At 41.7% G+C, this 121,896-nt stretch overlaps 9 protein-coding genes and 1 long non-coding RNA gene across 20 annotated transcripts in view; 6 read left to right on the forward strand and 4 right to left on the reverse strand.

Annotated features, from left to right (window-relative positions):
- kmt2e (lysine (K)-specific methyltransferase 2E) overlaps positions 1 to 24,854 on the forward strand; it is a 27,478-nt gene extending 2,624 nt beyond the window's left edge. The window contains exons 2-25 of one of the 6 annotated variants that reach the window (XM_068717310.1): positions 6,124 to 6,308; positions 10,278 to 10,392; positions 11,044 to 11,273; positions 11,427 to 11,566; positions 12,051 to 12,232; positions 12,356 to 12,394; positions 12,497 to 12,697; positions 12,877 to 13,043; positions 13,266 to 13,383; positions 13,490 to 13,599; positions 13,724 to 13,976; positions 14,942 to 15,040; positions 17,360 to 17,431; positions 18,096 to 18,281; positions 18,538 to 18,867; positions 19,027 to 19,326; positions 19,477 to 19,627; positions 19,714 to 19,940; positions 20,027 to 20,083; positions 20,313 to 20,861; positions 21,227 to 21,504; positions 22,237 to 22,316; positions 22,413 to 22,492; positions 22,584 to 24,854. In XM_068717310.1, the coding sequence (XP_068573411.1) occupies positions 6,238 to 6,308; positions 10,278 to 10,392; positions 11,044 to 11,273; positions 11,427 to 11,566; positions 12,051 to 12,232; positions 12,356 to 12,394; positions 12,497 to 12,697; positions 12,877 to 13,043; positions 13,266 to 13,383; positions 13,490 to 13,599; positions 13,724 to 13,976; positions 14,942 to 15,040; positions 17,360 to 17,431; positions 18,096 to 18,281; positions 18,538 to 18,867; positions 19,027 to 19,326; positions 19,477 to 19,627; positions 19,714 to 19,940; positions 20,027 to 20,083; positions 20,313 to 20,861; positions 21,227 to 21,504; positions 22,237 to 22,316; positions 22,413 to 22,492; positions 22,584 to 23,615 (5,067 nt within the window). In that variant the 5' untranslated portion in view covers positions 6,124 to 6,237 and the 3' untranslated portion in view covers positions 23,616 to 24,854. The remainder of the gene's footprint in view (positions 1 to 6,123; positions 6,309 to 10,277; positions 10,393 to 11,043; positions 11,274 to 11,426; positions 11,567 to 12,050; positions 12,233 to 12,355; positions 12,395 to 12,496; positions 12,698 to 12,876; positions 13,044 to 13,265; positions 13,384 to 13,489; positions 13,600 to 13,723; positions 13,977 to 14,941; positions 15,041 to 17,359; positions 17,432 to 18,095; positions 18,282 to 18,537; positions 18,868 to 19,026; positions 19,327 to 19,476; positions 19,628 to 19,713; positions 19,941 to 20,026; positions 20,084 to 20,312; positions 20,862 to 21,226; positions 21,505 to 22,236; positions 22,317 to 22,412; positions 22,493 to 22,583) is intronic. The other 5 variants (XM_068717312.1, XM_068717311.1, XM_068717313.1 and 2 more) reach the window with 5 other exon arrangements.
- A 15,728-nt stretch (positions 24,855 to 40,582) lies between these two features.
- Positions 40,583 to 68,957, reverse strand: lhfpl3 (LHFPL tetraspan subfamily member 3). 2 transcript variants are annotated; one of them, XM_068717317.1, is made up of 4 exons: positions 67,984 to 68,957; positions 45,435 to 45,665; positions 43,478 to 43,535; positions 40,583 to 42,392 (listed from the first exon to the last, which is right to left on the reverse strand). In XM_068717317.1, exons 1-3 carry the CDS (start codon positions 68,417 to 68,419, stop codon positions 43,513 to 43,515), a joined length of 690 nt encoding a protein of 229 aa, XP_068573418.1. In that variant the 5' UTR covers positions 68,420 to 68,957; the 3' UTR covers positions 40,583 to 42,392; positions 43,478 to 43,512. The 2 variants fall into 2 exon arrangements, with proteins under 2 accessions (XP_068573418.1, XP_068573421.1); XM_068717320.1 differs by lacking the exon at positions 43,478 to 43,535.
- An 811-nt stretch (positions 68,958 to 69,768) lies between these two features.
- orc5 (origin recognition complex, subunit 5) lies at positions 69,769 to 77,723 on the forward strand. The gene is made up of 15 exons (XM_068717316.1): positions 69,769 to 69,776; positions 69,942 to 70,061; positions 70,663 to 70,755; positions 71,803 to 71,988; positions 72,341 to 72,415; positions 72,899 to 73,010; positions 73,366 to 73,496; positions 73,620 to 73,668; positions 75,313 to 75,403; positions 75,521 to 75,576; positions 75,844 to 75,956; positions 76,118 to 76,165; positions 76,257 to 76,367; positions 77,178 to 77,290; positions 77,429 to 77,723. The coding sequence occupies exons 2-15, from the start codon at positions 69,948 to 69,950 to the stop codon at positions 77,472 to 77,474; spliced, it is 1,338 nt and encodes a 445-aa protein (XP_068573417.1). The 5' UTR covers positions 69,769 to 69,776; positions 69,942 to 69,947; the 3' UTR covers positions 77,475 to 77,723.
- Positions 77,724 to 78,464: 741 nt separating this feature from the next.
- Positions 78,465 to 81,370, reverse strand: guca1aa (guanylate cyclase activator 1Aa). The gene is made up of 4 exons (XM_068716743.1): positions 80,829 to 81,370; positions 79,515 to 79,664; positions 79,317 to 79,410; positions 78,465 to 79,081 (listed from the first exon to the last, which is right to left on the reverse strand). The coding sequence occupies exons 1-4, from the start codon at positions 81,024 to 81,026 to the stop codon at positions 78,954 to 78,956; spliced, it is 570 nt and encodes a 189-aa protein (XP_068572844.1). The 5' UTR covers positions 81,027 to 81,370; the 3' UTR covers positions 78,465 to 78,953.
- Positions 81,371 to 81,572: 202 nt separating this feature from the next.
- LOC137877411 (uncharacterized) lies at positions 81,573 to 83,726 on the reverse strand. Its single transcript, XR_011103534.1, has 2 exons — positions 83,527 to 83,726; positions 81,573 to 83,349 (listed from the first exon to the last, which is right to left on the reverse strand). It is a non-coding gene; the product is annotated as an uncharacterized lncRNA (long non-coding RNA).
- golgb1 (golgin B1) lies at positions 83,288 to 100,111 on the forward strand. 2 transcript variants are annotated; one of them, XM_068717321.1, is made up of 20 exons: positions 83,288 to 83,368; positions 84,703 to 84,781; positions 84,979 to 85,149; positions 85,303 to 85,416; positions 85,529 to 85,696; positions 85,793 to 85,915; positions 86,535 to 86,648; positions 86,914 to 87,610; positions 87,699 to 87,775; positions 88,590 to 88,650; positions 89,121 to 94,182; positions 94,266 to 94,677; positions 94,768 to 95,001; positions 95,082 to 95,918; positions 96,019 to 96,212; positions 96,326 to 96,485; positions 96,740 to 96,840; positions 96,925 to 96,996; positions 97,860 to 97,947; positions 98,059 to 100,111. In XM_068717321.1, the coding sequence occupies exons 2-20, from the start codon at positions 84,713 to 84,715 to the stop codon at positions 98,194 to 98,196; spliced, it is 8,892 nt and encodes a 2,963-aa protein (XP_068573422.1). In that variant the 5' UTR covers positions 83,288 to 83,368; positions 84,703 to 84,712; the 3' UTR covers positions 98,197 to 100,111. The 2 variants fall into 2 exon arrangements, with proteins under 2 accessions (XP_068573422.1, XP_068573423.1); XM_068717322.1 differs by having other exon boundaries at positions 85,532 to 85,696.
- Positions 100,112 to 100,877: 766 nt separating this feature from the next.
- On the forward strand, positions 100,878 to 106,627 carry hcls1 (hematopoietic cell-specific Lyn substrate 1). 2 transcript variants are annotated; one of them, XM_068717324.1, is made up of 16 exons: positions 100,878 to 100,980; positions 101,610 to 101,693; positions 101,781 to 101,854; positions 102,799 to 102,922; positions 103,033 to 103,143; positions 103,467 to 103,521; positions 103,619 to 103,729; positions 103,811 to 103,921; positions 103,993 to 104,103; positions 104,191 to 104,246; positions 104,502 to 104,571; positions 104,730 to 104,878; positions 104,968 to 105,147; positions 105,796 to 105,961; positions 106,041 to 106,109; positions 106,210 to 106,627. In XM_068717324.1, the coding sequence occupies exons 2-16, from the start codon at positions 101,610 to 101,612 to the stop codon at positions 106,344 to 106,346; spliced, it is 1,608 nt and encodes a 535-aa protein (XP_068573425.1). In that variant the 5' UTR covers positions 100,878 to 100,980; the 3' UTR covers positions 106,347 to 106,627. The 2 variants fall into 2 exon arrangements, with proteins under 2 accessions (XP_068573425.1, XP_068573424.1); XM_068717323.1 differs by having other exon boundaries at positions 103,993 to 104,246.
- A 281-nt stretch (positions 106,628 to 106,908) lies between these two features.
- On the reverse strand, positions 106,909 to 108,697 carry llph (LLP homolog, long-term synaptic facilitation factor). The gene is made up of 3 exons (XM_068717326.1): positions 108,604 to 108,697; positions 107,722 to 107,944; positions 106,909 to 107,443 (listed from the first exon to the last, which is right to left on the reverse strand). Exons 2-3 carry the CDS (start codon positions 107,930 to 107,932, stop codon positions 107,280 to 107,282), a joined length of 375 nt encoding a protein of 124 aa, XP_068573427.1. The 5' UTR covers positions 107,933 to 107,944; positions 108,604 to 108,697; the 3' UTR covers positions 106,909 to 107,279.
- A 107-nt stretch (positions 108,698 to 108,804) lies between these two features.
- On the forward strand, positions 108,805 to 110,954 carry pex26 (peroxisomal biogenesis factor 26). Its single transcript, XM_068717325.1, has 5 exons — positions 108,805 to 109,133; positions 109,227 to 109,367; positions 109,790 to 110,115; positions 110,209 to 110,349; positions 110,452 to 110,954. The coding sequence occupies exons 1-5, from the start codon at positions 108,934 to 108,936 to the stop codon at positions 110,556 to 110,558; spliced, it is 915 nt and encodes a 304-aa protein (XP_068573426.1). The 5' UTR covers positions 108,805 to 108,933; the 3' UTR covers positions 110,559 to 110,954.
- A 343-nt stretch (positions 110,955 to 111,297) lies between these two features.
- Positions 111,298 to 119,168, forward strand: usp18 (ubiquitin specific peptidase 18). 3 transcript variants are annotated; one of them, XM_068717327.1, is made up of 10 exons: positions 111,298 to 111,546; positions 112,630 to 112,726; positions 113,720 to 113,862; positions 113,938 to 114,017; positions 114,103 to 114,237; positions 114,935 to 115,030; positions 115,104 to 115,265; positions 115,341 to 115,472; positions 116,152 to 116,195; positions 117,101 to 119,168. In XM_068717327.1, exons 1-10 carry the CDS (start codon positions 111,486 to 111,488, stop codon positions 117,171 to 117,173), a joined length of 1,023 nt encoding a protein of 340 aa, XP_068573428.1. In that variant the 5' UTR covers positions 111,298 to 111,485; the 3' UTR covers positions 117,174 to 119,168. The 3 variants fall into 3 exon arrangements, with proteins under 3 accessions (XP_068573428.1, XP_068573429.1, XP_068573430.1); XM_068717328.1 differs by having other exon boundaries at positions 116,152 to 116,191; XM_068717329.1 differs by having other exon boundaries at positions 111,298 to 111,447.
- The last annotated feature ends 2,728 nt before the right edge of the window (positions 119,169 to 121,896 follow it).

Raw genomic sequence — 121,896 nt, forward strand, 5'->3', positions numbered from 1 at the left:
TAACTACTGCAAAATAGAGAGAGAGTCCATTTATGTACTTTTCGACAGAATTATGTTTCAAAAAGGTACACAAGCATAACTCTAAAATATATGTATTTCAGACACATTTCCACAAAATCACCTCCCTGAAATAGTCTTTACTAAACATTACGTAGCTGTCCCCTACACCCGTGTTTTGCATGTATCTTCTTTAGTGCGATAGAAATGCACTCCGTATTTAATTAAAACACATGGTTCTGTGAGCTGCTTAGTTATAATGGGTACACAATAGTCAGATGCTTATCTTTCATATTGCCTCTGCACAATCCCATATGATAGAATATGTTAAACATTGAATGTTAGAAATGTGCCCTAAAATTGTATTTAAACACAGTATCAACAGATTAGAATTAAGAGAAATCAAAGCTATTTTCCAGGATAGTGTTTTCAAGCCTTTGGGCTCTCACTGTTGTGGCACAGCTGTCTTTTCCTCAACCTCACCCTGTGGGACAAACTTTGGCACTTTGTTCAGCTGAAATGCCTGTTAACGACTAATGCCAAGTAGTGTTTTTTTTTTCTCTTTTCCTACTGATCGTTTTAATGTCAGTTCAGTGAATAAAAAGGAAATTTCGCGGTTCCCGAAGCGCATTTAATCACAGATGTGCTTAGTTACATTGTAGTTCAAACTATCAACAATAAACGTGATTTACATGACTGTAAACAGCTGTTTAGCTGTAGGGTGAGGATGTTATATGGTTGTCAACCTCGTGCAAGCCATCAGTGTTAGACTAATAGATGCTTGTTTGACTAAAGCACCTGTCCGTAGCAGGGATAACGCATGACAAGGGCCTTCAAACCCCTTCAAAGCATACCATGTGAAATAAGCAGAAACTAGAGGGTCGGTTTATCATTACTCGTATCATAAACATCACTAAGCACTTGAATGGCCTGTATAGCGTCTATCCATTGAAGTTCTGGGTCATTGTAATGAAGTTCAGCCGCCTATATGGTTCACATAATAGTAAGTGCCAAAGGGTCTTCTCCTGGGTGGAGGGTTTATTACTTATTAGATGAGTGAGAGGGCCCTTCTGTGCAGTGCTTAATCAGTCTCTGCTACATAATACACAAACTCCCAAGCCATCTTGTTCTTGCTTGTAAAGGAGCAGAGGCCTCTGTCCTAATACTCACTCATTTCCCCCCTCTTCTGTCTACATATTGTAGCTGAAAGAGTTAAATACCGGACCGGCTGTATGTGTGCCTGGTTGCCTTGTGCGGCAGCAAAGTGTGTTTGCTTGCTTTGTTGACAGAGACGGTGTGACGGTAGGTGAGCTGCCACTCCCCCTCTGCCATAGGGACAGGGACAGGCAACTATAGCAGGTGGCAAGGAGACTAGTAGTCTCAGATGACACCTTTCCTCTCACCTTAACCCCTAGCGAGACACACATAGGATCAAATAGTCAGCACCGACTATTTTTCAGTGTGCGCAGCAGCGAGAGAGAGTGAGACGGAGACAATAAAGAAGTCAAGCAGGTGCACAGGATGTTTATTGGTGTATTGACTTATTGATAGGCCGGATGAAGGCCACATACTCCTCTGCGTTCTCTTCGACCCTCTTCCTGTACTTGGAGGCGCTCCCCTTGTTGTTGTGCTCATCCCAGTCTCCAGACAATAAACTCTCATCCCTGAAACAGTAGCACATCTGTGTAGGTGAAAATGTGTGTCTCTATAGATACATACCTCACCATGTGTGTGCCTGTGGCCTGGTCTCCAGTGAGCTCACTTGTGTGATACCCAGACACTGAGAGACCCAGAGACAAAGCTGCCTGGCTCTGGGGCCCAACACAGTCACATGGTATCTCAGCTGGGAGAAGGGCTCAGGTGACCTGTTTTTGTGCAGCTAGCTGGGCCGTAACAGATCCCTCTTTAAGCTAGCAAGCTGCCTCCCCGACAGGTGGCTTTAGGGCTGAGGCTGGTGAGGCTGCAGCCCTACCACACCTCCCTAACCTCCTTCCTGTTGCTGTGCCCGTGTTACAATAGCATGCAAGGCAGGATGGGCTGAATAAAGAGGGGATATGCCATCAATGTTGGTGATGTAACAACGCTGCGGACCAGGCGTGAAATTGATCCTCGAACACTGCCGTAATGGGACCTCTGAGTGGCTCTTACTGTTCTTTTGCCCCATAGATGCTGTAGTTGCCTCTCCCCATTCTCTCTGGACCCGCATGAACATGCATACCTCAAATTTTAGTAAGCTGCACATTGCATTCTCCAAATGCTGTAATTAGCTTCCAGCTGCATGCATTTGTGTGCCTGCCCGGATAACCAGGATAGCGCTTCATGAACAAGAGACAAAATAGTATCAGCCTTCAGTCACACAGCTAAAGATGCAGTGCAATGTAACGTACACATGTCTAATTTGTTAAATGTTAAAAAGGGACTCACCCATGACCACACAGAGCCTGGCTGTGATGCTCCTTAAGCAGGAGCGAGAGGGAGATGGAGAGATTGTGCCCCGGGGCTCTCTTGAACAGACATTACTCAGACTACAGGAGGGCTGCCCCAGCTTTGCTGCCAGATCTCGATCCTACTGACTTTAACTCACACACTCCCTGACTCTTTGAACTGAGCACAGAGGATATTATTTGGCTTTTCTGTCCTTGGGATGCTGCATTAGGATTATATGTCTCACTTTTTACCACATCAGAACCATATAAAATTCCATTGCAGATACAACATGTGGCACCCCCTGGAAAAACCTCCCTAAATTTTCTTACTTTGTTTCTTCATCAGCCTGCTGCACTGCTGGCCCTTCTCCTTTGTTTACTAGTTGCTAGTTACAAGACACTCTCCTCATCATCTGACTCCTAAATTGGCTGATCTCTACAGTCAGCTGAGGCATTGGCTTGAACTCTCAACAGCACAGTTCCTATTGTGGCCACAAAAAAATTGCTTGTGTGGACCGTATCCCCTGCTGTATTGATGTATGACTTCACCTTCAGTGCTCAAGTGCAGAGGGAGTTCTGGCAGCCATGGGCACACTGATTTATGAAGGACGGGGCAGATGCAGTGTGTCCCACTGTGGGTACCGTGAAGAAGAGGGCTGGGTCTACATTCCATCTGGGTCACGCTTCTTCCTGTGTACATGACTGCATTTGTAAGAGTTTGTTTTAATCCATTTGTTTATGAGCTGAGTCATTGCAGCCAGTTATGAGGACGGTGTGAAGTCGCATCAGCTTGGCAGAGAAGGGGGTGGGTTCGGTTGGAATCCCTCATTTTCTGTTGCTCCTCCTACTTATCGAAAAGCATAATCTGCCGAGACTTGGCTGCGAAAACAAGAATTAAAACACTTGCACACCGAGCACTGGTAATAAACTGAGAAGAGAGGAAAGCTGTTGTCTGTAGCGGCATTGGGCTTTTAGAGTGTGGTGATGTGGGTTTTCCCTAACTGACTTCAGTGCGGTTCGGTCTTAAAAGGATAGTTATTCCCCCCACACAATGACGTGACTGTGTCCCCTCGCTGAAGGAGGGAAGGAAGGAGGAGAAAGGAGAGGACTGGGTTACGCTATGTGCTCCACTCTGCCACCCAGAGTCCACCCAGGTCTGTGTAGCGTCACTGTCAGACAGACCCCGTGTACACCTCCCCCACCTCGCTGCCCTCTGAAATGGAGGGGCTTCTAAAGCTCCCTACAGCGCAAGGAAATCTGTGTAGAGAGCGCATGAAAGAGGTGAACGGTTTTAGAGAAAATAGACGCTCTGCAAACCAAAATCACTTCCATCCTGTGCCTCGTTTTTCACTATTGTCCACTTTGGCTACATGTCTTTCTTCATGTCCCTGTTCTACTCACCCTCCCCTGTGCATGTTCCCCATTTTCCCCACCCCTTTGTTTCCATAACCAGCAGTGGATTTGGCCAAAGGTGACTTTAAATGGTCTCTCCCGGACTCCATGTAATTTGGAGCACTCCCCCTTCCCCTTCGCTCTGCGTTACTGTCTCGGGTTTATTTAGGAAATGTACAAGAGGAGGGAGAGAAATCCGGCTGGGCGGGGTGACTGGGCACAGGAAAGGGGGGGGGGGGGGGTATTTTTCTTTTTTCCTTTCTTTGGCTGCGTTTCTCCAGCGTGATGGACATCTCTTCGAGAGGAAGTAGGAGGAGGAGCAGGCAGAGGCAGTCACAGCGCAGTTCAGATTTAGTCAGGAATGCAGCTGTACTGTACTTGTTTTTCTTTTCTTTTTTCACCCACCTTTTGTTAGTCTCAACTGTGTCTGCCTGTAGTGCAGTGCATGTATGTTTGCACACTGATCTTCCTTATGGAGGTGTGTGTGTGTGTGTGTGTGTGTGTGTGTGTGTGTGTGTGTGTGTGTGTGTGTGTGTGTGTGTGTGTGTGTGTGTGTGTGTGTGTGTGTGTGTGTGTGTGTGCGCATTCCTTAGTTGTGACAGCAGGATTCCCTGGATGAAATGGAGACAAACCTAGTGGACGAGGGAACGAACAGGCTGCTTCAGAGGAAAGCTCTTTACCAGTGCTAAAACATACTGGGCCTTTCAGATGTTACAAAGGAGATGTCTGTCATTTCAGTGTGTTTTTGGCAAAGCGGCCTATCCTTGTTGAAAGAAAAGTGTTCTGGTTACATCAGCTTCAATTGTGAATGGCCTCTCTGCCAATGATAGTGCCCCTGCTGTTTAACCCATTCACTCACTAAACACAGAATCAGAAGAGAATTTGGACGGTGATCCCATCAGCAGCCTTGGCTGACACACAGACACACAGGGGTCTTCTTCCTGCTATTAATTAGGCCTGGAGCTGACAGCTGTCATGTCTGTGAGCCTCTCACCAGTCCTGCTGGCTCTAATAGTGCATTTGAGGGAATTAGTACCTGAAATTACTCTCAAGGCCGTTTGTTTTCCTATTTAAAGAATCTTCAGTTCGGAGGCCGTGCCGCTGACAATTAACCTGGCAGTGAAATCAGTTTTTCTTGGAGAGACACGTGTGTTGACATGCATTTGTGTGCCTGCTTCAGAGGATAGACCAGAATAGGCAGTCCCGTCATAGGCGTGCAGAAACAAGTTTGGTGCGTTATTGCTTGCTAATAAGTGTGTAAAGTATTGTCCCTGCTAAATACATGACATATTCCTGCTTTCTTTGTAACCCCTCTGCCGTGTACACCCCAAGCCACGATTTTGAGCCTTTTGTTTGGCCCCAGTGTGCATGAGCAGGCGGAGGTGTGACCTCCAGCCTATTTTGTCTCGGCATCTGTCCCTCACATTAATCCCGCTTATCAACAGAGCGCTCTGAATCAGAGGCAGCCACACGGACACGTATGCTTCCGCCTGGCCTCGCAGCAGACACAAATACATGGCTTAATATTCCCATCAATACTTTTGCTAGTATATGATTTATTAGTCCGGCCGACCTCCCACTTGGGGACCAGAGGGGCGCTACATTCAATGCCTGACAGTCAATTATTGATGAAACGATCTTACTTGATCTCTCGCAGCTTTTTCCATGTGAATAACTAGAGACTCTGTAGTAACAATCAAAATGTAAGCTTTCATATCAATAATATGTGTAGAGAGTGTGTGTGTCTTCTTTTGGATAAGTGGGTTTAAGTGCTGAGGATAGAGCAGTCCTTTTCAGTCGAAGGGGGGAAAAATGGCTTCTACGTGTTGTTGCGTTTTTTTCCTCCCTCCTTTCATGGCGGCTGGCTGCTCTGCGTTCTCTTGCTCCCCTTTGTGGGAGCTTCCTTACAGTGCAGCCTTGTGCATTCCTACCAGATAGTGTGTCGAGGTTGCTTTAGCGCAGTTCGCAGCAGCAGCAGCAGTAGCAGCTCAGGCTTCACTTACACAGTATTGTGTCCTCTCACTTGTCATCAGTCAATACCTCAGCTTGGTAGCTTTGTCAGAGGGGAAATTCCTATCAAACGCTTCCCTGTCGAACACCGTTCTTGGTCTGAAAGTATGAATCATGTATTAACGTGTTCTGGAAATACCCCGTTTTCACTATGATTTGTGATTTGGGGTTTGCTTGGTACTACAGTTTCGCAAGTGCTTTTGTACTTGGTATGAAATCAATCACGCATTGTGTACACATTACTAACTGTTCCCTTTCTCTTTTGTCTCTCTACCCTCCTCTCCCACTACATGCTCAGGCCTTGTGGATGCACTTAGATGTCTGCAATGACTGCTGTGGCTGGCATGCCTCAGTGTTTTGGACTCCCATTCTCTGGACTCAGTAGGACAAGAACTGATCAGCAGAGAACGTCATGAGCATAGTCATCCCAGTAGGGGTGGACACGGCAGACACCTCATACCTGGACATGGCTGCAGGCTCAGAGTGAGTAACACTTGACAAACACCTTCACTGTTCACACCACCTTCTTTTTTTAATGCTCCCTCATTCATTCTTGTACACCGTCTTTGATATTGCCAAAAACTTCATTTTCAGTTTCACTACCTCTGTTCTCATCTCTCACCCCGTCTTAGGTTTGGCTTCCCTCATGCATTTGAAACTCTTAGTCAATATGATTCCCTCTCCTATGCCCAACATGCTCTCTATTATGAGTAAAGCAGCTCTATTATATTTTTCTTAATTTAAATTCTGTCTTTTCACATAGATCTCTTCTCCCACGTTTACAAAGTTAATGAAAGGTATTTTGCAGGGCCCCTAAAGTGTCTGCTCTAATGGACGGTTCAGTCTTGCCATTGATTGGCCTTTCACTCAACCATTGCTCATCACATTGACTCTGTTCTCAGCTATTAACTACATCTGCTTTAGTGGAACTGGAAGTCCAGAATGTAGACGCATGTGTGCAACACTGACCGTGCAAAGTCTGCACAACATAATTTCCCTTTGATCCTTTACTTGATGTTTGCACATATGTACGTTGCATTGAGTCGGTGAAACAGAAATGCAACATGGCTCCTGTTGCCTCTTCCTTCCCTTGTTTCCTATAGTCCCGTCAAGGACATAGGAGACAAATAAATGAAGCAAGAAGATCTCGTATGACTAAAGAATAAAACACACGTCATCAACTTGTGGAGGGGGCTCCTGTCTCTTTAAAAAAAAAAAGAGGCATTGCCCTTGTGTTACCATGGTACCCTCGCTCCCCACCCCCCCTCTGCACTGCGCAGGGCCTGTTGCCATGGTCACTGGCCCTGAGTGACAGGTGGTCCTCACATAGACATAGAGTCTTAAAACAGTCCCACCGGGGGTAGAAGTAAAGCCATGAATCTCTGCGTCCGATCGCCTGCTGCAGCTTTATTCAAAAGCAGATAACGAGCTTGAGAAGGGGGCTTCCAGCTGCTACTGCGGCCAGACCAAAGGGACCTAGCGTAGCTGGACACCCACATAGCATATCTATATCTCTCTCTCTATCTATATCTCTATCTATATATATATCTATCTATCTATATCTATATCTATATCTATATATATATATATATATATATATATCTCTCTATCTTTGGCGTATTGTGAGTGCGCCAGCCAAGTTAGCGGGGCTGGTTACTCACCAGCAAAACAGCGTCACGTCCCTTACTCGTCCCCCTGAAGTCTGCAGCAGCGTGACCAGCTGTTGTCTAATGCAGTAACGTGTCCACAGTGACACACTGGAGCTCGCCGTGCGCGCTCACATCAAAATGGGATACGTCGTGTTACCATGGAAGCAAGTGGGGAGTACTTAAGGAGTGAAGGCGTTGCCTCTGGCTTGTTCAGCGCTGCTCTCTTTTTCTTTCCTCTCCTGCTGTTGATCTCTCCTCGTCCACTCTGCCTCTCCCCACCTTCTCACTCGGCAGGTGTTCTGCATTTTAAGTCACGTCGGTTCTTTGTGTTAAATACTCTTGACACGTATGGGCTATAAATAGCTGGATGCATACCTGGCGACACCTTAATTTGAACTTCAAGAAATTCTCTTCATTTCTTTCTCTCGCTCGTTGTCTTTTCATGTGTGACGCAAAATCCCTATCTGTTCATGTTTTGAGTTGGATCGTGACATTTCTGCAACCCTCTTACTCTCTAGGCCCTCATTTCCTCTTCCCAGGAGTGGAGACATGAAATGATACAAACCCTGCAGCTATAAACGCATGCATTCAAACACGCTTTACTTCCTTACTGAACAGGCTGGCTCACATGTTTGCCTCACTGCCTCTCTCACTGATTCACTTGTAGGACAAACTGAAAGAGTGCGAAAGCCCAATTACTTTATGAATAATCCCCCTCCTTTAACCACTTAATGATACATGCTTCGGCCAGATCTTTAATCCAAGTATTATAAAATGTAGACTTTGAACTAGTTAACTATTAATGGGGGAAAGTTATTGAGCCGCCTGCACTCTCTTAAATATGATATATGAATTTTTTTTTATTTAAATTCTCCCCCTATCTTTTAAGCCAGGCTCTTTCCACACACTTGAACAGTTTAGATTCTTCTATGTCAGTTAATCTTTAGTGCACACACTCACAAAAACACACACACACACCTTACACTGGGTCCGCCTCCAGACCTCATGCATGCACTTACGTTTTCACTTTGACTGAATACTTGAGCGGCAACACATACAGGAAGTGTTGCACATTGCTCTTTACGGCGTGCAACAAGCGAGATAGGGCTGAGAGGGACTCGCGCAGGTATCGTATCACCACTTTACCTTGAGATTCTAGATTTTCATTAACACTTAAGCTCCAGCTACGTAATTGTTACCCATATCTCCAAACGGGGCTGGTTCTTTTCACCGTTGGCTACTTGTTTTCTGAATAAAAGCTTCAAAATACGGCAGTTATGGAGTCGCATTGTAATCAAAGCTGAACAGTTTTACATGTACAGAAATGCTGCATGGCCCGTTCAGAGCCCCCATAGTCTGTTAGTCCTTTGTACTCATCTTACTCCGTATATCAGAGAGGCTGTCCAGTATGCTATGTGAGCTGCTCTCCATGTTTTTTGCCTTGTCTACAGAAACTTGTTGGCAGTGGTTCTCATGGATTTAGTTGCTGTATGGTGTACTTTTATGTTGAGAGAGAGAGAGAGAGAGAGAGAGAGAGAGAGAAGGAAACAAGCTCGGCAGCTGTCACTTATACCAACACTCCTTGATGGTTTTTGTTTGTCTTCCACCTTGGAACAGTTTCCTAGATAGGCCTCTGTGAAAAGAGAAGATTCACGTGATGTTTTTTGCACGATTGATCCACGAACGCATGTACCTGAATAGCAGCCGCACCCCGCAAATGTATTGCGCTTGCCCTGAAGTGTTTCCCTCTTTCTTTTTCTTCCCTCTTTACACCCAACTATCTTGTCTCATGCCATGCGTTATGGCAGTTCCCCTTCTCTCTTCCTCTAGAGCCACCCCTTCAGCAACCGAAGAATAGATTAGTCATGTCATAATAAGGGTGGGTTGGTCTCAAACGGCCAAACAGGCTCCCTTCTTAACTGCATTGTGATCCTGGGAAAAGTGGATGTACTGGTTTTGTAGGAGTACATGGTTGTGGGTTGTTTTGTGTGGATGACAGACAGCACATTTGTAGTGATTGTCTGCCTTGTGGATGTGGGTTCAGACTTAATTTATTTTGACATGAAGTATTATTATTACTACCACTCTCAGGCAGGAGTTTTACAGCCACGGTGACATGACAGCAGGTACAGTCAGTGGTGGAAGAAGTATTCAGATCCTTGAGCAAACCCATCACAAAATGTACTTGAAGTATTAAAAGCAAAAGTACTCATTCGGCAGGAAAGTGGACCATGTAACCGATATTTTGTAGAGATTTTGAGACTTAAGACTTGAGACTTGAGAATAATTTCTTTTTTTTAATTTTTTATTCTTTGCTTTTATCTTTACTTGAAACATCTGAGAAGTTTAGTAGGGAAATGCAGTATATCTTAATGTGTGTAAAATCTTGTATTTAGCAACTATAGCTGTGAAACATGCAACACTTACCCCTTAAATGGTAGTGTAGCAGAGTAAAGTGGAAGTATGAAATAGCATAAAATGGACATACAAGTCATAATTGTACATTATTAAAGTGCTTGAGTGAATGTACTTTCCCCCACTGGGTGTGCAGTGGCCTACTGCCCCAGGTCCCCTGACAGTGTGACTGTTTTTAGAATGCGTCCATATTCTACTTCTGTGTCACCAGCAGCAGCAGCAGCAGCAGCAGCAGCTCCCCTGCTAAGCATACTGTCGCGCACACACTTCCTAACAGAGTTTGAGGAAGAACAATTACTCCGTGTACACCTTGTTATCTGAGTTTTTTTTCTTCTTTTTTTTCTTCAGTGTACTGTAATGTGTGCTCTCTGTTTGTCTCTCTGCTCAGCAGACCAGAATCGGTGGAGGCCAGCCCTGTGGTGGTGGAGAAGTCCAGCTACCCACACCAGATCTACAGCAGCAGTTCTCACCATTCCCACAGTTACATTGGCCTGCCTTACGCTGTGAGTGCACACACACACACACACACACACACACACACACACACACACACACACACACACACTGTTCTTCCCTTCACACCCTAAGACAAATAATCTACAAACTTTAGGCCCTCCCTCTGTTAATCATTGAGCGTGATATGACTAGCTCGCATTTAACCTAGAACGTGGACCATAGTATTATAAGTGATGCAGGACATTTGAGCCTGCATCACTTATTAGTTAGTTGATTGACACACGATTAATCAGCAATTTTTTTGGGGGATAATATACTAATCGTTCAGGTATTAAGTTAAGGAAACGTGATAAACATTTCATGTTCACAGCTTCTCAAATGTGATAATTGGTTGCTTTTTCTTGTCTTATGGTAAATTAAGTATTTTGGGGTTTTGAACAGTGTTCATATGAAGCAAGACATTTGATATAATCAACTCAGGCTTTAGGAAATTATGTTTGATTAATGATTAATCAAACGAAACAATTGGTTAGTCGATAATGAATTGCCTTTCCCATATGCCTGTGAATCATTTGTCTGTGCCACACTACTACTACTCCCTGCTGCACGTTTAGGTGGCTTTTCTTTGTGAATTATCCCTCTGATAAACTGTCATTTACCTACACCCGGTGACCGCCCATCTTCCTTCCTTCTATCAGGACCATAACTATGGGGCGCGGCCCCCACCCACTCCACCGGCCTCCCCTCCCCCCTCCATGTTGATCCGACAAGGAGAGGGGGGGTTGTTTGTTCCAGGAGGCCAGGACGAAGCATCCAGGGGCACAACGCTCAGCACCTCAGAGGATGGCAGCTACGGGGCCGACATCACCCGCTGCATCTGTGGCTTCACCCACGATGACGGCTACATGATCTGCTGTGACAAGTGCAGGTAAACTGACCAGATTTTCTTCATGCTCTAAATTAATTGGTGACTCAGGCGTGCGTTTCCTCATGTGTCCCAAAGTTCAAAAGCAACGTCAAACTGTGATTTTAAAAGTGTATTAAAAATCTTTTGCTATGATTTTTGTTTTTGTTTTTTTAGTGCCTGGCAGCATATTGACTGCATGGGCATCGACAGGCAGAACATTCCTGAGACCTACCTGTGTGAACGCTGCCAACCACGACACCTGGATAGAGAGAGGGCCATCCTGCTGCAGACCAGGAAACGAGAGTGTTTGTCAGGTGAGCAAGACTACTCGTATGTATATGTGGGCCCTAGTCTGCCTCAGAATGTTTTTGTTTACCTTTATGTTCAACAAAGTCAATATGTTGACACAAAGTTGGATAAAATACAGACCGAAGGAGAGCTGCATCCGCCACAGCAGGTTATGAGGTGTTAGAAGTTTTCTATCAGAGCTCATAGAAAGCTCTTTCAGTTCTGCTTTAACTGGCCTCTTTGCTGCAGTAAATGGCCAGATTGTTATTGAACCCAGCAGGTTGCAGGCTGTGTCAGGATGCCGCCTCCTCAGCCTGAGCCTGGGACACGCTGACACCTGCTGGACAAGAAGCAAACTCTTTTTCTAATCTGCGCTCTAGCATACCTCGTCTACCATTGTTGTAACACAGCTGGCTCTCTTATTTTGGCCTACAGCGGTGTGTGGTCTTTTATATACTTTGTTCAGCACTCCCTCCTCCATAACTAATATGTACTTGTTTGCATATTCAGATGGTGACACCAGTGCTACAGAGAGTGGAGACGAGGTGCCGCTAGAGCTCTACTCCACCTTCCAACACACGCCTACCACCATCACGCTCACCACTGGGCGCCTTGGCCATAAGCAGACTGATAAAAAACGTAAAAAGAGCGGTGATAAAGAGTCTCCAGCATCCTCTGCCCGAGCTAAGAAGGTCAGATTTGACTAGTTAATTTATAATGAACCAAATCAAAACACATTATGTATTACATCCTTATTATATATTATTGTATACGTCAATTAATAGAGGTTTTGATGTCTTAACTTTGTCTGGCAGGCCTTCCGAGAAGGGTCCAGAAAGTCCTCCAGAGTAAAGGTAAACTCACTGAACACAACGCTCAGAGTCCTGTTGTCTTCCGTCAAAACTTGAACCATTTGTACCAATGACTGTCGTGTTTTTTTGTTTTCTTTCGCTCAGGGTGCTGCTCCGGAGCAGGAGCCGACGGAGCACCCGTCTCTGTGGGAGAACAAACTCAAGACGTGGATGGAGCGCTACGAGGAGGCCAGCAGCAATCAGTACAGTGAGGACGTCCAGGTCCTGTTGCGTGTCAAAGAGCAAGGCGATGGCAAGAGCCTGGCGTACAACACGCACCCCGCCTCTTTCAAGCCGCCTGTGGAGGTAAAAACCTTTTTACAGTCTGTACAGTAAAGTCAGATGTCCAAACTCACCCACTCTTACAATCCCTTATGAACAGGACATGCATACCCTGATCATTTGTTATATTCAAGCATGTAGTCATTTGACCATCCTAGATTTCTCTTTGTATTTTATTGTAACTTAATGTGTTCCTTGTCCAGGATCTGCACTCATGCCAGAGTGTCTCTCTCTTCCAGAGTCAGGTTCAGAAGAACAAGAAGATCCTCAAGGCGGTGCGAGACTTGGCCCCAGACTCCCTCATCATTGAGTACAGGGGGAAGTTCATGCTTCGACAGCAGTTTGAGGCCAACGGATACTTCTTCAAGAGGTCAGGACACGAGTCACTTTTCAGAAGTATTTCTCTTTGGAGTTGTTTCATATCAATGTAAATTGGATATTGCAGCTTTTTTTTTTTGTTTGTTTGTTTTTTTTGTAGTAAATTCAGGTCAAACCAATTAGCTAAGGGCTCTGGGGAAGCTATGGGTTGTAGTTCATTACAGTGTGTTGTTTTTATGTGAATAATTGACATTCATGCTTTTCCCCTTTTTAGGCCGTACCCCTTTGTGTTATTTTATTCTAAATTTGACGGACTGGAGATGTGTGTGGACGCTCGCAGCTTTGGCAACGAGGCACGCTTCATCCGTCGCTCCTGCACCCCGAATTCTGAAGTAAGTAAACGGCCCAAAAAACTGATTTTGTACGTTAATCTTGCCGATTTTCAATTAAGTCGGCCCTTGTGCACGGTTGTAATATTGCATTACTCTCTGTCCTCAGGTGCGGCACGTCGTTGAAGACGGCATGCTGCATTTATACATCTACTCATTGAGGCCCATCACCAAAGGCACAGAGATCACCATTGGTTTTGATTATGACTATGGCAGCTGGTGAGTTCTAAGAGTAAACTTGTCAAGTAGCATGCAGAACCACAGTGGTGAGGCAAGATCCTTTTGCTTTCTAACTTCATATTTCCCGTCTGTCTTTTGTGTTTCTTTCTCTTCCTATTTATAGTAAATACAAGGTGGACTGTGCCTGTGTGAAGGGGAACCAGGAGTGCCCGGTGCTCAAGCACAACCTTGAACCCACCGAGAACCTGGGCTCCGGAGGCCGGCGTCGAGGGAGTCGCAAGGACAAGGAGACTGTCCGGGACGACCTGGGCCAGAACCAGAACATGGGTTTGGACTGCGACGGGAAGAGCAAGAGCGTAGGCGACGGCAAACAGAGGAAACTCTCTCCTCTCCGCCTCTCCATCTCAAACAACCAGGCAAGATTACACTTTTAATGAACAGCACACGAAACGCACCCACTCATCCTTGTGTTACACTTAACATACATGTGATACATGTTTAGACTCTGTCCACTATGGCATATTTATTGTAGATATACATTTACCCTTGTGGTCCATGCATGCAGTTTTGTTTGATCTTTGTTAAATGTTTGTGCATGTGTTTTCCATTGTCAGTCACTCTACATGCTCTTTAGTTCCCTCTTTTCTCCCCATCATCCCTTTTATACATTCCCCCCCCCCCCCCCCCCCCCCCCAACTAAGAATTTTGACAAAATAGTTCAGATTTACTGTCATTGCACAAGACGCTTTTGTGCCAGTTGTCTGGCAGAGTTGTGACACACTCGGAGAATGGCGTTTCTCTTGGATGTGTTAACAGCAACAGAATTTCTTGTCTGTTCCAGAAAAGCAAATTTCACTTGCCATGACCAAGTCAAATTGTTTTTTTTAAGTTCATTTAGCAGTTTGAAATCACAGACATGTTGTTAGTGTCAAAGTTTATTACAAAATATGGTGCTTTGATCATTAAGAAATCAGTCCCGTGTGTCACTAGCCTAAGACTGTAATTGCAGAATGAGTTTAAAGATGCGTAACAGTCATATAAAAACCACATGTTCACATTAAAGGCAGGGCAGCGTATGTCAGCTGCTTAGTGGTTTATTCTGTTAGAGGTTGCTGGTACAGCATAGAGTGTTTATTAACATCATTTACAGTGAAAGACCAAAGCGAGTTCTTAGCATGTTTGTTTTGTGCACAGATTGACCCCTTGAAAAGTAGCAGAGTTTCCCTCCTATATTTCAGGTTACTTCCCTCTGCCCCTACCTCCTTCCCTCCCTCTCCTCTCCTCTCCTCCCCTCTTACCTGTCTCCCCCCTCTAGTCTGTAGCTAGACTGACTGATCAGCCATGATAAAGCGCCATACCCCCCTCTCCCCTCCTCTTACAGGATCCTGAGTTATATGAGGATCTAGAAGACAAAACCTCCGTTAGCAATGAAGTAGAGATGGAGTCAGAGGAGCAGATTGCAGAGAGGAGGAGGAAGATGGTAAGTGTGCCAAGCTAGGGGGCTACAGCTTTTATTTTTTTATTTTTTTTGCCATGCAGCCACCCAACAGAGAAAGCCACAATAAAAATGAGACTGTTGCTCTGGGTGTGGACCAAACCATTTGTCTGCTACGGGGGCTGTGGCTTGGATAGGAGCAGCTGTCCTCTATCTCCCTTCCATTAAGCTACCCTCCTCTTCATCACTTATCTACTGCTAGTGCTCCTGCCTCTGTCCATGCCCTTGTTGATATTTTGCTCAGTCCTACTTGGTTTTTTTTTGTTTTTTTGTTGTTTTTTTCCTCCTGCAGCTTTGGCTTCCCTTTTCCTCACAGTAGAGGCTTCGTGCTTGTCTGTCATTATGCAGTGACATTTATTTTCCTCATTTGCTGCCGGGTTTTTTTTTCTCCAGCATATTTAAAAAAAAAAAAATGAATTGGCCTCTCAGGGCCACGTGCCTGTTAAGAACACCATCTCCTGTCAGTGGGAACAAACCAGTATGTTGTGTGTTAATGGAAGCTGAAACCGTCCCCCAGCGTGCGTTTGTAGTTCTGAGCATAGCTCTCCTCTCACCTTCATTGCTGCTTGAAGTTTAAAATGGCCAATTACTGGTTTAAACCCTCTTTCTCCTGCCAAAAAGTCTAATGTGCCTGAGAGATGGTATCAAACACACATACACACAGGAGGGCATGGTGCACTACACACACTCTGGAAATTACCCTGCAGTCAGCTTCATTTCACACGGTGGACCCCGAGGTGTAAAGCGCTGACTCATCTTTGGCCAGCATACAGTTCTGCTAATCGGCCAGAGAGGGATAGATATTTGAGGGGAGGGAGGGGGAGGCAGAGAGAGAGAGAGAGAGAGAGAGAGAGAGAGAGAGAGAGAGAGAGAGAGAGAGGCAGAGGAGGCGCTGCAGAGGGTAGAGCCTTGTTGCCGGGGCCGTATTGACTTTGGGAGATCCAATAGGCTGGTTTCTATGGAATGTGGCCCAGGAGAGAGCTCTGCTGCCGGATTCATAGACTGACGATCACAAGCATAGTAGATGCATGTGGGTGTTTAGAAATCGATGCCGCGATAAGGTGCGGGGCGATAACATTGTTGTGTGTTGGCATGATATTTTGCCTACTTAAACAAGAGCCCGTATTGTTGTTTGAAAAGACGTCCTGGTTTTCCTGTGCAGACAAAATTTGGTTTGCCGGTGTCATTTTGTGCCGACTAATGCCTCCAGTATGCATTCTACTTGGCTGTGAGAGAAGTCTACCCTTAAGGACAATAACGTTAAGGTTGTTTTGAGGCCCATCCATTAGCTATACCTGCTTATCCTTGTAGCCAATCGCAGCTGACATTGGGTGAGAGGCGGGGTACACTTTGGGCAGGTCGCCAGTCACTCACAGTGCTGGACACATAGAGATGAACTGATTAACCTAACTTTCCTCCTGTCTGACTGTGGGAGGAAACCAGAGCACCTGGAGGAAATCCATGCAGAGCTAGCGAACGCACAGAAAAGGCCCCAGGTTCGCAGGTCCGAACCGAGTGTGAGGCTGCTGTGAGGCGACAGTGCTAACTGCACCACCGCCCATTGTTTTTAGGTGATTGGTGCACATGTGTTTTTTTTTGTTTTTGTTTTTTTTTCTTCTTTTTGCAGCAAAACAATCTACAATCTTTGGCCATTGTTTACTACCAGACTCACATGTGCACGTGTGTGTTGTTTTTGTTTCCTGAACTGTATTTTAAAAATAGGGCTTAGAGTATGTTGCGCTGGCCAGTTTATTCTTCCGTTAGGTTGGTTGGTGGGAGCAGCCGTCACACTTTCAGATTTTTTTTTTTTATTCTCCAAAGCTCCAAACATGATGTTCCTCAGTGTGCAATGTTTTTTTTTAAAAATTTTTTTACCACATTTCCCCTCACGATTTCAAGTTTAGTCCCAGACAGCCCCAAAACCACACTGTTTAAAGAGGTCTTAACAAACTTGTATTGTGATATAGAGAGGTGTTTTATATAATGATGGAAAACCTTGAAGTGTTGTTGTGGTAGGTGTAAACTACAAAAATGTGAAAACATCAGCTATTTTAGAAATTACCCATAACCTAGATATCGTAAGTTATTTGGCAGTTTTGTGGCGTTACTTCTGTTACCAGTATCGTCTATAGTAGGATATTACGTAAATTCCAACCTGTCCAACATCTACAGTACCTGACGCAGACCTATTTTGTACCACCAGATCAGGGAGCCACTAGTCTAGCCCTGTCCAGTGTTTGTGAAGCCTTGTTTAGGGGGGACATGTCTCTTCTAAACTGGGCTGTCTCTTTATTGAACATTCAGGCCAACCCAGCGGAGCAGTCCCATCTCCCTGTCGGGGCGGCTTCCAGCTGGAAGGGACTGAAACACAAGGAGGTAAACTTGACCCATTCATAGCCAATTCCTACTCCACCCATCTACCCCCAAATCTCCCAGAGGTGACTGATTTACAAGCGTACTAACTGTCTCGTCTTTACAGACACCTGTCTTCAGCCCGATCTCTCAGCAATGTGTCTGTTGTTTCAGTATGTTCCGTGGTATGAATATCTTGTCAATGGGGTGTTCTGACTGAAGGTGGAGCTCTTTGTTTGTTTTTTTTTGTTGGTTTTTTTTGGTGGAGGTAGAGCCGGGGTTATTTGTGGCACAAACATGCATATAGGAACACATTAGACATGCAACCTCCTGGTTTGTCAGGGTTTTAATTGTAAAGCTCTTTTTCTGGTAAGTTGGATAAACGGTGTATAAATGCAGTCCATTTACATCCTCACCACATTGTTCCTGTTGCTCCTGCCCGACCGTCTCTCCTTTTTTTTGTTTCTTTTATTATGAAAGCAAGGGGCCACTTTTACACCTTTTCTTTCACTCAGCGCTCTGCACTTTGCACAGCTTGATCGGCTTTTGCTGTGTAGCACACATTAACCATTGTATCGCTACCTCTGGGGCTACGTGGGGAGAGAAGTACTCCATGGACTAATGTCTCTGCTCCCTCTTCCCGTCCATCACCCATTTCCTTTCGAACCCCACGCCTATCTCTCTGCAGACACGGGAAGAGCGAAAGATGGAGGCCATCCTCCAAGCCTTTGCCCGAATGGAGAAGAGGGAGAAACGCAGAGAGCAGGCCCTGGAAAGAATCGGCGGTGTCAAGACGGAAGTCGGGGGCCGCAGTGACATCAAGGAGGAGCCTCCAGTCACACCGGAGATGGCAGATTCTCCAACTGTCATGCAGGTAAGACCATGGAGACACAAAACCTTTAAATGATTTAGCAGTCCACTGCAGAAGTCTGGTTATCAAAGCTATCTTGTGTTCTACCAGCCTCAACAAAACAGTAACAAAACAAACATGCTGGTCCATAACAGTGCTATACATCAAACTATCAAGGATTAAATATGACTAGTGGCCACGGGGGACATGTTTGTGGTTGCATTTGTAGCTTTGCATCAATTTAAAAGATATAAATAATAATCTACTGTGTTTCTCACAGCCACTACTGGAGGTGAAAGAGGAGCCGGGATTAAAGCCGGCCAAGGTCAAAAGCTCGAGGAACAGGAAGAGTTTCTCAAGGAACCGCACGCACATCGGTCAACAGCGCCGGCGAGCTCGAACCATCAGCACCTGTTCCGACTTGGCCCCTGGCTCTCCGACCGAGTCTCTGGAGCCTCTGACCAATGAATCCCCTGAAGGAGAGATGCTCACTGCGCCTGAGCCGGAGGCCATCCCTGACGAAGCCCCGGACAGCAGCCCTCCGCACAGCAGCAGCTCACCTGCACCTGACAGAAACCGCAACGGGAGCAAGAACTTCAAAACTAAAAAGGTACCATATTACTATTTAATCAGCTATTTCTGATATACTTGACTGTTTTTGTTTCATATTTTGGTCTTTTGTCTAATATCTGGGTCAATATCAAACATATTCAATGTATGGGAAACCCTACGGATTGTTAGATACATCTTCTCAAACTCTTTTCCACAGCACTTTGTGAGTGAGTGGGTGGGAGAGAAGCAGCAGGACCATGGTGCAGTACGAACCCCGGAGCCAGTCCCAGAGAGGCCGCTGAGAATAAGCAGCGACCCCGAAGTACTCGCCACACAGCTCAACGCCCTACCGGGCATGGCCTGCTCTCCACAGGTCTACAGCACCCCCAAACACTACGTCCGCTTCTCGTCCCCATTCCTGGCCAACCGAAGCCCCACCACTCCCGGAGTCCCCACTGGGAGACGGCGTTCCAGAGAACTGTCTGAAACACCGCCAACCACCGGCTCCTGCAAGAAGGTACTGCTTTAGAAATATTCCCATTTGGCTTTGATACTGATGGAAAAAACGTACACCTGTAAGGTTTCCTGTAATGATCAAGAGGGACAAGGCTAACAGTATTTAGCTCCAACCATTGTTGGCTTACTAAACCTCTACTCTTTCTTACAGCGATGGTTGAAGCAAGCTCTTGAAGAGGAGGGCTCCACCAGCCCGGCCAGAAGGCCGAGCCTCCTCATGCCCAGTGAGGGTCCGCTCAGCCCCTCTATTAATGGAGACTCTGACAGCCCTCTCCCCTACAATGGTACCTGCTCACTACCAGGTAGGTAGCCAGCACTCAGTCTGGTGTAACATTATGAATATTGGATGAATGCTTCGCTAAACCATACATCACATTTCTTCCTACAGAGTTGCCCACACCTTTGAAAAAGCGGCGGTTGAGTCCGTTAGATGCCTGCATGTCCGAGAGCTCGACACCCTACGGCTCCCCTTGTGCCACGCCCACCAGGGTCGACCAATCGGAGACGCCCGCAACCCCCGTCTTACTGGCTACCCCACCGCGTCCCCGAACCGAGGAGCCAAGTACAGAGCCCCTGCCCAGCACCCCAACACAGACACTTAATATCCTTCAGGAGGTAAGGGTGTGGAAACCCCACTGGAGGTTTCACTTTTGTTTACTTGAGTAAAAGAACTGGAGTGACTCAATCTGTTCTTGTTACAGAGTGAATCTTCAGTGGAAAGCTCCCCAGAGGTCAGCCGAAAACCCAGTGTGCAAGAGGTGAGCGAAGGATGAACCAAAAATGTATATTTCTATGCAAGGTTTAGGCTTCAATAATTATAAACAAAATTGACAATCTAGCAAATGTGTTTATTTTGAGAAATGTTAAGTTTCAAAAGTAGGATGAATTTTCTTCATGTAAAACCTTGTAAACAGTGAAGCCAGATAAGAAATGGAGTTCCCTTTGTTACGACAGCCTCCTGACGTTGATTCCGCCTTCCTTTCCTAGGCCGATCGTCCTCCTTCGTTGGTCTCCTCTCCCTGTGTCAGGGCTCCCAGTTCAGACGGACCCCCGACAGAAGCCACGATTTCGGTTCCTGAAAGTCCACAGCCTCCGGCCGCCGAGCCTATGGACTGCGTAGAGGACAAGGCAGATGGTGTGGTTGTAGAGGGGGGGACTAATGAGGCTTCCTCGTCTGCAGAAACTTGTGCTTCCTCTTTTCCTGGCTGGATAAAAAGCCCAGACAGAGGCCCGACTGGACCAGCTGGCCTGAACTTCTCTCCAGTCAACTCAAACTTAAGGGACCTCACCCCCTCACACACCCTGGAGCCTCTGGTATCTCCCTTCAGGCCCGAGGCTGCAGCTGGGGCTGCAGCAGCGCCCGCAGTAGTGACGGGGCCATTGGTTGGCTCCCAGCCCCCCTTCAGTGAAGCCCAGGGGCCGCTCTTTTACCCCGGTCCCGAGGAGGGAAGTTCACTCGGCTTCCCGCGCTCACTGAATGGGGATGGCTCTGGCGAGGGAGGGGGGTCAGCGCAGAACCCCCCACAGAAGAAAAAGGTGAGTGAGAAGTGCACGTTACATTTTACTTCTTAATCCTTGGAGCGTAGCATAGATACTGTATATAGGTTCAAATTAGATTTTAACTAAGGCTAGTTGATATTCTTTATTTAAAAAAAAATATCTGCTGGGACAATATATAAGTGAGACGAATGATAACCAAAGAAAAACAGTATTAGAAATGCCGTACATAAGGTGACATTGTTTTCTGTCACTTCCTCTCTTGACCATGTGGATTTTATGATCTAAAGAGATGAATTGGCTCCTGCTGCTCTTTGTGTCAGTAGCTGCCCTCTCCTGGTGTAACATGAAACATGTTCTTTGTTCATGAACGACATTGATGTGGTGGTTCTGCATCCTCCCAGGTTTCCCTGCTAGAATACAGGAAGCGTCAGCGCGAAGCTCGTCGCAGCGGCTCCAAGACCGAGTGCAGCTCTCCCGTTTCCACCGTGCCACTTTTGACTGTGGACGCCTTCCCTGTTGCGTTGGAGGCCACCAGTGAATCTCCTCTACCCCCCGCTCCCACTCCTGTCTGCAACACCACCACCACCTCCACCACCACCGCAGTGAAAGAGCCCCAGACAAGTGAGGAGGCCGAGGGGTCTGGAGAGAAAGGAGAGAAGGAAGGAGGAGAGGGACAGTGGTACGTTTCAAATACTACAAGCTTATGTAGTGTATAGTAGGTATCTTGTATAGAGGTTCAAATATTAATAGGTGCAGTTCGGTCCTTTTCTGAACTCTGTTTATCAGAGGAACTGTGCCCGGTTACACCAGGACATATATCACCGTTTTACATACAGGCTCCATATTCATGAGGGTTACTGCTGCTAAAGATATGTGATTAACTCCCTATAGTTATTTAAACTACCGTTAAATACCCCATGAAAGAGCATTTGTACTTTGAGACCTGGAAAGGGGGCGTGTCTGCAAATGCACAACGTACTTCAAATTAAGTTTTTTAATGTAGACTACATTACACTACGCATTATTCTTTCTAGTGATAGTTAGAAAATGGAGGATAAATTCATGTCTCTGACCCATTTTCAGTTTATCGCTCCCCACAAAAGTTACATCTCGAATAAATAACACAACACCATGAGCTTTCTATCTGGTTAGTATACACAGTATTTATTTAGGTAATTCTTACTGGGAGTTTGATGTTCCGTGATCCAGATTTGTTTATTTGGGTATTCAGTTTATACATTCTGTATTAGTCAGAGATTGTTCATTCAGATGTTTGTTTTTGTGGCCGAGAACTTTTGGCTTTTTTCTGCTCCAAACTATCGTTCTTATATTGTCCCTTTTTCGGTAGACTGCACTGTACCACTCACTGTGTACGAGGAATTAGATGGTGATGATCCTTAATGTTTTTTAGGACGTCGTCTACTTCTGTAGAGCAGGCCCGAGAACGCAGCTACCACAGAGCTCTGCTGCTCAGCAAAGACAAAGACACAGGTGAGAATCATTCTTACCACTCTCAAATCTGAATATATAGATGTATGTTTAAATCAACATTTTTACTGTTTTTATAATATTACTTTCCTTTTTTAGATGGTGAGACGGAAGGTGGAGACACACCTGCACTGAGAGATTGCCCATCTCCAAGTCTTCAAAAGACCCCAACCCACACGGTAAGTCAACATGACCCACACGAGGTAGATCTGACCCGCCTCAGCTAGTCGGCAACAACTGTGTGACTTTCTCCCTCTCTCCCCCTCACAGCCCTGCTCTCCCAGTCCGGTCGTCCAGCCTCCCAGTCGGCCAGCGAAGGAGGACGACGGTGACGGTCGGCCTCGGACACCAAATCCGACCAGCCAGCCGCCGAGCAAGCCTGCGGGACCCAAACCAGCTCCTCTGACCCCCACTAAGCTGCATCCCGCCCCGTTACCCTCCTCTCCTGTCCTCTACCCTGGACCCTCCCTCCTCCACTCTCCCAAGCCCCAGCCTCAGGGCTCTCCCTACCGCAGCCAGAGGGCGCTGTTCTCCACTCAGTCTCAAACCCAGACTCAGGCTCAGACTGGCTCAGCTCCTTTCCCCCAGTATAACGCACAGAGTGCTCCACCACCACCTCCCCCTCCTCCACCAGCACCACCAGCCTCGACGGCGTATTTTCCCAGTCAGAGCCCCTCACCCGCCGGACCTTTCTCTGGGTTTAAACCTGCTGTCACCCCCACTTACCCTCCTGGTTCTCAGCCCCTGATGCAGACTATTCCCCACAGCGTGCACTATCAGAGCTCAGCGGCTCCACCGCCTCCTCCACCCCCCCCACACCCGTTGTCCGGCACCACCCTGCTGCACGTCAACCTGCAGCCGCCTCCCATCCAGCAGCACCAGCTCATGCTGACCACCGCCCCTCCTCCTCCTCCTCCTCCCCCGCAGGGCCAGACCTCCCAGCAGCAGTCTCCTGCTGTCAGCACCCTGCTGTCGCTCACCCCTCCTCCGCCTCCTCCCCCGCCTCCCCCCGCCCCGTCGACCAGCGCCCAGATGCAGCCCCACCACTTTCAGAACTTGGGGGCTTTTCAGCCAGCGTTGCTGCACCCGGGCGCCGCCGCCAACCCTTCGGTGCCCCCGTCGACGTACCCCCCAACCCTTCAGCAGACCGGACTGCCCCCACCTCCCCCTCCACCTCCCCAACAGACTCAACAAGGCCAGGCCCAGGCCGCTGCCTCCCAGATGCCTTCTGGGACTCGTGGAGCTCCTGCGTCCTCGACCCCCTTCCACAGCTCGGGGTACCTGAGCACAGGGTGGCACTGATGGCCCTCTCTGCTGTCGGGCCCCGGCAGCCCCTGAGAACTCACCCGGAGAGGGGCGTGTATCATAAGCTGTAGATATGTTTTCTATTTACATGAACACATGGCCAGTGGAAAAACAGCTGATTGTGGGATAAAAGGATACTTTTTAAAAAATAATTAAAAATAAAACAAGGACAGAAAATTTTTGAAAAATGGACAGTGACATAATCTTCAAGACAAACTGATAAGAACGAAGATGGACGATCCACCTGGTGCTCTTAGCCCGCTCTCTCTGGCCTCCGTTTGTTTTTATATATCCTTCCTGTGATGGAGAGGAAAGCTCTTTGTTCCGTGTCTTGTTTGGACCCCCGTTGTAAGGCCCCGCACTTTGTTTATCAGTGGACATTCCAGCCTATACCCCCCTCCTTCATCCTCCTCTTCCTCCTTTGTCAGCTATTCGTTTTTACTTCCTCTTCTCTCTCGTCTCTCGTCGGCTCTCTACACCATTTATTTGTTATAATCTAGTGGCTCACTATAGCAAAGAGAAAGCTTTTTGTATAGAGAAAAAAAAAAACACAATTATTTTTTTTATTCCTCTGTCTAACAACAAATATCTGTTCACCGCTGCAGATTCCGAAAAGACCCATTTCTGGGAGCCTGCCTCACCATCCTGGGAGACTGTGTGTGTGTGTGTGTGTGTGTGTGTGTGTGTGTGTGTGTGTGTGTGTGTGTGTGTGTGTGTGTGTGTGTGTGTGTGTGTGTGTGTGTGTGTGTGTGTGTGTGTGTGTGTGTGTGTTCTTGTAACGAGTGCTTGTAGTCTTCAGAGGTAGGCAGAGTGGCCTCGCCCACAGGTAGGACGTTAGCGGTTTATTTTTGAATATCAATGGTTATTTGTAGAAAGTGTAATTTAATGTATAGGTGGTTACTCCAGCTTTCACCAGGAACCGGTTGTAAATATTCGCTTCTTTTCTTTTCTATGCTTGTACAATTCGCTCCCATCCCATTTTTGAAATATGGTTGTAAATATGTACGCTCTTCTTGGCAAAGCTGAATGTTTCTGTGACTGTAGCATTATTTTTATTTTTTATTTTTTTTTCCCTCTCTGGACTCTCTTCAACTTTTGTCTTTTTTTTTTTTTTTTTTTTTTTTGTGTGTGTGTGAGTGTATGTTTGTGTGGAGGGGAGAGACTCACAGACACTGCACTGTTTGGCTATTTTCATGGTTCATTATAATAAATCACTGTAATGACAGTTTTATACAACTTGTTGTGTCATGTGTCTCTGGGAACATTTTGTGCCGCCGTCTCTACTGTCTGCCTCTCTGACGAATATCCACTTAATTGGCCTTCAGGAGAGAAGACGGGAAAACTTCAAGGACAGCAAAGTGTTCCGCTGCAGAGACTTAATCACAGCTAGTTTGTAGTTGATATCCAAAGTATTGTCGGTTCATGTGTTGGACATTTGCAATTACCAGACAATCCCCATCAAGAACATGTACATCCATAAAACAATGTGTACAAAAATAACCTTTTTTAATGTTTTTGTATTTTTAGCTATCTTACAGGTACAATTGTAGAAATTAACTTTGGGAAATTGGTTCATTGCTTAATGTATTACAGGCAGCGATACTTCAGTGTAAAGGGAAAGAGAAGATTAGAAATATGTGAAGGACACTGACACTACGAATGGCACGAACAAGGTTGGAGCTTCAAATTACTAAATTACAACTAAAATAATTCTATTTCAATCATTGTTTTTTTAACTTTTTTTCAACATACTATACTATGACTGCTTTCGACATATTATACTATGGCTGTTTTCGACATAATATACTATGACTGTGTTTTGACTTTATTCGACATCCTATACCATGACCGTTTTTCACTTTTTTTGACAGGCTATACTATAACTGTTTTCGACATAATATGCTATGACTGTTTTTCACTTTTTTCGACCGGCTATAATATAACTGTTTTCGACAGGCTATACTATGACTGTTTTACACATAATATACATTGACTGTTTTTTGACTATTTCGACATGCTATACTATGACCGTTTTTCACTTTTTTCGACAGGCTATACTATGACCGTTTTTCACTTTTTTCGACCGGCTATACTATAACTGTTTTCGACAGGCTATACTATGACTGTTTTACACATAATATACTTTGACTGTTTTTTGACTTTTTTCGACAGGCTATACTATGACTGTTTTCGACAGGCTATACTATGACTGTTTTTTGACTTTATTCGACATGCTATACTATGACCGTTTTTCACTGTTTTCGACATCCTATACTATGACTGTTTTCGACAGGCTATATATACTATGACTATTTTCGACATAATATGCTATGATTGTTTTTGACTTTTTTCGACATGCTATACTATGACTGTTTTCGACATAATATACTATGACTGTTTTTTGACTTTATTCGACATGCTATACTATGACCGGTTTTCACTTTTTTCGACATCCTATACTATGACCGTTTTTCACATTTTTCGACAGGCTATACTATGACCGGTTTTCACTTTTTTCGACATCCTATACTATGACCGTTTTTCACTTTTATCGACAGGCTATAATATAACTGTTTTCGACAGGCTATACTATGACTGTTTTACACATAATATACTTTGACAGTTTTTTGACTATTTCGACATGCTATACTATGACCGTTTTTCACTGTTTTCGACAGGCTATACTATGACTGTTTTCGACATAATATACTATGACTTTTTTTTGACTTTATTCGACATGCTATACTATGACCGTTTTTCACTGTTTTCGACATCCTATACTATGACTGTTTTCGACAGGCTATACTATGACTGTTTTCAACATAATATACTATAACTGTTTTTTGACTTATTTCGACATGCTATACTATGACCGTTTTTCACTGTTTTCGACAAGCTATACTATGACTGTTTTCGACAGGCTATACTATGACTGTTTTCGACATAATATACTATGACTGTTTTTTGACTTTATTCGACATGCTATACTAAGATCGTTTTTCACTTTTTTCGACATCCTATACTATGACTGTTTTCGACAGGCTATACTTTGACCGTTTTTCACTTTTTTCGACAAGCTATACTATGACCGTTTTTCACTTTTTTCGACCGGCTATACTATGACTGTTTTCAACAGGCTATACTATGACTGTTTTCAACATAATATACTATGTCTGTTTTTTGACTTTTTTCGACAGGCTATACTATAACTGTTTTCGACAGGCTATACTAAGATCGTTTTTCACTTTTTTCGACATCCTATACTATGACCGTTTTTCACTTTTTTCGACCGGCTATACTATGACTGTTTTCCACAGACTATACTATGACTGTTTTCAACATAATATACTATAACTATTTTTTGACTTATTTCGACATGCTATACTATGACCGTTTTTCACTTTTTTCGACAGGCTATACTATAACTGTTTTCGACAGGCTATACTATGACCGGTTTTCACTTTTTTCGACATGCTATACTATGACTGTTTTTCACTTTTTTCGACATGCTATACTATGACCGTTTTTCACTTTTTTCGACAAGCTATACTATGACTGTTTTCGACAGGCTATACTATGACTGTTTTCGACATAATATACTATGACTGTTTTTTGACTTTATTCGACATGCTATACTAAGATCGTTTTTCACTTTTTTCGACATCCTATACTATGACTGTTTTCAACAGGCTATACTATGACTGTTTTCAACATAATATACTATGACTGTTTTTTGACTTTTTTCGACATGCTATACTATGACCGTTTTTCACTTTTTTTCGACATGCTATACTATGGCCGTTTTTCACTTTTATCGACAGGCTATACTATGACTGTTTTCGACATAATATACTATGACTTTTTTTTGACTTTATTCGACATGCTATACTATGACTGTTTTTCACTGTTTTCGACAAGCTATACTATGACTGTTTTCGACAGGCTATACTATGACTGTTTTCGACATAATATACTATGACTGTTTTTTGACTTTATTCGACATGCTATACTAAGATCGTTTTTCACTTTTTTCGACATCCTATACTATGACTGTTTTCGACAGGCTATACTTTGACCGTTTTTCACTTTTTTCGACAAGCTATACTATGACCGTTTTTCACTTTTTTCGACCGGCTATACTATGACTGTTTTCAACAGGCTATACTATGACTGTTTTCAACATAATATACTATGTCTGTTTTTTGACTTTTTTCGACAGGCTATACTATAACTGTTTTCGACAGGCTATACTAAGATCGTTTTTCACTTTTTTCGACATCCTATACTATGACTGTTTTCGACATAATATACTATGACTGTTTTTTGACTTTATTCGACATGCTATACTATGACCGTTTTTCACTTTTTTCGACATCCTATACTATGACCGTTTTTCACTTTTTTCGACCGGCTATACTATGACTGTTTTCGACAGGCTATACTATGACTGTTTTCGACATAATATACTATAACTATTTTTTGACTTATTTCGACATGCTATACCATGACCGTTTTTCACTTTTTTCGACAGGCTATACTATAACTGTTTTCGACAGGCTATACTATGACCGGTTTTCACTTTTTTCGACATCCTATACTATGACTGTTTTCGACAGGCTACTATGACTGTTTTCGACATAATATTCTATGATTGTTTTTTACTTTTTTCGACATGCTATACCATGACCGTTTTTCACTTTTATCGACAGGCTATACTATAACTGTTTTCGACAGGCTATACTATGACTGTTTTACACATAATATACTTTGACTGTTTTTTGACTATTTCGACATGCTATACTATGACCGTTTTTCACTGTTTTCGACAGGCTATACTATGACTGTTTTCGACAGGCTATACTATGACTGTTTTCGACATAATATACTATGACCGTTTTTCACTTTTTTCGACATGCTATACTATGACCGTTTTTCACTTTTTTCGACAGGCTATACTATGACTGTTTTCGACATAATATACTATGACCGTTTTTCATTTTTTTCGACATCCTATACTATGACTGTTTTCGACAGGCTATACTATGACTGTTTTCGACATAATATACTATGACTGTTTTTTGACTTTTTCGACATGCTATACTATGACCGTTTTTCACTTTTTTCGACATGCTATACTATGACCGTTTTTCACTTTTTTCGACAGGCTATACGATGACTGTTTTCGACAGGCTATACTATGACTGTTTTCGTCATAATATACTATGACCGTTTTTCACTTTTTTCGACAAGCTATACTATGACTGTTTTCGACAGGCTATACTATGACTGTTTTCGACATAATATACTATGACTGTTTTTTGACTTTATTCGACATGCTATACTAAGATCGTTTTTCACTTTTTTCGACATCCTATACTATGACTGTTTTCAACAGGCTATACTATGACTGTTTTCAACATAATATACTATGACTGTTTTTTTACTTTTTTCGACAGGCTATACTATGACCGTTTTTCACTTTTTTTCGACATGCTATACTATGGCCGTTTTTCATTTTTATCGACAGGCTATACTATGACTGTTTTCGACAGGCTATACTATGACTGTTTTCGACATAATATACTATGACTGTTTTTTGACTTTATTCGACATGCTATACTATGACCGTTTTTCACTTTTTTCGACATCCTATACTATGACCGTTTTTCACTTTTTTCGACCGGCTATACTATGACTGTTTTCGACAGGCTATACTATGACTGTTTTCGACATAATATACTATAACTATTTTTTGACTTATTTCGACATGCTATACCATGACCGTTTTTCACTTTTTTCGACAGGCTATACTATAACTGTTTTCGACAGGCTATACCATGACCGTTTTTCACTTTTATCGACAGGCTATACTATAACTGTTTTCGACAGGCTATACTATGACTGTTTTACACATAATATACTTTGACTGTTTTTTGACTATTTCGACATGCTATACTATGACCGTTTTTCACTGTTTTCGACAGGCTATACTATGACTGTTTTCGACAGGCTATACTATGACTGTTTTCGACAGGCTATACTATGACTGTTTTCGACATAATATACTATGACCGTTTTTCACTTTTTTCGACAGGCTATACTATGACTGTTTTCGACAGGCTATACTAAGATCGTTTTTCACTTTTTTCAACATCCTATACTATGACTGTTTTCGACATAATATACTATGACTGTTTTTTGACTTTTTTTCGACATGCTATACTTTGACTGTTTTCGACAGGCTATACTAAGATCGTTTTTCACTTTTTTTGACATCCTATACTATGACTGTTTTCAACAGGCTATACTATGACTGTTTTCGACATAATATACTATGACTGTTTTTTGACTTTTTTCGACATGCTATACTATGACCGTTTTTCACTTTTTTCGACAGGTTATACTATGACTTTCTATGACTTTTTGTGGACACACTATAATATGATTTCTTATCCCATAGGTTGGATTGGAGAGAGCTCCAACAGAAGCAACAGCAGTGAGGGCTCTGGCTCGGTGCGTCTCCATGACATGTCTCAGGATGGACTCTACATTTCTCCGTTTTTGGCTGAGAGACAGCGTAGCCCTGCAACATGTATTGGTTCAAATAATAGCATTTACATCACTGAATACGGTCATTCTTCAGTATTAATGTATGTATTGTAATTTGTTATTGAATAAAAGCAATTCCAAAAAGTCGTGGTGTTTAATGCATGCAAGAAAAAATCAGAATCCAATATTTTGTTATATTCCTTTTTGTTCTGACAATATACTATGAGTTTATCACTTTTTTAATATACTTTAACTTTTTCTTTCACTTTTTTCGACAGGCGACTATGACTGTTTTCGACATCCTATACTATGACTGTTTTCAACAAAGCTATACTATGACTGTTTTCGACATAATATACTATGACCGTTTTTCATTTTTTTCGACAGGCTATACTATGACTGTTTTCGACAGGGTATACTGTAACTGTTTTCGGCAAGCTATACTATGACTGTTTTTTGACTTTTTTCGACATTAAATACTATGACCGTTTTTCACTTTTTTCGACTGGCTATACTATGACTGTTTTCAACATAATATACTATAACTGTTTTTTTACTTATTTCGACATGCTATACCATGACCGTTTTTCACTTTTTTTGACAGGCTATACTATAACTGTTTTCGACATAATATGCTATGACTGTTTTTCACTTTTTTCGACCGGCTATAATATAACTGTTTTCGACAGGCTATACTATGACTGTTTTACACATAATATACATTGACTGTTTTTTGACTATTTCGACATGCTATACTCTGACCGTTTTTCACTTTTTTCGACAGGCTATACTATGACCGTTTTTCACTTTTTTCGACCGGCTATACTATGACTGTTTTCCACAGGCTATACTATGACTGTTTTCAACATAATATACTATAACTATTTTTTGACTTATTTCGACATGCTATACCATGATCGTTTTTCACTTTTTTCGACAGGCTATACTATGACTGTTTTCGACATAATATACTATGACCGTTTTTCACTTTTTTCGACATGCTATACTATGACCGTTTTTCACTTTTTTCGACAGGCTATACTATGACTGTTTTCGACAGGCTATACTATGACTGTTTTCGACATAATATACTATGACTGTTTTTCGACTTTATTCGACATGCTATACTATGACTGTTTTTCACTTTTTTCGACAGGCTATACTATGACTGTTTTCGACAGGCTATACTATGACTGTTTTCGACATAATATACTATGACTGTTTTTTGACTTTATTCGACATGCTATACTATGACCGTTTTTCACTTTTTTCGACATCCTATACTATGACCGTTTTTCACTTTTTTTGACAGGCTATACTATGACTGTTTTTGACAGGCTATACTATGACTGTTTTCGACATAATATACTCTGACTGTTTTTTGACATTATTCAACATGCTATACTATGACCGTTTTTCACTGTTTTCGACAGGCTATACTATGACTGTTTTTGACAGGCTATACTAGGACTGTTTTCGACATAATATACTATGACCGTTTTTCACTTTTTTCGACATCCTATACTGTGACTGTTTTCGACAGGCTATACTATGACTGTTTTCAACATAATATACTATGACTGTTTTTTGACTTTTTTCGACATGCTATACTATGACCGTTTTTCACTTTTTTTCGACATGCTATACTATGGCCGTTTTTCACTTTTATCGACAGGCTATACTATGACTGTTTTCGACAGGCTATACTATGACTGTTTTACACATAATATACTTTGACTGTTTTTTGACTATTTCGACATGCTATACTATGACCGTTTTTCACTGTTTTCGACAGGCTATACTATGACTGTTTTCGACATAATATACTATGACTTTTTTTTTACTTTATTCGACATGCTATACTATGACCGTTTTTCACTGTTTTCGACATCCTATACTATGACTGTTTTCGACAGGCTATACTATGACTGTTTTCAACATAATATACTATAACTGTTTTTTGACTTATTTCGACATGCTATACTATGACCGTTTTTCACTGTTTTCGACAAGCTATACTATGACTGTTTTCGACAGGCTATACTATGACTGTTTTCGACATAATATACTATGACTGTTTTTTGACTTTATTCGACATGCTATACTAAGATAGTTTTTCACTTTTTTCGACATCCTATACTATGACTGTTTTCGACAGGCTATACTTTGACCGTTTTTCACTTTTTTCGACAAGCTATACTATGACCGTTTTTCACTTTTTTCGACCGGCTATACTATGACTGTTTTCAACAGGCTATACTATGACTGTTTTCAACATAATATACTATGTCTGTTTTTTGACTTTTTTCGACAGGCTATACTATAACTGTTTTCGACAGGCTATACTAAGATCGTTTTTCACTTTTTTCGACATCCTATACTATGACCGTTTTTCACTTTTTTCGACCGGCTATACTATGACTGTTTTCCACAGACTATACTATGACTGTTTTCAACATAATATACTATAACTATTTTTTGACTTATTTCGACAGGCTATACCATGACCGTTTTTCACTTTTTTCGACAGGCTATACTATAACTGTTTTCGACAGGCTATACTATGACCGGTTTTCACTTTTTTCGACATGCTATACTATGACGAAAACAGTCATAGTATAGCCTGTCTGTTTTTTGACTTTTTTCGACATGCTATACTATGACCGTTTTTCACTTTTTTCGACAGGCTATACTATAACTGTTTTCGACAGGCTATACTAAGATCGTTTTTCACTTTTTTCGACATCCTATACTATGACTGTTTTCGACATAATATACTATGACTGTTTTTTGACTTTATTCGACATGCTATATACTATGACCGTTTTTCACTTTTTTCGACATCCTATACTATGACCGTTTTTCACTTTTTTCGACAGGTTATACTATGACTTTCTATGACTTTTTGGGGACACACTATAATATGATTCCTTATCCCATAGGTTGGATTGGAGAGAGCTCCAACAGAAGCAACAGCAGTGAGGGCTCTGGCTCGGTGCGTCTCCATGACATGACTCAGGATGGACTCTACATTTCTCCGTTTTTGGCTGAGAGACAGCGTAGCGCTGCAACATGTATTGGTTCAAATAATAGCATTTACATCACTGAATACGGTCATTCTTCAGTATTAATGTATGTATTGTAATTTGTTATTGAATAAAAGCAATTCCAAAAAGTCGTGGTGTTTAATGCATGCAAGAAAAAATAAACTTAACATCAGAATCCAATATTTTGTGATATTCCTTTTTGTTCTGACAATATACGATGAGTTTATCACTTTTTTAATATACTTTAACTTTTTCTTTCACTTTTTTCGACAGGCGACTATGACTGTTTTCGACATCCTATACTATGACTGTTTTCGACAAAGCTATACTATGACTGTTTTCGACATAATATACTATGACCGTTTTTCATTTTTTTCGACAGGCTATACTATGACTGTTTTCGACAGGGTATACTGTAACTGTTTTCGGCAAGCTATACTATGACTGTTTTTTGACTTTTTTCGACATTAAATACTATGACCGTTTTTCACTTTTTTCGACTGGCTATACTATGACTGTTTTCAACATAATATACTATAACTGTTTTTTTACTTATTTCGACATGCTATACCATGACCGTTTTTCACTATTTTTGACAGGCTATACTATGACTGTTTTCAACATAATATACTATGACTGTTTTTTGACTTTTTTCGACATGCTATACTATGACCGTTTTTCACTTTTTTTCGACATGCTATACTATGGCCGTTTTTCACTTTTATCGACAGGCTATACTATGACTGTTTTCGACAGGCTATACTATGACTGTTTTACACATAATATACTTTGACTGTTTTTTGACTATTTCGACATGCTATACTATGACCGTTTTTCACTGTTTTCGACAGGCTATACTATGACTGTTTTCGACATAATATACTATGACTTTTTTTTGACTTTATTCGACATGCTATACTATGACCGTTTTTCACTGTTTTCGACATCCTATACTATGACTGTTTTCGACAGGCTATACTATGACTGTTTTCAACAAAGCTATACTATGACTGTTTTCGACATAATATATTATGACCGTTTTTCACTTTTTTCGACAGGCTATACAATGACTGTTTTCGACATAATATACTATGACTGTTTTTTGACTTTATTCGACATGCTATACTATGACCGTTTTTCACTTTTTTCGACATCCTATACTATGACCGTTTTTCACTTTTTTCGACAGGCTATACTATGACTGTTTTCCACAGGCTATACTATGACTGTTTTCAACATAATATACTATAACTATTTTTTGACTTATTTCGACATGCTATACCATGACCGTTTTTCACTTTTTTTGACAGGCTATACTATGACTGTTTTCGACATAATATACTATGACTGTTTTTTGACATTATTCGACATGCTATACTATGGCCGTTTTTCACTTTTTTCGACAGGCTATACTATAACTTTTTTCGACAGGCTATACTATAACTGTTTTCGACAGGCTATACTATGACTGTTTTACACATAATATACTTTGACTGTTTTTTGACTTTTTTCGACATGCTATACAATGACCGTTTTTCACTTTTTTCGACAGGCTATACTATGACTGTTTTCGACAGGCTATACTATGACTGTTTTCGACATAATATACTATGACTGTTTTTTGACTTTTTCGACATGCTATACTATGACCGTTTTTCACTTTTTTCGACATGCTATACTATGACCGTTTTTCACTTTTTTCGACAGGCTATACGATGACTGTTTTCGACAGGCTATACTATGACTGTTTTCGTCATAATATACTATGACCGTTTTTCACTTTTTTCGACAAGCTATACTATGACTGTTTTCGACAGGCTATACTATGACTGTTTTCGACATAATATACTATGACTGTTTTTTGACTTTATTCGACATGCTATACTAAGATCGTTTTTCACTTTTTTCGACATCCTATACTATGACTGTTTTCAACAGGCTATACTATGACTGTTTTCAACATAATATACTATGACTGTTTTTTTACTTTTTTCGACAGGCTATACTATGACCGTTTTTCACTTTTTTTCGACATGCTATACTATGGCCGTTTTTCATTTTTATCGACAGGCTATACTATGACTGTTTTCGACAGGCTATACTATGACTGTTTTCGACATAATATACTATGACTGTTTTTTGACTTTATTCGACATGCTATACCATGACCGTTTTTCACTTTTTTCGACAGGCTATACTATGACTGTTTTCGACAGGCTATACTATGACTGTTTTCGACATAATATACTATGACTGTTTTTTGACTTTATTCGACATGCTATACTATGACCGTTTTTCACTTTTTTCGACATCCTATACTATGACCGTTTTTCACTTTTTTCGACCGGCTATACTATGACTGTTTTCGACAGGCTATACTATGACTGTTTTCGACATAATATACTATAACTATTTTTTGACTTATTTCGACATGCTATACCATGACCGTTTTTCACTTTTTTCGACAGGCTATACTATAACTGTTTTCGACAGGCTATACTATGACCGGTTTTCACTTTTTTCGACATCCTATACTATGACTGTTTTCGACAGGCTACTATGACTGTTTTCGACATAATATTCTATGATTGTTTTTTACTTTTTTCGACATGCTATACCATGACCGTTTTTCACTTTTATCGACAGGCTATACTATAACTGTTTTCGACAGGCTATACTATGACTGTTTTACACATAATATACTTTGACTGTTTTTTGACTATTTCGACATGCTATACTATGACCGTTTTTCACTGTTTTCGACAGGCTATACTATGACTGTTTTCGACAGGCTATACTATGACTGTTTTCGACAGGCTATACTATGACTGTTTTCGACATAATATACTATGACCGTTTTTCACTTTTTTCGACATGCTATACTATGACCGTTTTTCACTGTTTTCGACAGGCTATACTATGACTGTTTTCGACAGGCTATACTAAGATCGTTTTTCACTTTTTTCAACATCCTATACTATGACTGTTTTCAACAGGCTATAGTATGACTGTTTTCGACATAATATACTATGACTGTTTTTTGACTTTTTTTCGACATGCTATACTTTGACTGTTTTCGACAGGCTATACTAAGATCGTTTTTCACTTTTTTTGACATCCTATACTATGACTGTTTTCAACAGGCTATACTATGACTGTTTTCGACATAATATACTATGACTGTTTTTTGACTTTTTTCGACATGCTATACTATGACCGTTTTTCACTTTTTTCGACAGGTTATACTATGACTTTCTATGACTTTTTGTGGACACACTATAATATGATTTCTTATCCCATAGGTTGGATTGGAGAGAGCTCCAACAGAAGCAACAGCAGTGAGGGCTCTGGCTCGGTGCGTCTCCATGACATGTCTCAGGATGGACTCTACATTTCTCCGTTTTTGGCTGAGAGACAGCGTAGCCCTGCAACATGTATTGGTTCAAATAATAGCATTTACATCACTGAATACGGTCATTCTTCAGTATTAATGTATGTATTGTAATTTGTTATTGAATAAAAGCAATTCCAAAAAGTCGTGGTGTTTAATGCATGCAAGAAAAAATCAGAATCCAATATTTTGTTATATTCCTTTTTGTTCTGACAATATACTATGAGTTTATCACTTTTTTAATATACTTTAACTTTTTCTTTCACTTTTTTCGACAGGCGACTATGACTGTTTTCGACATCCTATACTATGACTGTTTTCAACAAAGCTATACTATGACTGTTTTCGACATAATATACTATGACCGTTTTTCATTTTTTTCGACAGGCTATACTATGACTGTTTTCGACAGGGTATACTGTAACTGTTTTCGGCAAGCTATACTATGACTGTTTTTTGACTTTTTTCGACATTAAATACTATGACCGTTTTTCACTTTTTTCGACTGGCTATACTATGACTGTTTTCAACATAATATACTATAACTGTTTTTTTACTTATTTCGACATGCTATACCATGACCGTTTTTCACTATTTTTGACAGGCTATACTATGACTGTTTTCGACATAATATACTATGACTGTTTTTTGACTTTATTCGACATGTTATACTCTGACCGTTTTTCACTTTTTTCGACATCCTATACTATGACCGTTTTTCACTTTTTTCGACCGGCTATACTATGACTGTTTTCCACAGGCTGTACTATGACTGTTTTCAACATAATATACTATAACTATTTTTTGACTTATTTCGACATGCTATACCATGACCGTTTTTCACTATTTTTGACAGGCTATACTATGACTGTTTTCGACATAATATACTATGACTGTTTTTTGACTTTATTCGACATGCTATACTAAGATCGTTTTTCACTTTTTTCGACATGCTATACTATGACTGTTTTCAACAGGCTATACTATGACTGTTTTCGACATGCTATACTATGACCGTTTTTCACTTTTTTCGACCGGCTATACTATGACTGTTTTCAACAGGCTATACTATGACTGTTTTCGACATAATATACTATGACTGTTTTTCGACTTTATTCGACATGCTATACTATGACTGTTTTTCACTTTTTTCGACAGGCTATACTATGACTGTTTTCGACAGGCTATACTATGACTGTTTTCGACATAATATACTATGACTGTTTTTTGACTTTATTCGACATGCTATACTATGACCGTTTTTCACTTTTTTCGACATCCTATACTATGACCGTTTTTCACTTTTTTTGACAGGCTATACTATGACTGTTTTTGACAGGCTATACTATGACTGTTTTCGACATAATATACTCTGACTGTTTTTTGACATTATTCAACATGCTATACTATGACCGTTTTTCACTTTTTCGACATGCTATACTATGACCGTTTTTCACTTTTTTCGACCGGCTATACTATGACTTTTTTCGACAGGCTATACTATAACTGTTTTCGACAGGCTATACTATGACTGTTTTACACATAATATACTTTGACAGTTTTTTGACTATTTCGACATGCTATACTATGACCGTTTTTCACTGTTTTCGACAGGCTATACCATGACTGTTTTCGACAGGCTATACTATGACTGTTTTCGACATAATATATTATGACCGTTTTTCACTTTTTTCGACATGCTATACTATGACCGTTTTTCACTGTTTTCGACAAGCTATACTATGACTGTTTTCGACAGGCTATACTATGACTGTTTTCGACATAATATGCTATGACTGTTTTTTGACTTTATTCGACATGCTATACTAAGATCGTTTTTCACTTTTTTCGACATGCTATACTATGACTGTTTTCAACAGGCTATACTATGACTGTTTTCGACACGCTATACTATGACCGGTTTTCACTTTTTTCGACATCCTATACTATGACTGTTTGACAGGCTATACTATGACTGTTTTCGACATAATATACTATGACTGTTTTTTGACTTTATTCGACATGCTATACTATGACCGTTTTTCACTTTTTTCGACATCCTATACTATGACCGTTTTTCACTTTTTTTGACAGGCTATACTATGACTGTTTTTGACAGGCTATACTATGACTGTTTTCGACATAATATACTCTGACTGTTTTTTGACATTATTCAACATGCTATACTATGACCGTTTTTCACTTTTTCGACATGCTATACTATGACCGTTTTTCACTTTTTTCGACCGGCTATACTATGACTTTTTTCGACAGGCTATACTATAACTGTTTTCGACAGGCTATACTATGACTGTTTTACACATAATATACTTTGACAGTTTTTTGACTATTTCGACATGCTATACTATGACCGTTTTTCACTGTTTTCGACAGGCTATACCATGACTGTTTTCGACAGGCTATACTATGACTGTTTTCGACATAATATATTATGACCGTTTTTCACTTTTTTCGACATGCTATACTATGACCGTTTTTCACTTTTTTCGACAGGCTATACTATGACTGTTTTCGACAGGCTATACTATGACTGTTTTCGTCATAATATACTATGACCGTTTTTCACTGTTTTCGACAAGCTATACTATGACTGTTTTCGACAGGCTATACTATGACTGTTTTCGACATAATATGCTATGACTGTTTTTTGACTTTATTCGACATGCTATACTAAGATCGTTTTTCACTTTTTTCGACATCCTATACTATGACTGTTTGACAGGCTATACTATGACTGTTTTCGACATAATATGCTATGACCGTTTTTCACTTTTTTCGACAGGCTATACTATAACTGTTTTCGACAGGCTATACTATGACTGTTTTACACTTAATATACTTTGACTGTTTTTTGACTATTTCGACATGCTATACTATGACCGTTTTTCACTGTTTTCGACAGGCTATACTGTGACTGTTTTCGACAGGCTATACTATGACTGTTTTCGACATAATATACTATGACTGTTTTTTGACTTTATTCAACATGCTATACTATGACCGTTTTTCACTTTTTTCGACATCCTATACTATGACCGTTTTTCACTTTTTTCGACCGGCTATACTATGACTGTTTTCAACAGGCTATACTATGACTGTTTTCGACATAATATACTATGACTGTTTTTTGACTTTATTTGACATGCTATACTATGACCGTTTTTCACTTTTTTCGACAGGCTATACTATGACTGTTTTCGACATAATATACTATGACTGTTTTTTGACTTTATTCGACATGCTATACTATGACCGTTTTTCACTTTTTTCGACAGGCTATACTATGACTGTTTTCGACAGGCTATACTATGACTGTTTTCGACATAATATACTATGACTGTTTTTTGACTTTATTCGACATGCTATACTATGACCGTTTTTCACTTTTTTCGACATCCTATACTATGACCGTTTTTCACTTTTTTCGACATGCTATACTATGACCGTTTTTCACTTTTTTCGACCGGCTATACTATGACTTTTTTCGACAGGCTATACTATGACTGTTTTCGACATAATATACTCTGACCGTTTTTTGACTTTTTTCGACATGCTATACTATGACCGTTTTTCACTTTTTTCAACTGTTTTCGACAGGCTATACTATGACTGTTTTCGACATAATATACTATGACTGTTTTCGACATGCTATACTATGACCGTTTTTTACTTTTTTCGACAGGCTATACTATGACCGTTTTTCACTGTTTTCGACATGCTATAAATTTTCATAATTTTTTCATAAAATGGCCCCCTCCCCCAAATGCTGCACAGGTGTTTTTTGCCCTGCTTTCATTAGAACAAAGTAGCCTCGCCCAAACCATGAAAAGCAACCCCACACCAAAAGTAGAGAAAAGTATGTGGACATTTGCATGCTTTAAGACATATGACAAAGTTAGGGTATTTCTTTATGTTTGTAAATACAAAAAATTGTATTGCACACATTACTTACTAAATGTTCATTTCTTTATTATGTCTCACACTTTGAATCCATATTATAAGTTATTCATCAGAACAGACCCATATAGAAAAGGGTTCCACATTTTGTCATCATCTCGACATGAGTTGGGAGAAAACAATACTACCTTCAAGTTACGCCTTTGGGCCTAGGAATGTGACTGGATGATGGGGCGGTCAAGTGTCCTTTTGAAGTAATAGTCTGGATTTTAGCTTGGCAAGACAAACTCACAGGACTCCTTCAGCTCGACATGGTAACACCTGAAGTAACGGGAATAATAAAGGATGCACGTTCACAATTATAATGTTGCTGTGTGACACTCAAAACTACTTTGTTTCAAAAAGCTGTTCAGGGTATTGGACATTTCGGGAATTACTCTAATTAGCTTTTAAGCAGAGAGTTAGCTATCTTAGATGATTGATACCACTCTCAAGTTTGTCCAACTCTGTTAGCCAATTAGCTTAACGCTAGCAAACACAAGAAAAAACAGTATGCCTGTCTTTGAAAAATTTACAAAATCTAGTGTGAAGGCAGCAGTATGGTGTTTTACAGTGGTTAGCTAGCTAAAAACGGATAATTGTCATTTAATACAAAATTTTGTTTTTGTACAGTTTTAACAAATTAGATATGTTAATTGCTGAGCTTTAGAGGCATGGAGGTATAAAAAGAACCGGATACAGAGTCCCATGAAGACCCCCAAAAAGTTTGACTTCTGAGTATATAAAAATAAAAATTCCACAGTTTGGCCACAATATGTAATCTTCTTATCTATGCAACTGCTAACTCTCCGCCAGAAAGCAATAATACTAACCATATATCCCAAACTGTGAAACTTTCCCCATGTGTTAAACTATCTCTTTTAGCCGGGAGACTGAAGAATGACAGGAAAACTTAAAAACAAATTGTCAAACGTATCCAGCCTCTATTCATGTCCAGTTTAGCTTTTCTTACTCCATTAGTACTTCACAATACTGTCAGATTACAAGATAATGTATGGCACACACTAATAATGGACCAATAGCTTGACATTTCAAAGTCAAGACAAAATACAAGGACGTAATCTACATATACACAGATTATAAGACTTCATACAATTGATATTTTTCTCCTATTTAGTACATGTTTTGCAAAGTTGTCACCAGCAAAACCTCTATTTACTACCTTTGATTCTATCACATCAAACATTTAATTATAACAAAACTGTTGTTTCAAAGGTCAACCAGTGTCAAAGCCAAACTCCTTTGCAGGGAGTTTGTTGACTTGATAAGGAAGAAGATCTGACAGTTTTGACCTCAAGTCTGTAAAGTCCTCATTTGTGTCGGTCAAAGTCTGGATAATTTGTTTTGATTTGATTCGGTTTGAGCAGCCGTCGCTCCGTGGCGTGTATCCTGGAGCTGAATTAACACATGAAGAGCCTTTTTAAATACATTTTTTTTCAGCTGAACTTAAGCACTGACAGCCGTCCTCACATCCACACGGACAAACAATGTCAGTTTGAACAGCTCATGTAAGATGATGCAGCAACATACCGACACAAGTAAACTTTGAGAAGGTCTTTTTGAGAATTCATCCTCCAAGAAGAAAAAGCAGTTTGAGAAGAATGAGGAGGCTATTTTACAGGGGGGAGCTTTCAGAGAGAACAAGCAGCATCCTGGTCTCCACCAAGGTTTGTGTGGCCTCTTCCAGACCTCCTCACACTCCTCTTTGATCTGTTTTTTACCAAGACATCAGCTCTACATGCCAGCCACAGGTCGGACTACAAGAGGGAAGCTGGATCCTGAAATAACATCATGCCTAGGCAGCAAGACCTGCAGGCAAGGAGACAAGAAGAAACTCATTTAGTTTAAAACAGTGGGGAATGGATATAGATCAGTTACTCTGGTTTAAACTATATCCAATTGTTTGAGCCAATAAATAGCCTAAAACGTGTATGTTTTACATGGTTTTCAAAAATAAAGTTTTTTAATGCTTTAATTCAAAAGAAATCTTGAGAAAATAGGGAGTAGATGGAGCCCCATCCACTCACACACCATCCAGTCCTGCTGGAGCTGTTGCCCCCGCGACCCGATCCTGCATAAGCGGTTGAAGGTGAGACCATCCAGTAATTGTAGAAATATGCTTTTAACAGCTATTATTTACATAAAATGCAAAAGCATCTCATTCATATTCATGAATACATCATCAGCTGGAAGCCACTTGCAGATAAAGAACAAATACACTTTGATATGTTAAATCTAACATCAATTTAATTGATGAAAATAGTGCAGTCATTTACTGATTAATGTAAAAACAGCAAAGTAAAACTTGAAAATAACCAAGTCATTACATTATGTTTACCTGATGATGAATATCATTATACTGATCACTACCGTTTTCTGATAATTATATTGATTATAACAGATTGCGTGAGGAGCATGTGGTTGCAGTAATTATGTTGTATCTGCACTGCTAAAAAGATGGTGGGTCATTACAAACTCCTGTTGTGAAACAAAGCTTTGCTCAAACCTACAGAACTTTATTTTTAATTCTAGGGAAAATCCAAAAGCTACAATGATGCCACTTGATAGCACGGTGCAGCCTAAACCAACATCAATTTAAACATCATGATGGTCTTTTTCAGTTTTTGAGTGTTTAACTCTTAATAAATAACTAAGAATGACTTTGATTGTTGCTTATTTAGTCATGAAATGTAATGTGGAAAAATACATGATCTGAAACCAAGTTTTCAATGAAATAAAAGGAGAAAGCCGGACATTAAAATGATAAAGTGGGTTACAATGGGAACAATTTTAAGAAAATAAATTCTTATTAGGTACAGTGGTAGTAACATAAGATTGATATTTCCCTTTTTCTCAATGTTATAAACAATACTACACTAAAATATGACCCTTACCTGTGTGTTTGTGACTGCTTTACCATTAACTGATATTATATGGCGTTATTGCCGCTCTCTGTGGGAGGAAAAAAAGAGAGAAATCAGTTTAGTATAACTGACATCTTTTTAACCAGCAGGGGGCAGTATTACATAGAAGTTCTCCTCTAAAGGATGCATCAATTAAAACACCCCTCCGGTGTTTCTGGACAGGTGTTACTATCCATCCTCCTGAATGACAAGATAAGAAAACATCCTATTTAAACTTCGTCCTCTGTTTGATGAATCCCCCACTCTTCATTCTCATATTTCATGTATAGCTCTCTTCCTCCTCTCATCCTCTTCCTCTGCTCATTATCCCTCTCCGTCTTGTCCTTCCCTCTCCGGTTCCCGGTTGATAATAGCTTCTTCCTCCCAGTCTTTTTGCTTATGCGAGTGAACAGGCGACTGTGTGCCGGCTGATAGCGTGGCTGTGATTCATTTAGACAGGCTGGCAGCAAGCTGTGTAAACAGCCATTAGTAATTCATGACTCTGTCCAGCATCCCCAGGCTTCAATTAACCCTTGCTATTGGTGCATTCTTCCTCTCAGTCACCCATCTTTCGCTCTCTCTCTCTCTGCGTCTCTCCTCTCACTGCTTTTCATCTTTATCTGTATTCTCCTCATCTTCCCGCCTCCTTCCTCACCCTTTAAATCATTCTCTTTGGGTCGCAAGTGCAGTTGTCATCTCGCCCAATGGAGACAGAAATATCTCAATGGTAACAGCGGCAAGCAGGTGGTTTATAACATCCATCTAATGTATGAAAATGAATAACTTGAGCATGGAAAATTATGCAAAGAGGAAATGAGGTTTCAGTTTCAAGCTGCTGGTTGGCAGCCGGAATCATAGGTGTCTTTGAACTGTACCGTCTCATTAAAGGACTGAGCTCTAATGGAAAGGCCAATTAAGCACCAAAAGGTATCAGGTGTGGATACGAGTCGCAAATTTGATGCATTCACACAAAAAAGAATTGCAGTTTACGTTGACTTTGCTTGGACTTGAGCTTCATGACTTTAAAGACTTGTAACACGCTCCTCAGGCCAAAAGTGGAATAACATTCAGGCCAGCGTCCATAAGGATTTCTTTAATACGTTTAGTGGCACTCTATTTGTCGCTTTCATTTGTTTTGAAAATAGCCTGAATCTCATTTCAGGTGCAATTGCCCTCCAGCTTTTTATTTTGTTGTTGTGAACCAAACTGGTTCTGTTAAAGTGCTCCATGAATTACCATGAAATAAGTATTGAAAAGCAAAGAATGTACTTTTACTCCTCCGGTGTTTCCACTTTGAAATGGTGACAAATCTGTTAAAGGATGTGCTATGAGTTTTAGACTTGAGTGTTAAAACTACAGCTGAAACAATTAGTTGATCAATCGATCAATCGATCAGTTCTTTGGCTTTTGAACCTTTGAAAAGGAAAAAAAGTGTTGCATATATCTACAAGTTGCGAGCAGTTTAATCAAAGAGCAATGTTCCCCTCTTAGATTGATCATCTGAACTTTTAGAGGCTTGAAGTGGTAAAACTATCCATTATTTCATTAAAAGCTAATATTATAGAAAGGTCAGCAAATATACATATAATTCATTTATCAAAAACAGTTTGGGGTTTTTCCTTATTTCCAGTCTCGGTAATACAATCTTGGTCCATTTAGATCAATCCAGTTAGGTCTTGATGGGTCCTGAACCCCGGGAAGGGAAGTAGTCAATCAAAAGAAACAATTTAAATAATCAAGTAGCTAATTTAAGCAATTTAATCAGTAATTCATTAGTCATGCGTTGCATCATCATTACTGCAGCTTTTCTTATATCTGAATCCCTTTAAGGATAAAAATGCATTTGCGGTATTGTTGCCGTTTCTCTTCTCCCTGACCAAGTGCATTCAGTCTAACATGCACTGCCTGTGTCTACCATCTATGAGCCGCTAAGATCTTATCCTCTTACTGTCTCCCAGCAGCTCCTCAGACATCAGACTGTCCTGACGGTTTCCCAGAACGAAGGCCAGGAAGGAGAGGATGAGCGCGTCCAGGATGCCCATGATGGCCAGGATGTAGGCCCAGCGCACCGAGCAGGCGCCCAGCGTGTACTTGTCCGTCTGCTCGCCACACATCCGCTTCACCTCGTCGCTGTCCCAGCCATCCGGGTAGATCATGCAGCCCAGAATCAGACATGTGCCTGGATCAGGAGGAGGGAACGATGGGTTAGTGCTCAAGGTCTTCATCGGCTACCAAGGGAGGAATTTATGATGGATTTGGGACACTATGAGAGTACAGTGCTCAGTGTAAAAACAGCTTAGTGGAGGTGTTAGAGGGTTTTTATTTACACTTTAAGCTTGAGGTATAGTTACTAAAATGCTAATTCACAGAGGATGCGTTATCATAGACTCTAAATGTTGAAGTCTGAGGAGAAATTATAGTTTACAAAAAAAGTAAACTTCCAAGAATAGAGGAAGATAAGAGAAAGCAGTCATCTAACAACAGTTCTGTACAGAGTCTGTTCATACACACTCACACACAGTCGGTCCAGGAAATCAAATGATTCACAGGTCTGAGAGATCTTTATGTATTTGTTGACAATGCCGTATATCAGAGGCTTTATTTTCTGTGTTGTAGATAATGAGAGTGAGTAAAGGGTTAATGTTTTGGGTTGATATTAGAGTGAGGTTTAGGTTAAAGAGGCTCCTGGGAAAATAACTTTCCTCCACTTCAAAGTAAAGTGCAGAGGAATGTCCCCTTTGAGTGTTTTATTATCAAAGATTATATCATTAGATTCTTCTTCATGAATTAATGCGAAAGCAGGATTTTAGTGTTGTAGGTGGTTGAGGTGGAGCTCATTTTAAACTGTTTTTTTTATTTTTTTTATAGGACTACGTCGCCTTTTTTTGGTCCAACCAATAGTGCAAATCGCAAAAAACACAGAAGATGGAACCATGACACATCCGTCATCTTTGCATTCAAAATGACTAAAACAAGTTCAATATAGTTGCTGTATTTTCTGTCAAGTGAAGAATCATTTCAGCTGTACTGTATATACTGTTGGGAAGTCTATAAATCAGGCATCTCATTTTATAAGCTCTTCATATGTTTTGATAAGTAACTAATAACGCTATCAAATAAAATGTAGTGAAGAAAAAAGTACAACATTTTCAAGAAAAGAAAATTGAAAAGAAAAGACTCAACTAAAGTACTAGTACCTCAAACTTGTACGTAAGTACAGTACTTCGATACATTCCATCGCTGCATTCTGGGGCCTGTCATGTGTGTGTGTGTGTGTGTGTGTGTGTGTGTGTGTGTGTGTGTGTGTGTGTGTCAGGTTAGCCCACAAAGTTGCGTTGCCAGCAGATTAAGCAAACGGATAATCTCCGGAAATGTCAGTGACCTGTGTCCCTTTACTCCCCCCCCGCTCGTCTCACCCCCTCCCCCGCCTCGCTCTCTTTGTGGCGGACATAATGACAAAAGAGACCTTTATACAGTGGAAGGACGACCACATGGGTGTCTGGGTCGTGTCTGCTGTTCTGTTAGTCATGAGTTAAACACAAGCAGACATCGCTCTCACAGTTGTACCAATAAAAGCAGCAGCAAGCTACTGTAATAATAGCCAGTATTGATGTAGAAGCACTCTAATCCATATCCTGCGCCTACATTTCCCAGGAGGCACCGAGTCTATTGACTTTCCTGCAGCCTTCCTGAGTTTGGAGATCAATGTTCTCTGGGCAAAGGGAGGAAAAGAAAAGTGTGTAAAGCAGCAGTGGCTTGTTGTTTCTTTTTGTTATTTTTATTAGACACAATGTTCCCCGTTTGGTTGCGTAAGGGAGAGATAATCGCTGTATTATTTTCATCTGGTTTTGACACAGCTTGTATGTCTAATAACTTATGATAATTCCTTTTGAAAATGATCGTGGCAGCGACATAACATTTGCTCACCCTGCAAAGCACCTCGCCACCACAACAAAGCTTGAAAGAAATCAACCAGCAACGTCACACCATCACTCGGAAACGTTTGGGATTTTCTGTATCGACGGTGAAATATCGACAAAAAGGACGAGGCTTTTTGTCGAGATATTGACACGTTTCCAAGGATGCTTAGTTTGTTTAGTCCATTTAGAAATACACACAGTGACAAATCAACACAGCTCACGTGTGCCGACAACATACAAAAAGATTACATACAAAATTAGATACATAACCAGTTTTATTATCTTCTTTAGCGTCAGATCCCAGTCAACACAGGATCGTGACAAGATTTTGAGTTCAATTTGCACAATTTGTGTGAAGTACAATGGCACTAAAACAAAGCTTGAAACTGAGGATGTAATCTGTGAAATTCAACATTTCTCTAATGACAGTGAAAAACTAATTGCCAACAAGGGGTGATTATTTGGTACATTTACATTACTGCTTAGTGCTAAAACCTTAAATCCACAGGCTTATTCATGCCTTTTAAAGTGGAAGTCGGGCTGCTTAAAATGTGTCACGTAAGGATGTCTTAATTCTAATTTCTGACTCTTCTGATCTTCAGGAAATGGTTTTTCATGTTCACTGAACACTAAACTTTCACGGCGTATTAGTGTTGATTTCCTTTTATTCATATTAGAGGATTTAGTACAGTGCTCTCTTTCCTGTAAACAACCTGCTCCTGCAGGCAGCCGTAATATTAATAGAATAAGTTGAATTGCACATCGTCTCAAAAGGCAAATCTTAAATCTCCCGCAGTACAGGAGATCAAAGAGACACCGGGTCTGTCTGACTCGTCTAAAAGGCCTTAAAAATGTCCATTTCTGTGCTGTGGTGGTTCAGGCTTAAACCTCCGGTAGCTGCAGGTTTGATGCCACGAAAGCCAAAGTGTAAGTCGACCTGAAGCTAAATCACTCTTTGCGTGTTTGCATAAAAAGTACAAAAGAAATGTAATTCCTCTCACCGACTGATCTCATTATAATCCATTTATCTTTTATACCTGAACGTTTCCTGCAACAGTTTTTTCCTGTTTTCCAAAATGTACTGAATTTAATCTTTTAAATAATTTTTTTTCATGTTGTTATCAGCAAAGCAGAAAAAGCTCAAACAGAAATAGCCTCTATCCCCAAAACAGCATCCAAATTTCGCTAAAGTAGGCTGCAGGCGATCTCTTATCTTTGGCAAAATTGTTTTGTTTTCAGGCTGGCACAGAAATGCCGTGTAGCTCCAAACAATCCTACAAATGACAGGCAGCTACAGTGTAATGCGCGGTAACGACAGGGGTAAGCCAACGGGGTCAGCCTCTTCATCTCCTGATAAATACATTCTCATCTCAACATCCCTGCAGCCGGCACACAATCGCAAAAATAAATCATGAAAGACACCACGAAACGAAGACGAGGAATCATGTCAGCTCTTTCAATGAGTGATGTTTTCAAACCCCGCACAACCTAAAAGCTCAGGGGTAACATTCGGACTCGGACGAGAGATCTGGGTTCAGCACTTCAAATGATTTAGGTCGACTGAAAAATGAGCTCACAAGCTGTTCAGAAATGTTCAAAAACAAGCTTCATTCATCGCGGTAGTACTCCAACTCTGCAGGAGGTGGCTGGTAATGAGCTGGAGATCACACTGGACTCCTGAGAACGACTCTTCATCGCACAGGGAAGAGGAGGTCAATTACTGATTAACGCTGCATCTTCCTCTTTCATCTCCTTACTAGAGAGACTTCAGGCGGGTTGTTCTCTTTGGTCAAGTCAGCGCCGAACAGATGAAGTATTCTGGATTCCTCGACAGGAATGAATTAGTTCGATTTTGAATTCAACTGAAGTAAAGGTGGATTAAAGGATAAGAACATCATAGCGTTGAAAGTTGATTGAAACTAATTTAATAATTATTATCTTTAAAGAGGAACTTAATAGTGTCGAAGGCGGTGTGCAACCGCCCTCTCTGGTGATGTCACAGTGTACCGACACACTCTGGAGTACACTTCACAAGATTTTCAGGGTTCTTCAGTTGCTCTTTAAGTCATTTATCAGGTAAAAATAACAAACATTTGCCTCCAAATTTTGAGGATTTGCTGCTTTATTAATTCAATATTTTAGATTTGATTTTAGACTGTTGGTCGGACAAAACAACCAATTTGAAGACATCACCTATGAAAGATATTTTTCAGTATTTTCTGACAATTTGAAGACAAAAAATTCCCAAATGGAGGTCACACTGAATAAGTTTGCCAATAAAAAGTTTCTCAAACATCTCCATCATGTATTTGGATGCCCTTGATTTCTCTCACACACACACACACACACACACACACACACACACACACACACACACACACACACACACACACACACACACACACACACACACACACACACACACACTCTCCGCTTGAAAGCTTCCCAGCGGACAGCTGTTGGCAGCGACAGCGGGGACAATCAGAGGAGGAGGTGTCATAGTGTAGACCTTTGTGTCCAATCGCCACATGCTATTATACACACACACACACACACACACACACACACATTAAGCCACTCACGGTGCATTTCACAGGCCCAGCTGTAGCTGTCTGCTTTGTGCGATTCATGTTCCTTTAAACCTCGCTGTCACAGAGGCGGTGTGAGTGCATGCGCAGGTGTGCGAGTGTGTTCTTTTGTGCACGTGTAGCGGTGTGTTGGAGATAGAGAGCTCATACTGTATGCACTGAGCAAGGTGGACCATAGCAAATTATATTAATGGGTGTTAATTGGGGCGGAAACTGGCAGATGCAAGAAGGTACGAGGATGAAACACCTCTCTCTCTCCACCCCCCCAACCCTGATCCCTGGATGTGTGTGTGTGTGTGTGTGTGTGTGTGTGTGTGTGTGTGTGTGTGTGTGTGTGTGTGTGTGTGTGTGTGTGTAGCGAAGGCAGAGGAGAGGGAGCATGATTTGCAACACATATCCAAATACACAACCTTCGAATACAAATTACTTAAATCATAAAGGCATCGTTTTCTTCTTAGATTCAATTTACATTGACACAATACGTGTGTGTCTTGGAAAACATATTTTCTAAATTCACAGTAAACTCATCAGCAGATGAGAAGAAGCTCAGCGTAAAGCATTTGCCACAGAGCACAAGGCGTCGGTACAGCTAGTAGAAGTCAATAGTCAGAAAAGACTGCGCTGCATAGTCAGCCAATAACAATCTACATGATCAGGGATCTTTTATTACCGTTGGCATGAGAAACATGCTTTGTTCAGCACTTCATCAGGCTCATGAACGAGCTAACATTAAGTCATAATTGTACCCGTGTGTACATAAAAAATATAGACAATAATTAAAGGAAAAACATCATTATGTGAAGCACACCAGAGCAGAACAATCTGAAACATAGTCTAATAATAATCTAATACGTGTTACAGTAACACTTCGTTCTACAGGTCCAACAGTGTCATAAGTGGTTGCCAGTTTCTCAAAATCATTGGTAATGGAAACCTGGCAACCATTACAGTCAAACCCCAGAAGAATTTATAGATGCAGAAGGTCTAGAAATACTGGAATAAGTCTTATAAAACAGGATCCTTAAAAAGTCCTCAGTGGTAGCTACAGCTCTTACTCCCACACTGCATTTAAACAAGACAAAATACTATCAATATTTGATACATGGCCTAATATTGAACAAACCAATCTAGCCACTATCTACACTTGCAAGTAATGCAAAGACACAAAATACAGAGAATATAAGAATATCTTGCTCAAGCCAAACTTCCCTGCTAACGCTGTGATCCTGAAGGAGCTGTCCACACGTTGCAGTGCTGAAATCTCAGCTACAACCGATTTCAGCGGCTCCATTCTGCACGACACACCCTCAAGATCAACGATTCCCTGTGATTTAGATACCGACCGGGGTCACTCTGGGCCACTCTGTATGCATGCCAGCACACAGGCGGAAAACAAAATACTTTTTCCCTCTCCATCTCCTGCAAGAACCATGTTTCTGTTGTCACTGTGGATGATGGGAGAGGTGAGGAAGATGAAGCAGCGACTGAAGATGAAGAGACAAGGGAAGGAAAGAAAGAATAAAAGACAGGAAATGAGGAGAAAAAAAATAGAGGAAAGAGGAGCTTGATCTATGCAGCGCAGGCTTAAAATAACATCAGTGGCAGTGTGGTGTTTGTGTTAAAAAAAAAGATCAGGATGATGATGATGACGATGATGAGATTTTTGAGCACGGACTCTGAAAGTTATTGATATTGTAAGACACGCGTGTCACTCTTGTGTCATTTTCAGGTGTGGATTAAAAAGGAAGACTGGAGGGATTCGGCAGGAACACGGATTACACGATTGGAATCCCAATGCAACTCGTTTGAGACATGAAGGGAATGCAAGTGGCTGTTTAAAAATGCAGCGCGAGACACAGACCACGCTCCTCCGTCAGATCAGAGGATGGCGCACAGACAGAGAAACCACACTTCAAAGACATAAAGCAGAAGAAAAAAAAAAAAAATGCGTAATCCACTCTTTATTTTACTCCCGAGGACGACCTCAGTCATTAGGCGGTCCTCATTCAATTTATTGAAAAGCTAAATAAAATGTAACTCTGTGTCAAAGACAAGCTAGTTTGGAGATGGTCCGTGGAGAAGAGAGTGCCGTAAAATTGATTGAGGTTCAAATTTACAATCTAATAATCTCCGAGCGGAGAGGGAAGCAGCTCAGTTCTGCAGAAGTTATTATATTATTACTGCTTTATCATTTATCAAAGGAAAAACATCTGATCGTGGTTCAAGGAGACACACACACACCTTTATTCAAACCTAATGTAACAGTAGAAACTCAGCCCCCACCGGCCTTAGTTAGGCTGCTGTTGCTATGCCTGTAAAGTTCTCCGTTTTTGTACTTCACACAATAAAGTTTACAGAAACAAAGAGAGATTCATCACTCATTTAGAAACAATGGCTCCTTGATTTCAGACAAAAGCCGGCTTATGTTTCAAGCTTCAGAAGTCTTGCTAGCAGATCTGGCTAGCAAAGCTGATTAAGCTAATGTTATGTCCAACGAATTCTCTTAAATACACACTTGATGACTACATATTTGAAATGAATAAATTACGCTTCATTGTTTGTATTCAAAAACAATATGATTCACTTTCAGTGCCATGCCAGCGACGGCCCGTTATTCCGAAACCCCCGAAAAATTCCTTCACCCTGAAAGCCAATTTGTCCGACAACCCGTTATCCCAAAAACAAAATGACCTCATTGGACTGTCCCAGTGGGTCACGTCTTCGCCGGTGGGAAAGAAATTGTCCGGAGGCATAAAAAGACTTCCAAACTCTGTAAAATGCTGCGTTTCTCTCCTACTAAAACCACTAGAACATACTGTATGTGGAAACGTTGCTGCTTATTCAAAGAAAAATGGCAAATAATGTAAGTTAATGTTATGAAAATGTCTCAAAGCTTCTTCAGGTGATATGTGAGAATGTGCTCAAAATTTAGTGAATTAGGATTATTTTAAGACATCTCCAGCGGCCCGTTTTTTAAACCCCTCGGCGTGTCAGCGCCACAGAAACAAAGCCTTCTTATTTGAGTCATATTCTGCATAAAAGTTATTCTGATAATCCTCCTGGGCGGAGGTATTGTTTTCCTCCCTCAGACGCCTCCTCCTCCTCCTGCATGAGGCCCTCCTGCTGCGTTACAGCACACAGGAGACGACTTCAGAAGTTGCATCCAAACACTGACGTCGCCTCAGAATCGGTTGCCTGTCTCGTTTGAAGTCGGTCCTCGTCGGAACAGCCTTCTTCTGAGTATTCAAAACGAGCTCTAATCAAAGCTTCCTCTGATTTTCTTCTGAGCGCAGAATATGTTCGGGAGCGGGAGGTCGCTCCAGCGCACCGAGGATCCAATCGGCTGGTTGGGTGAGTGTCGGCGCTGTAGGGTGAATGTGACACGAGTGTTTTCTCCCCTCCGCCCCGTCTGACGAGTAAAAGCCCCACCATACGTCCATATGAGCGACATATCGTCACGTATGAACATTACATGAAGCAGCTTTTGTTCTCAGGAACTTTTGCACAAACCTATCAGGAGGCGATTAAGAACAGGTGTTCACGTTAATTAACAGCTCCCATTGGTGAACCTGAAACTAAGCTCTCAAACAGGACACACGCTGCATCCCAGGCTGAAGAAAAACATGTGTTAAGCCTTGTATGCTCGCTGCCAGTAAAGCTAAAATCCCTCGACGCCGGTGACGTTTGTGAGGCTCGACAGTTGACAGACGAGGAACAAAACAGTTTGAGGGCGAGAAAAAAAAAAGCCCACATGGTCAGATTTTGTTAACATTTGATCCGAAGAATTCTATGTTACACATTTGATCAACCGTTGTTTCATTTAAGTGCTCTTTCTCCTCTCCGCCTCCTCAGATGTTGGCGACGGCATTCTTGAACTCAACTCCAGCAGCTCTGAATCTTTAACGGTTGTCCTTATTTCCCTCTTCCAAAAAAAAACAACCCGTCTGCCTTTGAAGTCGAGCCGAGGGGATTGCTCCACTCCCGTTTCAGCAACTTCTAATGTGTCTCTGATCTGCGGCGATGGCAGAGAGTACATGTTCTCCTCTTTTTTTCTTGTCTTTCAAGCCTTCCCCTCCCTCTTCTCTGTCTCGCTCTCTTTCTGCAGCACTGATGATTATGTGAGAGCAGGACAAAAAAAAAAAAAAAAAAGCTCACGCATTGTTCAACACCATAGAGCTAAATTTAAAAGTTTGTCCGAAAGATATAAAATATGCGTATTGTTTCCTTTTGTGGGAACGGTGCAGCCAGAACAAACGTGAAGCCTTGGCGTGTGCGATACTAGAGGTAAAGAATGCACTTTACAGAGTATTTATATACTGTGGTAGTACTACAGAGTACTTTTTCCCACCGTGATGGAAGTCAAGCTGCTTCCATTGTTGTCACTGTTGCATCGATGTGAGAAGAGAAGCCCTCGTCTTGCCACTTGTCATGCAGCTGTGATGCTTCACCGCAGCCAGGGTGGTGTGTGGGGGGGGGTGTGATCTCCTGACCGGTGGTTTGTGACCTGAAGCAAGCGGTTGGCTTTCGGGGGCGAAGCAGCTCGAAAATGGCCTTGAACCTTGTTCTTGAGCTCCCACGTCGCCTCCTCGTTCTTTGGGACCCGGCGGCTCACATCGGCGATCTCGTGGAGAGCGAGAGCGATAGGATGCTGCCAGCAACGGCGGCACGGAGAGAGGCGTTTCCATGGCAACCGGCAAGCTCGGAAAGGGAGGAAGAGCATTAATGGATGGCTGCGAACATCACTGAAACAACACACGTCCTCTCTCTCCACACACACACACACACACACACACACACACACACACACACACACACACACACACACACACACACACACACACACACACACACACACACACACACACACACACACACACACACACACGTCCGTGATTTGTGATCCGTGACCGTCAAAAAAAATGGACCAGAAGCAACCGCCTCAGACCTGAGAGAGCCTCCTCTCTCAGGTCTCCATTGTTCCTCCAGCGTAATAATAAGTAAGTCCACTGGGATGTAAACACTCCCACAGCTCACACTTCCTAACTCCCCCTGCTAAGTTTATCAAATAACAAACCTCTGCTGTGGCGCTACACAAGCTCCGGAGCCTTTTGATGTCCTCTCGAGCTCAAACCTCATTTGTATTCTACGTCTGGCCCCAGTTTTCACTAAGCTTTCTTTGATTCAGTCCCCCCCCCCCCCCCCGCCAATATGTTTAACATTGTTAGTCATGTTTTCCACACAGCAGGGTGCACCTCCTCATTTGCAGCTCAATACCGCTGTTGTGATTGTCGATGGATCATCAGTGTAATTAGGCGTCTACCTTGGAGGGAAACCAGCGGGAGGAGACGCCTCGTTACTGTGATCCACCAACTGATTTCAGTTCGGTTCGTCCCATTCAGCAGATAAACATCAGATAGACTGTCATCATTCAATAACAGCTGTCATGTTTCCCCATCAGTCAACCCACTGCAGCCCTTAAATCTTCTGAGGCCACAGAGAGTAATGCATTCTGGATGTCACTTCTGTATTATGCTAAAACGCTGCAGTCATCTCGTTCAATATGAGGGTATTGATTGACGAGAGGGTGGGATGATGGAAATGAAACGTTCTGCTGAGAAGTAGATCTAATGGATCCAAGTTTTTTCGTTTTGGCTCTTTGGAGGGGAAATGTGGTTTGCACTTTAGACCTGCAGAGATGACCAGAGAAGGGGATTTGAGGGCTGCAAATTGGATATTTTGGAGGGGGGGGGGGGGGGGGAGCGCAGAGAGAATATAATGTATAAAGATTGATACTGTGCTGAATAAACAGTTAAGGAAGTAGGCAAGATGCATCTTAAGTGCAAAGTTTTACTGTCTTTAGTATCGTCACACTACAGACTATACATGCGTTTCAAAAATTCCATTTCAGCACCTTTTATGTACCTATTCATATTTTATTCTAAACAAATTCAGTCGTCATTCATATCTTACTAAGCAGTCTTAAGCAGCTTTCTTTAAGTTAATTCCTCTCACTGTCATCCGAGGAGAGAGTTCATCGCCGTTTTTTCAGAGTTTAAAACTTGGGCTGTGTGTTGCAACCTTCACAGAAGTGTCTTTTCTATAAATCAAGGAGCATCAGAGCATCGTTCACCCTCAAACAATGACAGCCAGGTGTCAGAACAGAATCTGATATATGATGAAGACCTGCCCCGACACTCGGCATCACTGATTAGCTCAAACACTCGCACGCGCGCCGAAACGAGAATCACTCAAATGCACATCCACGATCATCCGAGGCACATAGTTTAAACTGGGTCACCGTGTCCTTGTCCTGCTGCCTAACTCAGGAGGAGGAGGGTAAATCAACCGGCTGTCTCCTCCACCCCGGCCCACTGATCAAGAAGATAAACCCCCGATGGGAAATCTATAAAGCCGGCCCGTCCTCTGGCAAACATGTGAGAGCGAAGAGAAGTATTGACGACAGTTGGAGCGTGCCGTGGAGGACACAGCTGCAGAGTCTAATGGATCAAACAGATGTTTGATTTAGCGGCTACCTGCTGGTCACTCATTTGTGTACACAAAGAAAGCTGTCAAGTCATGTTTTACCCTTTTATGGCCGAAAAAAAAACGACCTGCTAATGTACAAAGTCCCTTAAAAACTGGCAGCCCTTTTACCAAAGTATCACTTATTATTCAAACGGTATTTAAACTGTGTCCTCATATTTCATGTTTGTTCCCCGAGGTGGTGACAGACTAAAAGCTTCCATCTTGGAAACACCAATCAAAAGCGTCTCAGCTTTCAAACTGTAAACCACGGAGTTTTGCAAAGTCCTGCCAACGTGGAAATAGCCGAATCCAGCCCACAGACAAGCTGCAGAATGAAAACTCTTGGATCATTAGCAGCAAGGAAGAGCTTCTCAAAAAAACAGCAAACATGTGAATGCAAACATGACGTCTTGTTGTCATTACACCACATTTGTTTCTGCTTAAACGCGGCACCATCTCGTAGCCCTTGGGTTAGCATTCATTGTGTGAAGAGTTCTCTCTGTATCTTTGCCCTCAGGTCCTAATTAAGAGGAATTCTTGCTTAATTTCGTAACTATGAAGCGGAGAAGAGAGACGCTTGCTCTCGTCGAGTAGAGAGATGGAGAGGTTGTGCATGGATGTTGGATGTTTGTTCTGCCATTTTGTGTTCATTTTTTTTTTTTTTTTTTTTTTACTGTATGCGTTTCCAGAAAAAAAAGCTACAGGTTCATTTGCATTCTTGAGCCGCTGAGAATCAGAGTAGTTCCAGCTGCAAATCGGCAGATTCAATTGTGAAAAACTGCAAACACACAACAGAGACTCGAGACACTCAAGAGGCTTTCGTTCATGTCTAAGAGCGTCATGATTTAGCGGTTGTGTTTGCATATATAATTCAGATTGAAGTGACCCACCGCAGAGAGACAATGACAGCGACAGAAGCATTTCATCTACAAGGTTGTCTCAACAGTGAACCGTGAGCTCAGACTGAAAAGGCCCGAGGGACCAAGAAGCCACAAAGTCATCCGCCGGTCGATTTTGGCACACCGTTGGTTCGGGGGTCTCGTTTCTCGCATTCGGCCTGTCGCATCACATCACAGCAAGGCGAGCCTCAACGCTCGATCTTGTGCTTAGCTCTGCTGGGAAACTTCTGCGTAGGTTTCTGGTTGTCTGGGGTAGGGGGTAAATGTCAGGGCAGCAGGGACGGGCTACTATCAGACTTTCTGCTCCACCTTCCTGGTTACACTAATTACATTACTCCTGGGGAGACAGAATAATCAAATCTTAATGAGGAGAACTTGAGTGCTGTTCTTGACATGACAGTCTCTAACAGAGGTGCTGAACCTTTGCAGATCTGAAACCCATTTTACACCAGACCAGCTACCCAGGGTAAACACTGCCAGTGTGATGAAGTCCAGCCTGGTGATGCTCAGTGCTGAGACTCAAGTTTAAATCAGGATGTAAATAATGCTAAGAACAATAACAAGAGCTAATAAGACAACGGCTGATATTCATAACTCTGAAGAACTAGAAGGACACTCTGAGAGCTCAAATCAGACCAGTAGTTTGTCCGAAACAAACAAACCGAAAACAGAACCTCTTTGGCGTAGTAATAAGTTAGTTAGGGTTATTCTGGAGCTTCCTATAAGACTTAAAACGCAGCAGGAAAAACAGAGTATTTTGTTCTCCTCTGGGACAAGCTTATGCTCCTTGAGATTATCACTTTCCCCTGCTGGGGGATTTGTCACTTATTCCTTGTGCAGCGGGCAAGCTGTTTAGTGACGCCTCCTCAGGGATACATAATACAACAGCAGACTGGGGACATTTCATTTTGCAGAGAAGGAAAATAACACAACATCGACGGCTGCTGGTCGCATCAGTGATACTCCCACTCAGCCCGTCTGAAATACACTCGCTGAATAAATATCTCGTCTTGCACACACGCACACGCACGCACGCACACACACACACACACACACACACACACACACACACACACACACACACACACACACACACACAGAGCTGCCACTAACTCATCTTCCTCGCCATCATGCCATTCAGCGCTCTCATTTCCGTCCAAAATCCCCTGCTGTTAGCTCTCCTGCTGCTCCATAACTAGCACCTGATTAGGTGTGTTATTAAACCCTAAAACTTCAGCACATCCACATCCTGCAGAGACTCCTGGAAAGACCTCGTTATCTCCCCATCAGCTTCACCACTGGCTCCCTCTGTCTGGCAACCGGACACTATCCCATCAGCATCCCACCAATTTCAAAAGGGCAACGCAGCTGAATGAAAATGCCAACAGACCTCCAAAGCGCCACAGTTTCTTCCTCCGGCCTCAGCTAAACATGAGAGAAGCAGGCAGGTCTCACGAAACATGGAACCATAGTCTTCTGGCAAACAAAAATCACGACTATCGGCTGCCTCTGACAGGCACGCGTCACTCTTTAGACTTTTGTGTTGCTTCCTGCAAGCAAATTATGAGTGTAATTAGGAGGTTGAACTCTTGAGTTCTTATTAACAGCGATGCTGAGAAATTTCCCTTAGCAATTTCGCAAGAACATGAACATTAAACAAGCTTCCTCCTGAATGGTTTAATGAAGAGGTAATAGAGCCTGTGATCGTCCAGAACAGTGCAATAAAAGTGCGATTAAGTGTTAAATATGGCATTCAAAACAAATAGAAAGCAAGCAATCAGACAGCACATACGTCCACGAAAGCGACCTTATTCTATGATAGAAAGTGTTTGCAGTTTTTAATCTGCATCAAAATAGACACAGTGACGGACATATTCCGTGAAACCACACATTTCACATGAAACATAATGATTTGATCCATTTTTAATATAAAAAAAATATTGATTAGTGCATCTTTAATCATTAACTGAAATTTGAAAAAAGCATCTTTGAGATATCGTGCTGATAGACAAACCCAACCAACATTATGATCTCCTTAGCCAAAGCAATAAGGTAGCTATGATCCACAAAATCAATCAAACACAAATCCATGGCCTGTATAACATGTTTTGATTGTGCATCCGCATCAACACCCTATCACTGCTGCTCATTCAGTTAAACCTGAACAGAGTATCCATTTGGTGGAGCGTAATTACGGTCCCTGAGTGTTTTGAAGGACTCTGGATGTAATTTTCATCTGTGAGCCTTGACAGTTTCTTCTTCTTCTTCTTCTTCTTTTCCTCATCGTCTCACATAATCTCCGTCTCTCTGCTCATTCCACTTCCTAACTAGCCTGCAATCAACACTGTCAGTCACACTTAAGGCTCTAAATACCTCGCGATTCCCTAATCAGAGACACCACTCTCGCTTTACCTCGAGCGGGCTCCAGATGCCCCTGCAGCTTCATCTGTCGATCATGCCACGGCTAATAAAAGACACATTCTAGGACCAACACAGTCTCGCACTTTGTGAAATAGTCACGAAATGCAATCTGTTGGTTTCATTTGCAGGGACACAAATTGTCTCTATTTTTTTGAGTCGCTTCGACTTCACATTCATGCCACCAGAACCGTACCTCTAACCACCGAGGGGGGGCGCTATCAATTTAACACAATTTGACAAGGAACCGACTTTGACGTAACACCTGCATGCAACACATGCTCTCTAGCTTAATTGCCTTGTCAAACTCGTTGCAACACTCGACAAAAATAAAGTAAAACTCACCCACCAAACGTCTTGGTTAGTCTTCCCAATGTTCCAACAGTCGCCCACTCTGGTTTTGTCACAATAAACCCTGAAGTTAGTGGTGAAAATAAACCTCCTCTAACGTTACACGCTGTTTGTGTTTTCTTCTTCTTCTTCTTTTTTGTTTGTGTTTTTTCCCCGCTGTCTCCCTCTTTGACCGCGGGGTCGCAGCTCTTCTTCGTTTGTTGACCATTTCCGCCCCCTACCGGCCGGAGCGAGGAACTATCAGTCCATTACGGTAAAAAACTTCGTCAATAAAATATGTTTTGAGATCCACACTAAAAGTATTGATTATTTTCTCAAACTCAATGTGAAATATACATCAGCTGATAGCTCGTAATCCTTGTTATGGAAAGCACAATGTTGCTGCAACTTGTAGCACTAACTACGCGGCTACCCATGAAATTGGTAGTGCACATTAATGTCAAATTTGTCCACCTGCTGGAGAAGATTTGTGAGCAGCTGACACAGATATGAGGACCTCGAGTCTGGCTGTGCAGCACCTTGGACACAATGTTCCATCTCACCTCTCAGACCAGACCACACACATCCCATAAAACACCTCACCTTCTGGGATACCTCTAAATCGCCTGGCCCACTGCGTGTTTAGGGTTATTCTCTCTGGGTGACAGCTCTATTAAGTAGCTCACTGATCATCCGGCTGCTGGACTTTAAAGGACACATTTCATCCTTTTTAAGCTCTTATAGGGGCTTTTTTTCATATCCCATAACACAGAACAACCATCTGGGTCAGACACGCTCAGAAAATATTGTAACGTACATGTAACTTGGAAGTAATATGTAACTTCATGTGTCTTGCTCAAGGAAACTTTAACTTTTTGAGAGGAGCGTCAAGAGAGATCGAACCTTCAGCTGTACAATAGTTAGACGTTTAAGCGTTACCAACTGAGATGTAAATAATTTCTAGTTCAGCTTTTGAAATTGAAAGTTACATTTTGGACCACACTGTAAAAACTGTGATTGGCGTTAATTAATATATCCTAAATAAATAATAGTAACGTTTACATAATAAAAAAGACGATGTAAAGTTTGGAATTACATTGAGCTAAATTCAACAAATGTCAATTATTTACTAATTATTAATTAATTAATTTATAATGACCTAATTTTGTTTGAATATAATCAAATCTTTAGTAAATGTAAATCAATTGTTCAAAAGAGTCCTTAAGGAATCAGAAAAATGAAAATGATAAAATCTCCAGAACAGCTAAATATACCTTCAGTGAGAATGTTTTTCAACCTATTTTGAATTGTTGTAGTGTAAACTGTAGACTCTGGTGGTAGGCAGACAAACAAATGAGTTAGTTATTTAAGTAGAATTTATGTAGAAAGACTAAAGAGCTTCATTTTCAAGCAGCCAAAGAAGCACAATGATGAAGTGGCTTCATTATTTTTCTCCGAGTCATTACTTTCCTAAATGTTTCTGTAGTCAAAGGGACGTTGAGGCTATAAGAGTTACAGGCGGATCAAGGTCACAGAGCGGTTACTGTCCCTTTAAAATCCTCATCAGCTAAAGGAAGTGATCCACTTTCTTAATCCTCAGACTTAGAATTAGTCTGTAGTTTGAGATCTGCGAGCTTCACTCAACTTGGCTGGCTTTTAATTTAGCTGATTCACTCTGCATGCGTCAACATCTCTCCTTTTTGTTTATTCTTCTGTATCATTTAAATGTATTGTTTAATCGTAATTACCGTCCATGCACTGTGACCTCTCTGAGCTTTTTAAAAGAAGAGATTTTTCTTATCGGGCAGACAGTATAGCTGAGCACTTAACTGATTGGTGGAGAGAGGAAATAAAAGAAAAAGAGGGCAGAGGGTTTCATCTAAAAACCTTTAGGTGGGCACTTTTTTTTGTTCTGCTAATAGCTTCTTCTGTGTGTGTGTGTGTGTGTGTGTGTGTGTGTGTGTGTGTATGTCTTAGTCTCATGTGTGGTCATGTTACATCACTGTAAAGCCTCTCAGACTCTTCAGGTCCTTCATTATATGTGTGAGAGGATAAAGACCGGGCTGATGTCATTAGCTCTCTGCCTCACCATCTCAACTAAATGTTCACGGAGCTCACATTAATGTGGCTTTTTTTTTTTTTTTAAATTAGCTTTGCCAATTATTGCCAGGAGACTCTCACTTTTATTTATTTAATGTCTATTTGAATGCGGACGAGTAGAAAATGTGTAGCATTTGTGAGATTAGTGATTTCAGCTATTTCCTGTAGCCTGACATTCAAATGAATCACTTAGGAAACAATATTTCACATATGAAAAGTTTGTGCTAAATGTACATGATATAGGCCCATGTAATTATCAGATGTTTAACATATGAAATGTAAGAAATAGCATATAAAAACAACAATGTAATAAGGTGAGAAATCTATTCTAGACCTGGAATGTGTTCTTTCTGAAGTCAAACTGACAAATAAAGGAATTAATGAATAAATATTTTTTCATTCTCATGCATCTCTTGTCAGGAATGAATACAGAATATAACGTGTCATCTTATAACGTGTATTTCAGATTAGATAAGATGACTATGAAGGAGTAAACATGTATACTTATTGGATTATTATATGGATGGAAATAACACAAGCAATATTTCAACCTGAAGATTTCCCCTTTCAGACATTCCCTGGATCAGTTTTCATGATCTATCCGTCTCCTCTGCAGACGTGATAGCGTCTCGGTGTTATTTTCCCTCTCCTTTCCAACAAACAATGTGACGGCGATAAGCAGAACGTCCCGTTCCACTTGACATTTTTCTGAAGAGGTGTAAAATTGAATGCCGCACGATGCACCAAGCGTTCATATACTATAATACTATCAGTCAGTCAGACGCTTTTATTATCAAACTGTGTTATCATGCTCTAACAGCATAACAATGACACACCACTGAACTAGTGCACAAGCAGCTGTCCCCTGTTGGAGCACTTCTTCCTGATGTTCTGGAGATCAATGAACCTCCAGCAACCAAATGGACTTTCTAGTTTTGGCTCCGAATGCGAGACCACTTAGAGCGCCGTGAGGAACTTCACTTACTGCCCACAGGAAGCTGCCGGTCAGGCAGCCGGGAATTGGACCCACCTCTGACTCCCCGGATTTACACCCACAGAAAGTGTGCAGCTGTTCCTTCCACACTGGTAATGTGTGTGTTTGAGAGCTCCAGATGGCCATCGGGGCTCTGGAGGCCATCCAGGTTATTGAGCACCAACATGCCTCCTGTTTTCATTATCACTGGCACTTTCTAGTGAGCTTTTAAAAAGGGTTTATAAGTCATAAATAAGTGATTTATTAGTGGCAAATAAATCACATATCTGTGACTTTATATATAAATAATGAGCCATTAATAACTTAAATGTCATTAGGTTTTGAAAAATACATTTGACGTTCTCCAGATTGCTTTTTTTCCCACAGGCTCTTTGATTCATCCAAAAACAAAATAAGAAATTGTAAAGTGTGAAAGAAATGAAAGGAAAAAATCAACATTAAATATCTGTTGTGCAAGCTTAAAACAGTGTCAATGCTCCTTGGCATGGATTCCATTCGTCTCTGAGGGGATGAAACACAGTTTTTGAAAAGATATTCCCTCATTTGATGAATAAATCTCCAGTAGTTGTTCAATTAGGTTGAGGTTTATTTGACTGTGAACGCCGCAACTTATGATACACATCCTTTTCATTTAAGTCGTTTAACTTTGTAGTTGATTTTAAATTAAAATGAAGCAGCCTACAAAAATAGGTTTCACCCCTGGTGAACTGGTCTGCAGTAACCAACTTAGAGCTCCAAAAGAAAAAGGAAGTAGCAGTGTGTGGACTTCCATCAGAGCCATAGTGGCCATCTGGTTTTGGTCATGAATGATTTGGAAGGGTTAGTGTTAGAGAGAGAGAAGTAGAAGTTGTATCTCTGCTTGGGCCGGATGCCAGCTATTAGCGCCTGCCAACGACCGTTCAAAGTTATGTGAAAGATTTGTGCAAACTAAAAAACAGAGCATCAAGACAGACAAGTGTTTCTTTTCCACATCTGCAAAGAGGCAAAGAAACGGCTCCATCATTACAGCGATGATCATTATTCTTAGCTATATTTCTAAAACTCATCAAATATTCAGGACATCCCATCGCTGGAGAAGAGGGCTGCCTCTGAGCTGTGTGTGCTGCCTTTGATAGCAGATCACAGTAGACTCATACCACCTGAAATGGGAGGATTTTTTAACAATCACGTCGGGATTTCAGACTGCTTAGAGAGAAGAAGCACCTCGATATTGGCTATTTAAGTTGCCTAAATAACCTTTAAATGGCAGATTTCACAGCGGCCTCTACGAGAATGAGAGACGAGATGAGACAGGCAGAGTGATACTGAATGGGGCTTTAGAGATTATCAAAAATGATTATTTTTACTTGGTAAAAGTCCAGAAGTATTAGCTGCAAAATGTACTTAAAGTATCAAGTACTTGTTTTTCACACAAAAAAAGCCCCAGTGGCTAATATTATTAGATTATTAATACTGATATTAAGCCATATATGTTTGTGTTTTGGACCGTTGGTCAGACAATAAAGCAATTTGAATATGTCATCTTTGGGCTTTTGGAATTTGTGATGGACATTTTCATCATTTTAAGGCATCTTATGGACCAAATGATTTGTCGTTTAAGTAAGAAAATAATCAACAGATAGTCGATAATGAAAATTATCATTAGTTGCACCCCTCGTCGTATGTTTTTAAATCTTTTCTGAGACGTAACCACCACCAACAGCTGCTGTGGAGTGAAGAGTTCAATATTTCCCTCTGAAGAGTACTTCAGCGCCGTACTTGAGCAAATGCACTCTCCACCACTGCAAACCACATTCACAGAAACCACCAGAGATGAATATCTGATTTAGTTCTCTAACCTGAATGTGTTACGGTCACATCTGCTCCTCTGACTTGGTGAGAAAAAAACTAGAGAAAGCCAGCATGTGACTCAGAGGAATAAGAAGCAGCTTTGATCTGTGACAAAAAAAACCTAAAAACTGCAAAAACTCAAACTGCCAGGATGTGCCACTCATTAGGATTCTGATGGAGCTCATCACAGCGCTGTCGCTCCAAGATAATCCAACTCACAGCTGCTGGAGTTATATATTTTATATATTTTAGCGACAGAGGGGTTTTTATTTGCCAAGAAATATCCTCACATCTGGCCAATGGCCCTACTAACCTCCATATCTAATCAATGGCTTGTGCAGCGAGTAATTAGATCGCAGTCTGTGGTTGCTGTTTATTGCTAAAACTGGTGATCAGCGGACTTTGGGACACATGTTCACTCTGAATCAGACTGGATATTTAGCCGCTGTGTGTTTCTGTTGGCAAAAATAGAAGTGCGCTCTCTATGAATGTGATTATTATGGGCTGTGACATTTAATTCCCATTTGAGAACAAGCTGTGTTTTACAAGCAGGCATCCGTGAAGATGCACAGTGTGATGATCACAGTGTGATGATGGGATATTAGCCATACACACAAATTAGATTTATATGAGAATTATGAACCTTAAATTATGCTCAAAAAGTCATGATATGTTTCTCTGGGTGTAAATTGGTGTGATGGCACTCATCAGAGGAATAACATCAAATCTGTTGTTTTTGGCTTGAATTACATTTCCTTCATTTACACACTTGATCTGTTGTGTCTATTAAAAATGCCTCTTTCTCACAGCATATTAAACTGACCGACTGATTGCATTCTTCCACTTTTGACCTCGCACCATTGTTGTTTATCACTTATATACAAATGATCTTCCCTGAGCTTTCGCTAATTCAAATGTGTGAATGTTTGCAGATGACACAACAATCGCAGCAAGTTTTAAATCGCAGATTTAAAACTTCAGCGACATGAATATCAAAAGACTTTAAAAATGTTTTACCTCCACAGCTCTGCTTGAGGCTAGTAGTTCAGGGCTACATTAGATGCTATTAGAGTAACACAACCAAATCTCTGACAGAACTATCTGTGGTGGAGTTGCATTGTGGGTAATGAAAGTGCCAGGTTTTGACAAGTACAAAGAATGAGTGGAATATAAAAGGTCAAATCTCTGCTTCTGCTGCATCAATTTTTGACAATGTCATAGGAGCGTAACCCAAACACTAAATTGGTGGAATACTCTTTAAAAGTGATGCTTAAATGGGCGGAAAAGGGCAAATTGGTGTTAAATGGAAACATCGTTAAAAAAAATGGATTGTAGAATCTTATTGTCATTATGTGTGCATATAGGTGTTGAGTGTGTGTGCCTATAAGAAGTGTGTATGTGCAGATACGTATGTGATGATTATGTAAATGAGTTTGTGTTCATGTGTGGTCTAAGTATATTAAATATGATGATGATATTTATATGAAATCTTGGTCGACTCTATGCAAAAAAGAGCTAAAAAATAAACAGATGAGAGACAAAATGTAAAAAAAATAAATAGATTTACTTTCTCATCAAAATGTTCTTTGTGTGTGTTTATTATTATTTATTATTACATTCAATATTTCTAAAATCCTAAAATAAACCTCTGGTTCTGTTGCACTGTAGATCCAATCTATCAAAAGTTAAAGATTTAGGGGGAAAGTTGTTAAAGTTGATATTTACTTCCCGTGTACTGAAACACTTGGCTGAGATATAAAGCTGAGCTGCACCAGTTATTTGAAAATATCCTTTTTGGAAGGAAATCAAGATCTTCTTTGTCTGCTTCAGAGAGGATGCTGGAAATTTGACTAAAAATAATTAAAGGTAGAAAGAAGCAGTTTAGTCAGTCACACACTACATGTCCCTGCTCCTTTGAACTTCTTTTCTCATTTACTCTTACATGTTTTTCTTTTCCATTTAATGTGCACGGTTGGTTTGAAGATGTTAGGAAGACCCTTTCTGTTCTCATAAAGAGAAAAAACAATTTGCATATTTTCAATTTAAGCTGCAGTTGAAAGGCTCGTACAATGTAAACCCCAAACAAACAACAGAGGACTTACCTGTTTCTAGGTGAGAGTTTATTAAGCTTTTATAGTGACAGCCAAGTCGTTTACCACACAAATACGACCAAAAAATATGGATGTACTTTGGAATATGTTGCATTTAAGGGATTTAATCGTCTCTGAATATTCGAGCTTTGGGATGAAAAATATTCTGTGTTCATATGTAAGGAAATCAAGCATTTACATCACTGTCTGTGTACTTACGGGTAACCTCAAAGTCCACTTCTGACCTGCAGGTATCATTTTTAAAAGATTGAAAAAAATACTTGTATTATATTGTATTTTTTCATTATTTAACACTGTTTTTCACCATTTCAATCTGCGGTTTTATGTTCCCCCAAGACTGCACTCCACCTACACTTAAAACAGTTACATAATGCTTTATAGGGCTTTGACAACCACATAAATGCTATAAAATGGACACAATACTGAAATGGGGCTGTGGACAATCTGTTGGAGTCCTCAACCTGAAAAAGCATCAAAACATTTAACCCTTATTAAAGCTATGTGCATTTTGACCCTGGTCATTTTTCTTTTACCATCTGATGAGGGTAAAACTTGTGCTTATGACCTGAACAAAAACAGAAGAACATCTGGATTTGTATGAGCAGTCTGCGTGAATGTTGAGCTGTTTTTATACCAAACTTTATGAGGAGATGGGGGCAAACCCTCTGATTGTGGACCAGCGTTTCTTGTGGATTGAATCTCATTGGAGCGCCCCATACACTCTGACACTCTGAAGTGTCTCATGAAACTACACAGCCTGTAGTCAGAGCAGAGTCTCCTACCTGCAGCCAGCTGCATCCAGCCGCAGATCTTATACACGGTGCCGGTGCTGCAGAAGAAGAAGAGCGCGAAGCAGCCGATGCAGGTGATGACCAGCACCATGGACATGCCGATGAAGAAGGAGGCGGCCTTGAACGCACCGGACGGGATGGTGCTGAACTCGGTGAAGCTGCCCTGACAGGTCAAGTCCCGGGACAGCCCGTTCCCGATGCAGTAGTGGAACAGTCCGAAGTAGCCCGCCTGCGGGGTGTCCATGCCGTCTCCGATCCAGTACGGCTGGATGAAGCACACCACGTTGACGATGGCGAAGAGGATGGTGAAGATGGCCCACAGGACGCCGATGGCGCGGGAGTTGCGCACGTAGTTGGTCTGGTAGATTTTGGCAGCCTCGGAGGCGGGGAGCATGGTGGTGGTCGTGCCGGGGGCCCCGGGGATCATCCTCCGGTCTGTGTTAAGGGGGGGAGGGGGGGGGAGGGGGGAGTGGGTCCGCTCGGTCCTCAGGATCAATGAACCTGTGCTCAGCAAACTAACACCTGCCGCATCTGATCCGTAACAAAGGCAACAAAGCACAGTGTTCTGCAGAACTTGTCGCTGTTTTCGGATTTTATTAGATTTTTTTTCAAGACTTTATTCAGTCACAGCTGTTCCCACAGCATCACTGCACTCTCGTATCCATGGCGAGGTCGGATTTTGTTTTCGTCTGGTGTTCTCGGCTGATTTTCATTCATCACACTCGCAAAAACGAAACGTGCGCTCCGCGGGCGGAAAAAAAAAAAGCGAGCTTTAGAAATCCATCTTCCATTCAGAAGCCCGTAAATTTTTACATTTGTCCTCATATATATTTAACGTCGCTGCCTGACTCCAAAACCAGAGACTGTTATTCCGACGAACGGGCTCAGCTCTGTTATTCACTGACTGAGATCTCGCTGAAATGGTGCGTCTGTGCTCGACGCCGGCAGACCAACAACCGCAGCTGAGACCCTGTAGTGAATTAGAGGAGGAGGAGGATAGCCTTGGATATCGCAGGGCCAGCCCACATCCCTTAATCCCAGTCTGACGCATTATTCCAGTAACACGCGCGAAATCTTAAACAGACACAAGGGTATAATAGAGAACAACCACAGTGTACTGCAGCTAATAATCCTAAATGTAATGCTCCCATAATCACACTAAAGCTGCATCACATTTATACCCCAATTGTATGAGCGGGGTATGGGCAAATGCACAAATTAAAAACAACAACAATACAACAGAATAATAAGAATAATACAACAAACATACAGTGTCTGTAGCGTTAAATGGATTTGGGTTGGCTTCCAATGAGATGACTATGAATATTATTTACAGATGTTGCGTATACAGTTATGCAGTGTTAGGCTTAGCCTACCCATAGGTTAAAATATATGTTCTCATGTGAGACCTGTATTAATATACTCTCCAGTTTTATGCACGCTAAATACACTAAAGCAAAGCATTCACTTGCTTAATTATAATGTTTTAAACGTCAGCATCTCCTATTAGGGCTATTCTACTATACTACTATCTATACTATACTATATATCTCAGCATCTATATATCTGTAGCTGCCCAGCTCTCATGGAATTATAAGATAATACGACACTTTACTAAGTTAAAGACTTAAAGTATATAAAAGCATCTTCTGTCACTTTATTTCACAACTACCGAGTTTTTAGAGCCATAAACTCCATTACCCATGATCCTTTGTGTGATCTGTCATTGGCTAGTAAACGGAAGCCGTCATTTGACGTAATCTGAAGGCGCGCGCGAAACTCCTGTGAGTGTGCTCGACTGTTTATTTGCGTTTTCAACATTTGAACTTTTAGCTTTTCACCGCGTTTTAAGTTTGATCCACATTCGATCATTACGCATATGCATTCCCATAGTATCCTGTCGTGTTTGCAGTGAATAACTTCCTACAATATTCCTTGTTTTGGCGAAGATCGGGATGTCAGCGCTGTTACAACATCCAGGATATGAGGAGGAGAGGCTGCAGAGGGTCTCAGAGCAGCTGCCCTGCAGAGAGCTCCAGGCGGGCATGCTGCTGTCGCTCATGGGCCAGGTACGGAACGTTACTGGTGCAGTGGGTTAGCGTCACTCTGCATGGTGTTTTAGGTTAGTTTACACACATAAGAAGTATTGTCTATTAAGGTTTACAGAAAGTACAAGCACACCATACTTGATAGTCCTGTTTAATGGTCGTATTAATAATAATAAAGCACCTTTTATACACACACTGCAGCTCAAGGTGTTTAGTGTTTTAAAAAAATTTCAGACAAATATAAACCTGAGTACAATAATAATAAAGATTAGATTTAAATCCACTATAGAAAAACTTCAAAAGATTCAAGTTTCAGGCTAAAACGGTAAGTTGAAGTACTCCCACACACACATTGAATAAAGGAATACACAATGTAGTACAGCAAAAATACACTACATTTAAAATCTTCCTGACACATTTATTTCTGCTTGCTGAAATTATATTTCTTTATGATCAGTATTGTGAATCAACAGTTCAGAACAATCTGTCGGTTCTTTGTTGACAAATACATATTTAGATACATGCTCTTTGTATGAGAATGAACTGGGGGAACATGTTTGTTATTGATGAAGTAATGAAATGTCACAATTCTATTGAGTACACATGAATCTTGTTCTTTCAGCCACACCAGTACAGCTACCCGTCAGTCTTCATCTATGGTCATCGGTCTTCAGGGAAGAGTCATGTGATGCATGTTTTGCTGAAGGAACTTGAGGTGAGAAGAGAGATATTAAAGTTCAGGGAACTCTGGGGCTGAATGCTGTTTGTTTGTACGGTTTAGCGGGTCAGAATTTGTTTATCAAAAAAACAAACATTTGTTAGAGGACAAACTGTTAGTCAGGTTTGAACTGATGCTGTGTAAACCTTAAACTGACGCTGCAACTACAATAGTGCACGTCTCCTTCAGACTGCTGAAAGAAATGGGAAATATTACATTTTATTGAAAGTGATGAAAAATTCAGTTCCCTCAACACATTTTATTGTATTTCAGAAAAATGTCATTTCTCAGTGCACACAAATCTTTGTGTGCGTACTTTGAATGTGCGCGTAGGCGTATGTTTCCCTTCTTGATTCAAAATTTATGAACAGAATCACGAGGTGTTTGATTTAGATTCCTTCCCACCCTTTGCACCCACACTTTGAGCTTTTAACCCTCAGGGAGACGCTATAGACAAGAAACAGCCACCAATCATGGTGTACAGCGAAGTCTTTCTTGCCGACTGTAGTTAGGATGCTGAATGTCTCTTTATATCGTCTCAAACATGCTGTTTGTCCTCATCAATTGTCTTGTGGCATCAATTTTCATGTATTGTTTTTAATGCTATTGGATGAAACCTAGGACCGTTTTCACAACGTGGACAACAAAGTAACCAATTAAGGCTGCAACTAACCTTTTTTGTTATTTTATTTTTTTCAAAGTCTTTAAACTGTAAAAAATAGCAGCTCCTCGCAGTTTCTCAGACACCAAAGACAAAAAAAAAAGCACAACATTTTTTTTATTTGAGAAGCTGGAATCGGCAAAGAATTTGGCATTTTTGGTTTAAAAAAAATGGCTGAAATGATGAATTGATTATCAAAATATGATTTGTTTTTCCAATAGATTCAGTGGCTAATTGCTGCTGCTCTTATGAAACACCAAATTACAGCATTTCATTAATGGCAGGTTGTAATTGCTCAGTTTGCAACAAAACCAAACGAGAGAACCAACACGATGTGAAGATATGAAACTGATTGTCCTTCCTCCTCCTCCTCCTCTCTGCAGCTGCCTCACGCCACAGTCAGCTGTGTCGAGTGCGTTTCTGTTGCGCTGCTGTTTGAACAAGTCCTGCTGTCCTTCTTTGGCGGCGACGCCGCCTCGCTGCTCCCCCGCAGTCCCTCCCTGTCCGACTTCGTACGCGTCTACAGACAGCAGTGCTCCCAGTCTCCCGCCAAGCAGACGCGATACATTGTGAGTGTCGTGCACTTTACGCCCAAACGGAACAATCTCATCCGTGACACGTCAAATTATTCATTCTTTGGATGTGTCACTTTAAATATTTGTACGATAATATGAGTAGTATGCAGATAGATGCTAAACAAAGCTCCAGATGCGTTAGCTTTGAGAGAATTAGTGTGATTTCTTTTCAGCACAGGAGGTTTATTCTAGTCTGTTGGCTTCATCGTTTATTATATTTTAAAAGTGAGCTCACATCGTATAAAACAGTATATGTGTCGTGATAAAAACCGCCATTCACAACCTCGAGCTTGTTGAATATGGATGTTGCATAATAAGCTTAAATGTACTCGTATGTATCTTTCAGGTGATGGAAAAAGCCGAGCTTCTGAGAGACGCCGATGCCAATCTCCTCCCGGCTCTGCTGCGTCTTCAGGAACTGGTGAGAACGAGCAGCAAGCGCTTTGTGTTATCTATCAAGTCAGCCGCTTTATTGTTGTTGCACCGTGTTAAATGATGAAGAGGAACTGGAAGAGCCTCTTTTTGTAATGAGTGTGTGGTGCTCTTTCATGATGCTGGTGGGAAGGAAGGAGGGCGACCGCTCGCAGCATTTTAATTAAACACATCAAAAGGACAAAGACTTATGTGGTTATTTGGGTTTACTCCCGTTGAAGAAATTTGTTCTCTGATGGAGTGTTCCTGTTAAATGCTGAAACAATGTTTGCTGTTTTCCACTTATCCATTGAGCACAAAATAAAATACACAGAACGTTAGATATAAATATATAAAACCCATCAATTGAATTGATAGCAATACCTGTAGCCAGGGAGACCTACTCTCACTGAATCCACTTGTTGTACCAAACCGCTGTTCTACTACATGGTTATATACAGTATATATGTTTCTACTTGTGTGTCCTATTCAGGTGGAGGACAACGTTACCGTCATCCTACTCACTGAAATCGTCTGGGACAAGTTCAGACCAAACACCGGCTGTTTCGAGCCCCTTCTGCTCCATTTCCCAGACTACAGTAAAGGTATAATCGTACACACACACACACACACACACACACGTGCTACATCAGCCAGTGTCATGAATACACTCCCACCACACTGCATAATGATGACACACACTTGGCGGATGCAGTGTGAGATGTGAGATTTGTACCTGCGACTTTGTTCCAACACTTAAGGCAGCGACTGTGGGGGAATATTGCATGATAGAAACACCACTGTATAAATTCAGCACTTTAGAGGGAGTGAAGGATTGTACTTGATATGTGAGAAGACATATTTCTTTTTATAATAATCTCTGTTTTTGTATGAGTACGGTGATGGAGTTTTTTTTTTTTTTTTTTGTATGTGTGTCTCTGTCCGTTCACGTATTTGAAGGTGAGCTGCAGCAGATTTTGTCCCGGGACAAACATCCTTCATATTCTGCTGAGTTTTACTCGTCCTACATCAACATCCTGCTGGGAGTCTTTTACTCTGTCTGTCGGGACCTCAGAGAGCTGCGCCACCTGGTCAGACACACACACACACACATACACACACACACACGCACACACACACATGCAGGTTTTTAATTGTTTTGATTTTCTTTCAGTCTCGCATCATTGATCTCTTTATTTTCTCTTTTCAACTAGGCTGCCCTCAACTTTTCAAAGTTCTGCGAGCCGTTAGCAGAAGGAAAAGGTAAAGCATAAAGAGGTGTATTCATTCATCTGACAGCTGATCAATATTTAGAGATACCTTGTTCTACCCTTTTGTTTGTGTTCATTTGAGGGCTCTTTCTAACACGTTGACGCCACTTAAGCTATTGAACTTTTCCATATTTATTTCTTCTAAGCTGCACCAACCTGAGGGGAAGCAGAACAAGCTGTAAACATTGACATTTTATCACCATAGAAAATTGCTGTGGTGAATGTGTCGGCAACATTTGCCTATTCGCACACAGCTCTTTTTGTCTGTCTATTCGTTCTGTTTAAACCCGGTACTTCTGCACAGTTGCAGATACACTATTTGTAGAATTGAGATTCCAGTGGTGACTGCGTAGGATTGTGTGATCCAGACATTTCCAATAACTCCAGACAGCGTTGTCAAGTACAATAGTCAAAATGTATTGAAAAGAAGATGGAGGTCATTATTTCCACAATGCACAGCATGTTTTTATCGAGCAAAATATTCTGCTTCAATCCATATTTGTCTTTCAAAACCATTTTCTCTGCAGTCAAAAAACAGTTTGCTGTCCTGCTTTCCGCACACAAAGGTAGACACAAAGGGAGACTCGTACACTTATTAATCGGTGCAGTCTAGCAGGAATCTAACGGCACCATAAATTACAATTATGTAACCACAATAACAAAAAAAAATGGATTCTTTTCTTAGGGGGATGATGTCATGGAATAGGACGACTTAACGTTCAAAGCTTCATTCGAAAACCTCGATGGAAGCTTTAATGTAGGAAAAGAAAGTTGGTGCAGCCCTATGTTGTAGTTTTAGGAGGTGCATGTCAGCTACACTGTAGTTGCAGCATAACCCCTGAATGTAGACGTATAATCGAAGCTTACTTCTCTTGTGGCTCTGTTTTGTTCCCCCTCTGGCTCTTGTGTGACAAAAATATTCTTCTTTTTAGCCGCTATTAGATAGATAGATAGATAGATAGATAGATAGATAGTAACTTTATTGATCCCGCGAGGGGAAATTATTTTGTTACAAGCAGCAATAGGTTCCAGAGCAGCAATAGGTTACAGGTATAAAAATCTTAATATTATATATAAAGAAAAAAAGAAAAATACACATGTCACAATATATACAATTATAATATAGTAAAGATGTTATATAAAAAATGCACACTATATACACAGTGAATAGAACAGAATAATATTAAATCAACTAAATAAACAGTAGTGCAGAGGTTTAACGATTTGATTTGGCCCGAGGTGATTTATTGTACAGTCTTATAGCAGTAGGCAGGAATGTTCTCCTGTACCTGTCCTTGTGACAGCGGAGCTGGATCATTCTGTTGGAGAAAGTGCTCCGCTGTCCCTGCAGTAGGTGGTGGAGAGGGTGGTCCTGGTTATCCAATATGGATGATAGTTTCTTCAGTGTCCTCCTCTCCACCACCTGTTCCAGATAGTCTTGTTTACAGCCGATGATGGAGCCGGCCTTCTTAACCAGTTTGTTACATCCTCCTTTCGCATTAACACCTTGTTGTTTGATTCATTGTTTTTCCTCCCCTTCCTGATTACACCCCTTCTCTCTATAAGCAAACCTGAACTAATCGCACGCTGTGAATGTGGCTTTTACACCCATGCTGCTCTGTTTCCGTGTCTTCAGTGAAAGAGACCGACACACACAAGCTGTGGAGAAACATGGAGCCTCATTTGAAGAAAGCCATGCAGACGGTTTACCTGCGAGAAGTGTCCAGGTCTGTGAACCACGTCACCGTTTGACGTAACGACTCATCTGAGCGATTCTGCTTGTTTTGAACGACCCGATTACCGATGCTGTGGTTCATTATGTCTTCTCTTTTCTCTGTGTTCAGCCTTCAGTGGGAGCAGATGCAGCAAATGGAGGAGAAGGAGAACGGAGCCATGAGAGGTACCAACACACACTGAGCACTGTTGCACTTAACGACGTCACGTGACTGCAGAGCAGATGTTAAACTGGAAAAACCGTTGATGGGGTGCAGTGACACCCTGGGTTCATGCGAAAACTTATTATTTTTTTTTTAACGGCACATCAATGCATCGCACCGAAAATAATCCAAATCTTGGGTTGCACTGAACATCTGATGTATTTTGTGAAAGCATGTTTAGTTTTCCAGATACATAGTACAGCCGACTCATTGCATTTATTTCCCCAAAGGTTTATCTGCTCACACTCATGTTGAGCTGCCTTATTACTCCAAGTTCCTGTTGATCGCTGCCTACCTGGCATCCTACAACCCGGCCCGCACGGATAAGCGCTTCTTCCTCAAAGTAAAATAATTGTATCTTAAAAGATATTACACCACATCTGAATCTAAGGATAGAGAATGTTGCATGTTGTACAGATTGTGAAGCACTTTAAGGCAAATTGGTATTTTGTGATTCATACAAATAAAAATGTTTTCATTTGTGTCCCTGTTTCCTCCCAACAGCACCACGGTAAAATAAAGAAAACAAACTTCTTAAAGAAAAATGAAAAGGTAATCATCTTAACTGGTCACATTTAATCACATGTTTCAGATTCAGCCTGTTAAATATAATATCAATATATTCTCTCAATGTATTTCCTAGACAAGTAACCATCTTCTGGGGCCAAAGCCGTTTCCTCTGGACCGCCTGCTCGCCATTTTCTACAGTGTGGTGGACAGCAGAGTCGCCCCCACTGCCAGCATCTTCTCCCAGGTCAGTCGGTCGGTCGGATGCTTCAGTCACATTTAGTCACTTCACATTTACATAATGTTGTTCCCTATTTCATTAAACATTCAGATAGCGCTGCACAGATACAGTTAACTCGCAAAAAAACAACAACCTAGAAGAGGCTCCTCAGATTTCCTATGACAGAACTTTTTTGACACTTTATCACTTTTGTTTGTACATGTTGTTATAAACTGATTCTTTTTTTTTTTTTACAGCTTGAGAGTCTCTATGACAGTTTAACTTGAGGACAGTCTGTGAAGACTAGACTTGTGAAATAAAGGACAAATAAAGATGTCTGTCAGCAGAACACAAAGTACTCATCCAAAAATATAGTAGTTGAATTAACCTCCTTAACATGTCCATGATTGTGACTCTCGAAGTTAGCTGTAGGAAGTCTCATGGGTCTCTAAAGAAAATTATTTAATTTCACGCTTCCCCCCCCCCCCCCCCCCCCCCCCCCCCCCCCCATGTGCCAGATAAGCGAATGAACACTATAATAATCAGAGGATTTTAAATGAGGTTTTTTCATTTCTAGGTGCAAATAACACATTATTTCATGTTAACTCAAGCCTAATGACCACAGTGTCTCAGATGACAGTTTTCTACCCATATGGTCATGAGTTTCGGGATCCGCAGCCAAATGCCGATCTATTTATGGCCATGAGCATGAAATGGTTTTTAGGAAATTAGGCTCGACCCGTATCTCGATCATTTAGTGCCTCTGCATCAAAGTGAGGAGAAGCTGTGCTGAAAGAAGTGGAGCAGAGAGTCATTTCATGTTTCCCCTCCATTTAGATCTCCTCTCTGGTGACCTTACAGCTGTTGACTCAGGTCAGTCATGACGACCAGCTCGATGCCCCAAAGTACAAATGTGCCGTTTCCATGGACTTCATCTGCGCCATCTCCAGGTGTGTGTGTGTGTGTGTGTGTGTGTGTGTGTGTGCGCGTGTGCATGTTAATACACGAGACTGAAGGCAGAATAATTCAAGTAAATTAACCTTTTTACTAGTTTTCAGCGGATGTGTTTTGTGTGATTTATCTTCCAGGACGGTGAATTTTGAAATTGTCAATTACCTTTATGACTTCCTGTGAACCTGCTGAGAATAAAGGAGAGAAGACACCCAGTGACGTCAAGACAAAAGAGGGATTTATACGTTTAAAGACGAGCAAAATGAAGAGCTCAGACTATTGTTGGGATTCTTGTGGAGGAACGTTAATCCAATTATGTCGCTGCCCCCTTGTGGCTGCTGAATGAGCTCCTTCGTTCTTGTCTCTTAAGACTGTCCGTGATAGATATTTGCATTTGTATAAAATAAATGCCATATTGGCAATTTTGCTTTATATTTGTTTTAGTTTTTTGTTTGTTAAAAGCCTCTGTTATGTTTGTTGTGTATTCAAAGGAAACACCCAGAGTTTTCCCTCTTTTAACACGAGGTATAAATCAGTTTATAATATAGTTCATCCTGCTGAAAATAATGGGAGAAAAAAAGATGAATATGATGCATGCATGTTTTATTTGACACAGAGCGACCGTGGCACCATGCAGGTGAATCATCGTCCTTGCTCGAAGGGAGGATGTTGTTTCCGTGACGTGTCACCTTTGTTTACTCTGCTGTATGAGGCTGAATAGTGAAGTCATAGGATACTGATCCTGTAATGGAGACAATAAACAAGCTTTTATGAAGCTGTATTGTGTAAAAACAATACGTTTGCTCCGGTTTACCTGTCCTCCTCCACAGCCTTTAAAAACTTGACCAGTGTTGCAATTTTTTGGAAAATTGAAAGAATTGTTGCAGATTTTTTTTTTTTCTGCTTTCCTATCATGCTAATAGTTACCACTAAGATTTAACATGCCGCCCTCAGGTTGATACTTTAACACCCACTATTTAGAATTTATAGAGTATATAAACATTTGATAAATGGCTTACAACACACTATAAACGAACACAACAGTAATCTAAATCTGTATTTAGAGCAGCAAAACATTCAGTCAATGAAACCACAAGCGTTCTCTTTCAACTTTTATTTTAAACTTAAAAAAAGTTTTTTTTTTTAAAGGTAAACATTTGAGAATCTGCGCACTAGTAAAACACTTTTACCTGTATTCAACAGCCTTTGTCTTAATCAAATTAGCATATAGATGCTAAGCACACTTCAGAGTCAGGCAAACGGGTAAAAAGAGATTTTAAGTATTTTGATGCAGAGGGGCTCAGACGCTGAGAAAAAAAAAATAATGATTTGGAAAGCATTGAGTGCATATAATTGCCACTCTGCTCCATTATCTCCCTCTTTTATCCCTCGTGGACTGATGGGGGATCATCGCTCGCGCCATGGTGGCCTGGGAAGAGCTCAGCGTCGATAAACAACACCAGTTTGCAAAGGTTGGCTGCATTTAAAGTGCACACGTGTCCCTGTTTCAGAGATAAGACATAGGACATGTCGGTGTCTGCAGCACACTGGAATTATAGTTGATCTCATTAGAAATCTCAGTCTATAAATGACCTCTTCACCAGAGGCCATGATGCACTGAGGCCCTCGGGTTAAACCCTGAAGGAGGACGAGGTAGTGGGACTAAACGCTGCGCCTCCTGTTGTGGATCATCGTCACGATGTGGGTGAGGTCCAGACTCTTTATCATCACCTCCATGAAGTCTTCATCACTGCGCGCACCGGCCACAAACTCATCCAAGGAGAGCTCGCCTGTCGAATGGGGAAGATTGTATTCAAAGACATTAAATGTGTGTTGCATTTGCACATACACATGCAAAAGTTGAATTTTGTAAGAAATGTTTATGGATGGTTATTGTGTTTAACAGACAACCTACATCTCATCTGTGTTTCCTGACTCAAGACAGCACTGGAGCTGATAAATATCTAAACAATGATCACCCATGATTGATTACTTCCTAAATCTAACGTGCCAGAACACACTCACCGTCTCCATTTATGTCAATCCTGTCAAACACGCGGTTAGTGAAATCTTCAGCGGATATTTCCTGACTTTCATTCCCATTGATTGCACGGATGGCCTGCAGGGAACAGAATGGGAAGAAAAAAATAAATAAATTTGCCATGTTGAGGCTGCAGGACTTGCTGTAAAAAAAAAAAAAAAAAAAATCCAGTGTCACTGCACCTTTATGATGTTGAGGAGCTCGTGTCGGTCGATGCAGCCGTTGCCGTCTACATCATAAAGTTTGAAATACCAGCGCAGCTTGTGCTCCATCTTTCCCCGCATCACCAGACTGAGAGCCGCCACATACTCCATGAAGTCGATGTAGCCGTCCTGCAGAAAACAAGCGGGCAGATGAGGCCTGATGTGCACCCTGGAGTTCCTTATCGAAACGGTGTCGAACATCAATAAACTATCATGCATGACCGTCAGCTTATTACTAAACTATTCAAAGTGATAAATCAGTCCCTCAGTTGAAAGAGATCCCCCCCCCCGCCCCAAAATAAAATAAAGCGTGCCATGACGGAGGATTATCTCCAGGGGGCTGTCTGAACAACAATCTTGGCATCAAAGCAGTTGTCTCACAGATAATCTCTTAGTTTAAATCATGCAGAGAGATTGCCACTGCCCTTTGTGAGCTGAAGGGGGGAGGACTAAATATAGCTTCTCAGAGACACTTATTTAAACTGATCTGAAGGCCTTGTTGCTGGGAGGTCACTGCTTTGTGTGGACATGAATGATGCTGATGTATTTTTTTTTTAATTTGGGCAGCATGTTTAAAGTTTTAGGAACTTTCCTGCCCTTGACCTAACTTTAGGTCTAGCCCTAACAAACTGTTCAAAGGTCAAGGGGCAGATCTTGAGTGTTTTTGTTTTAGAGCAAAAACAATTGGTTGATTAGCGGATTAGGCGATAAATAATTTGCCACATTGTGATTATAATGTAATCATTTAAAGTCGACATGTCTTGCTCATTTTCAGGTTAATTTTTGTGTTTTAGGTTTCTTGTAAAACATGTTTAGATGTTTTATTGCTAAAATAAAACCTTTATTTTTCTCATACTGTCTGTCTGAATAGACCTGTATTCACACTCTGTCTAAAACACTCTATTTTAGCCTCTGTCTCTTTAAGGCCCTCTCCCGAAAAAAGCTAAGTCTGCTCTGATTGGCTTGTGAATAAAATATGGCGCACCTTTACAAAGGTGGTACTCAAGGCGAGGGTGGAGGGTTGGAGGTATAGATTGACCTACAATACTAATTAAAAAGAATGTCAACAAAAATAATTTGAGAAGTAAACATTCAAGTTTTTCTTCTTCGTCTCGGTCAAAAAGGCGTTTACATTCATACGCTGCTGACTGTGTTTGTTATGCTTGACTTTCTCTCTTTAAGGTTGAATGAGAACCACTACACCTTGACAGCTGTTAAAAAGTTCATCTCTCTGCAGTCAAATAAACCCTCCTGAACTTAACTTTGTAGGTAAAGAAAATCGCAGCATCTCACCTTGTTCATGTCAAACGTGCGGAACATCTGCTCTATGTAGGCGTTGGCCTCCGGGTCCAGCCCTCGCAGCCCGAAGAACTGCTTGAACTCGTGCAGGGTGAGCTGACCCGAGGGGCACTCGGTCATGAACTTCTTGTACCAGAGGTGCATCTCCACCGCCTGCAGGTCGTCCACGGTGCTTCCTGTTGAGTTACCCATTTCTTCCTGACACTTGAGTGAAACAGCTGGATGATTTGTTTTGCAGCTGGTGCAGAGACCGCTCAGCCCAAAGTGGTCTACTGTGAAGCGGAGGTTATCCCTTTTCACAGTCACACAACAACGGGTCTTAAGGGTGAGAGTAGCAGCCGGCGGAGGCCTTTTGTAGCCGTCTGTGTTTTGGGGGATGAGGCGGTGCCCTCCCCTCTGTGTCCACCTTGGGTTTAATCACTGTCTTGTAATCCAGGCGAACATGCAGATGATCAGCTTAATCGCCTTTTTTAAAAGGGCAGGTTGACCATTTCATCTCCGTCCTCGTTTACCGTGAGAACTGCTGACAAACACAAACGCAGCTCTCATCCCTCACGTGGAGACACAGGACATCCATCACAGTCATGCACCTGAACCGATGACTCATCTCTGGGTGGTGCAGCTGTAAAGCTATGCACACCACAAAAACACCTCAGCAGATTAATCATGAATAAATAATAAGATTTAGTTGCTGCTCTACTTGTTTCATTCTGTAAATAAAAAAAGAGATTGTAAAACTATTTCGTAGAGACTTTTATTTGGACACCACAGTTTAAAATCAAGAAGATGAGCCGTGGCTGATTGGTACAGTAACTTAACAAATATGATTGAGTTAGTGAAATTAATATAAAAAACATGCATAAAGCCTTTCAATCACAGTGTTGATACAAGAAACAAGGAAAATACTATATATAAAACATACTACTGTAAACATGTCTAAATGAAGCCTCACTTCATAAATCTTGTATTAGTGGTATTGAGCAGCTACAAGTGTAGTTCATGTTTCTAACAGTGCGTTTTTACGACTTGCAACTTGTGTTATAAAAACAACATATTTATATGTTAGTGCATGAACTAAGGTCTAAATATGCAAAAAAAATAAAATATGTATTAATACAAAAGTAAAAATAAAAACGTCATTAGTAAATGCAGCTGTGGGACATTTTAAAGCAACATTTCACTTTTCTTTTTTTTTCATTTCTCATATCGACATTCCAGGAACGGTGAAACTCATATCAGTTGCCTCTTGAACACATTCACAGGACGAGCGTTAGGGGTTTCATTCTGGCAATAAAACTTGCAAAACAGAAGTATACGTTTCAGATAATCACAGGAAAACCACGGGAAGCAACATCTCCACAGGTGCAGCCAGAGTGGCTCGTTTCATTTATCGATACCACAAAAGGATTGGCCAAAATGAAATATTGTGTATTCTTCAGACAGGCACAGATTTTAAAAAAAAAAAACAACAACAACCAAAAAAAACATTTGGGTGACGATGTCGCTTTAAATAAAAAAAAATGTTCCTCTGCTGTAGTGCAATAATGCAATATGGAAAAGACACAGTATGTATGCTCAACATATTTTCCTCTAGTTTGCATGACCCTGTAACATATTTGCATTAACAGTCATATCAGATATTATCATCAGAGATAAGAGTGATGAATGGCAGCAACAGGGTTTGTTCTCTATCGTGTCTCACAAACAGCCTTAAATACAGTTTCCAACATTTTGGAAGAGCATGGAATACACATATTATGTAATCGCATGTAATAATAAAACACAAGTAAGACGATGTAATCAATAGTTATGTTTAAAGAGCTTAAAAAAGTAAAAAGCTTGGATTTTTTAACATCAGTAAGGCCTCATTTTCCGTCTTCGTATTCGGTTTCCAAAAGTTCACCCCTTCTGTTTCAGCTGCAGTCTTTGTTGTCGTCTTCATGTCTAGACAACATGGTCAGACAAAGTTACAACAAACAAGGAGTCACTGTGGCTCCATGTCAGAGCATGGGCAGATCTCTCTGGCACCACCAGCGACACTTTTCCTCTTCCCCCAGTGCAGGTGTCTGTAGATGGAGTCAAACACTGACACCGTGTAGCGTGCAAACAGGGTGGTCCACCTCACTGCATCCACCATCCACTGCACGGAGCGCCCTGCAAAGGCCACAAACACTGCGGTGTAGTGAACCAGCAGCAGCAGACTCCTCCCTAGCTGCCTGCCTTGGTTGATGATCCGGTTGACTCCTTGGTCGTGTCCTGCCATCCTTATTTCTGTCTTCTGAATTCTTCCAGATGTAGAAAATAAAAAATATTTTTCGTTTTTTAAATGTAAACGCAGACACTCCCTAAAAAGGAGTGGACGCCTGCGAATTTGCACACGGTCCCTTAAACACGCGTATCCAGTCCCGTCCAATCAGAGCGAAGGAAGTTTTGTTTCCGGGAATGTTTTGGTGATGTGGCTATGCTCTGCCTTCCATCCGAGGATATATATCACATAAAAAGCAGACAAATTCACCTGGGAAGCAATAGCACAGGTGAGTCAAAGGTTCTTAAAAAAATACACCACTTACTGGGCTGCATTAAAGAGCTGTCACTCACGAAGAAGAACAACTCATCGAAGCAGGTTTTAAAGAAGCTTTCCTTCTAGGTTAGTGACCAGCGTTAGCTCGTTAAGTAGCATTAGCTTACTTACTTGATCGTGGAAAGTAAACACCGGATGTTTCCCCGGATTATCCTGTTCACGCCGCCGTTTCTTAATCTTTAAACGTGCCTACATCTTTTCTGGAGGCGTCGCTGTCCAGCCGCTTGGAACATTTTGCCGTCCATTTTTTTCGCGTTAGCTAGCTTATAATCTTTGCTGTTCTCAAAAAGGGTGACGCAGCCGCAGTGAGAGTGTCCTAGCAGTTTCGGGTAAGGTCGGCTCTGTCCGGTCAGGCTCGGAGGAAAAATAGGCTGGGGGGTGTCTGCCAATGTGTTTCTTTTTTGTTGTGAAAAAAGTAATAAAATATGTGTCAGGTTATAGAATTTATTTAAAGAAATGGTTCTGAAAAATCCCCAAATATTCTAAATATTGTAACATGCATGTATAAACTATTTACATAATTATGCATACATTTTTAGGTTAATCTGTTTATTTTCTCAATAATTGAAAATCATTTGGCCTGTGATATTCTGAGCCCAAAAATGATTATGTTTTCCCCTAATTCCCCTAATTTTGTCATCTACTTGTATGTAGATCTATGTTTATTTTTCCTATCTTTGTAACATTGAGAGCAACTTAAAACCAGAGTCAAAGTCCTTGTAAGCCAGTAAAACTGATTCTGATATCAAATTGCTTATTTCTTTCCAAACACCTCAAACCTAAATATATTTATTACCACATAAGACAAAATAAAAACAGCAAAGCTTCACAGTTGAGCTGCTAATACTAAGAAATATTGACTTGAAAAAAACAATTATTTCTACATCCTTTTGACTAATTGACTCCGCTCTAGTGTAACGTAACATACCGTTGCATGGAGACACTGTGTATACAAAGGTAAAATACAGTAAATATGTTTGGGACTATGTGTATAATCACACCTTGAGAGGACGTGTCATTCAGCTTCCACCTCAAGCTGTAAAAGAGCAAGTGTACATATCCGACATTATATACTGTGTAATACAAACATACGGCTGCTCTGTGAGTAAGATATTATGCTCATTGATGGAGGACATTGCAGAAAGTGTCCAACAGCCGAAATGTTTTGTTACATTTCCACAGTTTTATTTACGGGGAACAGAAGAAGGCTTGCGTAGGTGTGGCAAAGAAATTGAATTATATGCCAGACATTAATAATGTTACTTTTGATATGTTTTCCCCTCACAGAGCCATCTTTATGTTCAGCCGTCTGGCCACAGTCCTCCAGGAGCTCTCTGGAGAGGAGGGCCCAGATGGAGATCCGCAGGTGAGAGAGCAACACATCAGTTATGACAAATTAAAAGAGTATTTGCCAAGGCAGCTTCAAAGGGTAAATCCTCCATTCCTCATAATGCTACTCGGTAGCGTCTTTTATTTGATCACAGAGCTAGAGAGGACTTTATATTATATAGCTGTTAAACTGGTTGAACAGGTGAAATTGACCATACCTGTTTCCTCGAACAGGGCGTGCTGGTGCCTCAGCTCCCTGCCGGCGAGGGCCCGGCTCCTGTGGAGTCTGAGGCCCCTGAGGAGGCCATGGAGAGGCTGGCTCACCTGGAACAACTGGTGGTTCAGCTGAAGGAGTTCATCCGAGACAAAGACACTCAGCTGCTTAACAAAGATGCACAGCTCAAAGTGAATAACCTGTGTGTGTGTGTGTGTGTGTGTGTGTGTGTGTGTGTGTGTGTGTGTGTGTGTGTGTGTGTGTGTGTGTGTGTGTGTGTGTTCTATCAAAAGTCAGTTATATTCTTGGTGTCAACTAATGCTTTTTGTGCTACATATCTACAGAACGAGAAAGAGGAAGCTGAGGCTCGCTTCACCAAGCTCAAAATGCAGGCCAAAGCCAAGATGGTGGTGCTCAACAAACAGATAACGGATTTGAGAGGACAAGGAGGAGCAACAGTAAGTTTGAATGAAGCCAAATAGCCTCAGCCTCAAATCCTCCTACAGCAACGATCTTACACAGACTAAGATATACGTTTGTATCTGACTTGAACATCTGTTTTGTCTACAGCAGAGTCCAGACAGCTCTTTCACAGGAGCCGGTGCTGCAGCCGAGGAGGAGCTCCAGGAGCTGAAGAACAAGCTGAGTGAGGAGGAAGCCAAAAGCAGAGAGCTCTGGGAGCAACTCCAGACCATAGAACGGATCCTTCAAGAGAAGCAATCTGCCCACGCTGAACAGGTGACATATCTGGGTCTCTCATTACATGTAGTCGCTTTCTGTTAACAAACGATGGCTTTCAATGATTTGTTGTGTTTTTGTTTTTTTTGTGTTCAGTTGGGGAAACTGCAGGCTGTGGTCTGTGAGAAGGATGTGCGATTCCAGGAACAGATCCAGAAACACGAGGAAGAGCTGCTGAGGGTCACAACGCAGTCTCAGCGTGACAGCGAGCTTCAGCAGGTAAAAGACCCGTCAGATCTTTAAATGAACGGATCTTTGTTTTGTGGTTTATTCATTTATAATCAACCCATTCATCCCCTACTCTTATTCTTTTAGAATTCTTCTTTTTTTCTTCTTTTTTTTTGTTGATTGTAGCGCTGCAATTACTGTGATTATTGATTAATCTGCTGATTATTACCTTAATTAATTGTTTGGTCAATAAAATGTCAGAAACAATATCTCAAATATATTCAGTTTACTATTATAGAAATATTTATTTTGCGATAATAATTACTTGAATGATGCATTAGTTATCAAACTTGATTGATTGCAGGTTGATTCTTTTTTTTTTTTTTATTCTATCCTCAGTCCCTCATTTCAGATGAGAATAACCTCCAGACCAGGCCAACCGTAGTCCATGAACTGTAACTGTAACACTTTATTCTGAAAATAGTTTGAGCTAAAACCCATTATTTAATTACAGTTTGATAACTGGCACATAACTCAGTTCCTCTCGAGGGGATAAACACAAAAAATGTTTCAGGTTTTCCACTTGTAAAAGAGCAGATGATGGCCACACTTCACAGATACATCCATTGTTTGTTCGATGATTTGGTCTCTTTGTGTTTGACTGTCCCAGGCCCTGCATGCAGCACAGAGGCGTTGTGAAGAACTCGAGGAGGCCTTAAACTCTCGGTCCCAAACGCTGGAAATGCTGCAGGAGGAAGTGAGCAGTGCTGATCAACAAAAACAGGTACAGAACCTGACGCACTGGATGCCATTTGTGCAGATATTTCTAGTGTGTTGATTTAGAGACTGTTGTGCATGTTGGCACATATTTACAGATGCTTCAGTTGTAATGAATAGTGCTCCTGCTTGATGAAAAGAAAACTGCTCAAACAGTCACACCCTTATCTTGACGGCACATCACAATTATGCATTGTTGCACACAACACACACCCACAACACACACCCACTCACGTCCTCTTTCTCCTTCTCTCCATCTAATTTCTGCTCAGATCTTGACTGCCCAGTTCCGGCAGATGGAGCAGGAGCTTGCCGAGGCCGTCAAGCAGAGGGAGGAGGAGAGGCAGCAGTGGGCCGAACAGGCCGGCAGGGCCGATGCGGAAGTCGCAGCCCTCCGAACCAGCCTGGAGGACTTAGAAAGAGAGAGGACGGAGGTGGCCGAGCATGAGGGCGAGCTGGCCTCCCTGAGAGAGGCGGAGCATGTTGGTCGGGAGGCTCTGGAGAAGGAAAAGACGGAAGTTGCCAGATTGGAGAGAGAACTGGCTCTGATGAAAGAGGCTGAGCTCGCGGCCGTCCAAGCGAGCCGTGACGCTTCGGAGAGCGACAGGGCGGAAATAGTTCGGCTGGAGAGTGAACTTGCATCCGCGAGAGAGGCAGTCGTCCATGCCAGCCAGGACGCCTCAGAGAGGGAGGAGTCGGAAGTTGATAAGCTAGAGCGAGAGCTGGCCTCGCTGAAGGAGGAACATCAAGATGCCCAGAAGAAGGCTGAGATCCTGGCTGAAATTTGGGGACCTCTGCGGTCTCTGGCTCTTGAAGAAGCAGCCGAAGAAGTGCCCCTCCCCGCTGACCTTTCCCTGTTCCTGGACACTGTGCAGTCTGTTGAGACTCAACTGAAGAGACTGAAAGATGAACGCAGCGAGAGGGAGGAACATTGTGTCGAGCTCACCCACACCATGGAAACCCTGCAAGGTATGGAACTGTTTCTGTTTATGAAGTTCAGGCATGGCAAACCTTTTAGCTTCATCAAGATGTTTAAATGTGAATCTCTCATTTTCAGAACAACTTGACAGAAAAAACACAGAGCAGGAGGAAACCACTGCCACGATACAACAGCTGCAGCATCAAATCGTAACGGTCAGTGCTCAGAACCCATGAACACCTGGTATTATTAAATGATCTGTAGCTGGATGCATTAACTGGATAATGGCATTTAATCAACGGTCTTCTTCATTTATAACCGGTGTTGAAATACTTTGTTGTCCTTCAAATGTGGTTCTCAAAACACAGAAGCAAGTTTCTGCTCAACACCAGAATTTAGCAACGTTTCTTACTTGATGTAAATTCAAAAGGAAATCTTAAATAAGCTCCTTGATACTCTGCAAGTCTTATCATCTCAAGCAAAGATTTAACTTCAAAGTTTATCACTGCCTTCGTAATGACTTTCTGTTTTTCTGTCTCTGTGTTTATATGATCAAAAAAGGTGTTGGAAGCGTAAGATGTGGGACTGGAAGCTTAGTATAAGCTGAGGTATAAGAAGTTAAAGTAGTTCTCAGTAATCTGTCTACAAAGTCAGACAAACGTGTCTTTTTATTGTACCTCTTCTTTAAATTACAGTTTGAATTTTATTTTGAGAGCAGGTCAGTCAGACTGGTCCTCTACACCTGGTCCAGGGTCACAACATGTGTCTGGCCGATGTAGGGTCATAGACAGACAGTGGCTACTGCGCCTAATCCCCTCTGCACTGATCCACTGTTAGGACTGACCGTCTTATCTGCCCTTCACCTCACGCTACAGCCGTGTGTGCTGCTGATACACAGTAGATTTAACAATCATAGAAGCCATACAGAGTGTTGTCCGCCGTCTTTTTGTACAGGAAATTATCTCCAGTAAATGTTTAATCATGAGATCAAAAAGCTTTAATCTTGCCGAATATGTTTTTTTGTTTCAGGCGTCTGAAAGGGACGATGTGACTGAACCATCGGCAGAGGATTCATCTGAAGCTAATAAAGGTACAAAAATAAAATTCATACGTAACATGGAACATAATGGTTAAGATCAGTACACACACACACACACACACACACACACACACACTAAAAGGGATTCTGCGCTGCCTGTCACAGGTGTTTGTTTACCTTTTATGCAGCTCTTATTTACATACGTAGATACTCTATGCAGGGACAAAATTGGAGCCATAACTTGACATTACTGAGTGTGAGGCACTGATGAAAAATATATATATATATATGGACATTTACTTAAGTTTGTTGTACAGCTATAGTTACCAGCTACTGTGTAGCTTTAGATTAGTAATACTAAATATAATCAACAAATAAATCATGATGCTTCAGAGCTGAAATGATAAGTCAATCGACAGAATATGAATCGGCAACTATTTTGATATTCAATTAGTCGTTTAGGTCATTTTTTTCTAGCAAAGATTTTTCTAATAACTTACTCCTTTTGTTGACTTCCACAGCACACTTACTGGAACTGGAGCAGCAACTTTTAGAAAAAGACAATGAGCTGGTTGCCTTGCGAGAATCCCTCAGACTGGCTAACGAGCACAGCTCCAGTGGGGCGTCATCATGTGAAACCTACGATCAGACTCCAGATCAGGGTCAGGATGGCAGTGCGGCCCCCCATGACAGTTCTGCGGCCCTTCCTGACTTCATGGAGGATACACAGGAAGAGGAGACCACCTTAGTTGCTGAGGACACCTCGGTCCTCTCCATTTCTGCTGATAATGAGAGCAGCCCAGAGCTTATTGGACACCAGTCTGAGTCCCCAGAAGAATCCAAAGGGACCTCCTCAGATGAGATGGTCGCCAGTAGTGATTCAGAGGTGGCCCACAGCAGCTGGACCCTCCTAGAAGCTGTGAATCAAGATGGAGGCCAGGAGTGGCCGTCCATCATGCAGGACTTTGGCCAGCTGCAGCTGCAGTCATGGGAGGCAACGAGCATGGAGCAGGAAACCTCCACGGTTCAAGTCGAGTCCTCCTCTGTCATCATCCGAGAGACGGTGCAAGTTCATGTAACTCAGCACGGTTCTTCCACCTCAGATGGTGACGTGGCCTCTGGTCAGGTCTTCGCTCAGGCCTTAGCTGAGGAGCTTCAGAGGAGGTACAGTGAGCTCTTGGCTGAGCTTCAGAGGCTCAGAGAGGCAGCTGCAGAGTCACAGGAGAAAATCAAGAGTCTGGAAGATGAAACGCAGTCCCTTACTGCTGCCAAAGAAGAGGCCGAGTCCCAAGGCAATAGTTTTATAGAGGAGCTTAAGTCAGCCAGAGAGGAGTTGGACAAGCTCTCTCAGCAACTCAGCTCCGTGGTGGAGAAACACAGTGTTGAAATGCAGCTTCTGGAAGATCAGATAGACATTTTAAGCACTGAAAGAACAATTAAGGAAGAGAAGATCCAGGCCCTGCAGACTGATCTGGAAATGGCCCGCCAAGCTTTCTCCGAGCAGGAGGGGCAGGCCAGGATGCTGAGTGCTCAGCTGGAAGACAGAGAGCTCCTCTCCTCCGAGCTGGAAAGGAGGCTTCAAGATATGGAAAGCAGCATGCTGGAATACTCTCAAACATCAGATATTAACAGTGACACTTTGTCAAAGAAGGACATGGAGATCAGCGAGCTGCACGACCGTCTCAGCCAAAAAGAGCAAGAGGTGATGGAGCTCAATGACAGCATGTCTGCTAAGCTCCTCCAAGCAGAAGAAGAGAAGTTCCAGACAAACGGTGAAGTCAATAAACTGAAGGAGCAGATAGTGGACCTTGAGAAAGTCCGGGACGAGAAACACAAAGTGAGTTCTGAAGACTCAGCCGCTCATGTGGATGATGAACTTGTGAGTGTGCGAAAAGAGAAGGGAGTGCTGGAAACCCAGCTGACGACCACAAAGAAGAAGTTGCAGGCTGCACTTGTGCAGCGCAAAGACCTCATGAGGAAGGTTGCCGATTTTGAGGTCGAAGCAAAGAAACGGACAGAGCGAGATGAAACGGCAAAGGGAGAAACTCCTACAGAAGTTCCTGAGGTAGAACAATCTAGAGGACATGAGATTCAGGAAATGGAGGCTAAAGTCATCGAACTCGAGCAAGCTTTAAGATCCAAAGAAGAGGCAGTTGAGACCCTTGAGCTGAAAATCAGCCAGCAGGATCAAGTTCTCACCGAGACGCTCGATCTGAATAGAAAGCTAAGTGAAGAAGCTGCAAACTCTCAGCAGGCGGACAGTTCTTCTGAAACAACTGTGTTGCAATCCCAAGTGGCCTCTCTGGAAGCAGAGTGTGAAACCCTTCAGAAGAAAGTTCAAGACGCCCAAGAATCTCGCAAGGAAACCATCCGCAAGGCAAAAGAGAAAGACAGGCACCACCGCGAACAGCTGAAGCAGCAGAAAGAAGAATACGGCGAGCTCGTGGAACGTTTTGAGGTGCAGAGCGGCGAGCGAGAAGAGCTTCTGACCAAAGTCAGAGAATTAGAAGAGAAAGTGAGCGCTGAAGGAGAACCTCGTCAGGAGACCAAGCGACTGGCAGAAAATGTGGCAAAGCAAGCAGCAGGCGATTGGGTCCAGGAGGACTGGGTGGATTTTGCCACATCTGAGACGGATTCGTCGCGGCCACATTCCAGCGACCCAGTTCAGCATTTTGCAGAGCAGTCTGACGTCCTCTCTGCACAAATGGAGGAATCTGTGAACGCACTCAGAGACGAGATCCAGACTGTGCGGCTGGCTAACACAGAGCTAGAGAAGCAGCTGCAGGAAACCCACACCAGTTTGTGTCTGAAAGAGGGTGAATTATTGGAATTGGGCAAAGAGCTACTCGCACTAAGAGAAAAGGAAAGACAGATCGATGCACTGTCGGAGGAAATTTGTGATCTTAGAGAAAAGTATCACCAGGCTGAGTCTTACGCTGAATCCCTGAAAGCAGAGATGGAGGCCGAAGCAGCAACTGCGGATTCTACAGCGTCCATCACAACTCTTCAGACCGAAGTGCAGGACTTCAAGCAGTTCCTCGATGATAAAAACCATGAAATCATGGAGCTGAGTCAGCAGCTCAGCGAGCAGAACTCTCTCATACGCTCAATGCAGGACACAGTGTCTCAGAAGGATCAGCTAATAGCTTCCTTACAGGAAGAACTGCAGGCCGAGCAAGAAAAAGCCCAAAGGTTAGAGGTTGAGGTTCCACTGAAGCAGGAGGAAGGAAAAGACAGCGAGGCAAAGATCCAGCAGCTTCAGCGAAAGCTTCAGGCGGCTCTGATCTCTCGCAAAGATGTCTTGAAAGAAAACAAAACCCAGAAGGAGCAACTAGCTTCAACTGAGAAGCTTGTTGCTGAGCTGCAGCAGAAAATTGAGTCGGCAGAAGATGAGCTGGAGAAGCTCAGAGCGGAAAGAGTTAAACTGATTGATGAGGTTGACCGGACATTGCTGGAAAACCAAAGCCTGGGATCGTCCTGTGAGAGCCTCAAACTGGCCATGGAGGGCATACTGACCGAGAAAGATGCTTGGAAGAAAGAAGTGGAGCTGGCGAAAGAAGAGGCGGCCAGAGCCTGCGGAGAATGGGAGGAAAAGGTTCAAGGCATGAAGGAGGAGTACGAGACCCTGCTCAAGTCGTATGAAAACGTGAGCGACGAGGCAGAGCGAGTGAGGAGAGTCCTGGAGGCCGCCAGGCAGGAGAGGCAAGAGCTCGCGACCCGGGTGAGGACCCACGAGGCTGGGAGGCAGGAAGCCGAAAGACAGGTGGAAGAGGCACAGAAAGAGGTGACTTCAGTGAAAGACAAAATGAGAAAGTTTGCCAAAACAAAGCAGCAGAAAATCCTGGAGTTAGAGGAGGAGAATGAGAGACTTAGCGAGATGCAGGACAAGACTGTAATAAGACGAGAGGGCAAGGCTCTCAAAGTTGAGGTTGAAAGACTTCAAGCTGAGTTGGATGCTACTGTGGCAGAAAAGGACTCTTTAGGGCAGCAGATTGAAGAGTTGAGGGAACAACTTGCCCGGACAAGAGAGAAAGAAGACATTGTAATTCAAGCTCCTTTGCTTAGCTCTGCAGCGGGTGTAGAAGAGGTTGTCACTGCCCAGCAATCAGACATAATCATGACCAAAGCAGAGCCTGTTGGGAGTCAATGTGAAGACAGAGATAGACCCTCAACTCCAGAAGAGACACCAGCTGACCAAATAGCTGCAGTGCATGCACCAGAAACACATTCACAACCTACTGAGGAAAACGAAAAGGCAGAAATGACGGAAAGTTTTAAAGTTTTATTAGAGAATAAAATGAGGGAGATGGAGGAAGCTGTCAATGCAGAACGGGAACTGTGGCAGGAACAGGAGGCTGGACTCAGAGCCGAGCTGGCTTCTCTCGAACGAGATCTTCAGGAGAGTAACGAGAAGGAGAGCCTTGTGGCGTCGCTAGAGAAGTGCCTTCAAGAGGGCAAAGAGAGAGAAAAGAGTCTGGTTGAAGAGGGATCAAAGAGGGAGGCCCAGTTCAAGGAGCTGCTCAGAAGCCTCGAAACTGAGAAAGACAACCTGGAGGAGCGTCTGATGAACCAGCTGGCTCAGCTCAACGGGAGCATCGCCGGCTACCAGCAAGAGGCAGCAGACAACCGCGAGCACCTCGCTGAGCTGCAGCGGGAGGTGGAGAGGCTGGAGAGGGAGCGAGCCGAGCTGGAAGCCGAGGCTCGGAGTGAGAGTGACCGGGCTGCCAGGCTGGAGGAGGACATGAGGCAAGCCCAGAGAGAAAGAGCTGAAGCCGAAGCAGAGTCGGGTAAGCAGAGGGAGCTGGAGCAACAGCTGAGGTCTGCCCAGAGGGTCCGAGAAGGCAGCCAGAGCAGAGCGCGTCAGCTGGAGGAACTGTTGCGGGAGAAGCAGCTGGAGGTCCGACAGCTGCAGAGGGACTGCATCAAGTACCAGGAGAGGATCAGCGAACTGGGTCGAGAAGCTAAGTCGCTGCAGCTAGGCCACGATGAGTTCCACAGCAAGCTAGAACAATCCCAACTGGAGACTTCCAAAACCACGGAAGACCTGAAAAGGTGTGAAGCAGAGTTGGCCAGCTGCAAATCCCAGCTGGACGAGGCCCAGGCGCAGGCTCGCGAGGCTTTAGCTGAGAAAGCCACCGTTGAACAGAATGCACAAAAGAAAGAGGCCTCGTTGAAAGCGGAGGCAGAGCAAACCCTCGACTCTGTGAGATTCAGGCTCGGAGCCGAACTGAAGGAGATGGAGCTGAGACTGGAGGAGGTGGACAGAGAAAGGGACCGGGAAGAGGAAGCCACTCTGGAGGCCAGAGAGGTGGCAGAAGGAGCCGAGAAACGCGCCCAGGAGATGCAAGCCCGTCTGGACGAGTCTCTGGCCAGGTTAGCCGCCTTCTCGCGCTGCATGTCCTCACTGCAAGACGACCGGGACAGAGTTGTGGACGAGACCCGACAATGGGAGACTCGCTTTAATGACGTGCTGCAGAGCAAGGAGGCTGAAGTTCGGGAGGCTGAAACAAGGGCCAAGGAACTGGCAGAACAGCTTCAGAGAGAATCGGCACTGAAAGATGAACTTCAGCTTTCAGTGGACAGGTAAGGATCGTCTCTCTGCATTTGTCTTATTTCCTCAGCTTTTTAGCTCAAAGCTCACAAGATTATTTATTTTTTTCTTTCAGACTTGAAAAAGCAGACAAAGATTGGCAGCTGAAACTGGAAGAGGAGGTAAAGAAAGTCGCTGAGAGCCAAGCTGCCCTAGAGGAGGCGAGCAGCAAGCTTCTACAAACTACAACTGAGCTGCAGTCTGCACAACATGAAGCCCATGCCCTGAAAAATGAGGTGGAGAGTCTCAAGCAGAGGACCAGAGCTCTGGATGAGGCTGTGGGTCGGCTGCAGGGTGAAGTCGACCAGGCAAGGACTGAGCTGAGGGAGAGGGAGGCAGAAGAGAGGCGGCTCTGTCTGAACGTGGAGCAACTAGAGACAGACCTGAGGTCCTCTAAGGCCTTGACAGAGAGCCTGCAGACTGAGTTAAATGAGAAGGAACGCAGAGAGATGGAAATGCTGGTGGAGAAGGAGCAAGCTGTTGCTCAGGTATTAACTTGTTTTTGTCTACAGTGCATTTTGTATATTGTTCATAGATGCCAAATTTCCCATCATTCATTCGTGTGTTTTGCTTCCCAGGCTGCAGAGGAAGCGAGAAAGGAGGCCGACAGCCGGGCACAAGAAGCCGAGGGGGAGCTGGAGCAGAGAAGAGGGGAACTGCGGGATCTGGAAGAAAAAATGCGAAAGGCAGAGGAAGAGAGCAACAACAGCAAAGCCAGACTGGACTCTTTCATGAAAGCCATGGGCTCCCTGCAGGACGACAGAGACCGAGTCCTCAACATGTACAAACAGCTGGAGGAGAAGCACCTGCAGGTAACGCAGACAAAACGAAAGCCTATAAGATATGTCGAGCTTTATTTAGTAGCCAATGTAATGTTTGTATTGTGTACCAGGTGATGTTGGAGAAAGATGGCCTGATCCAAGAGGCGGCGGGGGAGAACAACAGCCTGAAAGAGGAGCTGCGCTCTCTGCTTGTCCAGAGAGACGACCTGTACGCTGAAAAGGCCCAGCTATCGGCTCAGCTTCACGGCTACCGCGATGAACTTAACCAAGTCCTGAGCATGAAGGACTCCCAACACAAACAGCTTCTGGCAGCTCAGCGAGAGCGCATTGCCTCCCTGGAAAAAGAACGCGAGGAATTGGAAAGTCGGGTAAAGAGCGTGAGCAGAGCCAGGGAGATGGAGGTGGAGGTGGAAGCAGTCAGAGTGGAGAGGGAGACCCTCAGTCAGGCTGTTGACTTTAAGACGGCATCACAGGTGATAGATGCTCCCGGCGCAGAAGTTGAGAAGCTGAGGGAGCAGCTGCAAGCGGCGAGAGATCAAGCGGCGGCGTTGGAGGAGACCCTACAGAAGGACAGACAAGCGCAGGAGAGCAAGAGCAAAGAGCTGGCGGAGCTGCGATGGGAGGGAGGCGTGATGCGGACGGAGTCGGAGACCGCTCAGGAGAGGGTGGCAGAGCTGGCCAGGGACTTGCTGGCTGTCGAACAGAGTCTGCTGGAGGAGAGGGAGGCGACGACGCAGCTGAGAGCAGAGAACCAGTCATTCTCAAAAGCCATGGCCTCCCTCCAGGACAGCAGGGACCAGGCGCTAAACAAGGTCCAGGAGCTGAGCCTGAGGCTGGAAGAGATGAGTAAGGCAGGCGCGGCGCAGAGCAGCCCTGCAGGCTCCACTGGAGAAGTGTGGGGGCTGAAGAACGCACTACAAGCCCTGCAAAATGACAGGGAGAGACTGGTGAGTCACATGTCAGACCACAACTCTCCTGGCAAAGAATATAAGTAACGTAAACGGTTTGATAATGTGGATTTGATATATTTTTGTATTTTGTGTGCAGCTGGAGCAGCTTCAAGCGCAGTCGTCTGAGCTCAAGATGCAGAAGTCAGAGCTGGCTCGACTGGGAGCAGGAGAGCTGATTAAAGTCAGCCAGGAGCTATTTGAGGAGAAGAGGAAGACCGAAGACATGCTGGCTGACATAATGCAGCTCGGGGATATGGTGGAAATGGGCAAGCAGGAGATAGAAGCTCTCAGGTGAGCCACAGAGCCGGCGCTCTGTCATCGTACATTGCCGCTGTTTTTAATCAAGCAAAGTGGCACAAAAAGCCTTTCATCGTGCGTGAATTTGTCTGCCTTGTGCTTGTTAGACTGGAGCGTATGGACTGGATGGCTCAAGCAGAGCAGCTGAAGCAGCAGACCCTCGCCACGCTCTCGGAGAGGGACCAACAACTGCGGCAACTCAGCGCCATGCTGGAGGAAGCCCGCGCTCACAAACCCAAACTTCAGCAGGAACACTATCAGAGAGAGGTATACATTTTGTTGTACTTCTGACTTTTTATTAGGACTTTTTTGGCACAAATGCCTCCAGGTTGTGTGTTTGTGTCATTCGTCATTTTTTTAGTTCCACATCTCACACCACATTGGGTGTCGGTAATCTCTACTGGCCCTCCAGAAATGTGGCTTGCGGAAGACGTGATATAAACAAGAAAATCAGCAAGACGTAGGACGATGATGTTGCATGTAATGTGAATTTTCTACAATGTCCTTGTCCTTCTCAACAGGGCACAGAGGAAGTGGACAGCGCTCCAGGAGCCCCACAGGAGCGAAGCAGCCTTGTAGACAGCCACGCCTACGTAGCTGAGGTCAAAGAGCTCCAGAGAAGGTATAGTACAGGTGAAACCTTACAAGAAAGGCTGTTTGGATAAAACATGTCGATAATAATCAGCGTTTAATTCTTTTGCGTCAGGCTGGGTGAAGAGATGCAGCAGAGGGTGGCTGCGGAGGAGCAGCTAATGGCCACACAGGATCGATTCAAACGGTATGAAATATGAGTCATGATAACAGAGAAGGCATATTAAAGCTTTAAGAAATATTTGTATTTTTTCATCGGAATATAATGACTGAAAGGTGTGGCTTGGCTTCTAGTGACTAAAACACCTGGATCTAAAGAGCTTTTTAGCATCCTTCAGCTCATTGTTTTGGTTTTTTCGGCCCATTTTACTTTACTCTCTCGTCTCATCAAAGCCGTTTCCAGCAGGCAGATGTTTTTCTCAAAACATGAACCGTACTGTATGCTACCTTCCCAGCTGTAAACTACAGACACACAGCCGCTAGCTGGTTAACATAGGGGAGCATTTAGCAGCTTAAGAGACAGATATTTCTCTCATGAGTTGGTGGAGACCAAAACAGAGTGAGAAGAAAAGTGAATATTGGCATTCATCAGGTGTCGAGAAACCCAACTGGACAACAACAAGTATACAACAAGAAGTATTAAAAATAGAAATAGAGGTACCCTATGCACCATAAATATACTATTTTTATCGATTAAACTGTCAAGTATTTTCTCGATTAGTTGTTTGACTTTATGTCACTTTGTCAACTGTTCAAAAAAACTAAGCTAAAATCTTCAAATCTTGCTTTTCATGTCTTAACAAACAGTCCAAAACCAAATGAAGAATTATAATAGAAGACATTGATCATAAGTTTGTTCTCGATTAAATGTTGCATAATGTTGAGACTAATGATCATATTCTGCAATGACTGTTGACTAATGGGGCTTTAATATGCTTTGTGTCGTTTCTCTGCATTTACATCATTCATTTTTTGCTCTGACGGATTTGTTCAATCCACAAAATGTGACCGCTAACATCATTTTTTTTTTTGTTTTTTTTATATGATAAGTCACAGCCAGGCTAAATGGCCCTCTGCACAAGAAGAGGATCACTCAGACACTGCTCTTCTGATCGAGCCGGAAGGAGTTGTCACCCGAGTAAGGCTCCGCTAATGTCCCGTACCACCTCATTTGTCATTTTTAATAGCTCTAGTAATAAAGACTCATGCGCTGAATGTTTCCCGTAACCTTGTCCTCCCTCTCCTGCAGACTCGGAGAGGTGGTCCGGGTTTGACGCGGATGCTCCGAGTGGCTTTCTGCTCCCGTCAGCGCACGCCTCTGCTGTTGAGCCTCTATCTGCTCACCGTGCACGTCCTGCTGCTGATGTGTCTGGGCGGATACCTCTGAAAGCAGCTCCCTTTAAGAGAAAAACCTGACAGATAAGAGATGGAGAGAGGAGGGGGGGGGGGGGGGAAAGAAAATGGAAATGTGACTCAGACCTAACCCAAGCCATCAATATGTTTTATATTGTTACATGGAATAAACTATAGAAGGGTGTGAAGGATGTTCTACACACAAACGTTGCACTTAACAGGACTTCTGCTTTTAGCCAAAGTATGTAGATTTATGGAGGAAGCTGTTGCTCTTGTATGACTTTGAGGGAAACCCGAGCAGAGAGGACGTAAACGGACTCATTTTTCGTCCTTAAAATCTATGGTTTTATATGGTGGGAAGGTAGATTCTTAATCATGTATGCTGGCAGATTGTGTTTTTCACGTGCCTTTAGATTTGGATAGAAAAACGTTACGTTAGAGCAAAAAAAACCCTGACATTTTGGGGACTAGTTTAACGTTGAGCTAAATGTCCGTTAATAATGACGCCACAGTCAGCAGTTAGCTTAGCATCCAGGCTGGAAACGTTTAGCCTCGCTCTGTCAAATGGTAACAAAATGCACCCAAAAGCACCTCCAAAGCCCACTATTAGATACTTTATACCTCGTTTGTTTAATTCACACAGAAACCAAAAGTAACCATTTTCCAGAGGTTAATTTCCGGAGGTGTTTACACAATAGTGTAGTGACCGAGGTATATTTTGCATTTGAGCGCAGAACGTTGAATTGTGGTTTAAATACTTAACAAAACGAGAAATAATGTGTCAGTTAGTGAGCTTTAGAGGTTCTTTTAGGGGCTAGCTGTTCCCCCATTTCCACTATATGATAAGCTAACCATCTGCTCATATCTGCCGAACAGACAGATATGAGAGCGATATCAATCCTGTCATCTAATATGCGTATACTTCCCAAAATGTCAAAGCTATTATTTTCAGATGGCTTGAGGTTCAGGGCATGCTGTTATAGTCCAGTCTCTTCCTCTTCTACTCATTTCATGCACAAAAAAAAAAAACGGAGCACAGTGCAATTTAAGTTCCACATTCCTATTGTGGGTTTCCTTTTCTTTTCTTCTTATATAAATCACATGTAAACAAAAGGGAGCTTATTGATATTTGTACATTTGTAAGTGTATTATGTCTGTCAGCTGGATGTGGGTTTTCCCCTCTTGCATATCCGATAAGATTCCCAGTCCATGCTCCTCTAGCATGGACTTAGATTTTACAGTTTGCTCTGTAGTTCTTATGGCGGATGAAGTTGCCATTCTGGTGCAATGTTACCACCGTGTGGCTTCATTCCAGAGGACAAAGACTAATGATATCCGTCCCATTATAGACTACTGTGATGTAGCATAATTTATTGCCATAACGGTTAAAATGATCCTCATGTATATTGACATCATCCACTCGATTCTTGTTTATTTAATTGCTCACTGTTGGGGAAATGATCCCTCTGTTCTCCTCTTCCTAAACATTCATGTTCTTATTCACATCTTACACCGAAACTTACTTTTAACTGTAAATAACTGTTTAAAAGGGCTGTATAGAAAACTAAAATATAATAAAAGTGTTGGTGGTGTAGATCAGGGACAGGTCTTGTCAGGCATTAATTATTTACTCATTTGTGTGTTAATTTTAATTCTAATTCAGCAAATCAAAACATAATTTTTTTGTTGTTTTGTTTGTGAAGTAATTAGGAAATGGGTTTCACTAATCAATGATTTTGCCGTTTCAGAAATATAATTCATAATTGTGGGAGTGACATCATGACATACTGTGACATTTTGTAATTCACACAATTACGCGCTGTGTCTTAAAAACTCTTAATGCTTCTCTGTATATTGGAAGAAGCATAATGTAAACACACTGTCTTTTGTTTGCACATTCACTTTTTGCAAAAGTGCGTATAGCACAGAATAAAGATGAAACGTATAAACTGTGTTTGTCTGTACTGAGGTCAGCCAGTGAAATGGAAATGTGGAAGTTAAAATAGTACAGATATAGTTTAATAAATTAACTACTGAGCCAGAGGAAATGTTAATATTAAGTATATTAGTCTTTTTATCATGAAGGATGTGAACTTCTCTGGAAGGAGATTGTTGTTTTGCTTATGTGTGCCTGAATCTAATCGAGGTTTCAGAACTATTGTTTTACACTCTTTCATCATTAGAACACTGACACCTGAAGCCAAGTTTAATGCTTACAAATCAACAACAACGTGTAGTAATTCTTTCCCAGGTTTCTCCTATCGCTGTGGTTCATTGTGTATAAGCTGTGTGAGTCTGCCCCCAAGTGTTGTAACTGCGTTACAGCCGGCTGAATCAACAGTTGTAGCGGACCCTGCATTCAAGTTCTGCTCATAAAATAGATTTAAAGGGAAACTTATAACTATAAGTGATGGTGATAACTGCCAGTGTCCGTGTGTTTTAAGTGTTTGTGGTCTAAAGTAGTTGTAGCTCTTGAATCCCAAAACTCCTCATTTACTCCATCCTCGGAGTTCCCAGCGCATTTGAATGCAGCATTTCTTTCATTTTTTTTAATTTTTTATAACTAAATTAAATTAAATCATACTACATATACACGTTATACTACAATAGCAAAGCCGTGTTAGTGTTTTTAATTAAAGTGCGATTAAAAATAGACGATATGTTTTATTATTATTTACATCAACGCGCGTACACGTACGCGAGATCCGCGTTCACGTGTCGCCCATCAAACTGTCGCAGCTTGAGTGAAGAAGTTCGAGATCACTTTGTCGGTGTAATATCCGCCTAAACACGGATATATTAACCTGACAACGAGAAGGTAATGTTATTTTTCTTTCTTCAAACTAAGTCTGACAAGCCTAAATGTATTTACTTTTATTTTATTCACCTTTAAAGTTTATTAAGGAAGTAGATTTAGTCGGACGTATACTAGTGGGCTAACATTAGGTTGCATATATATCTTATTTTTTTAACCTGTATGCCATAACATTATGTCCAATATTACTTCTTCTACAATTACTTAACAACTTCCAAACATTAATTAGATGTGTATAGAGAATTTTTTTGTGGGCCTCCCTTAAGAAGTAATGTTATTTTTAGTGTGTTAAAGTATTTAAGGCTCTACAGGAAGTATTCATCTTTAAAAGTATGTTGTCGTGATACTGTTTCATAAGGATTTTAGTGTATTTGTACTACATGAAGTATTGCTGTGTGTGTTTCATTATGGGGAAATGAAGCTTCATGTTGAAAATAACTTCCTTTTTGAGACTTCAGCAAATGGTGGTCAGAGCTTATGGTTGCACATTAATTTGTGTTGTCATAAATAGAGAATAGGCAGTCAGTGCATATATATATATATATATATATATATAACAGTTGTGAACACACGATCATTAATCAGAGTTATATACTTCCTTCATTGTGGCTCATTGTGTTTTACTTCCCCAGATGTGGAAGTCAGCCGTGGGCCACAATGTGAGCATGAAGGTGGCTGCAGAGGGGGACGACTGGGAGACGGACCCTGACTTTGAGGTACTGTATACTTCCTGGAGATGCGTATATCACTGTGGGGAAAAAGATGTCTGCGTCAGTCAAAGCATCTCTAAATGTGTGTTTCAGAATGACGTGTCGGAGCAGGAGCAGAGGTGGGGAGCAAAGACCATCGAGGGTTCAGGGCGGAAAGAGCACATCAGGTAAGAGATGCACAATTTCTGTATCTGTACACGAACGATTCTCTAGATTATGCAGAGAAATGCAGACTGGGTGCTGTGTAGCAACAGGAAGAGGAAGTGAGAACAGAGAGCACACGCTGTCAGACAGCAAGCCTCTCCTAATATGGGTAATATACGTGATGACACTTTGACATCATTCAAGGCAGTGGGGCTGAATGTAAGAATAGGACTTGAGATTGATCACAGATTTAGGTCAAACTTCCGGAGAAGTCAAGAAACACACACACTAAACGTGTGAGTGAAGTCATCACTGCCATTTTTAAATGCTTCTCTATATGAGAGAAAGCGTGATGTAAACACACTGTTTATTTATGAGTTTATAAGTTGCTGCTTGCTAGGTTATGAAGAATCCCTGCAGCAGGACACTTCATTTATAACTAATTTGTAGTTATTAAGTTCTTCAGGAAGACACTTTGGACCACTAGCCATCTGGGACAACCTGAAGGGGATCTGCACCAAAATACATTTTTTAATAACTTACAACTCTTGACTTGATGCATTATTAGGTAGCGTAAAACCTTCCGGCATCTATTAATATATTTCCAACATTTATAATTGCATTACTACCAAATAGAAAGGATAAAAAACACCGGAGGGATTTCTCACAACACACCTATAAATCATAAGTAAATTATTTATTTTTGGCCTTTAAAAAACGTCCTTATAGCTTTTAATTTGTTCGCACTTTTTTAAATTCAATCTTTTGACGTTTGTTCCTGGTTCCTTTTATAGTTTAAATGCCTGTAAAGCACTTGGGTATGAATTGAGCTATGTATATGAATACATTTGTATGTTATGTATCACTGAATTACTTACTAGTTTCAAATGGCACATATTACTAGCATTGTGTGTGCTGTCGTGCATCTCTGTGTCAGTGTGTGTTTGACCACTGCGTGACTTGCCAGTGTTGCAGAGCTCAGAAACAAAGTCACGATGGAGCACGAGCAGGGCAAGCAGAAGGAGCAGACTCCCAAAGCGTCATACGGATACGGAGGGAAGTTTGGAGTCGAAAAAGACCGAATGGACAAGGTACAAGATACTCAAAACGTGGTTATGAGCGCCTCTTATTTACTGCCTCCGCTCATATAAACCGTACGCTGTGGGCCGAATCGCTTCATAAATGTGCCTCTTCTCTCCAGGTGGCTTTGGGGAACGACTATGTGGCGCAAGTCGAGCAGCACTCCTCCCAGAAAGACGCAGCGCAAGGGTTCGGCGGGAAATTTGGTGTTCAGAAAGACCGCGTAGACAAGGTGAGAAGACAAGTAGAGCCCCCCCCCCCCCCACCTCCTCTCAAAAAGAGTTTTTTATTATTATTTCACCTTCACTAAATGATGTACGTGCAAAGTTTGACACTAGAAGAAGTTTCTCTGTGCTCACCTTAAATCTCAGTTCAAAAACGGGTAACTAAAACTCTAAAACTCGTTTTAGAGCCCATCGTAGTCCAGAATGAAACTAAGTGGAAAATCAGACACAAATAATTATTCAAAGCACAGTCTTTTTTTAAATCACTTTTTCAAGGGATCCTTAAAGCAATGTATGAACCTTAAATACCACCTCTGTGCTGTCTGTGCAGTCAGCCATGGGCTATGAATACAAAGGAGAGGTGCAGCAACATGCTTCTCAGAAAGGTAAGCCGTCTGTCCACCTTCTCAGTTACTGTACAATATTTTCCTTTCTTGAAAGTGCTGCGCAACATGATTTCTCTTCCCATCCGCGTGTGTTTAGATCACTCAAAGGGATTTGGAGGAAAGTACGGTGTGGAGAAAGAAAAGGTGGACAAGGCGGCTTTGGGCTACGACTATAAAGGCCAGACAGAGAAGCACCAGTCGCAAAAAGGTGAGCTTAAGTTGTAGCAATTGTCACTTTTCGCGCTATTTGCTTGACATTCGCTTTATTTAGCGTCTTATTTTTCACCAGACTACGCTAAGGGGTTTGGAGGAAAGTACGGGGTGGAGAAGGAGAAGGTGGACAAATCAGCTTTGGGTTACGACTATAAAGGAGAAACAGAGAAGCACCAGTCACAAAAAGGTATGTTTAGGTTGTGGCATGGACACGTTTTTGCCTGACATTGGATTCATCTTTGTTCGTTTCCCGTTCAGATTATTCAAAGGGATTTGGAGGGAAGTTTGGTGTTGAGAAGGAGAAAGTGGATAAAGCTGCTTTGGGCTATGATTATAAGAGCGAGACGGAGAAACACCAGTCACAGAAAGGTGAGCAGACACGTGTATATCTTAAAATATACTTACAGTATTTCAGAGTTATAGTACATCAGACTGATCAGACTGATCTCTGTTTAGATTACTCCGCAGGTTTTGGAGGTCGGTATGGAGTCCAGGCAGACCGCATGGACAAGGTCAGAATTACAGCTGCAATTATTCATTGTTTTAATTTTTGTATTCATCTGGAGGTTTGGTAGGTAAACTCTGATTAGAGTTTATTATGTGAAATTTAATGAAACCATCAAAAATACCCCGTAGGCCTTTTTTTTTATTTTTAATTGGTTTCGTATCAAATCATATATGGAGCCTTTTGGCATGAATGTTGATGATAATTGCCTATCTTGACCTTTTGAAACAAGTACATCTTCTTCTCTGTTGCTCCCTTTCAGAGTGCAGCTGGCTTCTCTGACATGGACTCCCCTACCTCTGCGTATGAAAAGACAAAACCAGTAGAGGCCTGTAAGTTCTGTTTTTGTTTTCGCTCGACCACAATCAACTGCGCCATCTGTCATGTAAAGCCACCGGTGCTGAGGTGTTCCCATGTTCAAACGATTGGAAGCAAGGCCGAGGTCATTGCTAATGCACTGTATTCATGACCATCTCTCTGTGTTGTGCAGCAAGTGCAGGTGCAGGAAAGCTGAAGGCACGTTTTGAGAACATGGCCAAAGCTTCAGGTGAAGAGAACAAGAAGAAAGTGGAAGAAGAGAGAGCGAGGAGAAACGCCAGAGAGAGCAGAGAGCGAGAGGTGGCCAAACGCAGACAAGAGGTAGTAACACGTGCTGAAAACACGTAAAGAGGTCTGAATATTAAGTGACGGTCAATATGATCACACTGATGATTCTGTGTTTCCTGTAGGAGGAGAGCATGAGAGAGGAGCAAATGTGTCCACCACCTGTTCCAGATGAGGCTGCAGATGAGGCCCCAGATGAGGCCCCAGATGTGGAGTATGAAATGCCACCACCTGAATTCCACCACCACATGCCAGAGATAAAAGAAACACCTGAACCAGAACCAGAACCACAACCAGAACCAGAGGTACGACACACATTCATTTATCCATTTAAACATTAAAGCGTTAGGCTGGCAACAAAATCGATGACAGTCGGCCAATATCTGAAAACATAGAAACAGAAACAAGAACAAAACAAACTGAGGTTACAAGTGTAGATAATCTCTCCTCATCACACTATCAATTCCCTGTTTATCTTCATCATCGTCACTCAGCCATATTTAAATATCTGGGTCAGTTTTCTACCAGTATTAGTGAGACTTTCTTTTAATATTAGTTTATTTGTTATGGACTATTTTCAGATGCGTAGTGAGTATTTATATAAGAGTATTTTTACTGTGTATTAACGTGTTTTGTATGAAAATATAAAATACTGGAAAGAAACGTCAATGTATTTTTTGTTTGCGTTTAATTTGAGCAATGACATTACTGGCTACTTTCTTGAGAAAACAAGGTGCAACTAAACAGGTTATTTTTTTTTTTTTTACTGTGCAGCAGACAGAATTAGTTTTCACCCAGATGGTTAGAAGAGTCTTTGAGGGTTCTGGAAAACCGTTTAAAAAGAACAGCCACTTGGCTCAGCGTCTCGAATGTAATGGCAACACATAAAACTGGAGCTAGGTCTTATACTGAAAATGTCTTAGGTCATCAAAGATGTTCTGTGATGTTTCCAGGAGGAACCAATTTACGACGAGCCCCCGGCTCTGCCTCCGCGCTCGGACGATTTCCTCGACCTGGATGCTCCTCCGCTGCACAGCAGGTCAGCAGCTGATGAGGAGGATGAGGAGGACGAAGGACAGTACGAGGAACTTGCTGACCTGCCTCCTCCCCCGCTGACAGGTCTGCGTCAGCTGTCAGTTACACGTCGAAACTCTTTTGCATATGAAACACTCGCTCATTTCAATGTTTTACTTTACAGCTGACGACAACGACTATGAAGACCTGTCGATCGGCACGCAGGCAATAGCAATTTATGACTATGAAGGAGGTAAGACACCTTTAGAGTTCTTCATTTTTTGACGTTTAATAATCATCCCTCAACATTTGTGATGACAAATCCCCCCCCCCACACACACACACACACACAGAGGCTGAAGATGAGCTCTCCTTCAACCCGGATGACGTCATCACCAACATAGAGATGATCGACGAGGGCTGGTGGAAGGGACAGTGTCACGGATGCGTTGGTCTTTTCCCATCTGCTTATGTTCAGCTGATGCAGTGAGCGACGGGCGCAGGGAGGTTGTGCACAAGCTTCACTTAGACTATCATGTTTCACAGGTTGTCCAGCAGAGGAAATTCATTTTAGCACTGTATTTATAGAATAAAATCACAGAAAATGTGCCAAAATAGCTTCTGATCAGCAGACTTCTAGTTTTATTGTGTGATATCTCACGTAGGGTCTGTGGCAATGAGCATCTGACGGTATGACTGTATTAGTGGCAAGGAGTTTCATCTTTTATCTGCAACGAATTGATTGGATTGAATAAAATGTTATAATGGAAATTTTCGTTATCTTTTTTTTTAACTTCTCATTTGTGACAATTTACAGTAACTTCAGGGCTATTCACACATTAAGTCATAATTTTATATGATGGTACTCGCAGAGAAATTGGAAAAATATTCCAATTAATCCAAAGAATCTGAGAGTTAAATTAGCAACAAACATTTGCACAGTCTCTACATTGCAGTTTCAACCTCTACGCCTCAAGGCTGCACCTGTAATATTGATTTTAAACATGTCACCCAGTCTTTATATAACAATAGTTAACAAAACCAGCCATAGATCTGTAGATGATTTTTTATCAGAGTATTAAAAAAACTTACATTGTAATAGAGAATATGACAATCACCTGCATTGCTATGATTTAGTAAGACGAGCTAAAGGATATTTTGCACAAGTCTTAGTTTCCTTAAACTTGTCCAAACACAAAAATAAACCCGCTGTTCCATAAGAACAAACATTTTCCTGCAGTGAATTATTTTTATAATAACAGACTCTGATGCACAACCATGAATCTTGTAATCCACTGAACAGAATGAGATTCAACAGCAGAAATTCCACAGTTGTCATGTACAAAAGAATACATGCAATGATTTGCTTTTCCTGCGTCAAAAGTCTTTAAGGCGAAGCAAAGGTCTTTGGTTTTCCTCTGGTTCACCAGGCGATACCCTTCTTCTTCTTGCCCTGGCTACCTTTCTTTGCCATCCGTCTGCCTTTCAGTTTCTTGGCCTGCCGTTGATTCATCCACCCAGGGTACTGACCATTTTCATCCAACAGAGTTTTCTTGTTGCGCTTGCTGTCCATGTCCATCTTCCCATCTGTGACACGAAAGACAAAGAATGCGAAATAAGAAAGATGATAAGCAAACGCACCAACAGAAGAAAGAAAGTGAAGTGTGTATGATGTAAATAATTGTCTTTCAAATTTTGTGTCAGGTTCTCAAGGAACCAAGGTTAATACCAAACATTAGCCCAATCTGACAATCTGTGCCTAAAACACATATCTACAGAAACCAGTTAAAAATGACCTTTTAGTACGAACACTCTGAAATACAACAGGAACAACAATGCAACTCTATCAGCTGTCTCTCACTCACCGTCACCCTCTCCCAGTGCCACATCTGCCTTCTCCTTGATCTCGTCAGCTGACACCACAGTGGCGATCTCCTGCATGTCAGTCATGTCAGCTTCTCCTTTCTTATCCAGACTCAGAGCTTGTTTCAGACGGGCCAGCTCCTTTGGAGCATATTTCTTCCTCTTCTCTGCACGCATCTTCCTCTTCCATTTGCTCCGGAGGCTTTTTGCCATTTTAAGGATGATCTGGAAAAAAAACAACAGCACACAAGTCTGGTTTACACATTCTTATCCAAATATTTTCCTAGACAGGAAGCAGCTCTCTGAAGGCCAACATGTTGGTGAACTATTGATGAAGACACTGTCAAAATAATACTCTTACAAGTACCAGAAATATTAGACATTTCAATATTAAGTTAGAGAAAATCTTAAAAACATTTACTGATGTTTTAGAGGAATGGTATGAGAAAATACAGCTCATAGTGATGCGTGGTATTAAACATGAGAAGTGACACAGTTATCTGTTCACAGCCAGGATAGCAGTACAAGTTCCTGCTTGATATCAACATAAAACAGCCTTCTAAACGAACTGGCTTTGGCCTTTATTAATGAACACTATTCACATGACGCACGATCATAGTTATAACATACGTGTCCACATATCAACCAGAATAATAAAGCTAACATTATACATTGTCACTAATTCATGGTAGTTACATTACATGACTAGATATTAGTTAATAGCTACGGCTATAAACGTTACGGATACAAACAGTTCGCTAGCTTGTTAGCTCTCAAAAGCTAAAGCAGCTCAAGTACGCACTTCAAAGCTAGCTAACACCGCGTGATAAATCAATAAAGTGTATCAGAATTGTTCCACATGTTAACAGTAAACGGTGACTTACAGAAAAACTAGTTTAGCTGCTTAAATGTCCTCCGTAGACAGGCTAACACACACTCCGCTGCGTGCACGTGTTTTACAAGTAAGAGAAGGGAAAAACGATGACGCGTGTTTAAAGAAACAGCAACGTGATTGGCTGCTTCAGTCAGATCTGAAGATCCTATCGTCTGATTGGCTGGTGATCTCGAACCAGGAAGGTCGAAGGATTATGGAACGTAAACAGGTTTATTTGACATCCTGGTATAAACTAAGCTGCTAAAGGTAAAGCAGTGTTTTTTAGCGCTGTAAAATAGTTTGTGTTTTTGTTTTTTATTGGCTAATTTGACAGATAGTCATGAGTTCAACCAGCATGGCTCCTGCCCGCAGCTTCGGCACAGTCTGCAGCCCGCAGCTCACGTCTTCTTTAACACAGATGTGCAGCATGTTGGACACCGCTGCAGAGCAAATGATGGTCCACAAAGACTTCCAGGCAGCTTTTGAAACATGCGACAGAGGCCTGGAGAGTCTCGCCAACATGGAGCAAGAGGACAGCAGGTGAAAGTCTAACATGCACCTTGAATCGGTGGAATGATCCCTGCCTGGGTGGTAACGTCACTGTGTGTGTGTTTCTGTGTTTTGTCTCCCCAGATGTGGAGATTTTAAGGCTGGCTTCTGCATTTTAGGGATTCAAGCACTGGCTGAGCTGAATCAGTGGCACGGTGTCTTCTCCTGGGTCCTTCAGCAGTACGAGCACCAGGAGACAATACCAGCTAAAATAATGCAGATGTGGTGAGTAGAGCTGAAGCTTTTAGTCGATTAATGAATAAGTTGATCAACAGAAAATGATTCTTTGGTTCCATCTTCTTAAATGTGAGATGTTGCTTTCTCTGTTTTATATCATTTTTAATTACAAAAACAAGCAGACATTTGGATTTGTTTTCCCTTTCTCATTCTTGAATTCTTTTGATTTTTCTAAACCAATAATATGATTTAATTGGAATAAAAAAAACAAGTGGAAAAGTACAAAAAAGTAAAAAAAGATGACAAATAATAATAAATACATTATTGCTGCAACTAACAATCGTTTGTTAGAATATTTGGCATTTTTGCTTGATAAATAACTGAAACAAAGATTGTTTTTCTGCTGATTGACTAATGAATTTACAGACTGATCTTTTCAGCTCAATAAAATATAATTTCTCTCGTGGCAGCATACTTCTTTACTCCAAGGTGGGAGAGCCAGCCTCGATGCAGGAGGCCGCCAGAGTTTGGTTACACTGCCCATCCAACAGCAGAGTAACGGGGTTCAGGACGGTGGCAGAGCTGTACCTCCTGCATGTCCTCGTGCCTCTTGGACACAGAGATGAGGCTGTGGAGCTGATCGTCGGCGAGGTTGGAAGCGCTGCGTTCACAGAAGAACAGAGGCAGACGGCACTGGATGTTGTGGAAGAAAAAGAGCAACAGAATCAAGAACCGCCTCTAAATCCCGACATCAGTCCAAACTCTAATACCACTGCACATCCTGTCTCAACTCAAGGTCCTCAGCTCAGTCCTTATGACATGCATTGTACTAATTCATATAAGTGCAAACAATTAATGCAGATTTTCTGATTGTGTTTGCGTTGTACAGGACCTGTAATCCGTAAACTTGAAGCCATGCTCAGGTTTTTGTACAGAAACGTGTTGGTGACCGGCTCTGGCTCATTCCCTCTCCGGAGACTCTTTCTGGCTGCCCTCCTTCTCTACATGCTTTTTTTCCGCTTGGATCCAGGTTTGATTGAATGTAGCTCATTTTCATCACAAGGCTTTGTTGAAGTATGAAACATTTTATTGGAAATCAATCAGTGCATTTCTTCCTGTTCTTCCCCTGCAGCTCTTCCATCTTCATTCATGTGGATTTCCAAACTTCTCCAACTGTTCAGACAGATGTGGACGGCCATGTTTGCACCGTACTATCAGGCTCTCACTCAGAGGCTGTGAAGGACTAAAAATCACTATATGTTTCGTTCATCATTATCACATGATTCATTTTTACTTTGTGTTGGTAAGAGAATATGGTTTAGTTCCTTTTTCTAATTTCATCAAACATGTTTAAACACCAGTCATATTAATTAGTTATTTTTACTCCAAATAAAGACATTTCCATCAGTGTTTGCTGTTTTCTAAATCAGAAACCACCACCTTAAGAGGCTCCACTAGATCAACATCATTCATCCTGGTAGCTTATACAATTGTACGATTGTAGTGTAAAACTGGCTCTTTTTTTTTAAAAAAACTTTATGAATTGTGTGTTCTTAACTCTGATATTGATTCATCAGCGTTTCATTTAGCCAGAATGCTTTTACGCCAGGTTCTTGTAAATAAATTGTACTTATAAATGTGGACGTCCGCTCAATTTGTGCGTGTATGTTTAATTCAACAATACATTTCAAAATATTATAATTATCAGCTGATATAAATACTATATCATTAACAGTTGAGATGACAAACTTTTTTATTATAAAACAATGATTACAATGGTTATTGGCGACGCAACGTGAGATAAGGTAAATATCACGAAATAATGTCGCCGAATTAAATGGTCCTTAGTTTCGATTTGTTTTGTGTTGTCTGTTAGTGTGATCATATTTTACATGCTGCGCAGTGCGCATGTCAATTTTTAGGTTTCGATTACGTCAAAGTGACGAGAAACTGTTAAAACGAAAGTGATCCTCAAGCTGTAGACGTGACGGTGATGTTTACACTGAGGTGACAGACAAATACTGTAAAACGAAACGTTTGACACAATCTTTTAGTAAACTGCTCCATGCTGTGCAGGACGAGTCTCTCTGCGGTCCCGAGACGTTTGTGTTCGTCTCCAGACCTTCAGGTAAAATTCACTTACTGTGTGAAGGGAAGTCTGCGTGGATGTCTGAAAGGATCTACAGTTTATTGTCACGTCTTAATGTGTGGGACCGCGGCTTCTTTGGTAAGTGGACCACTAATTGAAAAACAAATGTTTTTATTTTTTTGTTAAGTATGATTTAAATGTTACCAAAAGTACCCTGAAATACAATAGCCCTGCAATGTACGGTATATTACAACCACTGTTTCTAAAGGCTGTAGTTGTATTGGACTCCATTCTGTTGGTGCCTGTAATAGATTTGCTTCTGTACAATGTGTAAATAAGGTGGGAACAGAATTAACATAATACCATAACTGGGTAACACAGAAAACAAAAGCAGTAGAAGTCTTTCAGGGCGAATGTTTTATATTGCACTAGTGCCACATAATAAAGTAACTTCTAGGGTGCCCCTCCAGTGGAGAAAACATAATGCAGTGCCATATAGGCTGCCCTAAATGCTGGAAAACTTTATGTGCAGCTGGTGCCCTTTTTATTTTGCCCCTCAGACAACCTGAGTCGGCCACTGCAGGCTGGTTTTAAAGGGAGGACAAGTTCAAATATTCGACAAATGTTCAGGGTGTAAAAAAAAAAGTGTTTACTCTCTGAAGCTCCTTTGGGAATCCCTGATGGTCTCTACTCTAGGCCCCTGAAAATGTTTGCACTGTAGATCTAGCAGCCCCACACAGTCATCTGTTAAAACATTATGGCTAAATTAAGATCTCCATGGGCCCCACCGCAACCTGTAACAATGCAGTTAAATACGCACAGTGTGTGGGTTCTTCAGTGAACGTTCTACTATTACTGCATTTAGTATTTTTCTCTTCACAACCAATAAATCCCTCACGTGTGCAGCGCTGACATAGAAAACAAAATACTGACCGTGGATCTGTGTAAAATAAACATCTCCTGTACATCGGGCCTTAAATCAACAAACCAAACACGTCTTTCTCGCTCTGTCTTCTATCAAATGATTGATTTGTTTATTTGACTTCAGTATGTAAGTGAGATAGGTGTTCTGTATTTACCTTTAGCATCAGGACTTTACTGTTACATTTTTATTTTATTTTCACACATGTGAAAGCCTCGCTACGGTAGGTGGGACGTGGATAACGTGTGTTTGGTTCAAGTTTTCACAAATTATTTTACCTATCTGATGGTCTGTCACAGGAATGAGAGGCCTCTCCAACTACAATCTGTCCTGCTGCGTGAACACTTTACTCCAGACCTTCTCTGCTACCTGGGAAATAGGAGACCTACTAGACAAGTAAGAAAATCAAGCTGCATATTCATATGAGCCTGACTTTTAAAACAATAATAGCTTAATCACTGTGCGAGGGACTAGGCACGAGAGAGACGGTATGATTAAAGGGTTTTATTAAATCCGAAAGGATCACTTTCACTTAAGTGTGAACACATTTGATTGGGAAAAATAATGCATCTCTTTGTAGCCTTCTATCTACGGAGGTCCACATCTGAAATTGGGCTATGAACACACTGAGATGACAAAAAGGGGACAAGCAAATTCACTACAGATTAAACTAAATTAAGAGGATAATAATAACTGTAAATATTGCTCTGTATCATACTGTATTACTGAGTTTATTTTGAATAAGACATATGAAGTTTTGACTTTAATTTTGAGCTCCCCCATGAATTCTGTAGTTGGTTCAGACCGATTACCACACCTGTTGTATAAAGGTAAGTCAAACGCATGCACTCTCTGTTTTGATGGAGGATTGCCACATCAGGACACAGCTAAGTAACATGACAGAACCTAAAGCAGGAAGAAGAACGTATTACTAATAACACATTAAGTCTGGTTAATGTTTATATGACAGTGTGTCATGGATTAACTTGTAAATTATTACTGTGAACATCAGTAACAGGGCAATACCACTGTTTGTTATTGGAGAAATAGATAACTGGTTGTTCTGTGTTCTCAACTGTAGATCAACAGTACAATAAAGAATGTACTGTAATACTTCACGATATATATATATATATATATATATATATATATATACACAGACTTAAAAATAATAAAAAAAAGAAATCCATGCATTAAACTCAAACTCAGTCTTAACACATCAACTATAGATAGTTATTGAATAAAATGACAGCAACCTTGAGAAGTTAAAAGGGGAGTGCACATGTGTCAATCTGTATCCAAGGCTGCTTTTCTCAGGTGCTAAAATATATATATATATATATATATATATATATATATATATTAATGAGGGTTTATGAATTGCACAAGGTGGGAAGCAGCTGGTGTGAGAGCGGACACTCGTAACGTCCCCCTGCAGCTAAAGAGAGTTCTCACGGCCATGAGGAGCGACAGCCCTCAGCCGGCTCCTCATCGGGACTTCCTCCACTCTCTGGATCGCAACTGCGTTCGACGTAAGGAAAAACAAACTTGCAAAAATGTTTAATACCGTTGTGGTGTATCTTACAACTTTTGACAATGTTTTACAGTTTCTACGCAGCATGATGCCGATGAGGTGTTCCTCGCTATCTTGAACTTAATGCAACAGCAGATGGATGACAAACTTCTGGTTGGTCTTTAATCATGAGTATTTGTTATTTTTCCACCTGTATGTGCGTCATCAATAATGTGCTTGCATTTGTTTTCTCTGACAGGCTCTTCAAATCCAGAATCTGTACAAGATCTCCGTGGAGACGCACGTGCAGTGTTTGGAGTGTTCCTCCGTCCAGACTGTGACCAGCTACATGCTCAGCCTGCCTCTGCACATAAAGGAAGATCACGATTCTCTGGTGCCGTTTGTTTTTTCTTTTGATGTGGATTGCTTTTAAGAAAGATTTTTGGAACTATATAATTATATAATTGGCTGTTTTACTGAAGTTAGATGAGAAGATCAACACCACTTTAGTGTCCGTATGTAAACTATGAAGCTACAGCTTTCGGCTGCTTAGCTTCGCATAAGTACTGGAAACGGAGGGAAGCACATTTTGCAAAATCCACTTTCCAGCACCTCTTATGCAGACTAATCAAAGATCATATTCACACAAACACGGAAGAGAAAAACTAACAATTTGTGGTTTTACAGGAACGACAAGACAACACAAAGAAATTGTCCTGCACATAACTGCACACATTTTTTGACTGTTTTTGTACGTATTAAACACAAGACACAACACGTTAAATTGTGAGATTTTGAGGTGTTGGTAGGTGATTTTTAAAAATTTGTTCCCAGTACTTGTATGCAAAGCATGTAGGAGGATTATGCACTAGATTATTTGTTGGCCAGGGGCAGTTTCTAAGAAATAGCCCAGAATATAACCTATAACCTAATGATCTGTTAATTAGTGAGCATTAGGGGTGCGTGAGAGTGGTCTCAATCTTTAACTCTCGTCAAGAAAGCAAATAAACAATTTTTTCAATATGTCAAACTATTACTGTTAACGTTCCTGAAGTCAAACTAAAACGTATTATTTACATGAACTTTTTCAGGAAGACTGCATGACCTCCTTCTTTCGTCATCAGGAGCTAAGGGGCATAAATTGCTGCTTTTGTGCAACATGTGAAAAGAAGACTCCATCTAAACAGGTGAGGTTTGAGTTAAATGCTTCCCAGAAAGTGTGAACCACCACAGTGAAACATCTTTTTTTTCCTTTCTCAGTCTGTCAAACTGCACTCCCTGCCTCCTATCTTGTGCGTGCAGCTGAAACGGTTTCGGAATTGCGATGGTTACACCCGAAAACTTGATAGCAGGGTTACCTTTCCCAAAACCTTTGACTTCTCCGAGACCCTTAAAGAAGCCTTCTCGTCAGACTTTGCTCAGGTACTTAGAAAAATGATTATAATAATATCTATACATTGTATCTTTTGTCATCCACAACTTTATTTGTTCTTCCAGAATGACTGCAAGTACACATTGCATGCAGTGGTAGTGCACTCTGGATCTGCAATGTGTGGTCACTATACTGCCTACGTTCATCACAGGATGAAACAGCGCTGGTACTATGCCGACGACAGCCACGTAGCGCCGGTACGTCCAATCTGACAAAGTCTGTCTCACTAGAATGCAATTGATTTATGGCCTGTACTTGTTAAATATTATAAAAAACTATAAATTTGTCAACACTTCACATTGAATCTCAATGTATAGTTCGACATTGCATAAATACGGCATATCTTTAAGGTCCAGTGTGTAGGCTCTGGCGGCATCTAGTGGCGAGGTTGCAGATTGCAAACCTGTGTGCAAAGCATGTAGGAGAACTACGGTGGCTGATGTGAAAAAGTGAATGGCCCTATCTAGAGCCAGTGTTTGGTTTGTCCGTCCTGAGCTACTGTAGAAACATGGCTCCGTGAAGACGACTCGCTCTGTATGTAGATATAAACGGCTCATTTTGAGGTAACGAAAACCCAATTATCTTTTCAAGTGATTATACACTAAAGAAAACCTACTTAATTAATACTATTCCATTTCTGCTAATAGATGCCACTTAATGCTACACACTGTATCTCAAGTATAAGTTAAAAGTATAAAAAGCACATGATGTGAAATTTGGTATCTGAAATTTTTTTTTGCGTTTGCTCCCTAAAACCATTAAGGAAAGGGAAATATAGCTTTAAATCTCCACTTGTTCTCGAGGGATTTTTGTATAACTATAATACAGCTTTATGCAAATGTGTGATTCATTTGGTCTCTGATTTCCAACACATAGGTCTCCTGGGAAGATGTGCAGAGAACATATGGAGGACATAGTAGGTAATTGCTCAACATACGTTTTTCATGTCTTGCTCTTCTTATGGGAAGAGTTCAACATTTTTGGTAAATGCGCTTATTTGCTTTCTTAGCGATAGATGAGAAGATTGATACCACTCATATATTTGAATGGTAAACATGACGCTGCAACCAGATAGTCTGGTTATGTCTTTATGCTAAGCTATGTTAGCTAAATTCGCTAAGCTGGGCTTAACGTGACCGTGGAGTGCCTCAGGGTTCTGTCATGGTTCACCTGTTGTTATAAAATGACATACTCTTATTTAGTCACACCTTTTGAGAGTGATCCTCTCATCAATCTTGGCAAGAAGGAAGATATGTAAAAGCATGCTCTGAAATATATTTCTGAGCATAATGACTTTTTATTTCTTCTCACATCAACAATTCCATTTCTGTGTTCAGCCTCATCTATAATATTGTCTCACTTTCAGAAAATTTGGAATACAGCAACGATTGCCTACAGCAAAAAGTAACAAAAAAATGTGACTTCCATTTCAGCCTGCTTAAACCGGCCTCCAGTTGCTTTCAGAGTTTTCACATTTTTATTAATAACATTTAAAGCCTTACATTCTTGACTCCCGCTGCCATCGTGCAGCTTTTATCTTTTTACTTGCGGAAACGGCTTCAGATCTTTAGACAAAGCCTTATTGTCCTTTCCTCATTGAAGATTAAGGACTAAAGGGCTTTTAAACTTTTCAAACTCATAAACAGAGGACATCCGTCTTGTCTGTCAGGTTGTCTTGTCTTTCAACAGCTTTCACCAAATGTTTGTTTTTGCTTATTGCACTGAAATGTGTTCCTTTCATACATTTTCTGCCTGAACTTGTAGAAGCATATTTTTGCTTTGTACATTTCAGTCTGCAAATCGTTTAATGCTGTTATTTCTACAGATCCACAGCATACATGTTAATGTACAGAAGAGGTTCAAAAGAGAACGGACAACAGCCTGAACTCTCTGGCTGACTGGATGGACGCAGATGATTTTACCCAAGGTTGTGGTGCAATATTATATCTATTGGAATTCATAGGAACATAAACATTTATTTGCTTGACATAATTTACTGTATTTTTAAAATTATATTGTACATGGTGTATGGTCGTATATATTTAATGATTTTTTTCTGAGCTCATTCAGATTGTACTTCAGCACAGTCATTTCTGACAAACACCAACAGGTGGCGACAAAGACTCAACACACTCATAGGTTTTCCAACCTCAGACCACACACACACTGAACACACTCAGTGGGGGGGGGATTGTTTGAAAAGAATGCTTAGCTTAGATATTCACTGTTTGGGGGGAAATACCTGCTATTGGAGTCAGTGTTAATTTTCCTGACACTGCTGTATAATATATGAGTCACCCATGAAGAACAATGAACTCATTTCTTTTCTCATTTGGCCTGCCAAAAACAACAAAAATAAAAATCTCTTATTTTATGTATCGCTTTTTCTCGCAACCTGCAGACCCTTTAATATGAGGGTACAAAAACTGATTTGGAATGACGCACCTTAATGTTTATTACTGTTATTGATGCATCAACACCAGCACATCTCCAACCACCTGTGTTCAAAATGAATGCGCTCAAAAGCCTGTTCTTTATGTAAAAAGAGGTTAAATGTCGCCGTTAAAGCCACAGTGCTCAAATGCTAGGAATAGGCTGTCAACAGAGCCTCTAAAGTTCCCGTTCGCTTCGCCAAGAGTCGGGGGGGACCGTGTGAAATGGTGCCTATGTGCTGCAGAGCTCTGACAGAATGGAACATGTCTGCACGGTGCCACAGGCAGCAGGCCTCATGCTTAGTCATCTCGCCGCCTTGAGGCACAGGCCCGAGCTTTCTGTATAGGGGGTATCTTCCTCCCACATTTGTACCAAAAACCCAGGCTAGATGCTTTTATTATGTGTCTAGATTTGAGTCACTGAGATCTCATCTGATCTTTTGACTTGTATAAGCAAGAAGCTGACATTAATAAGCCTGTGGACATATACTGAGAAAAGCATTTTTACATGATAACAAACGTTGAGATTAGTGGGTGCTTGGATGGATTCACAAGCAATATAATGCATTATCTTCTAGTTGTGGAATACGTGCTCAGATCATTTGATGAAAGCTACAAGCAATATTTTTTATTATAACACTAACTCTGCAGTTCTCAGTTCTACGGAGCGTTTTAGCATCTCTCAGCTCAATGTTTTGGTTTTCTGGGCAAACACTTCAAATATCCGTAATGTTGCACAGCAGCAGACTACAGAAGCATTGCCAGTAAAATGACGCATACATTATAACACTCAAAAAGGGGCCATTATGCATAAGTAGTTTTACTTATGATACCTAAAGTCCATTTTGCTGATAGCTTCTGTACTTTCATCTGAGTATATTTATGAATTCATGACTTATAACAGAATATTTTTACATTGTGGTATTTGCACTTTTTTTCAATGTAAAGGATCTAAATGCTTCCTCCACCGCTGTCATATTATCATTATTACTGTGTCAGCAGCATTTGAATGCTTTAGCTAGTCATGCTAATTTGATATACTGTTGAATAGTTTAGTCTATGTACTGCATCATGTTTTATTTGTGGACTATCTGAATCTGCAAACTTTTTACTTAAGCGTTCAGGTTTCAGTCTGAAATGTTGTATAAAGTGGATTAGTTACCTTCCACCACCTATTACTACTCAGTGTTTGTATAAAAGGCACATTTGCTATTTTGCATCCCCATTTCCCAGACTGATCGTGAACAAGTAGGCCAACTGCAATTTTTTGAAGAAACCTGATCCTTGTCTTTGTAGCGTTTTGATTAATAATTAATGTTGTATGACCATGTGTCAAGTAGACGTTGGACGACCACCTGTCCTGCACCGCCCTGACTTTGATCACAACACAGACACGAACAATGCAACATCATGACATAGGCAGCACGCCCCGAGGCCACAAGAATAAAGTGACTGAACGTCTGGACGTCTTCGTTTCTTTCCCACCACGTGTCTCTATTGTTTGCAGGTGAGCTCTGGCCCCTGGATTCGGTTACTCAGACACTTTATGGCAGATCATAATCTCTGCAATTTAGTTTTTAGCTCTTTATCTTGATCAGGTGTTTGCCAGTCAGCCAAGGACACCTGTCGTTCTATTGTTTTGGCACATCATTTTGCCAGCAGTGATAGTGATTAGTACAATAAATCAGCAAACTGAGGCAGATATATGGTGTGAAAGTAGTCCCAGTGGGCAAGTATGCTTTAATGATGTTCCTCAGGCTTGGCAGTGTGTTTTTTTTGGAGAACATATCAAGATTCATTAATGCTTCTTCACCATTGTTGATGTGTGTTTACCAGTTACTAGGTGAGCACACCGCTGATGCATCGAGAAGAAAATGGAATTTGGCCATTTGAGAACTCTAAAAATGTTCCCTTTTTTGTGTGGAGGATTTCCTTGGCTTAGATAAGTGCTTGTGCCTGACTTGAATTTTTTTGCAAGTGACAGCCAGCCAGCAAGTATTCCAGCCCTCCTCTTTTCTGTTTGATGCTATTAATCACCGATATGTCATTTCATGTCATTTGTCAAAGAACAGCCCTCGTAATGTTCTAACATAGAGGCAGAGCGAGGTGAAGCTGAACTGTGGTGACATTCTTATCAGACTCATGTACTTATTGCTAATTAAAATGATAGCAAAGAACATGGCTGTCGATTAGTTTTAACATTGAGATATTTAAGGTTAATTCAGTAACCCAAAATATACCTAATAATGCACATACTTCACTTTATATGTGGATAATCTTCATGACATGCAAGGGGAGAATATCTACTAACAAAATATCCTTTGTCAGCTCGCTAGTCCATTTTAACTAGACCATATGATATAAGAAACTGCACTAGGTTTGTGTCTGTCCTTCTACTATATCTATATTAAAGTCAACACATTACACTACCTTATACTTGTAGTACACAACTCTGTTTTGTAGTTGCTGCAGTTTTACATGCTATTTTCATGAAATTCATACAAGTGTATATGTGCTGTTTATCTTGTGTTAATGTTTCATGACATGTCTCAACCCATGCATGAAAAATCAAACCATGTAAATGAGCCACATTCCTCAATTTGTCTGTTCTCTGTTCACAGCTATTCACTCACAGAGTTTCATGTTATGTCAATTATAGGCTAGTTTATCACGTAATCCGTTTCCATGTTGTAATAATGGGAAAACATGTTGTTATAAAGTGAAAAACATCACTTTATAACAATCAACTTTTCACGTTGTACCGAGATGCAGATCTGTTTTTGATTTTATTTTATTTTTTTTCTTGCAGCAGTGTGGTTCCATACATGAAAATTCTTGGTATGATAAAACCAAAAGGTGAACTCAAAAGAGTGCACATGCCCGCTAGGTGTGTCTGCAGCAGTACTGGTAGTCCCGTTAGCTGTTAGCCAAACAAACTGTTATCCCCTCAGAGTGGGCGCAGAGTACTGGATGAGGGTCTGAGATGCACTCAGCTGTGTTATCGCTAGTGGCCCCTGAGAGGAGTCAGTTGGCAGTCAATGGCAGTATAAAACAGGCAATAAAAGGTGTTTTAAGAAAGTGTGAGTCACAGCAACCACGAGAGGTCCTTGAGCTTGCAGCCATAACTGGGCAACCAAAATATTATGCAGTTTGCTGCAGCAGAATGCATGATTCTTCTGGTTGCTTTTTGGCTTTGTAGGGAAGTGCAGCTACCACTTTCATTCAGAATTTACTGCAATCATCTTCTGGTTTTATTTTCACAGCCTTAAAAAGGAAGTCAACTCATTTATGCAATGTCTGTACACAGTTCCCCTTTTCTTCTCATGACAGAGATTGCAATGGTGACTGGTCTTGTCTGTTAAGTTGCCGTATTTGCAGGAATGCTCCCCTATGAGATGACTGTGTAAGGGAAGATGTTTCCCCCATAATATCCAAACCGAGACCCTTTCGAACTGCCCCCCCCCCCCCCCCCCCCCCCATCTGCTCTTATCCTCTACAACCTAATCTCACAGCATATCTCTACATCCCTCAGGGGTGGCAAAGCAGCTGAGCACACACAGCCATCCTTTGGTTACATACAGACGTTTCAAATAGGAAATGATTCTCTTTTGCTCTTTCTGTGTCCAAAGTCCAGGCCAAGTGATCATGGTGAAATCTGCTTTTGTAAATAGCAAATGTCTGCTGCATGACTTAAATATGTCCTCTTATATAACAAAACAGTAAAGGACAAAGAGCTGAAAATGTATCTGCATATTTCTTGCTAACAATAAAATCCTGCATAATTCAAATGACCCAAATTCCTAATGATTGCCTCTTGGAAAGTTTGCCTATGATGTGCTTTGATTTGTGACCTCTGACACTCGCCTCTAATTTCAAAAAGGCTGCCGTTGGCTTATGTTTATGTGGTAGCGGTGTTTCTTAGCTTTAGGTGTTAACACACACATCGGTCTGTGATATACTGTGGTGATTTCACTGGAATTTGTAGTATGAGCGGCCGTGTCGAGGAAAGAAGCCTTATCTTTCCCCAGTGAGTTCAAATAATCTCCTCTCTGGTGGGAGAAGGGGAGTCTGGTGAACACAACGTTTGCCTCTCTTTACGTGTTCAGTTGTCCTCCCCGAGATTCTTGGCAGTCTGAGCGTAATAAATACAACATCTGCTGAGTTTTCGAGGAAAAAAAGGGATGTTGAA

This window comes from Cebidichthys violaceus, unplaced genomic scaffold (assembly GCF_023349555.1).
Source record: "Cebidichthys violaceus isolate CVI_PGR_0920_01 unplaced genomic scaffold, fCebVio1.0.p SCAF_21, whole genome shotgun sequence".
Lineage (NCBI taxonomy): Eukaryota > Metazoa > Chordata > Actinopteri > Perciformes > Stichaeidae > Cebidichthys > Cebidichthys violaceus.

What these genes read in the sequence shown, in the direction of transcription:
- usp18 (XM_068717327.1), top strand. Translation starts at nt 111,486, where the DNA reads ATGTCTGAAAGGATCTACAGTTTATTGTCACGTCTTAATGTGTGGGAC. An exon ending in AGATGGATGACAAACTTCTG is followed by an intron (nt 114,018 to 114,102) that starts GTTGGTCTTTAA and finishes TTTCTCTGACAG; the next exon opens with GCTCTTCAAATCCAGAATCT. An exon ending in TCTCGTCAGACTTTGCTCAG is followed by an intron (nt 115,266 to 115,340) that starts GTACTTAGAAAA and finishes TTGTTCTTCCAG; the next exon opens with AATGACTGCAAGTACACATT.
- guca1aa (XM_068716743.1), bottom strand. Translation starts at nt 81,026, where the DNA reads ATGGGTAACTCAACAGGAAGCACCGTGGACGACCTGCAGGCGGTGGAG. An exon ending in GCACGTTTGACATGAACAAG is followed by an intron (nt 79,665 to 80,828) that starts GTGAGATGCTGC and finishes TGTTTTCTGCAG; the next exon opens with GACGGCTACATCGACTTCAT. An exon ending in AGCTCCTCAACATCATAAAG is followed by an intron (nt 79,411 to 79,514) that starts GTGCAGTGACAC and finishes TGTTCCCTGCAG; the next exon opens with GCCATCCGTGCAATCAATGG.
- hcls1 (XM_068717323.1), top strand. Translation starts at nt 101,610, where the DNA reads ATGTGGAAGTCAGCCGTGGGCCACAATGTGAGCATGAAGGTGGCTGCA. An exon ending in GCAACATGCTTCTCAGAAAG is followed by an intron (nt 103,522 to 103,618) that starts GTAAGCCGTCTG and finishes GCGTGTGTTTAG; the next exon opens with ATCACTCAAAGGGATTTGGA. An exon ending in AATTTATGACTATGAAGGAG is followed by an intron (nt 106,110 to 106,209) that starts GTAAGACACCTT and finishes ACACACACACAG; the next exon opens with AGGCTGAAGATGAGCTCTCC.
- llph (XM_068717326.1), bottom strand. Translation starts at nt 107,932, where the DNA reads ATGGCAAAAAGCCTCCGGAGCAAATGGAAGAGGAAGATGCGTGCAGAG. An exon ending in GGCACTGGGAGAGGGTGACG is followed by an intron (nt 107,444 to 107,721) that starts GTGAGTGAGAGA and finishes TTCGTGTCACAG; the next exon opens with ATGGGAAGATGGACATGGAC.
- pex26 (XM_068717325.1), top strand. Translation starts at nt 108,934, where the DNA reads ATGAGTTCAACCAGCATGGCTCCTGCCCGCAGCTTCGGCACAGTCTGC. An exon ending in ATGGAGCAAGAGGACAGCAG is followed by an intron (nt 109,134 to 109,226) that starts GTGAAAGTCTAA and finishes TTGTCTCCCCAG; the next exon opens with ATGTGGAGATTTTAAGGCTG. An exon ending in TTTTTTCCGCTTGGATCCAG is followed by an intron (nt 110,350 to 110,451) that starts GTTTGATTGAAT and finishes CTTCCCCTGCAG; the next exon opens with CTCTTCCATCTTCATTCATG.
- lhfpl3 (XM_068717317.1), bottom strand. Translation starts at nt 68,419, where the DNA reads ATGATCCCCGGGGCCCCCGGCACGACCACCACCATGCTCCCCGCCTCC. An exon ending in CTGGATGCAGCTGGCTGCAG is followed by an intron (nt 45,666 to 67,983) that starts GTAGGAGACTCT and finishes CTCCTGATCCAG; the next exon opens with GCACATGTCTGATTCTGGGC. An exon ending in TGAGGAGCTGCTGGGAGACA is followed by an intron (nt 43,536 to 45,434) that starts GTAAGAGGATAA and finishes TTCCTCCCACAG; the next exon opens with AGAGCGGCAATAACGCCATA.
- orc5 (XM_068717316.1), top strand. Translation starts at nt 69,948, where the DNA reads ATGTCAGCGCTGTTACAACATCCAGGATATGAGGAGGAGAGGCTGCAG. An exon ending in TTTCCCAGACTACAGTAAAG is followed by an intron (nt 73,011 to 73,365) that starts GTATAATCGTAC and finishes ACGTATTTGAAG; the next exon opens with GTGAGCTGCAGCAGATTTTG. An exon ending in GGAGAACGGAGCCATGAGAG is followed by an intron (nt 75,577 to 75,843) that starts GTACCAACACAC and finishes ATTTCCCCAAAG; the next exon opens with GTTTATCTGCTCACACTCAT.
- golgb1 (XM_068717321.1), top strand. Translation starts at nt 84,713, where the DNA reads ATGTTCAGCCGTCTGGCCACAGTCCTCCAGGAGCTCTCTGGAGAGGAG. An exon ending in GTGCTGATCAACAAAAACAG is followed by an intron (nt 86,649 to 86,913) that starts GTACAGAACCTG and finishes ATTTCTGCTCAG; the next exon opens with ATCTTGACTGCCCAGTTCCG. An exon ending in ACACAGGATCGATTCAAACG is followed by an intron (nt 96,997 to 97,859) that starts GTATGAAATATG and finishes TTATATGATAAG; the next exon opens with TCACAGCCAGGCTAAATGGC.